Genomic DNA, 105,828 nt, shown 5'->3' on the forward strand with positions numbered 1-105,828 from the left:
AAAAAACTGCCATCCTCCCCTCTAGGCTTAAGTTCCTTCAGTTGCTCTGACCACATGACCGCTAAATTCGTTTCGCTACTCCTGTTCACCTAATCAGTACAACATTTCGTGCCAAGCTATTCTTTTCATCTGTTTATAGAACCTTTTATCTGCCTTGTATCCATTACTGCATGTCCTAACTTTTTTTTATGTAGCTGCACTACGAATACTACATTGTCAACCACTGTTTCTGTTTCCTTCCGCAACCATAAGCCGCGATGAGGACTGCGCTTATAGTAGGACTGCTGACACTGCTGGCTCTGGACGTCTGTCAATCCAAAGTTAGTATGATTTGTGGTCGAGGTGTTCTTGCATATACACACGTCAGCTACAGTGAAACCAGATTGGGGAGATCGTGTTTGCGATGGCTCCAGCGGGCTCTTTCCTCCCCGCCACTCTATAAAACTGTGCCCTGCAGCACCTATATCTTTTTCTCTCCTATATTACCTATAGCTAACATATGAGAGGAAGAGATAGGCGTTGGGACTATGTGGCAGAGCGGCGGGGAGGAAATAAGGACCCGCGGGAGGGAACGCAAAAACGATTTCGCCAATCTAGTTAATTTCACAACAGGTGTGGTATAAGACTATTAATAAAGTCTCAGGTTATGGTCTCTTGCACAACGCCAGTAACAGGTTCGAAAGTTTTGGCTGACAGACTATCTGGTTGATTGCCTCGTCAACGTCCACGCCCCCAGACCAGCTGCTACTCTTCGGCGACAGTTGTAACGCCATATTGTGGGCGAAGCTCAGCTCCGTAGTAAAGATTACGAGTTTTTTCTTTCTTTAACACTCAGGCTGGTGGCGAGAAGCAAGGGGATGGGTCCAGGACCGTTGATGCCGACACGAAAAAACTTTTTGATCAACGAGACCATCCACTGCGGAGCTACAGCGAAGACATGAGGCCGAGACAGGGTAAGTTGCCCCCTTAAGGGAGATTGGCTGTTGTAGCCATATTTTTTCCAATAGAATTTTGAAAAAAAGTTCTGTTGAAATCTTAGGCTAAGGCCTATCTATGGAATATATTATATCCACTCATTATGATTTTGACATTATTATAATGACAATTTAAAAAAAAAATAAAGGGGGCTATTTACCCCACTCTGGTTTATAATAATAAAACTCAGAAACATTAGGAAAATATTTTTTTCACATTTTAAAGATATAAAATGTATTCACTTTTTGAAAACTATACCCTATAAATCTCTCTTGATGTGAAATATAGGAACACAGTCAAATTTGTGTCTCCTAATGAATAGAATGTAAAACTAAACAATTAATTAATTTTCTAAAAGGTATCCCCTTCTTTTAGACTAGTAATATTAAACTAGCTTCCCTTTCTACTGAATTTTTGTAACAAAAGGAACATCTACTTTCATGAAAAATATATGGAACTTTGATTAGATTTTATCAAATATGTCCTTTCTGTTGAATATTGATATCTAAAACAGTTAAAAACACCAACTTCCTTATAGGCTCAAACTCAAAAGTGTTCACTTATGAATGCCTTTCAAAAACTGATTAGGCATTACATTATTGATATTTTTTTATTTATTTATAGCAATACTGTAATGCCTAATCAGACTCGCAGTTTTGACTTACATACAGACCTAGGCCTACTCCAGTTGTGCATTCTGCATATGACCAATTTCTGCAACCCCGACATTGGACCCATTTTTCTGAAGGTCTGCTATTAGCAAATGGTTCCCCACACACCAAACAAGGCCATTCATCCTCATCACACGAAGCTGGAGATGGAGTTTTTTTCTTTGTTGCTGATAATGGGGTAAAAGGCCCACATGTGGGGTAAAAGGCCTCCCTGTGGGCAACTTACCCCAAAGGCACAGGGGGCCTCTTACCCTGGCAACTCATATATACACAAAATGTCACCATCTTTCCTACAAGTAAGTAGGCAGAGTATAATCACATGCAATATGGTCTAGACATCTTAGAGCAAGTATCCATAGCCATCAGGCTAACTCTACAGTTCTTTGTCGTTAATTAGGTATCATTAAAATCACTGAAAACTTACAAGAAATTAGTCAAAAAGAAGAAATGTCCCCTTGTGGCCAGAGCAACTGTCCATTGTTTACTCCAGTAGTTCCTGTGAGCACAGAGAGTTGGCGTTGCCTACTTGATCATGTGACTGCTTGAGAAAAAAAAAAAAAAGACAAAACCAAGGGGGGGCCTTTCACCCCAGAGGGCATCTTACCCCACCTTACCCTAAGTTCTCATCTGATACAAATTGTCATGAAAAAAAAAAAAAAGTGTCATTCACTTAGACAGTGTTTGAGGCACGTCCCAAAAGTATATTTCGAATAAGTGTATTTGGGCCCACCGGGTAACTTGACTGACCACCTAAAGCCGCGTTCAGACCTGTGCGCCTTGCGCCTGGTTGCCGTGCATCTTCCGATGCCTCTACGCATGCAACACGCGCTCTCACGCTTGCCTCTTCCTCGATGGATGCGCATGCCTCTTTCTGTTCACACCTGGAGTGAAGCACACATACTTTTTTCAGTCGTCAAGAAAGTTTCTCTGCCAGGCCTTGTTTCTTCTTCATCTAGAATGAAGAGACGTGACTTGTAGAGGAGCCAGGACGGCTTTGGAACATCATCACCATCGGAACCGCTCTTCGTCTTCGACAAGTGTTCCTTGTGCACTCGTCGGAAGTACGACCGAAGGCTTTTAATTTTGTTCAGGACTGCCTCTGACGTCCCCATTTCATATTTATTTTTGAGGAACTGTAGAGCATCATTCCGTTTCACCCTGTCTTTATAGTCTGCAGAGCAAGCCATCCACAGACAAGTAGATGAACGATAATCCTCAATAAAGTTTATACTTTTGTCATTGGACCAATCCTCCATATACTGACAATACAAAGGATGACCTGAAAATTAGAAAACACGGCATAATAAACCGTACGTGGTTGACGGGCGACTGTTGCAAGAGTCTCCCCGTCTTGGATGGGGAGGAACTTGCGCCTTCATGCCTCTTCGCACGTTGGCCTATGCGCACAGATTTGAAGCATTCCTTACCATGCACCGTTGCATGCCTCTGCTTGCCTCTTCATGCACTAGGCGCATGCCTCCTGTGCGCACGAAAAGTTGCACAGGTCTGAACGCGGCTTAACATCACGTCCACGCACAGGGGCTGCAGTAATGCCGGTGGGTCCTGTCTTAGAAGGAACCCTGAAGGATGCGACGAAATAACAGACACGGAGAACTTATGTAGTGCCGGCTGCCGGTGCTGCACGGACACCGTGGGCGGTAACAGGGCCATGAACGGTAACAGGGACGGTAAGACACACAAATAACCATCAGCGGATCTTCCTCGGCTGGCGGCTAGTTACTGTTCAAACTAATCAATGATGCAGCAGTGCCTACATCACCTCAGCTTGAAATGAAGCATGTTCTTTATTATGGATATTCCCCGATCTCAAATAAGAATAACGTCCTCCTTCACTCGCCTTATTCATCTTCACAGTAAAACACTTCAGTCTTTTCATGATCCCTCTCACAACATCGCTGGAGTAGGCTACACCCCGAACATTTACCGAACCTTCTTCCCAAAACATACCTACGTGTACCCCTCTGCATGCTGCCGCACTTGTTTAATTTACTGTCCCCTTCATTTTTCAGATTGTTCAACAGCCTTGTGTGGTACTTCTGGAGTGGGCACATGCAGGAGTAGCTGCTTTGGCGGGGAATTCACTGCCGAACAATGTCCATCATCTTACTGCGTGTGAGCTTGGGAACTTTCGTTGTTGTCTGTCAGTGTAAACGCTAAGTATATAGCGACATGACTGTGTGTGTGTGTGTGTGTGTGTGTGTGTGTGTCCACGGTTGGCTGCTTTCAGTGTTTTGTTAATGAGGGCGCTTTTATTAATGACGCTGTAGTTTGTATTGCTGCTCGACTCACGGGCAGCCCCCTACCCCTTACCCCAGGCTCCGTTTGACAATCTCAATCAGGCCCGTAATTTTGGCAGACCTTTGGGGGGTGCTATATAGACTCTAGCGGGGTTCATAGGTTCATGAGATGGCGAGCGAAGCGAGCACGGGCAGGTTGGGGATTTTTTTTTTAAAAAATAAGCACTTTTAGGGACATTTTGCCGCTATAACAAACAGTGGCCGTTATAGAAAACACTGAAAAACAGAAAAGCCGCTATAGAAAACAGTGAGGGCTATAGCCCCCCTAGCCCCCCCAGAAATAACGGCCCTGTCAATGAAGGCAGGGTGGACAGTAGAGAGGATGACAAAGATGATCAACGGGTTAAGAAATTTGCCTTCTGAGGACAGACAGACATTTGAATTGCATCCTCTTGAAATTAAGGCGAAGGGTGCAAGGGGACTTGATCGCAGTTCATAAATGGATGACGGGGTTCAATAAGGATGATGTTCATAAGGTTTTGGTGGTAAGGTAGAGCCGGGTAGGACACTTAGCAATGGTTTTAAGTTGGATAAATTCAGATTCGACAAGGACAGGCAAAAGTTGGCTGATCAACAGAGTGGTGGGTGAGTAGAATTAGCTTGGCAGTCATGTTGTGAGTGCCAAAACGATCGATATATGCACCCAAATGAAGATTAGATAAATTCATCTAGATAGTGAGGCTAGGTATGATTAAGTTCACAGGAGCTGCCCTGCATAGGCCTACCGACCTCTTGCTGTCTCCTAATGTTCTCATGTTATTATGTGGGCGATCTTATTCTGCCATTCAGAGTAGGGCGAAAATTGTTAGTCAACGGCGAAGGGACGTGAGCTCAGCATTGCCTCTGACGCTTGCTGACCACATAGCCACCCTGCAGAGCCTCAAATCTCTGCGGCCACCGCCTTCCCCTGATTTACAATGACCTACGTCCCTCTGACAGGTGCTGTGAACCTTGTAGTACAGATGGAAGCTGTTATGGTGGCCGCTGTGCGAATTACCCCACAAGCTGCGATTCAACATCTGAGTACCGTGATGGGTACTGTGGCCTCGGGCGCTGCATCTGCTGTAAGGCCTGCCAAGCAAGCGACGATTGTGCGGCCGCCGGAGGTGAATGTATCAACGTTAATGCTACGTGCGATTCCGGCACGGCGCCAAGCCCTCAACTTGGCTGTAGCGATGACAGCAACTGCAAGTGCTGTGCGCAAGTAAGTCAACGCCAGCACGCAGGCGCCCGTAGGAGTCACCCACTTTAACTTTGCTCATAGGCGGATCTAGGGAGGTTTCCTGGGGGGGGCCAAAGAGGATAGGGGCGCTTTGAATTTTTGGTGAGAGAGATAGGCGAGCGAAGCGAGCCTAATCAGCTGGTTTTTGAGATTTTGAAGTATTTTATGTGCTTTTTAAAGCACCATGAGCAAGGCCTTTCAGAAAAAATCCTGTGTTTTAACAATAAGTGTTTTGCTATTTAGAAAGTTCATTTGATATTTTTTTCACAAGAAGATTGAAATAGGTAAAAAAAAATACTTGCTAATCAAAAATATTTATAGAAGTAAACATCAATAATAGTTAATGAAAATTTAAAACATAAATAATTTTACTTGCAAGTTTTCATACTTTCAATGAGTAATTATTCCATGGATTTTACTAGTACCTGAATCCATTTGAAAATGTTATAGGATGAATGATTATGATAGTTAAACGTACAATCAATCAGTAAAATCAAAATATACTGTAGTAGTAACTAAGAATATAATGCAGGGCACCTGGCACCAAATCCCTACAGTTGGCAGCTTATATACAAATCATTCATGTACAGTTGCCCAAGGAAATTCTTCTAATCAAAGAAATATACCTTTCAATCTGGCTTTAATATACTCTTTCAAATCTGAATAAAATGATCTAATAATGGTCAGAAAAGAGATGACGAAGATTTTAGTGCTTGAAGGGGATAATAGTAGTATTCGTATTTTTTTGTAAAATTTGCATTGAAAAATGGATAGGGTTTTGTTAAATTGTAGACTGACTAGAACTAACTTAAGGTTTTCTTTCTCCTAATCAATACAACCGAACTGAGATTAAATTAAAAGCTATTCTGGACTTTTGAGCAAATGAATGTAATGAATCTCGTAACTCAACTCATGAGCAACCAGTGTTACCATGCAGTCTGCAATGAATTGGGGTCTCATGAAGACTCTACAAGGTAAATGATAATTTCCTTAAAGCAGACATGGAAAACCTATCTATTACAGCTTCTGTAGAAGGAAGACGATTGCGATGTGTTTGGAGCAGAACAAGGGCCTCCAATCTCTCTTCGGACATTGTGCTCCTGATAGCAGAGCACGTACGGTCAACCTTGCTGAACATCCTCTCTGCCTCACAAGTTGACACAGGGAGTGTGGCTAAGAGAGTTAGTAGAGTCAGCATATTGGGAAATACAGCTTCCATACCCTTACACTCGTTGATTGTTGCCACTGCTGTTGTAGGTTTTTTCTCACATGATGACCAATGCCTCTGCCAAATCTTGAACTCGTCTCTTACAGAAGATTCTGTTGGGTTATCTTTCATCAGTGGGCCATATTTGACAAATGCAGGTTGTACATCCTCCCATGACTTGTCACTCACAATACTAGGAATGAGAGAGCTCAGTCCAGCAGACAGTTCAGTGTGCTTACCGAACCTTTCACGAAAATCTCTGAGCACTGCATCAAGTGCTGGAATGTAGACATTAATTCTGTAATATGATTTAGTGTCTACTGTGTCTTCACTGGATGCTCCTGTGCTTCGGTAAATGCATCTAGATGGAAGACGAGGTTTCTTCACTTCAACTCCCAATTTCTCTGCTGTGGCCTCAATATCTTTGAAAATCTCTGCAAACGATGTCTCACTGCTTTCACGCATAGATTGTAGCTCAGATTTTGTGGCATTCAGTAGTTTTAATGCTTGGGTGATATCACCTCCCTTTGCTTGCAGTGCGGCACATAATGGTTTCATAACTGATGATATAGCTTGGAGGCAAGCCAATGAGACTAATGTTTCTGTTCTTTCTAAGGAAGCTAGAAGACTGCTGGCTTTTGAACTGGCTTCTCTGTCTGCCCATGTCATCATCTCATGAAGTGCAGAAACTATAGTAGGTAGGGCCTACCTACTATACGAGATTCTTTAACACTAGAACAATACGATAAGCGTTGCTGCCTTAGAACCCCCCCCTCCCTCCCGGGCCTCCCCCAACCCCCGTCCTCCCACACGGCCACACCCGTCCCTCCCCCCCACACCCCCTAGTGAGCCTTTTTTTTAATGGAACATAATATTTTCCTATCGATCAATGCCAAGGAATATTATGTATTCCAATTTAAATTTTAATTATTTGGTCTCCTAGGGGCGCCACCATAGCTCCTAAGGGCGCCACCATAGCTCCTGGGGGGGGCCATGGCCCCCATGGCCCCCCCCCAAATCCGCCAGTGACTTTGCTTAAATTACATTACTAGGCTTTCTTCAGTTCAGAGTTCAGTTTTGACGGTATCTGAAGCGGGACACTTTCTACATCTACTGTTATCAACCATTACTTTTTCCAAATGCAAGGCGGGATGTCAAGGATACTTTTATACTAAAAGATACACCCAAAGTTGTTTCATGGCATATTTTCCCTGGTGATATACAAGGCAATGTAGTTTTTTCTCTCATCTATATATTCAACACTTGTTAAATATAATTATAAGCCTGGAGCAATCCAACTCGGAAATATTAGATAACTTTTTTGTGCTATTTTGTTGGTTGAGAATGAGATCAGCAAAGACTGGGTCATAAACAAACAGGAGAATGATTTAATAAAGTCTTGGTGGTGTGAATACGACAGAGCTTCTCAGAGCTTAGAGAAACATGTGGATAAAAGACTTACGAGTATGATAACTTGTGGATGGCTTTCAAGAGTTGCTTTGTTTGGACTGACAATTATTGCCCTTGCCTATTCCTAGCTCAGTACCTTCCCTTCCGTTCCCTACTTGCTTAACTCCCCTTCCCCCCACCCTTCTCCCCTCAACAGTGCACTCCCAGCAGCGCCTGTGTTGATGGCCCCAACCCGGGGAGATGCGTGATCAACGAAGATTTTTGCGACGCTGGAGATGAATACCTAACACATGATGGGTGTGGCAACGCTAACTGCAAGTGTTGCAAGACCTGTGGGCCAGACAATTCGTGTGCCCGTAAGAATGGGATATGCGTCAACCCAACTCAGCTACTTGAACCGACACGCAAGCCTCACGGTGAGTTATGTCTGTTGAACTCCCTAGTTCCTATACCTCAGGCTAAGACATAGAATTGTACAGCACTAATCATGCAATTAGCTCTGCAGAATTTCCGAGCGTAGGGAGATGTGGGTTGAGGTATGAGTCGTTCAAGTCCCAGGCAAGATGACTGATGGGATACGACGTGGGTTCCAAGGGCTGCCTTGTGGTTAAGGGACTGGGACTGGCAATTTTTGTTTGCTCTTGGCCTTTCTGTTCAATTTGCTTCTCAAGATAATAACAAAGTAGGAGCGCAGGTCTGAAGGTGTGCCCTCGTCGGTGGCTGATTGCAAAGAGGCGCCCTGGCGAATTCAAACTCTCCAAGCTAAGTTTGCCTTGGTCGTCAACTCATCAGACGATCGAATCCTTCTTCACTGTGCTTTGAATTAACTTTGCTTACCTCATGCTTACCTTACTAAATCCGAATTACCACTACCATTCCCTTGTTCTTAATTGAACATCACCAGATTAATAATGATATACATTATGTATACAAACTGGAATACTTTCCACAGATCAATGTCCAGCGGGATATCATCATTATAAGCCAGGCGCTTGCGGCACTAAAGACTGCATCTGCTGTGTTCCAAGGGTGAGTAATCGTGTGTGTGTGTGTGTGTGTGTGTGTGTGTGTGTGTGTGTGTGTGTGTGTTCATACTAGTTACCTACTTTTGAGTGATTCCCGCCCTCTCTTCTCTTAGTCTCAAGATGAGGGGTGAAACTGTGACCCTGAGCCACCGCCACCGCCTGCACGACCGCCGCACTGACCGAGGACTGACCCTGCCCTGACCTGCCCTTGACCTGACCCGCCTCACCTTCATCCACGGACTTCCTGCACGTGCGCCGTGCACGCTGATCCTCTGAAGAGTATTCAATTCTTCTTCTTCTTGGGCTTGATGCCAGAGCACCCTTCTGCAAAGAAAAACAATTATAAAAAAATATATATGCACAAACGTACAAAAGAGATTACAAAAACTTAACATTTCAGCAGACATGAATTTTGACTTTCGAAATTCTATGTATGTTCACCTCGCAATATGTGTGTACCAGCTGTTCAGAATTATGCTGCAAATAAAATAGAAGCAATCCTTAAAAGTTTTGATGGAGGCAAGTACTAGCGTAGAGTCCTTCAGGAAGGTAGGATATCCTGTCCCCTTTATCATCAGAGCCTTAACTCCTAACGATACTGCTCTAGGATTACTTTCTATGCATCTTTAAGGAGTTGCAAAGGAAGAGAATTCAGTGCCATGTTTCCAAGCTCCTCTGTCACATGGCAAGACCTAAACTATCAGCTCCGGTTGTATCTACAAGCAATACAAGTCAATGCACTAGTCCCCTTTGTCTATCTGATTCTTTAGTTACTTTCTTACACCAGAGGAAGCAGTCAAAGGCACAAACACACGTAAAAATCAGGGGAGGGAAAAAAGACCACAAAACCAAGCCAATGCACTAGTCCCCTTTGTCTATCTGATTCGTTAGTTACTTTCTTACACCAGAGGAAGCAGTCAAAGGCACAAACACACGTAAAAATCATCAGGGGGGAAAAAAAGATCGCAAAAGTAGGCTACTGCTCCTCAAACGGATAACTGACAGATAGCCTACGTCCGAGTCAACGCTTTAGTCCCCTCTGTCTATCCGATTCTTTAGTTCCTTCCTTACATCAGGGGAAGCTGTCAAGGGCAAAAACACAAAAACAAACAGGGGAAAATAAAGACCACAAACTACAGCACCCCGAACGGAGAAGTGTGATAGATTAGTCCAAGTCAACGCGTTAGTACCCATTGCTTGTCTGATTCTTTAGTTATTTCTTACATCAGAGGAAGTTGTCAAGGGTAAAATCACGCACAAAAATAACAACAGGAAACAAAACTCTCTAAACTACAGTACCCCAGACGGAAAAAGTGTGATAGATAAGTCCCATAGATTAAACAGAAACGGGTTTGAGATTGAACTCTCCGCTCGAGGACTTTCATCACCAGCAGAATTTCGCATCACACTGTCACTATATCACCCATAGGAACAAACCCCGGAAAAATACACGAGGGAGTAGACTTAAAATGTCACTCCTATGGCTCCTGAAAGTCTAAAATCGCCACTAGGAACTATTAATAATTTTGAAGATGGACTCAACGGAATTTCCTGACCTATTCTTGCGTGTTAGGCAGAGGAACTAACCCCGGGTAAATACTAGAGGGGGTAGACTGTGTGTGGCGGGGGAGAGGTACTTAAATACTCCCTCCTATGGCTCCTGAGAGGCTAAAATCGCCACTGGGAACTATTAATAATTTTGAAGATAGACTCAGCGGAATTTCCTGACCTATTCTTGTGTGTAAAGCTACGGTTCAGCACTGTCTGGATGTGAATGCAAGGAACTATAGATGGTCTGAGTCCCGCAGCAAAGTGTGCCAGATGTGTTGCATGGGTGTGGACGAGACTGTGCAGCATGTAGTGCTGGAATGTAAGAAGTATGACAGGGAGAGAACGAAGATGATGCATGTGTTTCTGAGTGAGATGGGACGTGGAGTGAATGGGAGGACTGGAAGGGAGTGGATGGTGCTGCTGCTGGGGCTCAGTGGTGAGACGAGTGGACGAGTGATTGAGGCAGTGAAAGAGCTCTTGGAGGGCCATGGCGTGCGAGATGTAGGGAACGACATCCTGCCCCGAGAACAGACTTTCCGCATGTTTTGTTTTCTTTTCACAGGAGCTGCCGATACAAAGGACGCGGCACGCTCACATGAATTTAAATATGGCGCGTACGATATATTTCCAATTGTTTAAATCAAACATATTGAAAAAAAAACATCGCAAGCGGAGAAAAAACGTAAGATTTTCAACTTACGCCGTAAGACTTGAAAATCACCGAAATTACGTAAGACTTACGCAAAAAACGTAAGACTTGACAGTATGTGACAGTGGTATGCGAGTCAGGTGGGTACGTGAGCAGAGAGGATAAGGGAGGCGCTTCTTTGAGTGGAAGGTGACTGACAGGAACAGTGAGGGTCTAGAATGGGGTGTGAGAAAGTGGAAGAGAGGTCTGAGACCGTCTGAGAAGGTGGAAACCAAGGCAAGTATAGAGAAGGTATCGTCATACAGGCGGGAGGAAATCACTCGTTGGCAACTCCTATGGCCTTCACGCTTGGCCCCGCCCCATCCTCGTTGCCTGCCCAAACCGACGACTTCACACACCTCACTCCCACCCTGTTTCCTGACCCCAACATTCATTTTTACGAAAAACTGAGACCACCATCATCTTCCTGAGAAAATTCTGCATCACACTAGCATAAAATTGTAACAATAGTGTAAAATTACACACACGAAAATCAGAGTTAAATGAAGTTTGGAATACATATTTTCTTGCACTTATTTCCCTTCAACTCCTTAGTACTCAGCTGGTTTTCGTCGCACCACATTTTTAAGCACAGATCCTAAATCTGCATGCTTTTCTGCTTCTGATGGTGTAGGGTACGCCCCGAGGTAAAAATATACATAGGGTCAAAATCGCCTCCGAACATAAGCCGGGCCGTGACGGCGTTCATTCGCATCGGCTTTGTTTACTCAAGTCAGACTCGCCGCTCACCTTAGGCCAAAGAGACTATATACGAAGAGATAGAGGTATGTAGTAATTCCTCGGGCGTGCGGAAGTAGCGCCATCTATTGCAGCCCACCAAAAACGTCACTTTTCAGGGGTAGCTTAACTATTTTTGAGGTACCTGCCACCGCACCCTATCCAGCCTTCACTTATTTTTTTTCATTGTAAAATGATTTACTAATGGGGTAAAGAAAAATATATTTGTTCTTATGTTTTATTAGGTATTATCTACACTATATCAATTTGTTTTTTTAGGAAAAGTATGATGTTGAAAGCATTTGCTAATATATATAATATATATATATATATATATATATATATATATATATATATATATATATATATATATATATATATATATATATGTGTGTGTGTGTGTGTGTGTGTGTGTGTGTAGCAAACATATCCAGTGCTTTAAATACAAGCAAAGCATACAACATTCTATGCATGCTAAATTACTATAAGGCCTTTGCAACTGTGGTAACCCGGATGTCACACTGGTCCTGTGTCCCAGGGTAATGGGTTCCCTAACACCACAGGCTCATGGGGTAATGTTACAGAGATGAGCACCGAGGCCACGTGCTGCTACAGCGTATGCCCCCAGCCTTACCTTTACCTTTTGCAAAATGCTCTTAGCTGAGTAAAAATATCATACTAACTGTACAAGTGCCAGATAATGGCAAGCATTGCATACTGTTTGACAAGGCAGAGAACAAAAGCTTCTAAGCATTACAACTGAAATAAACAATGGGAGACACTCAAAGCTTGTTAACTGAACATGACCCAATTTATAACAAGCAAAACCAACAATGGTGCGTTATATACAATGAAAACTGTATAAAAATGTTGCAAGGCACATCAATATAAGAGCAAAGCATCATAAAACATGCTGAAATACATGATGGAGGACATCAAGAAGGTAACACATGAGTTGTCTTAAATGGAATGCAATAACTTGGTGGTCCTGGGAGACAGGCGAGCCTGGAGGTGAAAATGGGATGTAGGACACGGTATGATCTCACAAGCTCTGACCTTGGTGTCAGGGTCATGAAGATATTAAGCTCAGTAGACACAACTATGCAGCGGAGGCACATATGATAAAAGCAAATGAGACAAAATAAGGCAACTCATAGAGTAAGAAAATATCAGGAAAGTTATGCTGCAGTATGTGACACACCAAATTACAGGGCAGAGAGTGATATGTATTTCATAGGCTACATCAGTAAACATGTAGCATTTATTGCAGGAAGCACACATTAAAGTTGGATGTAATAAAATATATGTTTTATGCACACATTAAAGTTGGATGTAATAAAATATGTTTTAGCACACATTAAAGTTGGATGTAATAAAATCATTTGATATGAAACTCCTTGAACTGGCCAACCAAACAAACCACACTCGGCCCCCCCCCCCCCCAAAGCATTATTTTTCACAAGGTTTATGAGGCATTAGTCAAGAATATCAACTGCCATTACATTTTGTAAATCATACCTATGTGATTATGTATATCATATAAAGCAGAAAAAAATTTGCAAGCTGTAATACAAACAAGATTACTCCTGGAAGCCACATTAATGATGCCAGACATGTGATGATAGACACTTAGTGTGATGAAATTACATGCTGTACTTCACATTATGAAACCAAGCCAAGTGTCACTGCAGGACATATTAGGTAAGACAGACACCAAAAGCTTGCTACCTGAACAAGATTAAACATAACAGGCAAAATCCACAATAAAGCATTGCATACTGTTGGGTAGGGAAGAGAACAAATGCTTCCAAGCATTACACCTGAAATAAACAATGGCAGATATTCAAAGCTTGTGAACTGAACAAGATCTGATTTATAATAGGCAAAACCAACAATGGTGCATTACATGCGATATCTGGCAGTGGATTCCTTGCATTACAATTGGAAAGTGGCAGACACCTAAAGCTTGTTAACTGAACAAGATCTGATTTATAACAGGCAAAACCAACAATGGTGCATTACGTGTGATATCTAGCAGGGAAGATAAATGATTCCTTGCATTACAACTGGAAAGTGGCAGACACCCAAAGCTTGTTAATTGAACAAGATATGATTTATAACAAGCAAGCCCAACAATGGTGCATAATTTGCAATATTTGGCAAAGTATATGGAAAAAAATTCTTGGCGTAACAAGAGTAATACTAAATAATGGCAAATCCCACGAAGTTTCTCTTCTTTTGACAAAGCCTGTGCTCTTTGCTGCAGGGCTGTCAGAGTCTGTTTGCTCCAGCCAACATGTACTGAAATACCCCTGAGTCATGAGTGAAGTGTTGAAACTGAAGACAAGTGAAATACTGTGCTTATAAATCTATTAGCATTTGGACTTTGATAGTATAACGCCAGAGCAAACCTCCTCTCTTGTAACCCATATCTCTTGACAGATATAATATCAAGATCTACAAGCACCCATTTTTTTTTTTTTTTCGTCGTTGCCTGTTGCGCCGGTAGGCATCTTCCTGGTGAGGCCTGATGGTCGGCCCAAGGCTTCTCCCAGGTGGGGCCTGATGGTCGGCCCAGCCCGTTCTGGCGCAGGCGAGTGTTTATAGTGGCGCCATCTTGCATTGGCTCATGCTGCCCCCCGGAACTCGTTCTTGATTCGCTTGGACGGGTTCCTCTAGAGTCCGGGTTGATGGGTGGTCTTCAGGACAGCATGTGGGTAGTTTTAAGCCACTCGGCGGTGACTGAAAAATCCGAGTGGTAGCGTGGGGATTCGAACCCGCGTCGTCCATCACGCGGTGAATGTGAGCCCAGTACGCTACCATTTCGGCCACCGCCTACCCCATATATCATTTATACCATATATATCTTTGATGTTCAGTCCATACTAAAACATTTGTCAATGTGTTGCCACACTAAAAATATAAAAATTCCCTGTTTCTGCAATGTTAGTCATACCTAAGCCCTGCTAAACCATCCAAGTGAATCAAGAATGAGTTCTGGGCGGCAGCATGAGCCAATACTAAATGGCACCACTATAAAAAAAAAAGCCTGCATCATGACGGGCCTGGGCCGACCGCCAGGCGCCTGAAGAAAACCTACCGGCGCTATAGGCAGGTGGGAAAAAAAAAAAAAAAAAAAAAAAAGGATCACATCAGAAGAATGGACAAAGGTTTGTTAGTGGCACTTCAAGGTTATGCTACCTCTTCAAAGATTGGCCAGTCATGGTTTAAAATGGAACAGGATAAACAAGAAACAGGTAGATATCTGTGGACACTACTGTTACTATCAAATGCCAGCCTATGGCAAAATTTGAACCTATGCTACCAAAAACATAAGACCCATATGCTGATCACTCGACTAATCATAACGGTACTACACCCATAGAAACATAATAAAGAGTTTAAATATATCATTCAAAATTTCAACCTTTTTACATACTTTTATTTTTGAGATATGAAGCCTACTGGTGTAACAGTTGAATATTGAACTCAATTTGTATGCAGAGATGTGAAGTATGTTATTAAGCTGTAATGTTTCCAACACATTAGTTGTGATTAAAGCAACACGGAATAGTAACTAAAGAGGATAAATTATCACTGAGAACAAGAGGTTCCTTACTATATTGTGGTGAGCTTGATGGCCGAGTCAAGTTTCCTCCAACCCCATCAAATTCACACCTGTTGAGAGGCAATTTTTTAATCAAAGTGAAAAATGGATGCAAATGGTCACTAAAACAAGTTATTATACTTGGTGTCACAAATTTGGGCAAAGAATTTAGGGAAGGACTCCCGGACTTGGCGTCACTGATGAGGTAAATGATCTCGTGCACTCATTGGGCTATAATATATACATTGTTATAATGTGTATTATTGTCTTGTTACTATATATTACCTACTGATAATGGAAATACATGTCAGGATTAATCATCAAATACAAGGAAAAAAGAATCATGTATGGAAATTGTGAACTTTTAAGTTCATGTAACAAACAAAGTTTATTATACACAAAAAGGTTGGATACTTCAGATGTAAAAGATTTTTGGATATAACATCACCCCCTTCCTCCATATTGGTTCTTTAAAGCAAGGGTTGACTACAGCTGATTATTATTTGTGGCAGGTTACATGACACTTTTTTTAGTGCAAACCATCTGGAAATCAATGATCATTATAAGGAATACTTCTCACGAGTAGCTACTAAAACTTGACAACCTAGAAGGATGCACCATCAGACTGTAAAGGATAGATATATTATAAGACATAGCTACATTGGTGGATCCAAAGGGGGGCCCAGGCCCCCCCAATGTTCCTGAGTGATACAGGAAAACTAGCTCAAAAGCACGCTGCGGCTAAAACAATGCTTTGGCACAAAGTCCTGGCTGTTATACCCATTGATTTAGGTCACTTCACCAGTTTTTCAAGACCAGGACTGCCTAGAATGGCTAATCGGTAACGCTAATGCTCCTTCCACCCGCAAAAAGTCTGACGTCCTCCCAAAAACTCATTTCCTGGATCTACACCCAAAGACATACCGTAACATGGTTCAGTGATCATGGACAAAAAAAAAAGTTAAGACAATCAATATCCAATCATTTCAGGATACATAAATCAGCATCCATATGAAGGAATTCTACAACTTAAAAGTGATGTTGAGCAGGGCATGTGTCAAGTGACTTGCACAGTCTATTTTGTGAAGTCATAATTAGATTAATATCACAACAATCAACAAACACCAGATGAAGTATTCATACCAAAATCAGTACATGGAGCTGGTGCACTGCAATGGGAAGCACATTCCTGCAGCTCACCAAGAGGGTTGAATGCTGCCATGTACTTCAGGGGGGGTGGCTAAATGTCTTCACCCTTGGCCTCTTTCTTGGCCTCTCCCCCTTCAGCTGCCACATTCTCTTGGATGATATCGGACGTGTTCGGATCTGTTGGGATGTGGTTGTGTTAGATGTGGAATAACATACGACAGTGGAACATGGAAGGAAAGAGTATGTCTACACGGTAAAATACAGAGATGAGGATTGCACTGCATTAGTTGAGTGATTACAAGATGTAAATTGAAATTCTTTGGATACTGAAAGGATGTATGGGGACAACTGGGTGAGAAGAGAGAGAGATGCAGATTTTTGTTATATAGCTAGATACACCAATGAAGACTTAGGACATACACATTCAGAAAGACCACAATTTTGGCTGCTAGACAGAAAAACACTAGATGTCAAAGTGCCAGGACATTGAAGGAAGTAATAATAAGAAAAGCAATAATAATTAATGAGTATAAATATATTTCTGATATTTTTGTTTATCTTAATGCTAGTATTGAAATTTTCAAACACTAAGAATATAATAAATAAATATTGATAAATTAATTAAAATAAATACATTAATTGTACTAATACTACCACTAACAATATTAACAGCACTGCACCTAATAGACTGAGCAATAAACTGAGTCTGATATGTAACCATAATTAAACTGTCTCTGTCTGAGTGTTATGTGAAGCTTGCTCCATGCACCATGATAGGAATGGCATAGATGCATGCAGGTTGCTGAGATGCTTACAGTCACCAGCCACTTGTAGATATGGCACCAAAATGTGTTGGAAGCATTGGCGGCCAACTTCCATTTATTTAACTACTATTTTCTTTAAACAAAGGAGACAGCTCAAGAGCAACAAAGCGTACTAGAAAAAAAAGCCCCACTACTCACCACTCCCAAACAGACAAAAGTAGAGTCTTGATACACTCTTCTTGAAGGTCAAATTATAGGCAGGAGGAAATGCGGACAATGGAAGGCTGTTCCAGTTTATCAGTGTAAGGGATGAAAGAGCGAAGATGCTGGTCAACTTTTGCATAAGATGTTTGGCAAGATAGAACATGCAGTAATTGACTTAAATTATAAAAGTATAGATTTAGGAGGGAAATGGGCAGGCATTGGTTTAATAATAGGGTGGTGGGGGAATGGAATAGATTCCGCAATCACATAGTGAGTGCAGGGACGACAGCTTGTTTTAAGAGTAGACTGGATAGCTACGTGGACGAGGCTGACAGGTGGTAATGGGGAGGAATCTGGAGCTGCCGTGTGTAGGCCATTCGGCCTCTTGCCGCGGGAGGGGAGGCATGCAGTTAGCACGTTCAGAACAACTGTCAGCGTGAAAATGATTAGAATTTCCACATTATCATTATTTATATATATGTCACTTACCCCGGCTGGCATCCTTCCGTAATAAATGTAGCTTCACACCAGGCTGTGTCCTCTTTATCACCACAAAGGGACATGATTTGAGGCTTCGGCTGGTAAACGTGGCGGCCGCGGCGGTGTTATGATCAGTGTTGCCAGATTTTCCTAATGAAAAGTAACGGAAGCACTCTTAAAAAGTAGCGGATTTGACCACAAGGTAGCCCAATACAAAAAAAAAAAAAAAAAAACTACCACCTATTACACTTTACATACTATATTTTGGTACTTACCATTATCCGTTTACATATCCTTCCATGGGGTTGGGGGGGGAGGGGAATGGAGTACGTCCTCTTTCACGATGCTAAATTTTTTCCTTAAGTTTACTCTAGCTTGGTTTTTATCTATAAATTATTTCCATCCTTATCTAAATTTAACAAAAATATTTTTCTTCTTAACAAAACTTAATTATTCTTTTTGCCTTAAAAAAGGTTTTTCCTTTCACTTCCTCTGCATCACTTTTTAAAGATTTGCATTACCTAGTATGTCATTTTCTTCCTCTGTATTGTCTAATTCTTGTTTATATATTGAAGAGTCATACTTCAGCATGCTCTGTGGTGGCTCAAATGATGAGCAACATATTCCTTTTTGGTTTTTGCTGAAGACTTGTCTTTATTCTTAACAATGATGTTAGTAGTTCCAAGCCCATCTTGTTTCTCAGTTTTGTTTTTACGGACGTAACCTTTGAAAATACTCTCTCAACTAAAGCATTACTGATGGGAAGGCTGTATGCCTTTAATGCAAAGAGTGCTAGGTCTTTTAGTACACTCTCGCCACCTGCATTTTTTACTGTGATTGCTTTGGTCCAAAACAGACATCCAGCTGTTGGTACGTACATCGCCTCCAAATATGCTTCTCCAGTCGAGGGTCAATATCTGACGCCACTGGCTCTCAATTTCACCTAGCTTAGACTCATCAGCTAGACCAAGTGGCAACTCTGAGAATGGGGGTCGTGTGTGACTTAGACAAACAGTCGGTGATAGATTTTTTACTTTTTTCAGTGTGTCAAAATGTTCTGGTATACGAGCAAGAAGCTCCTTACATGCTCTGATTAGAAATTTGTGGCATCTTGACTTTATGTTGAGCAAGACGTCCTCTGAGACTGAGCTGGATGCTTTCTTTTTAGCCAAAAGGACAGAAAATTCATTATTATTGTTAACATTTAGAAAATTACAAAAGTAGCCCAATAATGTCATCATGTAGCCCAAACATATCATGAAGTAGCCCAAAAAGTCGCAAGTAGCGGATTATGAATTTAAGTAGCACATACCCTTCAAAAGTAGCTCAATCCGCTACTTTTCGCCCAATCTGGCAACACTGGTTATGATTTTTGAACGAGGCAGCGTTGCAATCAGAGCAGAGAAAGATATTGCTGCGAATAGCGGTATAATAAACAGTATAAGTTAGACCGAGATAATTATATTCACCCACTCTTTCCCCCTACAAACCAATGACTCAATGTATATATATCATCATTACTGATGGAAGTCAGCGTGCGTGCTAAAACAATGAGTCTGGAAGAAAAAACATGATCACATAGTTTTAAAGAACGGCAGTAGGGCTACAATTCCTTGGTTCATTCCAGTATATATACAGAAAGGTTAAACACATAAAACACATCTAACCACACACACAGAGAAAGTAATATAATTGTGGTATAATAATATAACAATAATAGCATTACTCATGACACGCAGTCAGGCTATATCTACCTAGTAAATATATACAGTATATATAGTTCCTACTGTTCATTTTAATATTTATCTACCTTTATTTTTTTTATTTAAAATGGGAAGGAACCAGACTGAAGAAAAAAAGTAGCAACATTTGCTGCTTGATCCCATGTAGCAACACTGCTGATCGGTTCTAGGGGTTGGGGGTGGGTGTCTGGTTGGGGGGAGGCGCCTGAATGTAAACAAAGCTGCTCCTGCGCCATCTGTTGCAACCGACATACACCAACACCCGCCCACGGTCTCCCATAGAGGCCCCCTCTCCTGTTCTATAGTCTCCTTGCCTTAGGCCGTGGCCTTGGGGCTGTGCGTGAGCGGCGAGTCTGACTTGAGTAAACAAATGCCGATGCGCATGAACGCTATCACGGCGCGGCTTATGTTCAGAGGCGATTTTGACCCTATGCATATTTTTACCTCGGGACGTACCACATATCATCAGAAGCAGAAAAGCATGCAGATTTAGGATCTGTGCTTAAAAAAGTGATGTGACGAAAACCAGCTGAGTACTAAGGAGTTGAAGGGAAATAAGTGCAAGAAAATGTTTACTCTATAGTTTACTTAACTCTGATTTTCGTATGTGTAATTTTACATTATGGTTACAATTTTATTTTAGTGTGATGCAGAATTTTCTCAGGAAGATGATGGTGGTCTCAGTTTTTCGTAAAAATGAATGTTGGGGTCAGGAAACAGGGTGAGAGTGAGGTGTGTGAAGTCGTCGGTTTGGGCAGACAACGAGGATGGGGCGGGGCTTAATTAGGCTCGAGGAAGGGGCGGAGCTTATCGAGACGCCAGCCAATCATCATCCAGGATGAGATGCCGTGAACATTTCTATTTATATTTTTTATTCACCGACAATTGCTTCATAGGGTATATAACAAAAAAGCCAAATCTTATTTTATTTTATTGTAGTAGTTTATAACATCAAAAACATACGAGAGGTCCTAATAAAAAAGCTCATTTCAAAATTTGGTTCTTCACGTTCTATGAGAGTGACGATACCTCTATACTTGCCTTGAGTGGAAACATGCGATGGAGCGATAGATCACTTTGGAGTGGAACAAGGAAAAGGAAGCCCCGCAGTGTGTCAGCTGGTATGATGGAAGCCTGGGTGGTGATCTTCTCTTCCAAGCTCGAGCGCAGTGTATGAATGTGAATGCAAGAAACTACAGGTGGCCTGAGTCCCGCAGCAAAGTGTGTCAGATGTGTGACAGGGGTGTGGATGAAACTGTCGTGCATGTGATACTGGTGTGCGGGAGGTACCGGAGAGAAAGGACGGAGATAATGAGGGTGGCACTGAGTGAGATGGGCTGGGATGTGAATGGGAGGATTGCAAGGACAGAGAGGGAATGGATGCTGCTGCTGCTGGGACTGAGTGATGAAGCAAATGATAGAATTATAGAAGCCATGAAGAGTTTTCTGGAAAAGATGTGGTGTGCAAGAAATAGGGAATTGGAAGATTTGTAATGGATACTGCTTGTGTTGTTTTATTTTTACAGGTTGTGCCGATACGAAGGCCTGACTCTCCAACGATCTTGATGTCACAGGTGGCTCGGGATTTCTCCCCAGCCAGGCCTTTATATCGGCACCTGTACAGCAAGAGCAAGAGCAAGAGGTAAACAAACACACGCCTCGGCGGCTGGTGGTGAGTGCGTGGCTTAACCAGTCCCCAAGCGGCCCAAAACAACAACAACAACAACTAGTCCCCTATAACACTGAACAACAAGAAGAGTGGTGGGCGGCCCGCTGCACGCCAGGCCAGTGACTGAAGGCGTGAACACTAGCGTGGTGAGTAAGCTGGTGGTGAGTGGTGGGCGGGACGCTGCAGCCCAGGCTAGTGTGTGCCGGTGACTCAAGGCGTGAACACTAGCGTGGTGAGTAAGCTGGTGGTGAGTGGTGGGCGGGACGCTGCAGCCTGCACCCCAGGCCAGTGTGTGCCGGTGACTCAAGGCATGAACACTAGCGTGGTGAGTAAGCTGGTGGTGAGTGGTGGGCGGGACGCTGCAGCCCAGGCCAGTGTGTGCCGGTGACTCAAGGCGTGAACACTAGCGTGGTGAGTAAGCTGGTGGTGAGTGGTGGGCGGGACGCTGCAGCCTGCACCCCAGGCCAGTGTGTGCCGGTGACTCAAGGCGTGAACACGGCGGCCACACGGCGCGGTGACTGAGTAAGCTGAGCTCCACCCCGAGTGTGTGGCCTGCCATGCCCCGCCTGCCGCCGCTGCCCTCGGCGGGGGAGCTGCTGCGGCTGTACCGGCTGCGGGCCCTCAAGAGGCTGAGCCAGAACTTCCTGCTGGACCCCAGGCTGTGCAGCAAGCTGGTGCGCGCCGCGGGGCAGCTGCGTGGCACGCATGTGGTGGAGGTGGGCCCTGGCCCTGGCAACCTGACGCGGGCCGTGCTGGAGCAGGGCGCGGCGCGCGTCACGGCGGTGGAGAAGGACGCCAGGTTTCTGCCGGCCCTGCAGGCGCTGCAGGAAGTATCCGGGGGGGCCCTGGAGGTGTGTCTGGGAGACGCCAGGACCTTCAACATGGAGCGCGTCTTCCCGGCCTGTGACGGCCCCTGGGAGGGCCGGCCGCCCAACACACACATCATCGGCAACCTGCCGTTCAGCGTGGCCACGCCCCTCACTGTGCGCTGGCTGGAGGACATTAGCCTGCGCAGGAACGCCTGGGCGGCCGGCCGCACACGCCTCACGCTGACCTATCAGCTAGAGGTGGCCCAGCGCATGGCAGCCCGGCCCGGCCATGCCCAGCGGTGTCGCCTGTCCCTCATGTGCCAGAACTGGTGCCACGTCAAGCACTGCTTCACCATCCCTGGCCGCGCCTTTGTGCCTCCGCCGGACGTCAGTGTAGGGGTGGTGCACCTCACCCCTCGTGCGGCTCCCCCCGTGCCCCTCCCCTTCCCCCTGGTGGAGAAGGTGGCGCGTTGCCTCTTCGCCTTCCGCCAGAAGTACTGCAGCCGGGGTGCTGGCACACTCTTCCCCACCAGGGTGAGGGACAGCCTGGCGGACAAACTCTTCAAGGTGGCTGACGTGGACCCCATGCTGCGGCCGTTCCAGCTCACCATGGCAGAGTTTGGCCGCCTCTGCCACACCTACAATGCCATCCTGGACAGACACCCAACCCTGGCCAAGTACAACCACCGCGACCCGGCCACTGAGGTCGACGAGGACTGGGATGACATCATACCTCCTCCACCTCCTGCTGCTGCTGCTGCGGCCACTGTTTCTTCCTCTCCCTGAGCCATCTTCCTTGTAGCTGTCAGAGGATGTTGGCCTTTGTCTGGTCCCTCATCCTTGGCTCTTCCTCAACACCACATGAAGTGTTATGCAGTTGTGTATAGCTTTAGAATTATATTCTTTGTTATTTATTGAAAGCTATCATTGCCCTCTGAATCATCCATACTATTCTATAGAGTGATACACATTTACAGGAGTATTTTATTCACAATCAATTCTTTGATTTTATACCTAAACACTTATATCAGTTATGCTTACTGAAGTCCGTTCCACCAGACCTGGTGGGCCCAAGCCTTCCAGGGTGGACTCGCAGACTTGGCATCATTGCTTGGGTGATGGTACTGCACGCTCAATGGCCAATTCTTAACTTGTTCCAACGAGCATAAAATTGACTTTGGATTCCTACCAAAACCCTTTTTGAGCAGTCAGGTAACAGATTGCACCAATAAAAACTATTACAATAATATCTTTATTGATAAGTATGTGCCTTTTGAAATAGGTATTATAAATAAATCTGAAATGACATTCATAACAAAACTAAGGCGGAACTGCACGTAGCCTAAATGGACAATATCCAGCGACTGTTAAGGCTAGACTTATTTTTACTACTTTTTACTACTACAAAGTGCTAGGCTACAGTCTACACAATGTCATTCGTTACTTAACTCATTTATTGTAAGATTTCTTGGTATATTTTTAGTCCTGACTTAGTCATAATGTTAGCCATAACGTAAACATTGGCCTAGGGCAAGAACCTTCTTTTTCTTTCATCGTCCGTCCTATCATATATCCTGAAATATGTTTCTACTATTTGTGGGTAACAAACTAATAGATAGCCATAAGGAAGAGTGATTATAAGAATAACTACATTTGTATACCAATAGTGTTGATTTTAACCCTTTCACCCACCAAAAGTTTAATAAGTTACTCTTTCCACTGCGACATCCGTCTGGGGCTCCCTATGGGGCCTCGCAGACTGGCAGCGAAAATTCTTTTCCTGCCATTATTATATATCGTTGGTTTTGGAAGAGATTATTGTGCCTTATGAAAGAAAAAAATGATCAAGAAATGCAAATAAATAGCAAAGTTTACCGACTCTGAAAAAAACAATTTAAAGGGACGACAGTTGCGCTCACAGGCTGCCTGCTGAGAGGCAACTAAACCACGGACAATTATCACTTCAAATCCAATGGCATGAGAGAGTTGACAATTAGTTTATTTTATAGGTGTAGCTTGGATCTATGACACAAAGAAAATTTGACAGGATTCTGAATTATACTTTATTTCTGGCAAATTTTTCAAAGGTTTTGATGCGATTCGAGTCAAAAGCTGATGTAGATGATTCTGTTTTGACTGGAATCGCGTCGCGGTGCGTGGAAGGGTTAAGAGGTGGCAGAGAGCGAGAGAAAGTAGACTATGTCATGGCAAACGAAATTGCTGCAGCTTAAATCTAGTAAACAACAGCCAATGAGCGGCACAGAGACCGTCACTCAAGCACTGATGCCAAGTCCGCGAGTCCACCCCTGGAGGAAAATCTCCACCAGCTCTCGTGAAACCAACTATAGTAGATATTTATGGATGGGTTCCAGTGGAGAATGCCACTCATATATATATATATATATATATATATATATATATATATATATATATATATATATATATATATATATATATATATATATATATATATATATATATATATATATATATATATATATATATATATATATATATATATATATATATATATATATATATATATATATATATATATATATATATATATATATATATATATATATATATATATATATATATATATATATATATATATATATATATATATATATATATGAAGGTTCCTCTCAACTGGACTCTCAACTCTTGTTGTGTTTGTGGTGTCACAGAGGATGATGGCAGTGAAGTCATTGCACAGTGCTTTCTGCCGTCCGTTGATGTATCCAGCCTTTCCTTGAAAGTATTTATGTTCTGGGATCAAAGAAACTCCATAATCTAATTGTTCCATACAGCCACAGATCTCAGTGAAAACTATTCTTCTTGTGTTACTATGCTACTGGGCAGTGGTGGGCACCGTTCTGCTAACCGCTAATTAGTGAAGCTATTTTTTTCGTTAGCTGTTTAGCGTTTTCGATAGCTTTGGAAACAGTTAGTGGGCCAATTAGCTTTCGCTAAATGTAGTTAGTCCTTCTCCATAAACTTTATGTCCACTAAAAAATTCATAGTTTTTTTCTTGTTTTTCTGCACTGCTATTGCAAGTTCATATATAAGGCATAAATAAAGTGTATGTTGAGTTTAACTTGTTTACATATGTACACTTTATCACCATCGGATGTTAGCATGCTATACCTCTATGAAAAGCTCTGTGTCTAAGCTACATTTCAAATTTCAAGTCACTAGGTCTGTTTACAAGGGTTTTAGAGCCAAAATACTAAACCAAAGCTAAATCCATATAAAGAGTTAGTGGTTAGCGTGAGCTTCCACTAATTTCTTTATCGGTTTGGCGGTTTAGCGTAAGTGAAGTGAACTTTTTAGTTAGTGGATTGCCAGTTAGAGAAACTAAGTTTTTGGTTAGCGGTGCCCACCACTGCAACTGGGGATAGAATTTCTGACTCTTTTGATCCAGAGAGTGCTGCAGTGTCCCTCCACAGCTGTAGCCCCTGAGTCACAATGTCCATGTATAGTCAATCTGTTTGAAACTGGCGGACGGGGGGGTGACAGCTGCGGGTCAGCTAAGCCCCGCACCTTGCCACACACTCTCAACACTTCTCCCTTCCTCTCATATGCCAGCTATTTACTACCTTTAAATGAATTTAATTAAATAATTGGATAATCTAGTAAGGTCATATAGTGTTAAGATTGTTTTGTTTTTAAGATAATAACAAAGATTTTGTATAAATACCATGACACTTGACAACGTTGTATTCCAACGTTGTCATTCTACACATCCAGGGCCCAGGTCACTTCTCTCAAGGTCATGGAAGGCTCAGCAGGTGGGCCCATGGGTGGCCTGCTTCCACCTCTGCCTCTCCACTCCCTCCCTCTCCCTGCCTTTCCACGTCGTCGTTGGCTGCACAGCCGCGAGAAAGAACTCATTTATAATGTAAAGAAGCACTTTTTAGATGAAAAAAACAACAGGATTTATCATACCACCCACAAGAGTAACTGCAAGAACAGCGAGAGCCATTAATGTTAGTGAAAGAACTATTGAAAGAGTCTGCGCTAAACTGGATCATGAGTGCATGATGAACAATATATGTTGTCTTATAGGCAGAGAGAGAGAGAGAGAGAGAGAGAGAGATGGAGGAGGAGGAAATGAAGGGAGGCTAATGGTGGTCCACTTCACACCTGATCACTAATTCCACAACTGGAGACAGAGATGTGGCAGCGTGGTACGGAAGGAGAGACCCCCGCGGAATCCTCCCGTCCGCCAATGTCTCCTAGATTGACTATAGCATCATGTTCCCTCTCACTTGCCTGTTGACTCTCCTGGTCCAGTGAGTGCTGCAGCATCCCTCCACATTTGTAGCAGGTGCCAGGCCTCTGAGTCACAGTGTTCATGTAGCATTCTCTACTTGCCTGTATCTGGGTTGGTCCAGTGAGTGCTGCAGGGACCCTCCACAGCTGTAGCAGGTGCCAGGCCTCTGAGTCACAGTGTCCATGTAGCATTCTGTACTTGCCTGTATCTGGGTTGGTCCAGTGAGTGCTGCAGCATCCCTCCACATTTGTAGCAGGTGCCAGGCCTCTGAGTCACAGTGTCCATGTAGCATTCTCTACTTGCCTGTATCTGGGTTGGTCCAGTGAGTGCTGCAGGGACCCTCCATAGCTGTAGCAGGTGCCAGGCCTCTGAGTCACAGTGTCCATGTAGCATTCTCTACTTGCCTGTATCTGGGTTGGTCCAGTGAGTGCTGCAGCTTTTCCGCTCAATTATTGCATTTTCATCCTTATGCATTATTCCTGTTCTATATCGTATTAGTTTTGATATTATTTTAGGCAACTCTAGTACCGTCGAAGAGCGAAGGCTTTATTTATGCCGAGGTGGCTCTGAAAGTTTGGGAGTAACCTGAGAAGGTAGGGCCTGTGCATCAGCTGTTTATTGCTGTTGTAGAACGAACATTATTTAATGTGTCATGAGTAGCAGTCACCTCTCCGCTACGAGTCATTATTTTCGGTAGAATTTTTCTCAGCGATTTCAGGGTTGAGCAATGTAAAGAATAGATCAGTGTCTGTCTCTGGATTTAAAGGGTATGCTCGCCTAATCGTTGGACATTGCTGCACATCAATGCAATCTTCATGAAGAACTTTTACTCTATATGTGGGGACCGTTGAAACCTTACTAGTCCTGAGGTTTATAATTTTTACCATTATATCACTGATCTTCTCTATTACCCTGTAGGGTCCATCAAAAATAGGTTGCAACTTTTTCTTTTCTTTTCTTTTTGGTGTATGTTTGAGGAACACTCTGTCGCCAACGTTGATAGTTTTGATTTTTGTAACTTGGTAATACTTTTCCATTTCTTCTCTACTTTTTTTATTGTAAACCTGGTATCTATCATAAACTTTCTTTGCAATTGCAGCCATTTCCTTTTCATAGGAGTCAATATCATAAACTTTCCTTGCAATTGCAGCCATTTCCTCTTTATAGGAGTCAATATCATAAACTTTCCTCGCAATTGCAACCATTTCCTATTTATAGGAGTCAATATCATAAACTTTCCTTGCAATTACAACCATTTCCTCTTTATAGGAGTAAATATCATAAACTTTCCTTGCAATTACAACCATTTCCTCTTTATAGGAGTAAATATCATAAACTTTCCTTGCAATTACAACCATTTCCTCTTTATAGGAGTATATATCATAAACTTTCCTTGCAATTACAACCATTTCCTCTTTATAGGAGTAAATATCATAAACTTTCCTTGCAATTACAACCATTTCCTCTTTATAGGAGTAAATATCATAAACTTTCCTTGCAATTACAACCATTTCCTCTTTATAGGAGTAAATATCATAAACTTTCCTTGCAATTACAACCATTTCCTCTTTATAGTAGTAAATATCATAAACTTTCCTTGCAATTACAACCATTTCCTCTTTATAGGAGTATATATCATAAACTTTCCTTGCAATTACAACCATTTCCTCTTTATAGGAGTAAATATCATAAACTTTCCTTGCAATTACAACCATTTCCTCTTCATAGGAGTAAATATCATAAACTTTCCTTGCAATTACAACCATTTCCTTTTTATAGGAGTAAATATCATACCAGGGCTGCTGAATTTTTTTCTAACAGTGTAGGGTACAGGAGGATCTCTAAAAATCCTCTCTCTGTCTCTCTCGATAAAATGGGGACTCCTTTATGGTGCGATAATACGCAGGATTATAGGCCAAGACGTCTATAAGTAGCATTTTATCCCAAACGGACACATTTCCTAGAACATTCTCCTCAAAATGTTAACAACAGTATAATTTGCGCGCTTTATTATTCCATTTCCATTTGTATGGTAAGCCGTTATTCGCGTGTCGCACAGGTAGCTTCTAATTTATCTCCTGCATCACGGAATTAACGAACTCTGAACCTTGACCTGTAACAACTGTCTGAGGAACACCGTGTACACAAACAACATCCACGTACAACGCCCTTGCCATTTCGCGGGCTTCCTTACTCCGTAAGGGTACTGTAATCAAATACCTTTTAAAAACATCAACTATGGGCATTACGTATCGAACCCCATTGTCCGATACACCCATGGGACCCACAAGGTCCATGTGTATTCTCTCAAAAGGAGCGGTGACGTCTGGATATTGCCGCCAAGGAGCAGGGTGCAAGTTCCCAACTCACTTTTAAAACGACTACCATGACGCACTTCCTTACATAATTTTCTACATCCTGTTTCATTCCCGGCCAGGACGCGAACTGTCTACACCGACAGCCCGTAACTTTGGTTCCTCCGTGCCCTGCAGTGGCGACGAATGAGCCAGAGTTATCGCCTGGGAAATACTTGGGGGGTAGAATCACCCCCTTAGTGGCTTCTCCGCACGGACTCACTAAAACACATCATTTATTTCCACCTGTAACTCTGACAGGGCGGCATCTCACATTATGCCCATCTTCAACACAATATAACACATTTTCCACCTGTACCTCTAACAGGGCGGCATCTCACATTATGCCCATCTTCAACACAATATAACACATTTTCCACCTGTACCTCTAACAGGGCGGCATCTCACATTATGCCTTTTTTCTCTGAGTCTTTGCTCAATTTTCATTCTTGGGCTTCCTTCTTTTAGCATACTTATATGCTGGCTGCTCATCATGCAGCTCACTAATCTCCTGAATACTCCAGTCAAGTGTGTGGCCAATACACTCACTATTCAGGTCCATACATATCATGTATTTTATTTTCTAATTTTCGGCGCCTTTCTTTTTCTGCACTAGTGCAATACCTTGCCCCTCATTATCCACGTGTTCCACGGTTTTTGTTGTTCCCCATCCACAAACATTATCGCGCGTGTCCTTCTAATTCAATCTCAGTGTCCTGTAAGCCTTCATCCTTGATAAAAAAAATCTGCTACTATATTTTCCTTGCCAGGCAAATGATTGATTGTGAAACCATACTCACTCATGAGAGTCTGCCATCTAGCTATCCTGCCGTTGGGACTAGCTACCTGTAACAACCAGACTAAAGGTCTGTGACCCGTGTGGATCTCAACAGGGTAACCCAGTATTAATGGGCGGTTTACGTGTAACCCATAAATTACAGTTAAAGCCTCTCGTTCAACTATACTGTACCGCTGTTCTGCCGTATTCAATTTCTCACAAAAAAAGATACAGGTCTTAGTTTATCATCATTATCCTGTTATTGCAATACTCCACCAGTATTGTAGTAGGATGCGTTGAGTGACTGTACCAAGCATTCTATCCTTAAGGGTTGAGAACGCAATTTTTGTTTCATCCGTCCATATGAGTGGAGTTTTATTTATTTATTTATTTATTTATTTTATTTTATTTATTTATTTATTTATTTATTTATTTATTTATTTATTATTATTATTATTTTTTTTTTTTTAGTGTACCTTTCTTCCCTTTGTAAATCTTTAGAAAAGGAGCAACAATTTGTGAATAATTTGCAATAAATTTGCGATAATAATTAGTCAATCCAAGAAATGACTGTAAATCATGAACAGTTTGGGGGGCCAGGACGTTTTGTATGGCCTCCAGCTTGCTAGATTGAGGTCTTATTCCCTCTGAGCGGATGGCATGGCCCAGGTAATCTACTTTGTCCTTAAAAAAGTTACACTTTTCCATCTTAAGAGTCAGTTTGGCTTCCTTTAAGCGATCCAGAATTTGTTCTAAGTTATCTGCGTGATTAGAAAATGTATCGCCCAGGATAATTATGTCATCAAGGTACACCTGAACCTTGTTGCTTAATAGTCCTGTAAGGACAGTGTTTATTATTTTCTTGAAGCAGGACGGGGCTGTTTTAAGGCCAAAGGGGAGGGAAGTAAATTCCCAATGTCCTGCTGGAGAAGAAAATGCCGTCTTCTCTCTGCTGATTTCATCTTGGGGGATTTGATGGTAACCCTGTTTCAAGTCTAGGCATGAAAAAAAACTTACTATCTCCCAATTGATTGAGTATGGTAGTTATATTACGGAGTGGGTACCGGTCGTCCCGTAGTGTTTTATTAAGTGCCCGGAAGTCCAGACAAAGTCGTAGTACTCCATGTTTTTTTGCACTGGGATAAGTGGGGCATTATAGGGTGATCGCGAAGGGCGAATCACACCCTGTTGCTGGAGCGATATAAGTTGTTTATTTACTCTGTCATGATAACTGATAGGAATGTTATATGGACGCCTGTACACTACTTCATCAGTGTTTTGCTTGATGGTGCTTAAAAAATAGGGCGTTACTGTTAATGGTTCTTGTTCTGTGGAAAACACTGTTATATATTTATCTATTAAGGACTTTAAAACCTGATTCTCTCTCTTCACTTGGGAATTTAGCGTCAACAATTTGATAGAGGCTTTTCTTCCTTACTTCAAGCTCTGCGGGCTTCAAGTCTGTTTTAGCTGTGTCAGCGATCTGTACACTAGATACTTGTGGCAGATCAGCGTATAGCTCATGAGTGACAGGCTTCACAGATCCTAACGTTGTATTATCATCTATCTTTACACTCACTTTCAATATTCAAATACGGCACAGTGACATAAGATCTTTGATTGTCAGATGAAGGGGTTAACTTAACTATCCCAGAGCACAAGACTCGAGCCTGAGGAGTACTAACACAAGGCTCAAATAAAGCTTCACTTGCCTGTAGTTGCGTCACTAGCGTTATGTAACCTGCAACAGATGCATGCAGTTGCAAAGGTTCCGCTGCTTGGCAACGTACGGCCTTATTTTCAGTGAGACCTTCTTCATTTCCATCTACATTTAGCTAAGATCCTTCACCTCTAGATATAAGACATTTTTTTCCTGGCATAATTGTATGGTTTCCCCTTCTATTATCAGTTTTAAGCTTCGTTCTTTTGTTCCTCATTTAGTTGCAATGTTTTCAAAATAATCTCGTGTTACACGACAAATCAGTACTCAACATAATATGAGTCGGCAAATCTACATCGCGTGTTATCAATAAGTCTTGGAAACTACTTTTTCCTTCCATATTAACTTGTCTTTTACCGTCATTTTCAATATGGTATCTTTGCACAGAGACAATATTCACGGGTTTCGCTTCACAGTTATTTACTGCGAGCCCTAATTTTTTAATAAATTCATCCGTTAAAAACTCACACACGCTCCTGTTTCTAGGAGTGCTGCCACTTTTGCATATGTATTATCATGAGTAGTGCGATCTGCCTAACAAAGTTACTCTTGAGTTATGTTAATTATAGCCTTCTTTTCATTATTTTTAAGGTCACTCCCTTGTTCGTTATAGCCTTCATCTTATTATATTAAAGGTTACTCCCTTGTTCGTTATAGCCTTCATCTTATTATATTAAAGGCTACTCCCTTCTTCGTTATAGCCTTCATCTTATTATATTAAAGGTTACTCCCTTCTTCGTTATAGCCTTCATCTTATTATATTAAAGGTTACTCCCTGTTTTGTTCTTCGCTCATTTTCCGTTTTTTCCACTGCAAGTGTGCATATTTATTTATTTATTTATTATTCATTTATTTATTTAATGTTATTTGTAGTAGTTAACTGAGGGGGGCACTACCCTGGCCTCCTCTTCCTCTGATTCTCTTACTTCACACATTTATCTTAATACTTCACACTATTGTCCATATGCTTCATTTTTTTTTTTTTTTTCATTCATGACTTTTTATCCATACCTCACACTTTTCTTAGTATTTCACATTTTTTCTAAAGATCATACTCTACACTTCCTACCTGGGGGACGCGGGTTAGGCCTTTATAAAGTCACTCTATGGCTGCATGTCCGCCGCGGCACACCACCACCCTGTGAGGCGTAGAGCCCCGTGCTCCCCTCCATCCTGGGGTAACAATCCTAAAACAAACAAACCTGAGAGGCAGGACGCTGCCGCTGCCTGTCACCTGACACCATCTCACTGAGGAGTGGATCACGGCGCCGGTGGAGAGAGACTGCCCATCCCTCTCCACTCCGCCCGGAAGGAACTCATGAATTCTCGGTTGAGTCGCGTGTGCTACCCATTGCACTACAGAACAACAGTGGTTGGCCAGAGTTTCCATTACCATATCGTCAAAGTCCATGTCCTCCGGAAGAACCATTAATTATATAATTAAATCGTCACTATTATTTCCGCCACTTAAAACGAGCAAAGCTTAATGAAAATAAGAGGCGTTTTCTCGTCAGAGTAAATTAAACAAAAGCACTGTAAGCACATGTCCCTATTTATCCCTATACCGCTGCCGCCAGTTTTAGACCCTTCTTTTCTTGTATTAAATCAACTCTTTTATCACTCATTAATTACTCCATAAATGATTTCACCGTCTCGTATCCCTGGTAGCGTGATCCGGCTTAAGTTGTTATTGGAGACTGGTGTTCGGGGATAAACAAGGGAAAAAGTAAATATACATTTATTTAAAATTAAATGAAAGTAATTGCCTTACGCAATATTCTATGCTCAGACGATCATAACACTGGCATATTCAGCAATGGATGCAACATATGACAAACGACATGTCTTAAACATAATACTACAATATGTGCTCAGTTGTTGCCAATAATAATAACACTAGTCGTTCCACAAGCAGTGGTTTGTATCTCTCTGCTTACATCACAATCATTATGTACTCTCTTCACAAAATCCTAATAACACATTCCTATAGTATAATCTACTACAAGTCATGGAAACACATTATTTTACCACACCCAGTGGTTTTACCTTTGCTTTACATCGCAAACAAATAATCACAATCCTGTCCCACTCACAATCCTACTTCACATCTCCTACATTATAATCTCCAGGACAATACAGTCGGTTTCCCTTAGATTCTCGAATTTCTACTCACGATTAAGATCACAACAGCCATCCTCGGCTGAGTGAGTAGCAGGTCTGCTTGAGGCGAGAACCAAGCTCGGTCTACTCATACTACTGATTTCTAGGCCACATTTTTCTTTGCTTTAGGCGGACTTACATCCTTGACACGCCCTTAATTTTCTACATAACCAATGGCCAATACTTCCTGTCACACCCATCTGCTAGCTCATTATGTTGTATTGTTTTACTTCTCCTGCTATTCGTGAGTCAGTCTTAAGACACTCCCTCAGTGATTTTTCTGTTAAATTATTGGCTCATAACATGTCGCCACGACTGACGTCACGGGTCAGAGTCTTTTTCAATGGTTGTTCACACTTTCTTACCACGCCCACTGGGCATCTGTATTCTGTACCTGAGTCTGGGTATCTGTTTTCCTTTACCCTCGTTGTTTCCTCTTGGTACTTGAGATGCTTACACTGTTATATATGTCACTTTTTTTGTTAGTGTTTGTCCTGTCAGATGTCTACACAGTTGTATACCTGCCTTTCCTCTCTGGGTATCTGTTTTCCTTTACCCTCGTTGTTTCCCCTCTTTTGTACTTGAGATGTTTACACTTATATATATGTCACCCTTTTTGTTAGTGTTTGTCCTGTCGGGTGTTTACACAGTTGTATATCTCACTCCTCTGTTTCCTCGTTTTCTGGGTCCTGACACAGCATCCCTCCACATTTGTAGCAGGTGCCAGGCCTCTGAGTCACAGTGTCCATGTAGCATTCTCTACTTGCCTGTATCTGGGTTGGTCCAGTGAGTGCTGCAGGGACCCTCCACAGCTGTAGCAGGTGCCAGGCCTCTGAGTCACAGTGTCCATGTAGCATTCTGTACTTGCCTGTATCTGGGTTGGTCCAGTGAGTGCTGCAGCATCCCTCCACATTTGTAGCAGGTGCCAGGCCTCTGAGTCACAGTGTCCATGTAGCATTCTCTACTTGCCTGTATCTGGGTTGGTCCAGTGAGTGCTGCAGGGACCCTCCATAGCTGTAGCAGGTGCCAGGCCTCTGAGTCACAGTGTCCATGTAGCATTCTGTACTTGCCTGTATCTGGGTTGGTCCAGTGAGTGCTGCAGGGACCCTCCATAGCTGTAGCAGGTGCCAGGCCTCTGAGTCACAGTGTCCATGTAGCATTCTGTACTTGCCTGTATCTGGGTTGGTCCAGTGAGTGCTGCAGCATCCCTCCACATTTGTAGCAGGTGCCAGGCCTCTGAGTCACAGTGTCCATGTAGCATTCTGTACTTGCCTGTATCTGGGTTGGTCCAGTGAGTGCTGCAGGGACCCTCCACAGCTGTAGCAGGTGCCAGGCCTCTGAGTCACAGTGTCCATGTTCCCTCTTATGACATGCCTGTATCTGGGTTCAGTTTTCTGAACATCTGAGGGTCAGGAAAGATTCTCAACCCTGGCAGTTGTTCAGTAGGCCTTCATCAAACTGTTTCTATCTTCTGAACTAAACTCTCGGCCAAATCAGTCACTGCACATAGGCGTGATAGAAGGAATGTCGGTTATGAAGCCAGGCATTACACTTCCCCTCGCTCCCTCCTTTCCTGTTCTTTCTCCTTCACTCATTGCTTTCCTTCTCTCTCTTGGTGATGAAGCCAAGCCTTAACCTCCCCTACTCCCTACAGACCGAGTCCACACCATGAAGGGCTCAGACGAGAGGAACTGGAGGCTGCTGGCCCTGCTCTACCGCCATGGCGGGGACCCCAACGTGCTGAAGAACGTGGTGCCGGAGTGGGGCCCGGAGAGGCTGGAGCACTTCCTGAGGTGCCAGCGACTCACCTCTCAAAGGGTGGGTGAAGCTGCAGCCGTCTGGCTGTTTCCTTCCTTCTTGTTTCCTTCCTCCTTGCTGCTGTGTCTCTCTCTCTCTCTCTCTCTCTCTCTCTCTCTCTCTCTCTCTCTCTCTCTCTCTCTCTCTCTCTCTCTCTCTCTCTCTCTCTCTCTCTCTCTCTCTCTCTCTCTCTCTCTCTCTCTCTCTCTCTCTCTCTCTCTCTCTCTCTCTCTCTCTCTCTCTCTCTCTCTCTCTCTCTCTCTCTCTCTCTCTCTCTCTCTCTCTCTCTCTCTCTCTCTCTCTCTCTCTCTCTCTCTCTCTCTCTCTCTCTCTCTCTCTCTCTCTCTCTCTCTCTCTCTCTCTCTCTCTCTCTCTCTCTCTCTCTCTCTCTCTCTCTCTCTCTCTCTCTCTCTCTCTCTCTCTCTCTCTCTCTCTCTCTCTCTCTCTCTCTCTCTCTCTCTCTCTCTCTCTCTCTCTCTCTCTCTCTCTCTCTCTCTCTCTCTCTCTCTCTCTCTCTCTCTCTCTCTCTCTCTCTCTCTCTCTCTCTCTCTCTCTCTCTCTCTCTCTCTCTCTCTCTCTCTCTCTCTCTCTCTCTCTCTCTCTCTCTCTCTCTCTCTCTCTCTCTCTCTCTCTCTCTCTCTCTCTCTCTCCAGGTAATTACAGGCCCATTAGTCTAACTTCGGTTGTAGGTAAGCTACTTGAGGGCATAATTAGAGACAAAATTGTGAATTACCTTGAAAGCCACTCATTGATTGGGGACTCACAACATGGCTTCAAAACAAAAGATCCTGCCTATCAAATCTATTAACCTTTTATAACGACCTCTTCACTGTTTATGACGTAACCAAATCACTGGACGTAGTCTATCTTGATTTCCAGAAAGCGTTTGATAAAGTCCCGCATCATAAATTACTTTACAAATTAAAGCAAATAGGTATTGACGGTCAAGTAAACCAATGGATCGCGAATTGGTTGAGCAACAGACAACAAAGAGTAGTGATCGACGGATTTAACTCAGAGTGGGCGCCTGTCACTAGTGGCGTCCCTCAGGGCTCGGTCCTGGCCCAGTGCTCTTCATTATTTACATCAACGACGTGGATGTTGGACTCAATAACCGCATTAGTAAATTTGCAGACGACACAAGATTGGCAACTCGGTTCTCACTGATTTAAGACAGGCAAAGCCTCCAAGAGGATTTGCACAAAATTTCAGCTTGGTCGGATAGATGGGAGATGCCCTTAACGTAGACAAGTGCCAGGTCCTTCAAGTTGGAACGAGGAATAAGAAGTTTGAATACGAAATGCGCGGCGTTAAACTCAAAGCGTTCAATGCGTCAAAGACTTGGGGTCAAAATGGCGTCAAACCTCAAATTCACACAGCAAAGCAACGATGCAGCAAAAAAAGCGAACAGAATCTTGGGCTTCATTAAAAGAAACTTTGTATTCAAGAATAAAGATGTAATACTCCGCTCTACAACAGTTTAGTCAGACCCCACTTGAATATGCGGTACAGTTTTGGTCTCCCCACCATGCAAAGGACATTGCTAAATTAGAAGGTGTTCAGCGTCACAACGAAAATGATCCCTTCCTTGCGCAACAAATCCTCTGAAGAAAGGCTTTCTACCCTTAACATGTTCTCTCTGAGAAATGTCGCCCGAGGAAAACTGATCGAATGTTTTAAAATACTTAATGGTTTCACGAATGTAGACAGATCAACATTGTTTATGATCGATGACACTTTGCGACGAGGAACAATGGCGTAAAACTCAGATGTAGACAAGTAAATTCAGACTGCACCAAATTTTCTTCACCAACGTTAGAAAAGCGAGAATGGAATAAGCTTCCACCGTCAGTGGTCCAGTGTAACACGATTGACTCCTTCAAAAATAAGCTCGACCGTCACTTCCTTCAACTTAATATCAACTAGAGTAGAAATGCAACGTTTTGGAGTCTTCTGATTAATGTAAAATCACTGAGGTTTAAGGACAGACCACCAAGTCTGGACCATGGGGTCTGTGTGGTCTGATTTTGTATGTAAATCTATGTAAATCTCTCTCTCTCTCTCTCTCTCTCTCTCTCTCTCTCTCTCTCTCTCTCTCTCTCTCTCTCGCCCATGTGCGTGCTCGCACACACACACACACGCACACACACACACACACTTGGGCAGAATAAAGAAAAGGAGGAGGGGGAAGAAGGCCCACAATTCTAGTCTTCTCCCCTCCTCCTCCTCCTCCTCCTCCACACCTTCAGACATTGAATTATTAGCGAGAGTGCTATGAACAGTATTCCACCATTGAGGGCTCAGCCATACGAGGAGTGAGTCACCCTCTTCATGCTGGAAAAGACGCCCTCAGGGGGATGTGATGCAGGTTTTCAAGTGCCTCAAGTTCAGCAACGTGGACCCTCCAAGTTTTTTGAGCCACAAACTAACCAGACAACTGTAAGCAGCGGCCTACATGTTCAAGCTGGGCGGTGCAGTACAGACGGCAGGAGTTTCCTCTCAGACCGAGTCACCCGCCACTGGAACAACCTTCCCTCAGAAGCAGTAAATGGGAACACCATCAACTCCTTTGAAAATCTAATCGACTGTCATTTTGTAGCGTCAGGAATGAATTGAACGCCTAAGTGCTAAGTGGCTGTCCAGCAGATTAAATCACCAGAGCGGGCAACCTCGTAATGACCAATAGGCTTTCTGCTGCCTGCACTTCCATGTGTCATCCTCCTCACCAACTCTTCCTTGTTTCAGAGAACATGCCGAAGTGTCTACCCCAAAATGACGCCATGGAGGGGCCTGGGCTCAAAAAACAGTGTTGGTATTCTGAGCCAGGTGGAGCAAAACAGGGGCGCCACAGTGAATGAGGTAAGGGCACGGGAGGGAAGGGAAGGGTAGTGAAGGTACAGGAAGGTAAGGACAGGGAAGGTGAGGGCATGGAAGGGAAGGTAAAGGAAGAGAAGGGAAGGGAAGGGATTATATTCTCAGGTTCTTTCACTTCTCATGTCAACTATTTCCAAAGGCCTAAAAGGAGATCAATAGGGTTATCATGAGTGGTTTTTCATGTTTGTGGTACAGAGGAAGGGTCAAACTACCACCAAGGTCATGAAAGTACCCTTGGAAATGCCTACGTCTCTCATGACAGCCCTGTGTGCCTGGGCTCGGAAACACTTAAAAATTTGGAACCTAATCCCTCGACCTCCTCCTCCTTCTCCTCCTCATCTGTCTCACGTCAGGTTTTCCAGTAATCTCCGGTGAGGTCACGCGGCACATGATACGCTTCCAACCCTCTCTGTCCCCTGCCCCAGCCTCCCCAGTGCTGCCAAACCCTCCCCAGCACACTGCCAATGCCCCACCATCCCCCTCCTCTTCACAGCTCTCCACAATGCCCCACCATCCCCCCACTCTTCACAGCTCTCCACAATACCCCACCATCCCCCCCCACTCTCACTCTCTCCACACACCCCACCATCCCCCCACTCTTCACAGCTCTCCACAATACCCCACCATCCCCCCACTCTTCACAGCTCTCCACAATACCCCACCATCCCCCTCCTCTTCACAGCTCTCCACAATGCCCCACCATCCCCCCACTCTTCACAGCTCTCCACAATGCCCCACCATCCCCCCACTTTTCACATGCCCAAACCACCCTCTCTCGCTCCTGTTCCTACCACGACTACTACGATTACTCCTCCTGCTCCTCCTCTTATTCATTCCCTTCTTCCTCCTCCTGGCCATCGCATTTTTCTCCCTTCCAGACCCCGAGGGCCATGCAGTTCCTCTCACAATGGCAGGCACACATCCACAATGTCCAGAGGGTCCAGGGCACCACCATAAAGAAGAAGAAGAAGGGACGCTACTCGAAGGACTTCTGCCCGGCGGATCACGGGCCCCTCCTGAGCAAGGTAGGGAGAGGGGAAGCTGATGGACCTGTCTACGGCTTGGTGGTGTCAGACACTTCCGCCTCACGTCAACCACTTCCAAGGGCCTTAAAGGAGGTCAGGCGGGTTCTGACGAGTGGTGGTTTAGGTTCATGGTACAGAGGAAGGCTCAAGCTGCCACCAGGGCCATAAGACAACCCCTGGAAATGCCCACAACTCCTATGAAAGCCTTGTCAATGTGTGTGTGCTTGGGTGTTGAAATGTTTGAGAATGTGACCCATAGTGCCTTCTCCTTCTTCTTCTTCTTCTTCTTCTTCTTCTTCTTCCTGTTGAGTAAGGTGAGAGAGTAAGGAAGCTGGAGGAACTGTATATATCATCTTTTACTTCTTCTTGTTTTTGTTCTCTGTTCTTGCTCTTGTGTTCCTCCTTTCTGTTTCTGTTTCTGCTTTTTCTTATCATTTTCTTTGTTTAATCTGCCGTGTTCCTGTTCCTGTCCTTGTTTTCCTTCTTGTTTTTTCCTTCTTTCTCGTTTCTGCTTTTTATTATTATTTTCTTCATTCAATCTGCCTTGCTTCTGTTCCTGTCCTTGTTTTCCTTCTTCTTGTTTTGTCCTTCTTTCTGTTTCTGTTTCTGCTTTTTCTTATCATTTTCTTTGTTTAATCTGTCTTGCTTCTGTTCCTGTCCTTGTTTTCCTTCTTCTTCTTGTTTTGTCCTTTTTCATTTCTGCTTTTTATTATTATTTTCTTCATTCAATCTGTCTTGCTTCTGTTCCTGTTCCTGTTTTCTTCTTCTTTAACCTTCCAATTTTCCGGCACTGGGTTGGACGGGACACGAGTCGCTCCCACTCATAACCTAACCTAACCTTTTCATTCTTTCCTCTTCATTTAACGTCCCGAGTCTCTCCCTTTCTTGGCGATCTCTCTCTCCTCCCTGATGCTGTGTAGAGTACGTGCAAAATGTATCCACTCATTCTTTGCTAGTTTGATTTTTGTGAGGGTTAGGTTAGCAAGACACCTGGACACTATGGGTCGTATTCTAAGACATTTCGTGGCCTACTAACACCTATTTGACAAGGCTTTCGCAGGAGTAGTGGGCATTTCCAGGAGTAGTTTTATGACCCTGGTGGTAGTTTGACCCTGCTTCTGTACCATGAACCTGAAGAAACACTCATTAGAACCAGACTGACCTCCTCTTTGACCTTTAGAAATAGCTGATGTGAGAAGCGAAAGTGTCTTATAATACCGACCTATACCTCACTCATTATTTTGTGCGGGTTAGGTTACTGAGAGTCTGAGGTCGGTATTACAAGACATTTTCGCTTTTCATATCAACTATTTCTAAAGGTCAAAGAGAGGGTCAATCAGTTCTAATGAGTGTTTCTTCAGGTTCACGGTACAGAAGAAGGATAAAACTACCACCAGGGCCATACAGTTAATCCTGGAAATGCCCCAAACTCCTACGAAAGCCTTGTCAAATATGTGAACTTGGGCAACGAAATGTTTAGTAATACAGCCCTGAGACACCCGGACACTATACCCCACTCATTATTTTTGTGAGGGATAGGTTACCAACACACCTGGACACTATACCCCACTCATTATTTTTGTGAGGGTTAGGTTACCAACACACCTGGACACTATACCCCACTCATTATTTTTGTGAGGGTTAGGTTACCAACACACCTGGACACTATACCCCACTCATTATTTTTGTGAGGGATAGGTTACTGACACACCTGGACACTATACCCCACTCATTATTTTTGTGAGGGTTAGGTTACTGACACACCTGGACACTATACCCCACTCATTATTTTTGTGAGGGTTAGGTTACCAACACACCTGGACACTATACCCCACTCATTATTTTTGTGAGGGTTAGGTTACCAACACACCTGGACACTATACCCCACTCATTATTTTCATCTTCCTCCTCCTCCTGTTCATTCTTCTCCTCCTCCTGTTATTCCCCTTTTCTCCTCTTCCTATCGCTTGGTCCAGTCATCACCTACAGCCCAAATAAACACTAGACTGGCAGGAAAAGGGGATGAATGTGTTGACCTCTTCTTGTGTGACGGTGGACGTAAAGAAATGCAAATGTTACTTTCTGGTACACTGTTGTCCTCCTCTTCCACAGGCGATGCTCATCATTTCACAAGAGGAGGAACACCCCAAGCCTTCCTCCAGCTCCGAGCCTGACTACAGCGAAATATATAGGTATGTGTGTGTGTGTGTGTGTGTGTGTGTGTGTATTTACTAAGTTGAAGTATACAGGGCCTGAGCTACTTTTGTGTGGTCCATATTTAATTACTTCCTAGTGCCTGTGCTTCTCAGGGGAAAACTTTTGTGTGTGTGTGTGTGTGTGTGTGTGTGTGTAGTGAAGACATTTTTTTTTTTATAGTAAAGGAAGCAGCTCAAGGGCAAAGATAAATAACAACAGTAAAGGCCTATTCTTGGGGTGACCTTGATTTATTTATGGTGTACAGTAGAGGCAGCAGCTGTAGGGCACACACAAAAATAGCCCGCCTAGCACGGCGTCCGCAGAGAGAAAAATACCTTAGTAGTAATGGAACACTGTCAGATTCAGTTTGAGGCGTCTTGATACTTCCCTGTTGAAAGGGTTCAGGTCGTAGGCAGAAGGAAATACAGAGGAATAAAGTCTGTTGCAGAGTTTGCCAGGGAAAGGGATGAAAGAATGAAGATAATGGTTAACTCTTGCATTAGGGACTCGGACAGTAGAGGGATGGGCTAGAGTAGAAAGTCGAGTGCAGCGGGGCCATGGGAGAGGGGTGGGGGTGGGGGGTCATGCTGTTAGCAAGTTCAGAAGAGCAGTCAGCATGAAGACATTGCTAGAAGATAGAAGGAGAAGCAACACTGTGATGGAACTCAAGAGGCAGAAGACTCAGTAAAAGGAGGGGAGTTGATGAGATGAAGAGCCTCCACTCCACTCCACTCTGTCCAGCAGGGCTGTGTGTGTGGAGCCCCACTTGAGATGTGTACTCCATACGAGGGGAGACGAGGCCCCTGTATAGGGACAGCCTTTGAGAGGGGGAAAAAAGTCTGGTGATGATACAGAATGCCCAAGGCTGAGTGCTTGTAACTGTTACATGCTACAACTGCTGCCGTTATTACAGCCACTGCTGGTGTTGTGTACCGGTAATAATGATGATGTTTGCTGCTGTGCCCAGATACCTCTCTCAGCTGTTGGCGGGACAGGAGCCAACCCAGCTGAGCCAGGGCAGCGCTGCAAAGGTTTTGGAGGTGATGGAGAAGGTGCAGCTGCTGGCAAGCCACAGCCTGGACCTGAAAAAACTGTACCACCACTTGAGCCAAAACATGGCCTCGTACCTCCAGCCCTGGAGTAAGAAGGTAAGGAAGGATGGAAGTACTTGGAAGGACAGAAACAGGGCTGGTATGTAGAAAACTTCATAAAAGCTTCTCTTAAAGCCACTCATAAATTCAAAATTTTCCTCATAGTTAGGAGCTAGACTTGTGAGTCATGCAGAGAAACTCACAAGGCAACTCCTAACTGTGAGCTAAGTGATTTATGAGGTACTTATAATAAGGTGCTTTGCGGTGTATCTTCCACTGGTAATAGCGCTAGTGTTTGGTTAAAACACTCATATCACGATAATATGGATATGGTGGTATGTTGTTATCAGTTTAAAGTCAAAAGTAGAAATTTTGCTATTGTATTAATTGCAGGGATGAGAATCTATCAATATATTACACCTTGAAAAGAATATATGTGGATTTACTTTGGGTGGCGGCAGACGCTGCCCACCTCGGCTCTGAAAAACAACAGTCACAAGAAGTCTATAGTCCGTTTCATTCTGTCTGTCCACTCATGAACGTGGATGTGGCACCTGCGCATTGTTAGTTCGTGATTGCGTGAAGATCAACTTTATATTTTCAGCGATATATTTGAATGTTTGTGTATGCATAAAACCCTCAAGCCCTCTTATATGAACTGCAAACATGCTGCTTTGCATCGATAATGTACCATACAAGCACACGAAAGAACAACTTGTATTTCAAACAGTAAAGTCTGATCATACTCCAACGACTCGTAGCCTTTCAGATACCCATATTTCATCTCATTCAGGTACATTAAGTGATACCTGGGTCTGCAAGTGTGTATATATATATATATATATATATATATATATATATATATATATATATATATATATATATATATATATATATATATATATATATATATATATATATTTAGATATGTTGCATGTAAATAACATGGATGATATTCAAAATAGCCTAGCATCACACTCAACATTTATAATTTATTATTTTGTGTTATTTTCAATATTTATTGTTATTTACATGCAGTAAATTATTAAAATACCTTTTATTTGCACTTGCAGAGCCAGATGTCTTTTGATATACCTGAAATGAGATGAATTATATGAATTTGAAAAACCATAGATCGCTGGATCATGATGTGACCATGTTGTTTGCTACAAGTTTGTCTTTTCCTGTGACTGTGTGTTAAATTATTGATGCAAATGACTAACTTGAAAAACCATAGATCGCTGGATCATGATGTGACCATGTTGTTTGCTACAAGTTTGTCTTTTCCTGTGACTGTGTGTTAAATTATTGATGCAAATGACTAACTTGAAAAACCATAGATCGCTGGATCATGATGTGACCATGTTGTTTGCTACAAGTTTGTCTTTTCCTGTGACTGTGTGTTAAATTAGCGATGCAAATGACTAACTTGTTTTTTGTACACATAAACAGTCAAATATATTTTTGAAAAATAAGCTTGAATGTCTAGTAACCCAAAATTAGAATAATATCCACTAAATCTGGGAAAAAAATTGATGAAATGGTTTTTCAACTGATTTCAATAGCCAAGGGGATCAACATTTACCCAAAAAAGATAGGGCATGTAGAGGTTGGGGAATTTTTTTTACAGGGGTCAAAGGTCAATGACCTTTCGTTAAAAGGTCCAAATTTTTATCTCGCAAATGAAACGTCATAAATTGATGATCTTGGTGTCAAAATGAACAGAATGGTATCAGAGAACGGTTTAAAATGTAACCAGTTACCAAAAAAACAATATATGAAGGTCTTTTCAGTTTTGAGTTGACCCTCTCTCCGACATCTGATGAGGAAACCTGAAAAGCACAAATTTGACAGGATGCTCAAAAACACAACAGAGAACCTTTGCTTGGACCTGGAAAACAGGATGCATGTTGTTGATGGGGGATGGTTACTTCACCAAGTGAAATGGAGGAGTGGCTCAAGCATCAAAGCCACAGCTGATGGCTATGTCAGATATGTTCAAGGAAGGCTCAGTGATGCTGCAGTAGTGTTTGATGGCTATGGGAAGGGACCGTCAACCAAAGATCATGAACACATGCGCAGAATGGCAGGCAGAACAATATCTCATACTTTGAGAGTCACACCAGAACTGACTGTATCGTGTGATAGGGAACAATTTTTTGGCAATGAGGAGAACAAAGAAGCATTTATCAAGATTCTGTCTGCACAGCTGACACGCCACAACATCAAGGTACACCATGCACGAGGTGATGGTGACACACTGGTCGTTAAGACAGCTATTGAACTTGTCAAAAGTGTGAGCACTCCTGTAGTTGTCGTTGCCCTAGACACCGACATATTAATACTTCTCGTGTACCACCGACCTGTCTATTGCACAAATCTGTTTCTACTCTCAGAGATGGATTGCCTGTATGATATATCGTCAGTAAGAATTAGTGACCAAAGTGATCTTTTGTTCAAGTTTGCAAGGTCAGGCAATGACACAGTATCATCTATCTATGGACACACAAAGGAGGCAATCTACAAATGCGATTTTCCAAGACATGTCGTCAACATATTCATGAACACTAATTCCTCTCATGATGAGATAAAACATGCAGGTGTCAAAGCAATGCAGGTGACATGTGGATGTGGAGATACTCCTTTAGAGAAAGCTCGTTTCCTCAGATTTCAGAAGCAAGCTGCAATGGGCAAGATTGATCCTGATAGGCTTCCCCCTACAGTGGATGCAGCAACCCAGCACGCCCTTAGAGTCCATCTACAGATTGCTGTGTGGCATAATCTCAACACCTCTTTTTGAAATGCCAGAATTTTTACTCTTTACTACACTCACACACATGGCCTCTGCGTGTAAGGAAACACACGAGAAATTAATCCAGACAAGGAAAGGTTTGCTGGCGCCGGGGATCGAACCCACGACCAGCGTAACGGGAGAGCCACTCCTTTACCAGTCAGCCAAAGAGGTGCCCCGCTGGCTAAGTGGGTTATGGGAGGCTCGCCCATCAGGCAAGTCAGCATTACATATTCTTACGCCTGAGGGAAGAGGATGGGAACAAGGGAAGGACAACAAACTTCGACCTAAGATGTTGACTGGCGACATTAATCCCCAAAGCCTCCTTAAAGGAAGTTGTTGTAACTGCCAGGAAGGGCTAGTCAGTGTAGAACAGTGAGATGCTGCTGCACTACATGCCTTGTGTTCCTGCATGTGGAGTGTGTTGTGCTCTAATGGCACACAGAAGAACAAGAAAGTGAGGAAGAGGAAATAACTAATCATTTGTTTGTCAATACTTGGTGTAAGTTTAACCTGAAGTCTTTCTGAAGTGGCTTCAATTTTGTATTGGCATTTTCAGCATGAATTCTCCTGTGTTTGTAAATTATATGTGTACAGCTTATCTGTTTATGATGGTGGGGACGGGTTTCCTGGAAGGTCAGGTCAGTGATATCTGACCTGACAAAAGACAATTACAAGCCCTTCCCAGCTGGAAGGCTGGTTTGGTATGTTTGTGACAGCCATCAAACCACAAGTTACTAAGATCAATTTACAGCAATTTTCATGCAATCTTTTGTTTACACATTCACGGAGGAATTGGCCATTTATTTTTATTTTTGGAGGTCCAAAGTTAGGCTCTGAAGCCTGTTCATATTCTCGCCCCTCCCCACTATACATTTCGACAACAAGCATTATAATTTTCATTATCAATATTCTTCAGAAACAAAATTGGACAAAATGTACCAAAAGGTCAATGACCTTTAGCCGCCCCGTGAGAGCCCCCACTCCCCGGCTCTCCCTTTTCTTTGCATGGGTGGGTGGGAGGGGGTAGTGACACCCACCCCTCTAGATCCTTTTCTTTGGACGGGAGGGAGGGAGGGGGTAGTGACACCCATCCCTCTAGATCCTGGGAAGGGTGGGAGGGAGGGGGTAGTGACACCCATCCCTCTAGATCCTTGGAAGGGGGGGAGGGAGGGGGTAGTGACACCCATCCCTCTAGATCCTTGGAAGGGGGGGAGGGAGGGGGTAGGGACACCCATCCCTCTAGATCCTTGGAAGGGGGGGAGGGAGGGGGTAGTGACACCCATCCCTCTAGATCAGTTTCAGAACAGTTTTCTCATATATGAATTAAAGCAGACAAGCTTTAATTGTAAAAATCATGCTTTCTATTTGTATTTTAGTGATAAATTTGTGAATTTTGACCTTTGACCCCATTCAAAAGGTCAAGATGTAGTCCCTGGCATCTGCTCCTGGTTTTTATTCATTTCTCAGAAGATTTCAAGCATCAGATGTCCAATGATATGCATGTTCTATATCTTTTTCCATAAAGATAACTTTATTGGTATTTTTAGAATAGGTCATTGAACTTTGACCCCTGTATAAATTTTCCCCCAACCTCTACATGCCCTATCTTTTTTTTGGTAAATGTTGACCCCTTGGCTGTTGAAATCAGTTGAAAAAACTTTCCATCTAATTTTTTCCCAGACTGGAGGTAACCTAGGGATACTAGTCTATCACAATTGATTTTCATGTATTCGCGAAGTAGAAATGCGAAGGTGTCACATCTATCATAATTCCCGCTATGTTGGTGGACACATGGAATGAAACAGACTGTAGTACCGACACCAACAACTGAACAGTACCAGCAAACCTTGCCAGCATGGAGCCACCCCTGCAGGTATACAATTGCTTAATACTATTTACTTAAATATTTTTCTGATAGCAACCCCATATTTTCAGGGTACAAATTTAGATATGCGGTCCCGCCCAATTGCTCGATTTCCTTGGTGTTACCATACTTGTTTTTACCTTAAAAAACAGTAGAGGTGAAAAATAGTTAGATCCAGACCCAGACTCCAAAGAGAGGAAAGATATGATCAAGGGCTCTCCGTCACCTGCCCTGACTGCAAGGGTGAGGCAGCAGGCATGGGATGAGACTCACTCTCATCAATGCATCTCATCCCATGGCAGCCCGCACAAGGGCTGAAGGTGACAAACGGCGGTACAACGTTCAGTCCAGTGCCAAAGAGCGCATTAGCAGCTATAAAAAGGAGTGGTAGGAGCTGGTGAGTGAACTTTTAGCTGAATATGTAGACTGAAATGTCTGAAATCTGGCTGGTTAGGTCATGTTGGACAGGCTTTCGTCACGCTATGACTACTCGCAGCTCATTGTGAACGTTTCTGCATTACTTATATGGCTTATGAGCTCCTCTTACAAGGTTTATGAGCTGCATCCAGCTCATAACAGACTTATGATCTTTTCTGCATACTGGGCCAGGCCTCCTGGAAGTTATGACGTAAGAGGAGGAAGCGCCTGACAGTGCCAACCTTTGACTTACGTTCCTCTCTCTCTCCCTCTCTCATTCACACAGGGAGCAGACTCCTCTCCCAGCACCTTACCACAGGGGGAGAGTTCCAGCACCTTGCCACAGGGGGAGAGTTCCAGCTCCTTACCACAGGGGAAGAGTTCCAGCACATTACCACCAGGGGAGAGTTCCAACACCTCACCACAGGGGGAGAGTTCCAGCACCTTACTACAGGGGGAGAGTTCCAGCACCTTGCCACAGGGGGAAAGTTCCAGCACCTCACCACAGGGGGAAAGTTCCAGTGCCTCATCACAGGGGAGAGTTCCAGCTGAGATGTAAGCATGAGCCCTCTCCAAGGCTCTCGGGGCCGGTGGCACCAAACCACTGTATCACAAATTGCTTCATGGCATGTTGTTTTTCCTGCTTCAGGAATTCTGAGAGTTGGGTTTTTGTGTTGTAGTTTTGTGCCTTGATTATTGAGAGGCTGTTTTATGTGATTTTGTGCCTTGAAGAAAAGAGGAAGAAAGGGAGAGGAAAAGGAGGAATAAATGGAAGGGAGGGAAGACAGGTGTATTGTTATGTAATCTTGTGGCTTGAAGAAAAGAGGAAGGAAGGGAGAGGAAAAGGAGGAATAAATGGAAGGGAGGGAAGACAGGTGTATTGTTATGTAATCTTGTGGCGTGAAGAAAAGAGGAAGGAAGGGAGAGGAAAAGGAGGAATAAATGGAAGGGAAGGAAGACAGGTGTATTGTTATGTAATCTTGTGGCGTGAAGAAAAGAGGAAGGAAGGGAGAGGAAAAGGAGGAGAAGAAGAGAGGAGGAGAGAAAAGAAGGAAGGGAAGGGAGACTGAACTGAAGTGACTGCAGGTAAAGAGAGAGAGGAAGAGGCGAGGGAAAGGAAGGAACAGAAGTGTCAGCAATTTGTGACCTGCCACTGTGCTCCTGCAGGGATGAGTGCCCACTGTTTCTCGAGGTGGAGGACCAGTTGAGGACCAGCTCCAAGGACCTGGCGGGCCACGACCCCCGCTGTGAGAAGGTGAAAGAGAGACTCACAGAGAAGGTCAGTTGTGTGTGTGTGTATGTGTGTGTGTGTGTGTGTGTGTGTGTGTGTGTGTATTTACCTAGTTGTGAAATACAGAAAAAGAGCTGTACTAGGCTCGTGCTGTCCTGTCTCCATAACGCTTATTATCCAGTTTGGCTTTAAATTCATGAGTCGTTTTTGCACACACAATCTCCTTGTCAAGTCCTTGGGGGACTCCACTCGTCACTTCCATCCAGCTTGATTTATTATTCCTGATTACTGTTCTCATTTCCCTCTTCGTCAAAAAGTCCTTAATCCAATCCAATATTGAACCACCCAGACCTCCAACATGATTAAGTTTCCATATTAATTGCTTGTGTGGTACTTTATCAAATGCCTCCTTTAAGTCCAGATACACACAATCTGCCCAACCGTCTCTTTCCTGTATTTCACTTATACTATCAAAAGTTTCACCATTAACTTTAACTTTTTGAATCTTGTCTATTTTTCAACTTTCCATTTATGAACTTATAAAACAGCTTTGGCTGGTCTTTGCACTAATCTGCAATATTTTTCTCAAGATTACTTTTTTCTTCTACATAAGCATTCCTCTTCCTTTTGTACTCACTCCATAGATCCATCCTCCTGTTTTTTCTCCATGTGTTCCATGCCTTCTCCTTTTCCTGCTTGGCGTCTACACACTTTCTACTGTACCACTCTTCTCTTGGTTTCTGGCCTTCTTTCATCCTTGGTACCCACTTTTCCACTCCTTCATTGTAAATCCGTATAAAGATAGCCCATTTTTCCTCCACATTTTCAGCCTCAAAAAAAGTATCCCATTGTGCTTCCTCAAAATGTTTCCCAAGTTGTTCAAAATTTGCCTTATTAAAGTTAAACCATTCTTTCCTGTAGTCCTCATTCCTGATTATTTTACCTCCTTCTCGTAATATGTACTCGATAAGTACGTGATCGCTCTTCCCTATAGGGCTCTTATAGTTCATCTCCTCTGTGGTATCTGGCACCCTGGTGATTATCAAGTCCAATCTAGATGGCTCGTCTTCTCCTCTGAATCGTGTATTTTCCTCCACCCACTGTGTGAGGACATTTTCTATAACCAATTCCAAAACCTTGTTCCCCCATGAAGCTTCACTTCCTTCCGTTGACCAGTTTTCCCATGACACTTCCTTACAATTAAAATCCCCCATTATCAGAATCTTATCCTTCTCCTCCAGCAATCTCCTTAGGCAGTCCAATGTGTCTTCCAGCTTCTTCTTGTACAATTCTTCTGTCCATGAATTGTTTTTTGGAGGGACACACACCACTACGATATTTCTGCATCCTCCCCTTTGCAGTCTTATTCCCACACTCAAGACCTCCGCTTCCCCTTCGCCATAGGTGACACCCTCCACTGTCCATTCTTTTTTCAACAATAGCATCACTCCTCCTCCTTGTTTATTTCCTCTATTTCTCATCCATACATTATATTTACCATCCCCTAAGTTAAATGCATCTATACTACCAGTCAATTTGGTTTCTGTAATCCCCATAACATCTGTTTTTTCCTTACTCAGGTAATCTCCTGTTTCTAACACTGACGATATTAATCCTTTCACATCAGTGTATGCCACCTTCAAGCTGTCACCTCTTCCCTTCTGTACCACTTCCTTAGGTCCATGTCTGTCACTCTCCAGAAAACTTCCTTTTATCCTCTTCTGATCTTCCTTCATTCTTTTCATTGGCTTGATTCTTCAATTCTCTTATTGTGTTCCTTTCCTTCACACTTCTGTCCTTTCTTACCCAGACTTTTTTGTAGGTCTCTGTTTTTGCTAACTTCCATGACTTTCCCACCACTTCTTCTGCAGCAGCTTGAGACCTAAATCTAATTTTTACTGGTCTTTGGGCTCCTTCTTCCTGCTTTCCAAGCCTGAATACTTCTTCGATCTCCCCTACCAGCTCATGACCTTCTTCCTGAATTGCTTCAATTACTTGCTCCACTGCCTTCCTTTCTTTCTTTTCCCTTGTATATCTGACAGGCATGTGCTCTTCTTTAATGCCCACCACTACTACAGACTTCTTTTTTATAGCGGAGTCCCTCACTATTTCTGGTTTTCCTTTTATCACCTTAATCACCTTTTCAGTTATAGCTTCATCCTTAGCCTTGACTTGCTCCTCCACAATTTTCTTAAAGCTAACATTCCCTTTTTCTTGTTCCTCCTTCCAGACTTTATGCGTTTCATTTAATTCCTTGACTTTAACCTCTGTATCCTCTGTCTCCTCATTTAACGTTACCTGCTTGTGCAGGTCATTGTATGCATTTTGCCATACATTTTTCTCCGTCTTTAGGACGTCAACCTCTCTCTCCAACGTCCCCATTCTGTCCTTCATTTCCTTCATCTCCCTTTCCAAGTCAATGAGTCTCCTTCTCAACATAACGTCTCTGTGCCTATCCACGTCTTCGGAGAAAGCTTCAAAATCATTGTCCCTTGGCCTGGCTCCCCTGCTTACCGGTGTAAACAAACCCGCGTGTGTATTTACCTATTTGTAGTCTACAGGGCCCGAGATAAGCTCCAATAGTCTCGTCTCCATATCTACATTCATCCAGCCTTTCCTTCATTTGGTGGACACTGCTCGCCTCCACCACCTCTTCCCGCAAGCTGTTCCATGTGGTAACACTTCTATGTGGAAAACTATACTTTTTCAAGTCACTCAAACAGTTGAGAAGAGATCATCTCTATCCACCTCATCAAACTTATTTACCAACTTATACAGTGTGATCAGATCTCTCTCCCTTCTTTGTTCCAGTGTTGTCAAGTCCATCTCCTTCAATGTGTCTTCATACGTCATATTCGAGAGTTCTGGGACCATTTTTGTTGCAATTCTCTGTATTCTTTCCAACTTTCTGATATCCTTCTTTTTGTGAGGTGACCACACAACTGCAGCATGTTCAAGTTTTGGTCTTATCGGTGCTGTTATTATTTTCTTCATCATTTCCTTGTCTATATAATGGAATGACACCCTTATATTTTGCATCATCCTGTAGGTTTCTCCAAATAACTTGTTTATGTGCTTTTCTGGGGACGGTGTGTCTTGCATCGTTACTCCTAAATCTTTTTCTTCATGTACCACCTTTAAGTTTTCTTCTCCCATCCTGTATGTTTTCCTTGGTCTTTTTTTACTCTTTACCATTTCCATAACATGGCATTTGTTTGCATTAAATTCCATCTCCCATAACTGGCTCCAGCTATACACTCTGTACAGGTCTTTTTGTAGTTCTTCACAGTCTTCCTCCGTCTTCACTTTTCTTATTAACTTTGCATCATCTGCAAAAAGACTCATATAACTTTTTATACCCATCGGCATATCATTTATATATATTATGAACATTATTGGTGCCAGAACTGAGCCCTGAGGAACTCCACTCTCTACTCTCCTCCAATTTGATTTCTCTTCTCTAATCACCGTTCTCATTTCTCTTCCTGTTAAGTAATCCTTCATCCACTCGATGACCTCTCCGCCCATTCCTCCCCATTTCTGTTGTTTCCAGAGTAACCTTCTGTGCGGAACCTTGTCGAAAGCTTTTTTCAGATCTAGATATACACAGTCAGCCCATCCTTCTCTTTCTTGCACCATGTCTATTGCTCTTGAGTAGAAACATGGTAAGTTGGTGACACACGATTTCCCTTTTCTAAATCCAAACTGTCCTTCATTTATCATGTTTCCCTTTTCTAAATGTTCAGCCCATTGTTTTTTATTATACTTTCACAGATCTTGCACATTACACTTGTTAAAGAGACTGGCCTATAATTTCATGGTTCAGTTTTATCTCCACTTTTATAAATTGGTACAATGTTCGCTCTCTTCCACTCTAAGGGTACTTTTCCTGTATTTATAGAGCATGTTGTTATGTCATAAAGTGGTTCCAATATTAATTTCTACGCACTTTTAGCACTTGACCGGAGATTTCATCCGGTCCCATAGCTTTCCTTCCATCTAAAGATTCCATCAGCTGCAACAGTTCCCCTTTCTCAACCTTTACATAATTTAGCTTCCCTTCATTACAGTCTTCGTGCCCCCTGTCAAAGTCGGTCTCTTTCATAAATACTTTATGAAAAATTTTATTTAATATTTCTGCAATTTCTTCGTCCTTTTCGTAGAATACTTTATTTTCTTTTAGCCTTTCCACTCCTTCGTTTCTTTTTAACTTCCCATTTATGAATTTATAAAACATTTTTGGTTCTTCCTTACAACTAAAAACTATTCTTTTTTCAAATTTAGCGAGGCATGCAGTTAGCAAGTTCAGAAGAGCAGTCAGCGTGAAAATATTGATAGAAGATAGAAAGAGAGGCAACATTGCTGTGGAATATAAGAGGTAGAAAACTGCTAGTAAGAGGAGGAGTTGATGAGACGAAGAGCCTTATGCTGGGAACACATCTGCAATTTTGCCTCAGCGACTAACTGTGATACCGAAAATGTTGGAGTCAACTCGGTCGCCACCCGAGAAGCGCAATTTGTTGCAACAAGAAAGATCTCGCGAAACATTACAACATGTGCTCAATCTCTGCTCGCTTAGTTGTAGACCTTTGCAATCATTGCAGGCGAAGCCAGGATAGATCAAGTGCGTATCACAGCTTACCACAATTATCACAGACTCGTGCAGGGATTCATCGTGAGCTCATCGTGAGCACATTGTGAGCACCTGCTATGTACGCACGATTATTGCAATGAATAAAGAATGCTGCTCGACTGGCTCTCGTTTCCAGTTCGACTTCACAACGATGTACTACAAATAATCGTGACCACCTGCTGGGTGTCCCCACAGGGGTATGAATGAGGGGTGGGTCCACCTGCTTGTACATTAACCAATCTACCCGTGCAGTAGCAACACCAACACCATGAGCCTCATTGACTTTATTGACAGTGACATTGTGAAGAATCCTCAGCTAGTGACAGCTATAGTGGCCTTTGAGAGATTGCACGTAATAACCATAGCTGGGCACGATAACAGAAAACCTTATTCCCGATACCTGATAACTGATAATGGAAAACCTTATCAGTGATAACCGATATTCGTTAACTGGAGACACAAATATAGGCGATAACCGATAACCGATACCCGATATAAATCCACAATTCCAATACTAGCTAGCGATAAGTCCGATAGGCGAAAACGATACTATATTGATATTTCAAATATAAAACATAGATGAATTCAAATTTTCATGATCTGTATTTTAGAAAACTTACAAAACCTGAAAACCACACGTTCACGCGTACATATGGACGGTAATACTAGAAACTCCTGAACCGGTGTTGTGTTATTTGGCGTCCCCACCGTCAAAAGCTGGCACTTTTGTTTACTAACACTGGTCTCTCATGAACTGGCCCATCACTACTTATTCAGTTATTCTTACTTATCACCATTAACACTTTAACCCTGTCGCACACCGTAAGTATACAATAAGTTTTGATACTCTACATTCCCGGACGTATTTTACCCTCACAGATATATCGTACCCCAATAAATTTGGTATCATCTGCTTCATAAAGACTTGTACTAGAACATGCACAAATAAAAATAGAGGAAAATATATATATATATATATATATATATATATATATATATATATATATATATATATATATATATATATATATATATATATATATATATATATATATATATATATATATATATATATATATATATATATATATATATATATATATATATATATATATATATATATATATATATATAAGAGCAATACAAACTTCTTTCAAGTCTCCATAATATAGAGCATTGCAGACAATAAATCCTAAGTACCAACTCTTCCCCACTCACTAGCTCAAAATTTTGTGGGCCAACTTTTTTAGCCGAATATATATTTCGAAGTGGAATTTAGTGAGGGTTCTTATGGTATCCTCAAAATCCTCATACGCCTATTAGTTCCCGAGTTACACTGAGAAAACTGTATTTTTTCCTCTCCCGTCAGAGTAGCCTAACAACTAAAAATCACTCCACGGTCCTCATCTACGCTCCTTAGAAAGGTTGACATATGTTACCATTAAGAAACTTATCCCAACAAATGACACTCCCAAATTTGACGCACTTTAACCAAAAATTTAATTTTTAATAATTTTTTTTAACTTTTATGACGTGTTTTGCGTCATCGTGCGCCAGGACCTTTCACCCTTGATGATGCGAAACGTGTCACCGTGCGCGAGAGGGTTAACAGTCACTTCAGTAAAGAAGCACTGAAGCACTGGGAACCGGAACACTGGCACTCACTCCATCACTCGAGATGCAGGTGAGAGGCCACGCGCCACGCCACCACATGATAACACAAGCTGCTGGTCTCTGTTTACGCTCTTTACAACGGGATCACAAATTTCAGGCAGTGAATAATCATTTTTTGGGCAAAGTTAAGTGACTTTTCTCTTTGATATAGTGATTTTTGAGTCTAACATAAAAAATAACCTAGTGTTTTAATGTTGATGATCTAAGTATGAAATCTCTTCACCGAAGATATTTCATACCCCAAAGTTTTTTCATACAACACCGGGCGCCTGGGCCTCGCATGCGCAGTAGGGAGGAGACAACGTTTTTTTCTGAGAGGTTGAAAAAAGTAGCGATTATTGCTAGTTTGATTACAAAAGTAACGAAGATACCAATATACAATAAACCCTCAGTTATCTGGGTACACTGTATCCGACCTCGCCCGTATCTGGGAGTTTTAAAAAATATTTGATTTCTTCCAAAAAATTTTTTTAAATGTGCGCCAAAAGTCATTTAAATTGCCCGCGCAATGCCTCTAAGCTCTGCCCTGACGGTGTACCACACCCGTAAAGTGCTCCCCAGCTTGCACGTAGCAGTGATATAGACGTCCTGGTGCGAACGTTCGCAGGAAAGCTGTGTGCTTCGTAGTACAACTGGCACGTAAACGTTCTTGCCGAGCGCTGCAGACCATATCGAAGTGACGAGAGTCAGGGCAGTGCAGGTTTAAATGGCGGGAGTGTCAAAGGACTGTTTAAATGAAACACACAGTGCAAACCCTAGCTTAAGCCTTGATGACTGCCTAAATCCAGACTGGACTAGGTGAGTAGGGTTCCGTCCCCATGGAGAAGGTGTGCGGGTCCGCTATCACTCCCGCAGGAGTGAGGGTGGAATAAGAAATGCGGATAAGTATCACCCTCAGTCCGACATGTGAAAGAAGGATTTTATCATGCTTATGGCAAGGCGAGTAAAGGGGCCCGCAGGGGTTCGGGAGTCCCATGGGCCAGCCCGATCTGGAGGTGCGGGCTGGCCGTAAATCGTGGTTACTTCTTGTGGCTGGCCTCCCCGTGGTCCCGCTGGATGCACTGTGCAGGGGGTACCCGCCCCCCCTGGCTTGCAAGGGCAACACACTGTAACTAAACAGCCACAGATCACTGCGCAAGCAGATGCGCCAGGTTGTCATCGACTCCTTGGTTATCCTCCCCACTCACACTCAGAGTGGGGCGGCCTGGCGTACTTGCCCGGCGTCTGTGGGCCTTCAGGCTCATTGCCGGGCTTGAAAGGGTAGCGCCCTGGGGTGCCTGCCCGGGCGTCCGTATAGAAGCCTGCGTTGAGCACTTGATGCCCGTTACTGGCCCGGACCGCTTCGGGTATTGCTCTGGTATGCCTTCTGGTTGACCCGGGTGGCAAAGCCCGCAGTGCTCATAGCCACAAGGTTGCTAACTCAGCTACGCAGCGATAAAGCCGCGGGCGCTCACCTAAGAACAACACAGAGCGTCGGCCTTCCAGTTTTGTAAAACTGGACCCGTGAAAAGTTTCTTGTGGCAGTGCTGGGTCTGCTAGAAAGCCTACGTGGTAAACACGATGGTGCAGACTTGGGCGGTTAAGCTGCCACAAATACCTGGCCTCTTCTGGGCTGGGTCCAGGCCCTGCTGCTGTGATTGGCCAGGCAGGGGAGCATTAGCTGCTGCCTATGAACACAGGGCTAGGCACCCCAGCAATGGGTTAGTGGCTGAGGTTGTTGCGCTTAATTGCTGAATCCCAAGTAACAGATCCCCCCAAGGTGCAGCAGGACTGCGATAAGCCAGGGAGAGATTGCCGCGAGTGCTAACCGTGACAACGCTGCTCGAACCTTTTTCTCAGCGCCCGGAGCACATCAGTCGCACGCATTTCACTCCCTGGTGCAGACTGACTGCTACAAAGCCATGGGGCGTACCATATTATGAGTGTGGACAGAAGCACCTGTGCAGTACTGTCAGTGCCTTTATGGCAGGCCATGATCCAAAGTTGGGTTTTCGGGTCCGTACACTTAGCCTACACCATATCCGGGTTTTTCCCATATCCGGGTGCCCCCGTGGCTCTATTAACCCGGATACCAGAGGGTTTACTGTATATATAAATAATTAGCGGATGGCCGATAACCCGATTTTCTTATCAGCGATAAAGTATCGCTATAACTTATCGCGATAACGCCCAGCTATGATAATAACCCTTCAATGTGTTGCACAGCTGATACAGAAAAGAAAGAAAAGGAAACCCCGAAGTACTTGGGTACATGGATGCCTGACACGACGAGCCACCAAAGGCTGCTATCAAAACCTGATGCGTGAGCTGGCTGACGAGGACCCTCTGCTCTACCAGAACTTCATCCGCGTCACTGAGACCATGTTTAACGAGACAGTGGAGCGTGTTTGACCCTACATCAAAAAGAAGACGACGTTCTGGAGGAAGCCCTTGGACCCTGGCTTACGTGTTGCCCTCAGATTCCTCACGACGGGGAATTCCTACAAGAATTCCTACAAGGTTATGCATTCCGTGTGGCACCCAACACCATCTCCCTTGTTGTTCCTGAGATGTGCAGAGCCATAGTTGCTGCGTTTGGAGATGAATTCCTGCAAATGCCAGACTCAGTGGAGGGTTGGAAGGAGATTTCCAATGGGTTCCCAGAAAGCTGGAATTTCCCCCACACCCTGCATGGGTGCAATTGACGGGAAACACGTACGCATCAGGAATCCAGAGTTTAGTGATTAACAGAACCATAATTACAAGAAGTTCTTTTTGGTGGTCCTGCTGGCTGTTGTGGATGAAGGCGATAAATTTGTGTTTGTGGATGTGGGAGCTGATGGCTCGGAGTCTGATGGTCCTTTGGATTCCCGATTACTTCCACAGAATGGTTGGTGGTCAATATATCCAGAGCAGGCGGGTTGTCAGGTGTTGAGGGTGTGTTGGACGATGTTGACGATGATGGTGGTGGTTTGGGGCTTGGTGGATTGGTAGGTGTGGGGGCTGGTGGAGAGACTGGTCTTTTGGGGTTTGCTGTCCTTCCTTTCCTTGGGCATGATGTAGAAGGGGTCCTGAAGGGGACAAGACGTTGTGTGGCACACTGTGGGCGGGAGCGGTGGTTGGCAGAGCGGGAGACAGCCGTCACCAGAGCACGGTAGTGTGGAAACCAAGTGAGGGAGCGTCGCTCGCCCAGCTTATTTATAGGAGACGCCACTGCGATACCTCGTTGCCACATCCCGCGATGAGAAAGTTGCTAGATTCACCAACGATTTGTCGCAGGCCATGCAATCATTGCAACGATATCGTTGTTGAGTCGCAGTGTATTTACCTAGTTGTAATTTTACAGGGCCTTACGCTCGTGTGGTCCCGTCTCTATATCTGCACTTGTCTAGTTTTTCCTTAAAGTTGTGCACACTCTTCACTGTTACTACTTCCTCACTTAGTCTGTTCCAAACCTCTGTGTTTCTTTGCGGGAAGCTATATTTCTTTGTCTCAACTTCTCAAGCATCTTCCTTTTCTCAGTTTATTACTGTGTCCTCGTGTGTTGCTGGTGTTTCTTCCTTCTCTTCGTAGCAACTCCACATTATCTGCTTCTTCCATTTTATTCCACAATTTGTAAATTAGTATTAGGTCTCCCCTTTCTCTTCTTTGTTCCAGTGTTGGCAGGTCCATTTCCCTTAACCTTTCTTCATATGACAATCCCTCCAGTTCTGGAACCATCTTTGTTGCCATCCTTTGTATTCTTTCTAGTTTTTTCTCGTGTTTCTTCTCATGCGGAGACCACACAGTTTCTGCATATTCCAGCTTTGGTCTAATCATAGTGGTAATCATCTTTTTCACCATATCTTTATCCATGTAGTGGAATGCTATTCCTATATTTCTTATCATTCTTTACGTATCTCTGAATATCATATTTACATGACTCTCTGACTGTTGATATTCTTGTATTGTCACTCCCAGATCTCTCTTCTTGAACTTTTAATATTTCTCCATTTCCCATTCTATATGTCGACTTTGGTCTCCCTTCATTCTTTCCCATTTCCATTACATGACATTTCTTAACATTAACTCCATCTCCCATTTCTTACTCCAATATCAAATCTTATTTAGGTCCTCTTGCAGAATTTCAGTCTTTACTATTTCTTATGTGTCTCGGCAATTTCGCATCGTCTGCAAACAAGCTCATGTAACTCTTTACTTTCTTCGGCATGTCATTTATATATACTAGGAAAAGTATTGGTGACAGTACTGATCCTTGGGGCACTTCACTATCTACATTTCTCCATTCCTATTTCATGTCCTTTACCACTGTTCTCATTTCTCTTTGAGTAACTTTCCATCCAGTTTTTCATTTTCCCTTTCAATCCTCCTCTATTTTCCAGCTTCCATAATAGTCTTGCATGTGGAACTTTGTCGAAAGCCTTCTTCAAGTCCAAATACATGCAGTCTACCCGTCCATCCCTCTTCTGTGTCATGTCCGTCACTCGAATAAAGGCTCAATAAGTTTGTTAAACATGAACATCCTTGTCTAAAGCCATACTGTTTTTCTATAATTATATTGTGTTCTTCTAGAAATTTTGTCCATTGTTTCTTTATCACTTTTTCACATATTTTACAAACTATACTGGTCAATGATACTGGTCTGTAGTTCAGAGGTTCTTCCTTTTTCCTGCTTTTATATATAGGGACCACCTCGGCCCTTCGCCATTCCTTTGGTACTTTACCAGCTGATATTAAGCACTTTATGATATCATGTACCGGTCCGACCAGCTGATTTCTGCATTCTTTCAAAATAAAACCTGAAACTCCATCCAGTACTATTGCTTTCCTCTCTTCCAGCTCCTCCATTATTTTATATATCTCTTCTTTAGTTACTTTTACTTCCTCCAGTTGAACATTTATCATCTTGTGGTTCATTAAATTGTGATTCTTTTGTAAAAACTTGTTGAAACTTTTTGTTTAGTAGCTGAGTCATGTCTTTAGTTTCTTCAATTATTTCCATCTTTCAGTCTTTCTGTTTTTTCTTTTGGTTTGATTTTTCCATTTATAAATCTGTAAAACAATTTAGGTTCCTCCTTACACTTTTCAACATTATCCTTTTCGACTTACTCAGTGTGCTGCGCTTTCACTGTGTTCACACTGTGATCACACTGCAATGAGTCGAGCGATATGGGAATCACAGAGGCAGCTTGTGATCTGTTTTAAACATTAAAAAAAAAAATTGCAGCAGTGGGCGCATTGCTCAATCACCCGCGGTACACGGCAACACTGCTGCGCTTTGGAAAGACTCTCTGCGATTCCTGTTATGATTGTTGCAGCGAGAGCGTAGTACATTGCGATTTCACCATTTTTTTCACATTTTCGGTATCGCAGTAAGTCGCAGAGGCAAAATCACAGATGTATGATCCCAGCATTAGACTCCACTCTGTCTAGAAGAGCTGTGTGTGTGGAGCCCCCCCCCCCACACACACACATGAGATGCATACTCCGTATGAGGATGGACAAGGCCCCTGTATATGGACAGCTTCTGTGCAGGGGAGAAGAATTGGGCGGAGACAATACAGAAGTGTATATTTATGTGGGTTGCTTTTGTTTACATGTAGTCTCTCTCTCTCTCTCTCTCTCTCTCTCTCTCTCTCTCTCTCTCTCTCTCTCTCTCTCTCTCTCTGTATTGGCCTATCTTAACTAGCTATCAATCTATCTATCTCAACTACATATACCTTTCTATCTGATAATCTCTCTCCCCCACTAGTGCCAGAAGAAGCAGGAAGCAAGGAGCCTCCGCATCTCAGAGCTGCCCGGCCTCAACCCCTTCATGCTGCCACCTCGCCTGCTGCACAAACCCGTGGGCGATGCCGTGAGTGCCCTGCTGGAGCGTTAGTGTGCTGCCGCTGCCTACGCCCCTTGTCGCCGCACCTGCCGAGGCTGTAGACCATTAATCAGCTCGGTCAGTACGGATCTTGCCTTCCAGAGCGGAAATCCCTTCACTCAGTTTGATTTTGTAATTGTTTAGGTTACGGCAGACTCTTCAGACGTGGTACTGGTGTTCATTAACGGCTGTGTGGCCAGTTTGGCTTTTAATTCCATTTTTTTGGATGAGTTGTTAGCCAGAAGTATTGGATTTCCTCAGAGTTGAGTTGACATGCCACAAACTCAGTTGTAAAAAGTCACATAAAAATGGACAAAACCAACTCTCCGCGCCCTGAGACACGGGTCAGAGGGACAAAGCAGCCACACTGTTGTTGCCAAGACCAATACGACGTTTGAATAACCAGGCGCTGCTCTTCAAGGCGCTTTTCTCACACAGTAAAGGAAGCAAAGGTTTGCCTGATCCCCTTTGGGTTTTCTGTGCATTACATTTTTCAAGACACCCGCCACCAGTGTGTATGTACCGGTACCACACTCCGGGCTGCCCGGACCACTTCACTCACCACTTTGTCCACAATCTGAGCTGTGCTGAAAGAGACTGAATTATAAGCATTATAAAGTTGTGACTCCAACTCCGACTCTGGCCCCCTTGCCCCTCCTCCTCTACTGCAAATCATTTTTTTATTATTATTATTATTTTTTTTTTTTTTTTTTTTTTTAGGTGCTGCCTGTAGTGCCGTTAGACACTCTTGAGGTCCTTTTCTTACATTTATTTACATCCAGATTACATGTACTCTATATAGACAGCGTCCAGTACACAATATAAACTATAAACTTACTTTTGTTAGGCTCGTCGTTATTTTTATACGTATTTTTTAATTTCCGCCTCTACTAACGGACTTTTGGCACCTTGGGAGCAAGGTCCCCCAGTTAGTCTGCAAAACTGAGGGTTTACTAGCAGGTCCTGCCCTAACGTCATTTTGTTTAAAGTAGTTTCGTTACAACGTTTTGATAGAAATGTAAAATAAAAAGAAATGAAAACATGTTGCATAAGATTATCATACTCCAAACTTATGACAGTAACCAATTCTGTAAGAATTTAAACTAAGAAAGTGCTTGCTACTGTCTGTTTATACATGTGTGTGTGTGTGTGTGTGTGTGTGTGTGTGTCACTCAGTTTCATCTGCCAACTGCTATAATCACAGAATATTCAATGATCTTGCCTATGTAAATCAGTAAAATAGTGGCAGTCAGTGATGCGGTCTATCTCAGATAAGCGTTTCTTGTCAACTGCTGAGCAGCCTCAATCTGGCAGAGACTTGAGAGTGGAGACGAGATGAGTACTACAGGAATCAGACTCGTTCGGTAAAGGATGTTTCATGTATTATTGGGTATGTTTTCTCCGACATCGTCTAGTAATTTATCCCTGTGATCAACATAATTATTTAATCAGATGAAATATCATGAAATATAACATTTTTACACACAAAAAACACAATAAATCAATATTCACGCCATAATAACAACCCATAATGCTTGCCTGAAATGTCCGCCCACAGGAGCCCCTACAAAAGCTAATTCCTTCAACAAATTTGTGGGAATACCCCACGAAGGAGCAAAATTGGCCTAGAAGTCATATATCACGGCAGTAACGGGCTGAGATTGCCAAAGAAGCCGTTCAAGAAGGCCTACAGATGCTATCGGCAGCACTTGAAGAAAATCACAATTTCATTCACGATAAGTGATTACGTTAAGGAGTCGGAAGTATTTTTATTGACTCTGACTCCAAGTCCGGCCAAAAGTAGCCGACTCCACTGACTCCGACTCCGACTCCACACCCCTGATTATAAGGTCAGTTTGCAAGCTTTCCCTCTGTAGCCGCCTCTAGATACCCGCCACCAATACCTTCCCTTGACCCCCGCACTCTGAGCTGCCCGGACCACTTCACTCACTACTTTGTCCTCATAATCTGAGCTGTGCTGAAAGAGGCTGAACTATAAGGTCAGTTTGCAAGCTTTCCCTCTCAGAGTCATTCCCTGAGAGTCTGGCAGGCACACGCAGAGAAGCAGCAGCACCCCAGAGCAAGGTTGTCCTACATAGAGAGCCTGATGAAAGGAAGAAGAGGCAAGCTGATTGCAAGTATCCTAGACGGCAGCAGCATCTTAAGAGTGTGCCAAGCAATCCAGGAACACTGCAGGGAGTGGGAACAGAAGCCCTGGGCCCTGATTCACTAAAGAGTTACGACGTTCGTAAGTCACAAAAAATGTCTTAAGGCAACCTTAGGCTGCCTTAGGCTATTCACTAGACCAGGGCTACTCAACCATTATGAGCAAAGGTCCAGTTAGACAAGTACAAATGTATGCAGAGATCCGATTAAATATTGTAGCTGGGCCCCAGCTCCAGGAGTAGCAAAATATAATTTTACATTATGAAAGTCCTAGCGATGGATTCTTGCAAGTGTATTTCCTTGACTGATTGTAGGGCCTACAGTCAGGCAAGGAAATATACTTGCTAGAATCTATCACTACCAGGACCATGTAAATCAGTTATATTTTTCTACTGCTGGAACTTGGGGTCCAGTTACAACACTCATAAGGTCCGGATTCGGACCGCGGGCCGCCAGTTGAGTAGCCCTGCACTAGACACTTACAACCTTCTTACGGCAGCTGGAGACACCGCGTAAGTGATCGTAACCTGTATGTTGGGCAGATTTTCAAGCTCTGCTCCAAATTCACTTTTCAGATGAGTATTGTCAGAACAACTGATGGGCGGATAGCATCAGATACGGATGGGTACCGGGCTTGTTGGGCCGAGTGCTTTGGGCAGTTGTACACGCCAGAGCCCCCAAGCAGACAGCTCCCTCTGGCTGGGTTGCAAATGGCGGCTGCTATCCACCAGTAGGTGAAGCTCCACCCTCTCTTGCAGAAGTGAGAGAGGCTGTGAGGAAGTTGAAGGTTGTAAAGGCAGCTGTGGTCTGTAATATCAATGCAGAAGTGTTGAAAGCTGTGGGAGCCATGGTGCAGCTGAAGGTTGTAAAGGCAGCTGGGGTCTGTAATATCAATGCAGAAGTGTTGAAAGCTGTGGGAGCCATGATGAAGCTGAAGGTTGTAAAGGCAGCTGGGGTCTGTAATATCAATGCAGAAGTGTTGAAAGCTGTGGGAGCCATGATGAAGCTGAAGGTTGTAAAGGCAGCTGGGGTCTGTAATATCAATGCAGAAGTGTTGAAAGCTGTGGGAGCCATGATGAAGCTGAAGGGTGTAAAGGCAGCTGTGGTCTGTAATATCAATGCAGAAGTGTTGAAAGCTGTGGGAGCCATGATGAAGCTGAAGGGTGTAAAGGCAGCTGGGGTCTGTAATATCAATGCAGAAGTGTTGAAAGTCGGGGTGAAGTCATGATCCTTGGGCTGCATGCGGTCCTGTCTGCCGTGTGGCAGTCTGGTGCCGATCCTCTTGACTGGAAAAGGGGGTTGGTTGTCCTTGTCAGAAAAGGGAAAGAGGACCGAGAGGGCTGCAACAGTTACCGTGGTATTACACTGCTCGCAGCCAATGTTGCTCTAAAGAAGAGAAATTAAATAAGAGAAACAAACACACACACTCAAAACCCCTCATCACCCCCACACACACACACACACCCTCCCTCCCTCCCTCCCCTCCTGGCACACACCCCATTAACTTGATTAATTGCAGATGACAATGGTATTAATTTTCTTATGATTATTACTTGATGTAATTAATTATTAGATAATCCCAGACCTCACTAACAGGTCCAGTGGGTCATTAGGTGTCATCAGCTGTCCCATTAGTGCCAGAAGACCCATCAACAACATGATTACTGCTGAATAGGGCGTCAGTCAGTCTACAAACTCTTTAACTAATATTTTCTCTTCTTTCAAGTGATGCAAGACATCCACAGCCCACCACCTCACTTCCTCCCTCACCTCCACATGCGATGCCTGCCACTCCCATGGCTGTCCTCACCTCCAAGGCTAGATTTGGCAGTGCTGCGGCCAGGGGACTGCCCGAGTGGCCCCACCCAAGTGGACTTCATAGGTGAGTCTGACTATAGCTACAAATCTACAGGCCAGTGTTGGAACCCGGCCTGGGCAGTCAGCGTGCATCCCAGCCAGCTGTTGGTCCTCCCTTTGGGGCTGGGGGATAAATGTGTACCTGGGGACACCTGAGAAGGTACACTGTGGTAACCTGGATGTTACACTGGCCCTGTGTCCCGGGGTGCTGGGCTCCCGCCCCCCACAGGCTCTGGGGGCATCAGTAATCAGTCAGTTAGTTTGTCAGTTAGCCAGTCAGTCAGTCAATCAGTCAGTTTGGAAACCAATTAGTTAGCTAGCCAGTCAAGTCACTCAGTTTGTCTGTTAACCCTTTCATGGGTAAACGCTCGCAGCGAGCGTTAGGCGTATTTGCTGGTGGTGCTAAACGCTCGCTGCGAGCTCCAGCCGCACTCAAATTTCCCGCATATGAGAGTGTTCCAACAGTATTTCTCATAACACAGGGTTGCCTATTGAGTGGGTTCTCCACTAAATTTGGTGGAAAATCATGTAAGAACATAAGAACATAAGAACGCAGGAGTCTGCAAGAGGCCGGTAGGCCTGTACGAGGCAGCTCCTTTGACCCTAAGCTCCCGTGTATCTAACCCCACCTAATATCGCTGTCCATGAATTTATCTAGTCTATTTTTGAATGTGACAATTGTATTGGCACTCACCACATGACTGCTAAGCCTATTCCACTCATCCACCACCCTGTTAGTAAACCAATTTTACATCAGGAATCACTTATCTGCCGAAGTGAGCATTCCACATGAGATACACTGCTGCTGCTGCGCCCGCCAGTTGGCTTGTTGCTCTCGCGCTTACCAGACGTCCCCTCTCAAGCCTGGCGGCCTTCATCCCGTCATCCAAATTTGGAGCGGAAAGGCGTGCCACAGTCTGTTATCCGTTTAGGAGCTGACTGCAACACCACCCGTCATCCGTTTAGGAGCGGGTGCATACCCATTAGTGGGGGTTTTGGGGCTTACGGCCCTGTTGATGATATCTTGCCTCCGTACTCTGAGGCGGCCATGATGTCGTCTTCTGAGCACGACTCTCGCTTGTCGGACGTGGAGGACGGCTCAGGACATGCTAGTTCACACTCGAAGACGCACTCCTCCCGCATGCATTCCAGCAAGGGCCCCCGCACCTCGCATCGGGATAGTCCTCGAAGTGTTCGACGGCACGACTATGTTGGCAAGCGCAGTGTTGGTGTGTCGGGGAAGGCGGCCATTGATGCTCACTCTGCTTGCTTCCCATCTACTTCACGGGCTGCCGGCCATCGTGATGCTTCCCCTGTCCCACCCTGGAATATGGTTTTGGACGCTATTGCTGAATTACGGAGTGAAGTTAACGAGTTGAAAGCAGATAAACAGTGTGGTGTTGGTGGTGGCGCTAACGGCGCACATAACAGTGTAAACACCGACGCACCTCCCAGTGTAAACAACAGCCGGGCGGTGCTTACTCCCGCCCCTATCTCGCCCGCCACATTCTCTGGGTTTGCTGCCGATGTACCTTACGTCTCTGGTGATGACGATGACAAGGATTCAGTGCATGATCTACAATCAGTAAGTGTCCTTCAGCGGTGTGCCGAGGTCTATGGTCCCGTGGATGCACTTGGGGCCGACATTGATGGGCGGGTGGCTGGCATGGTGAATCATGTTTTTGACCACGGGCTGAGAGAGGAAGAGTACAAGGAAATTCTAGAGGATGACGCTATCAAGAGACCCAGTAATTGTGTAGCGTTGTCTCCAGTGGAATGTAACGCTCAGATCTTGGATGCACTTAAACCTGACGCCAAGAAAACAGACCACCGTATGAAGGGCGTTGGTAAGGACATTGTCATGGCAGCCACTATCTTGACTAAGTCTCTCACTGTGTTGGACAGGTTTGCTCAGACTGGACATCCACAAGTTGCCCAGGAAGTTGCTCTGCTTAATGGTGCCCTCGGCCTGCTGGGGAATGCTCACCATAAAAATAACCTGACGCGCCGGTTTATCATCAAAGAAATCAATCAGAAATATGCACACCTGTGTTCCGACAAGGTCCCCATGACTCGATTCCTGTTTGGCGATGACGTCTCTCAAGCAGCAAAACACATTGAGGAGGCGGAAAAATTGAAGACAAAGTTCACCAACAAGAAACAGCTGCCCTCTACATCAAGATTTGCTGGATGGAAGTCCAGAGGCTCACAAGGTATCCCTGCTTACAAGGGGTTTGCCTCCAGGTTCCAGCCTTACGGGCAGCATATGTATGGCCACAAGGGTGAACACCGGCAGTCTTCCTTCGCCTGGGCTCGGATCCAAAAACTACCGCGGCCGGGTCGCCCATGCCCCGGCGGTAAATGTGGTAAGTCAGCCCTTTGAAGCTGGCAGGCTTCAATACTTTGTGAAGGAATGGAGAAAATTAACCAATGATTCTCATGTTTTGGACATTGTTCAACATTGCCATCTTAACATTCCTGTTGATGATATTAGCCATTTATTTCATGAAGATATTGAGTATATTTTTAGTGAGGAAGACAAGGGTATTGTTTGCCAGGAAATTTCTCAACTGTTGGAAATGCAGGTCATCAGGGAAACTAGTAGGTTTGAAGGCCAAATTCTTTCTCCTGTTTTCTTGCGTAAGAAAAAAGATGGCGGTGTTAGGATGATTCTCAACCTTGAGAAGCTTAATACCCACATTCCCTATCAGCACTTTAAAATGGAAAATTTTGCACAGGCCATTAGGTTGATTAACAAAGGTGATTACATGGCATCAGTTGATCTACGACATGCTTATTACACTATCAAAATAGCTGAGGAACAACAGCGTTTTTTGTGCTTCAAGTGGCAGGGGAGAATTTATCAATTTACATGTCTTCCTAACGGGATTGCTGAAGGACCACGCTTGTTCACCAAATTAATGAAACCGGTTTATGCAAAGCTGAGAGAGATGGGTCATGTCATCACCAGTTTTATCGATGACACACTTATTGCCCACAGCACCTTAAGTGGATGTTTTGAGAGTGTAAATGCCACAGTACAAATGCTTAAAAATCTTGGTTTCTGTATTAATGAAGATAAATCTCTTTTAATACCCACCACACGTTTGGAATATCTGGGTAATGTCATTGACTCTGTTTCAATGACGGTCACGTTACCTGAGCGTAGGAAATGTAAACTTATTCGCAGCTGTGAGGAACTTTATAGTTGTGATAAGGCTCATATCAGGGATGTGGCCAGAGTAATAGGTTTGCTAGTTGCTGCCCTCCCTGCTGTTGAGATGGGTAAACTACATTATAGAAAATTGGAATCAGCAAAGATCTCTGCGCTGCAGAAGGTGAAAGGTAACTTTAATAAATGGATGGCAGTCACTGATGATATGAGATCAGATCTCTCGTGGTGGTTGAACAACATCACCCTACAAACTAGACACATCTTTCGGAGTGGCACGGAATTAGATCTATATACTGATGCCTCAAACTTAGGTTGGGGAGGCTCTCTGAATGGGAGGCAGACTAATGGAAGATGGTCCTCTTTAGAATCAGATTTACATATTAATGCCAAGGAACTTAGAGCCATACTTTTGACATTACAGTCATTTACGGACCTCCTCAGGGGCAAACACATTCGGGTATTTTGTGATAACATGACTGCTGTTCACTATGTCAATGAAATGGGGGGCACAAGATCTGCTGTGTGTAATGACATTAGTTTAGAAATTTGGGATTGGTGTGAGGAGAATGAGGCTTGGATTACGTGTTCTCATGTACCGGGCGCAGTTAATCTCCTGGCTGACGCTGCGTCCAGGAAGTTCCAGGATAGGCATGATTGGAAATTAAATGAGGACATATTTCAAGAACTATGTACACACTTTGGGGTGCCCAGCATCAACCTTTTTGCCTCTAGGCTCAACAAACAGGTCCCTCGCTTTTGTTCATGGCAGCCTGACCCAGAGGCTGAATTTCTTGATGCATTTTCCATTAATTGGTCACAGTTTGAGTTAATTTATGCTTTTCCCCCGTTTGCCTTAATCGCAAGATGCCTTCAGAAACTTCGGGCAGAGGTGGCGCGGGGATGGTTGATTGTGCCACTGTGGCCATCCCAACCATGGATGAGTGTGCTTCTCAGGCTGCTCATCAGGGAGCCACTTCTGTTACCGCGACGGAGGTACCTGCGTCACCCATCAACACTGGAGGAACACCCAATCATGTCACACACCAGGCTGATGGCCTGCCTCTTGTCCGGGAACAGCTGCGAGAACGCGGTGTATCTTCGGCGGGCACGGACATCATCATGGCTTCGTGGCGGCCCGCAACCGCGAAGCAGTATCGACCACACATTCATAGGTGGCTACAGTTTTGCGGTAGGAAATGCATCAATTCCCTTAATCCCGCTGTAGCGGATATTGTCAATTTTTTGTCTGATACTTACCATAGAGGTGTAGGTTATAATGCTGTTAATACGGCCAGAGGAGCTCTTTCATCTCTGGGAATAGTAGTGGATGGTTGTCGAGCTGGTAACCATCCACTTGTTAACAGATTACTGAAGGGAGTTTTTAACTTACGACCATCTGCACCCAGATTTGCGGAGACCTGGGATATCCAGCCAGTGCTCCAGCACCTGCGGAACATGGATCCACTGCCCACTCTCTCACTTAAAGACTTAACCCTTAAGCTTGTAATGTTAATGGCGCTTACCCAAGCTGCTCGGATGCAGACCTTGCACCTATTGTTGCTGAGCGGCATACTAATTAAGAAGGATTCTATTTCAGTCATGTTAAGAGGACATATCAAACAATGTAGGCCTGATTTCAATGTGAAAACTATTACTTTCCATGCATATTCTAGGGATAGTCGGCTTTGTGTCTGTGATACACTTAAGTTTTATGTCGCGCTGACTGAAAAACTCCGCAGCTTTGAGAATGATGATGAAAGTCTGCTTATCAGTTTTATCAAGCCCCACAAGGGAGTGTCGAAAGACACCTTAGCACGTTGGATCAGGTCTGTGCTTCACTTATCTGGCATAGACACAGTCAAGTACTCAGCTGGTAGTGTTCGGTCTGCTGCGGCATCAAAGCTAAATCCATGAATGTCCCCATTATGCATATATCATGGCAAAGGCTGGCTGGTCACGTGAAGCCACCTTTGCTAAATATTATGACAAAGAAATTGTCTCGAACCCAGACATATTTCAGGATGCTGTTCTCATGTAGGTTAACATGTCTGTACAGACTGTACAATGCTTTTCTATGTTTATTAAAATTGGCACATTTCTCTTTCTAGTCTACTTCGTTTCTCCTCAAGGTTACTCCAATTTCCTGTTAACTAAGTACGAACCCACATAGCTTCAAAATCTCATGTGGAATGCTCACTTCGGCAGATAAGTGATTCCTGATGTAAAATTAATGAAGTACATGAGACTTACCGTAGGTCAGTTGAGATGTGCTTCGAATTTTACGAAGCGAATCACGTCTGCCGAAGGTGAGCTTTCACATGCCCTCCACTCCCTCCCGACACTGCAGTGTCCTCTGAACTCTGAACTCTTCGTGTCTGAGTGGTACCTTCTAGTAGTTACTTATTTGTTACGTGTCTCATGTGGGTGTCGTACTCTTTAAAGTCTGGCGGGCGCAGCAGCAGCAGTGTATCTCATGTGAAAGCTCACCTTCGGCAGACGTGATTCGCTTCGTAAAATTCGAAGCACATCTCAACTGACCTACGGTAAGTCTCATGTACTTCATTAATTTTTGCCTATGTCCCTGTTGAATCTGAATTTATCCAGTTTAAACCCGTTACTTCGTGTCCTACCCGGTTCTCTTACCAACAAAACCTTATGAATGTCTCCCTTATTAAAGCCCTTCATCCATTTATAAACCTCGATCATGTCTCCACGCACCCTTCGCCTTTCTAGAGAATGCAAGTTTAACTGTTTGAGTCTTTCCTCGTATGGCAAGTTTCTCAACCCCTGAATCATCTTAGTCATCCTCCTCTGCACCGATTCTAACATTTTGATATCCGTTCTATAGTAGGGGTGTCAACCCATGCCGGAAAATCTACAGACGAGCAACTGGTGGATGCTGTTGTCCAATAAAGCGACATTTTTGCATAGCTTCACCTATCACATGACTGATATTTTGACCAAATAGTTGTAACTTTTGCAGTTGGCAATACTACCCTGCCAGCACCCCATCATCAAGAGATCTACAGTAGTTGCCTTACGGCTAACCGTCGCGCACGTATAAATGTACATCTTCACAGGCAACACCCCCTGAACGTGCCTGTACTTTCTCAGGAGAGGCTTACATAATGGAATCTTATAGATCTTGGCCTCCTCTTTCCAATGGTGTTTTTGTTTTTTAGCTGTGATGAATAGCTTTTGAGATACAGAGGTTAAAAGAGCGAGCACTAGCGTCACTTGCTGGTGGTGCTAAAAGCTCGCTGCGAGCGCCAGTCGCACTCACAGCAAAAAACACCCCCTGAATGTGCCTGTACGTTCGCATGAGAGGCTTACATAACCGAATCTTATAGATCTTGGCCTTCTCTTTCCAATGGTGTTTTTGTTTTGTAGCTGTGATGAATAGTTTTTTGAGATATAGCGGTTAAAAGAGATCCCCTTCCCCCGCTGGGGTGCCGGAGCGCGCCTGAGGGGATAGTCTCGTTGTGAGCGCTTAGCAATGAAAGGGTTAATTCATCAATTGCCATTATTTAAGAAAAAGCTTGGTGGCAGTCAGTCAGTTGTGTTTATGCCAGGGATGGAGTATTCATATTTGGTATTTGTAGTCGAATATATTCAAATACCGTATTTGGGTGCATTCGTATTTGAATAGTTACTGATAGAAATCAAAGTTTTCTCATTTGTATTCAAATACAATGGAAAAGTATTCGTATTCTGCGAATAATCTGACAAATACTTAAAAAATACGATAAGAAATAACAGCCGTTGTTCCTTACTCCCCCAGCCTCCTGGGCGGACGTGTCATGGTCGTGTATAGTACAAGTTCATGCTCAATTTACTGTTGCAAAACTTTAGAACAGTGCTGTACACAGTTACGTCAAGAAGGTATTTTTCAGTGAAAAGTGTTCAGGAATGTATTCATGAATACTTTCAAGTAGTATTTGTATTTGGATTAAGACCATTTCAGTGTATTCAAATTGGTATTTGTATACATTGGAATTTGAAGTATTATTGTTTGTATTCGAATGCACAACTTTTGTATTCATTCCATCTCTGGTTTATGCTGCTAACTTTACACTCACTTACAGTTAGTAGGTCAGTCAGTTGTTTTTATGCTACTAACTTTAGACACACACACACACACACACACACACACACACACTCACTTTGTCATCTACCGTATTTCCCGCCATATATAGAAAAAAATTAAAAAGTTTATTTTCATTGAACTTAATGTATATGTAGTATTACATTTGGCCATTTTACTTACAATTATGACAGTGATAACGTATGTTGCTCTGTGCCCTTCTCTGTGTTCAAAGTGTTCCTTTGTTGGGTGAAGAATTACAGTGCTCTTACCCCTAAAACCTGTGACTTTGAAAAGGTAAACAAAAGGGTTGGCTGGTAGGTTCACTCACTGTGCAGTGTGCAGGCGGTACCTTTCGCCGAGCTACTGAGGGAACTAATCACACGGGGATGCTACGTCCGATGGTCAATCTTGGTGTTGATTTTGATTTTCAGGGACTGTACCCTATACTTACTTTCAAGTAGAAAGAGATGTTGGTTGATTGATTTCTGTCAATCATATGTTTTAATATAGTTATTTTTACAATGAGAAACAAAAATGTGTTTACATTAAACACTTTAGTCATCCATGGATACCTGTTCTGTCGAACATGTATCACAGAAAACATCGGTTGACCGGGACGCTGCACAGCAGAAATACTAGCTCCAGACTAATTCGCTCAAGTCCGTCCCACGGGCACCAAGCAGAGCCAGCCACGTGAGGCAGCATTCTGCTCCGCCAAAATTGGTCCCATGTACAGTACCCTCTTGAGTTTTGCGCTATCCGAGTTTCGCGATCCACGAGTTTCACGGTTAGTCCTAAATTCTTACCATCCCAACTTTCGCGCAATATCACACTGAATTTCGCACTGCTTTGACACGTACGGGTCACGTCTACTTACCATCGGCGTCACGCACGCTACCTTTAAAGGTAGTACCACACTGGACATTTTCCTCCAAACATTGTGGCTATGGAGAGAGAGAGAGAGAGAGAGAGAGAGAGAGATAATGGGTCGTTTTGAAGCTGCAGTTGAAGGCAGCTGCCTTACAATTGGCTGACAGTTCTGAAAACACGCTTGTGATTCGCTGGGAGTCCGATGACCTCATCGCCGACTCTCACCCTATCAGCGGCTTCACTGCCTTAAGGCAGTGTCACAATTGCCGTTTTCGTCCAAGCGTTGGGTCTACAGGCAACGCCCGTACGCCCAACGGGGAGCGAGTTCACGGTTATCCATAAGCTGGTGTCACACAGGGCTTCATTCTTCCCACCGAGTTGGCGCCAGCTAGGGCATCCGGCAACTCCAACTTTTCCTGGTGTGCGTCACACGCGGCCAATGGCGGTTGCCCGTATCCACATCCATAACGTAAACAAAGCACTTGCCCTGTATCAACATGGTGTCGTCTGCTAAAGTAAGAGCTGTTGCGGCTTGTGCTGCCATTACCCAAGTTATGGACTTGTTGCTGCAGTTAAATGGAAGGAAGAAACAGTTGTGGGTGTGGTATGTCTGTGGTTCCTCCATGCCAGTTCTCATTGTCATCACTGCGCGTGCGCGACCAACCCACCCATCTTGACTCAACCACATAAACACATGGATCAGATAACAACAAACACACACACACACACACACACACACACACACACACACACACACATCAGACTTATTAGGAACCATTGCAAATGTTTCTGACAAACAGAAACGAATTCACCATTTCTTGAGTGTTAGAACGTATTTGGTGAGTGGCTCACATGAACCAAACCTAGCTCTTGGCAAAAAGAGAGCAGTCGTCTTTAACACTGCTCTCTTCTTGCCATTGGGTATGTTTGGTTTGTATGAATCACTCACCAAATAAATTCTAACCCACTCTAGGAAATGGCGAAGCCATTTTTGTTTGTGAAAAACATCTGCCATGGTTCATGATGAGTCTGGTGTCTGCATGCATGCATGTGTGTGTGTGTGTGTGTGTGTGTGTGTCTTTGTTGTTACTCAACCCACGTGTTTATGTGGTCGGAGTCTAGATGGGTGGGTTGGCCGCTCACGCGCAGTGGTGACAATGAGAACTGGCACGGAGGAACCACAGGCATGCCACACCCACAACAGCTTCTTCCTTCCATTTAACTGCAGCAACAAGTCCATAACTTGGGTAATGGCAGCACAAGCTGCGAGAGCCCCTACTTTAACAGATGACACCATGTCGATACAGGGCAAGTGCTTTGTTTACATTGTGGATGCGGATACGGGCAACCGACCTTGGCCGTGTGTGACGCACACCCGGAAAAGTTGGAGTTACCAGTTGCCCAAGCTGCCGCCAACGCGGTGGGAAGAAAAGGGCCCAGTGTGACACCAGGTTACAGACAACCGACAACTCGCTCCTGGACGGGTGCATGGGCGTTGCCAGTACTCACAACGGTTAGAGGAAAACGGCCAGTGTGACACTGCCTTAAGGCAGCGAGGCCGTTGACCGGGTGAGCGTCGGCGATGACGTCATCGGACTCCCAGCGAATCACAACCGTGTTTTCAGAGCTCAGCCAATCGTAAGGCTTCATCTGTGGATTTAAAGCGACCCGTTCTCTCTTCCTGTTTTCTTCCTTTTTCCAAGGTACGTATTTTGAGGTAACAAGGGAGTAAAGGAGGGAAAAAAGTGAGCTCCGGGGGGCAGCATGAGCCATTTATAATGGCGCCACTATAAACAGTTGCTAGTGCCATGACGGGCTGGGGGCCGACCATCAGGCCCAGATGAATAGTCTACCGGCGCCATACCACACATGTTAAAAAATATTTTTAAAAAACGGGTCGGAACAGATAAGCACTTTTTCAGCGTTTTCAATACCTCGAGTTTCGCGATCCTCGAGTTTAGCGCTACACCTTCGGAACGAAGCGAGCGCGAAACTCGAGAGGGTACTGTACAGTGATCCCTCGTTTATCGCAGGGGTTAGCAGAACCCCCCCGCGATAGGTGAAAATCCGCGAAGTAGCGACCTTATATTTATTTTATTATTTATATATTTTAAATATTATATTTTATAATAATTATCTATATAGCATGCATCTCTGTGAATCTCGCCTCAGCCCGTGTGAACAAGGTCACCCAACCACTAGTTTCTTGAGAGAGATTCAATGTCGGCTACATTTCACGGGAAACTCATCGAAATTCTAGTCAGAAACTCAATCACCAACATGCTGGTTAATTTCTCGTGAGGTCGGTAAGTTGTGGTTACAAGAAGAAGAAGAGCGTATCGGCTGTTCGGTTCAGTAGCTATTTATTTCAGTACCACAAAGAGATCCACGAAACTAGATAAGCTTGGAGTAATCATGTTGAGCAAGTTTAGGACTTGAGTCTTGTCCAAGTGTAGCCACTGCCTCATCCTGTCTGGGTCCTCACTGCCTCGTAGCTCGTAGCATTTAACAGTAGCAAGCTGTAACACAATCTCCCTTTGTCTCTGAGCTAATTACTCACGAACCAACAAATGCTACGGTCGCTGAGCCAATCAGCGCCCAGGATACAGAACACAGTGCTCTGGTTGGTCGCCTCCCATCCATCAGCCAGTAGTGTGCCGTGTACAATCAAACGTGGGCAAACTAGCTCAAGCGGAAGCGGCCGTAGCTGCGTTATCCATACGTGCGAGTCTTTGTCTACTCATCTGCTGTACGCTATGTATTTTATTTCAATTTAAAGTTTTTTAATATGTTCTAATTAATATTTTTAATTTTTTTACATTTTCAATTTTTTAGGCTACAAAATGCTTCATTTATTGCAAAATAATTAAAATAGTAAATATATTAAAATACCTCTATACCACAAAATCCCGCAATATAGCAAAAAATCCGCGATACGAAACTAGATATTTACAATTTAATAATCCGCGATACAGTGAGACCACGATATGGCGAGGGATTACTGTAATAGCCGCTTTAACCATTATCGCCATGGTGCCCGGCACACTGGTGACTGGTGCGCCGCGGCGGTGTTGTGTTTTGTGTTAGTGTTCACGCCGCGCCTCGGCTCCCACGTGTGGCGCATCTTCTTCTTGTGACCTGTATGGTTTCATCACTTTGCATGTATTTCTCCTCTCTTCTGCTTATTCACACTTTCCTTTTCTATTGCATCACACTGTTCATTATGTATATCAATCAATACAGTCAAACCTTGGTTTACGAGTACCTTAGTTTATGAGTGTTTTGATTTACAAGCAAAAAAATCCCACAAAAAATGCCTTGGTTTACGAGCGGTGACTTGGTAGTCAACCCTATTTGTTCCCTTTTTTATCACCACTTCCCAGGTAGGGACACAGGCTATATGGAGGCCGTCATTGTCAAGCGCGTACCTTCATTCGAGGAGGGACCAGAAACCCTTGCCAGGTGATGGCTCATGAAGGGGAGGGGAGGATGCCGATAGACCCAAGGATAGACCAACTCTATCGGCTGACGTCAGCCTTGCCAACCAAGTCGGTCTTTCAATGAGGACTGGCGAGTCTCTTTGTACAAGTCGAAGACGTGAGGGTGAGTCCTCTTTGTTCACTGCAAGACAAGAGTGTTCAAAGCAGAAAACAATGGGAATAGTCTCAGTTAGAGCTGCCACCTTGATCTAAAACAAATAAGGAACGCAACATCCCGTTCTGCAATACAGAACTAATCCATTTTCAAAGGAACGTGCGGCAACCCTAAAATTTCTCTGGCCTGCCATGACTGACAGCCGCTGCCCGCTGCTGGTGAAGGTTAGAGGAAGGGGGGAGAGACATTACGACACGTATTTTATACGTATTTCAGGACGACCCTTGACAAACATAATTTTATGGACTGGCTTTGTGGTTCACCGAAAAATGCGCTCTACATTTTTTAAATACTGAATTTTATCTGTTTAACCATTCAGACAGCCAAATACGGAACAAATAGCATTCCATATTTTAAGGAAAGGGTGGCAAGTTTGCAACCCTGAGGCGTCATCTGTCAATTTATGGCCTTCTTGAGCGACCACCCATTCTGGAGACTGTTTTGCACCTCCCTCCTGTGATCCACCAAAGTGCTTTATCTTGTCCACATGACTGGACGAACCAACACCACTTCTCATTCTGTCACTCGTCAAGGACAACACGCGTTAATTTATTCACAGTTTCGGGATTTACAGTTCATTAGGAGTATTTCAGCAGCTGCTTAGAGTCATTGCATGCGACTGAGTTTCTTAAAACGTCCTTTTATCCACAAAATATTGACAAATGGCATCGCTTCACTTTCTTGTTTCTAACGATGACGATGATGTTTTATACTGGTAAGTTCTTTCTTATCCTACAGTGATGCTTTAAAATGGTCTGTGGTGCAGCAATAACACAACAGTAACCTCGTGAACTCTACGAGTATGCCCACTCCCACCTGGCAGGGTTACCCATAGGAAGCTCAGGAAATGGTTATCACTATAGGCCTATGGAGGTGCGGCCAGCAAGACAGTGGCCGTACCCAGCCCGGCCGCGGCTTGCACAGGGCTCCTGATTCTTGTCAAAAATTGGGGGAATTCTTTAAAATCTGACACACCAGTACAAGAAACGCAAGAATTTCACAAGATTTGGGGTTAGTTCTTGCTTGGTCTAGGGTAATTCTTGACCACCAGATGACGGCTCTAGTCTTAGTCCGCGTTGTAAACTCGTAGAAATAGCATCCGTGCACTCGTGTCATGTTTTCAGCACTACAGTGTGAGTTCTTTGTGGTTTAACAATGTCCCCCAGAAAGATGGTTAAAAGGGATGGTGCTGCAAAGAAGAAAACAGGAACGGAGGATACTATGCTCACGACAGGAACAGGGGGAGGGGGGCCTCGGCATCTTGTATGCCTTCCTGGACGTGACTAACTCCCGTTCACCCTCCATCTCGAACGACACGTTGGGTTAGCTTCACGTTGGTGGTCAAATGTAGTTCCAGTGCCTTGAGATTAGGGAAACTGCAGCTGCTAAACCCCGGTGCAAACCCTACCCCTCAAGCATTGCCAGCGGTTACGGGAGTCCCCGTAACACATTGATTTGTGTTTCATATTATTTATCATCGCTATTTGTTAGTAAAATTACTTTAATTCTGTAAAAAAATAACATGTAAAATGATTTTTATAAAAAATATTTTTTAAGATATGGAACACATTAATGGGATTAATTTACATTAATTTCAATGGGGAAATTCGATTTGGTTTATGAGTGTTTTGGTGTGCGAACAATATTCCGGAATGAATTAAACTCGTAAACTGAGGTTTGACTGTATTTGTACATGCGGGGTATACCGTGCATGGGTAACTTTTAGGCATTTTCTGACCGAAAGAAGTGCGTGCAAATGCTGCAAAATGCGGTATATTTCATTCTTGGGACATTTGGGAACTATTGTGTCAAACGGAGGTTGGTTTTGTACCAGTAACAATAACCCCTAGGCCTTCCAAAACCTAACCATCGGGGTATAACACGCAGGGTGAATTTTCAAATCTTCTTCGAAAAAAGTGCGTCATATGGCGGGAAATTTGGTATTTTTTTCTCTTCCTTCTGTTGGCTTTCTCTTTCTCATCCTCCTTTTGTCATCTTTCTGTCCCATCATGTTATTTCTTTATCATCCTGTCATGTTTAACCCGATAGGAGCGACGGGCCAAATTTGTGGGTTTACCGTGTAGCAGCGACGGGCCAAATTTGTGCAATGATTTTAACCCCCCAAAATAGATGATACATAAACTGATCACAAATGCTTTGATATATATTATGAAATGGTTTGTGTGAGGGGTGATTTTTTCTCATTTTTCTTGCTTAGAGGGACCATTAAGAATCATGATCCCCGCTGCTACCGGGTTCTCTCTCCCTTTATTATCTCATTTTTCCCTCTTTTCCTTTTCTTTCCCTCCTTCAGTCATCTCATCTCTATCCCTTTATCTTTTTACCTCTCCTCTACTGTTATCTGTCATCTCATTTATCATCTATCTCTCTCGTTTCTCTCTCCTCACCTCATCTCTCTCTCTCACTCCCTCTCTTTATCTCATCTCTCTGTCTTTCTCTCCTATCCCTTTCATCTCTCCTTTTCAATCTTCTTTTACCTTTTCTAAACTTGTTGAAATAAAACACACTTGTTAGCAGATCTATTTATTGGTAGAACACACACATAAGAACACTGGAGGGGTGTAGATGTCTCTTGTGACTGGGGGGGCATGTGTCTGGGGGGTTTGTAAACATACTGTGGGGAGACATCCTGTGGGGCCTGTGAGCTGAGAGAGAGAGAGAGAGAGAGAGAGAGAGAGAGAGAGAGAGAGAGAGAGAGATTCCCTTTTTTTCTTCATGTTCTCTTTCTCTTTTTTCTTCAACATGTTTTCTTCTCTCATCTTTTTCTCATCTTTTCTTCTCTCTCTCTCTCTCTCTCTCTCTCTCTCTCTCTCTCTCTCTCTCTCTCTCTCTCTCTCTCTCTACATATGAGTGAGCAATGTGCTATGATTGCCTATGTAAGTAATTGTTGTATATATATTATGTTAAAAATTGTGTATAGTATATTTTTTTATAAGTTTCCACAGTGTACTCTGGCCTAGCCTGGTGTGGGGAAAGGGTTTTACATTACATAGATTTACACAGATTTACATGAGGAAAGGGGCTCACAACACATAGATTTAAGGTCCCGACACACTTGTCCCCAAACATTGTCGGAAACCTTGCTCCCAACACGTTGCCAGCATATCAGACACACCTTCCTGAACATGCTGCCAACACTGTCAAAGCAACGGCTGATGACACTGGTCCAGGCAAATACTATGACATGCTCACTGCTGCCTTCTGGTACACAGACACGTGTCTCCAGCGGTGCTCATAACAATATTGGCGGGTGAGGATTTGTGTTGTAGTATTTGTCCCGACCAGTGTCATCAGGCATTGCTTTCAAAGTGTTGGTATTGCCTTCACAAATTTGTTTCTGCTGTGTCCAGAGCAGTGTTCCTGACAGTGCTCGGGGGCAAGTGTGTCTGGGCCTTTACACAGACATTAATTCCAAACTAGGTGGTGGTCTGTCCTTGGGCCTAAGTGAAATTGTATTCTGTCAAATGCCACCAAGACTTTGCATTTCCACTTTAGTGAATATTAACCCTCTCACACACTTTCCTGCCAGTGGCATGTATGTTTGGGGCCCTAGTGCATTTTCATGCCCATGGCCTGAATGGGAACAAAAATGTTATTTTGAAATACTTATATTGTCACTAAATGTTATTAATGTGTTAGTGTACTAATAACAAAGCCACTGATATAATATTTAAAGGGTGAGTGCAGTCTTGGGGGGGAACTGACAGAGAAACAAAATATTTTGGCGCGTAGAAAAAAGCTGCCCAGAGCAGGGAGGCTGCAAAGAGGCACAGGAAAGACAACTTATTCAAACTTATAGTGCATGAGAGGTTAAGTTGATTTTAAGTTATTACAAGCCACTTATTGAAACCTTTACTGCACAAGAGAGTAAGTTAAAACAAGCCACCCCATTCCCTGTACCCCCCCCTCCCCCAGCAGGTTTGGGCAGTAACTATAGTGTAACCTTGCAAGTTGTTGTGAGAATATAGATTAATAAAGAAGAAACTGAAGACAACTTAAGTGTTTCTGTGTGTGTGTGTGTGTGTGTGTGTGTGTGTGTGGCGAACATATGACGTAATGCCAGTATGTAAATGACGCAGCAACGATATATATCACAATGGCATTGGTTTGAACTGAAACATACAAAGATTATGTCTTGTCCTAGACCTCAATGAGCAGGCTCCTGGGTTACCAAGGCTGGCTCCCAGTCCTTTCCAAAGACGCACTAACAGGCACGTATAACCACGGTACAGGCTCACCGTCACGTCCAGGAACGTGGCGGCCAAACGTGCTGACCACAAGCCTCGGGTGACCTCAGTGAACACCGCCATCCCTGCCGCCTACGTCACCACTTCGCTGCCATCACACCACACAAAATACACAAACAAAACCTACCATGGCACAAAACCACAAAAGTAACCCCCATTCAAGCCACCATACACCATCTAAAACTATAAATCTATAAATGTAATAAATGAGTCATGTAAACATTGTAATTGTACATTGTACAGTACACAATGCCTCGTTCAGGCGCCAAATACGAAATGCTCTGACGGCGCTTACACCCTCCCCTTTGAGTCCTCCTGACGATTCAAAACTTGGCAGTCTCCAACTCCACCTCACGTAGCTTCCAGCATATATAAGGTGCATGAGGGACAGATAGGTAGTACAACAACATCTGAGACACAACAACACTTGCTTACATCCCAATAGTATCCATCATCATCATCATTTAATTGAAGCCTGATCCTAGGAGATAACAACAGTGAATGGTCACGGCAGAATAGCTTCCAAATTTCTCTATCCAGACACTCCTCCTTGCCTGCTCCAAGTTTCTCAAAGATCTTTCCCCCCTCTCCCAAACGTACTCTTGCACCCTATCCCTCCATTTCACTGGAGGTCGTCCTCTAGCATTCCCTCCCACTATCTCACTCACATACACCCTTCTGGTTATCTTACTCTCTTCCATTCGCTCCATGTGGCCAAACCACTTTAAAGTCTGTCGCTTCACTTCTTCCACCACTCCACACTTCTTCCCTTCACCCCTGTGACACATTCCAAAGCGCTCGTATACACTTTCATTACTCATTCCATCCATTCTACTCACACCACAAGCACTCATCAAATAACACATTTCCACTGCCTGCACTCTAGACCTCTGACTTTCATTCCAGACCCACATTTCACTTGCATATGTGAAGGTTGGTACTATTATTGTATTTCTCAAATCCCTCTTTACCTCCATGCTCACACTTCTGCCATTCATGATTCATCCCAAAGACCCTACCACCCTTCTTCCTTGCAATGCCCTTTCTCTTATCTCTCCCTCCGTACCACCATACTTACACATAGCTGATCCAAGGTACTTAAACTCATTGACCTCCTCCATTTCTTCACCATTCAAAATTATTTTGCATTCTTTTTCACATTTAATTCCCACTCTATATGGGCATATAAACTCTACACCTCACTTCTACTTCGCTCACAAGCCATCACTTTACTTTTGTTGACATTTACTTTCAGCTTTCTCCTGTTCCAGACACTATCAAAAACACTTACCAAATTCTGTAGGTCACTTTCATTTTCTGCAATGAGCACCGTGTCATCAGCAAACAGTATCGAATTCAGTACCCACTTCCTTCCCTCATCGAACAGTCTTACTCCAACTTCTTCAACTTTGCCCGTAATTTCTCTAATAACACCATCCATATAAATATTGAATAACCATGGTGACATGACGCACCCTTGTCTTAAGCTCACTTTTATCTCAAAATGTTCACTTGTTTCTCCAGTAATTTTGACACATGCAGATGCATCCTCATAGAAAGACTTTATTGCACTAAGCAGTTTTCCTCCCACACCATAAATCTTTAAAACATCTCACAATGCAATCCAATCGACTCTGTCATAAGCTTTTTCCAAATCCATGAAGGCAGCGTATAGTTTCTTCCCTTTTGCTAATATTTTTTCTACTACCATCCTGAAGGCAAATATCTGATCCACACATCCCCTTCCCTTCCTGAACTCCTTCCAAACTCTTCACGCTACAAACTAACCTGAGAACAAGAAACAACAGAAAATCAATTCAAGCAAAGCAATGCAATACCAACATCGGCAGGAGTTATTTCTCGAATAGAGTTGTTCACCACTGGAACAGCCTTCCTGCAGAAGTGGTTAGCGCAGAGACCATCAACTCCTTCAAGAAATGCACTGATCGCCACTTTGCTGCATCGGGAGTGAACTGAACGTTCCCAAGAGTAGGTACACAAGCGCTTTAATCTTTCCCTGCAAGCCACTCCTATGGCAAACGGATTGATTAAATCACTGAACGCAGGCAGCCTAGTAATGAGCCAACAGGCTTTCTGCTGCCTGCTAGTCCATGTTTCCTTGTTCTTCACTGATTTTCTCTTCTGTAAGTCTTTGCACCCTCTCTATTAAGACTTTTCCATATACCTTTCCGGGAATACTCAGCAGACTTATATCTCTATAGCTCCCACATTCCCCTCTCCTGCCTTTCCCCTTGTAAACTGGGACAATGATGGCTTTCGTCCAGTCTGCTGACCCCCCCATGCTACTTCACATATCTTGACCATCCATTTAACAACTACATCTCCTCCACACTTCAACATTTCTGCTGTGATTCCATCAGTTCCTGCTGCCTTTCCATTTTTTTATCTTTTTATTGCCTGATTTACTCCTTCATATGTTATGCTTCTTTCTTTATATACTCCTCCTCTACCTCTACTCAAAACTGCTGCTGTTACAGCTGCTGGACCTCCACCCTCAAAATTCATTAAGTTTTTGAAATATTCTCTCCATCTCTCTTTCACAGCTTCCCCGTCTTTCAACATCTTTCCATTCTCATCCATAACTTCATTTATTTTACCTGAGGAGATATTTTCTGCATTTCTTTCGTTTTTTACTTCTTTCCAATATGATTTCCTGTTCCCTTTATATTTTTCACTTAGTCTTTTTCCAGTCTTCATCAACTCTCTTCTTACTTTCTTTTATTGCTTGTTTTAATTTCATTTTGCATTCTCTATATTTCTTTTTCCTTTCCCTTTTTACTTGTTCAGACACATTTTTTTCTTGAGTTTTCTTAAAAAGTTCCCTTTTCTCCTTTACTATCCTCCTTATCTCTTCTGTCCACCTTGAATTTCCTTTTCTTTTTCCATCTCTCACCACTTTCATCCCTAACACTTTTTTGTTGTAGTTACCATTATTTCTTTAAATGTTCCAAAACTTTTCAATATTTGTATTATCTTTTACACTTTCACATTTTTCACTTAAAGCTTCTGCCATTTCACATTTATACTCATCTTTTATTTCTTTTTCCTGTAACTTTTCTATCTTCAATATTTCCTTTTTTACTTCACCTTTCTTTTCAAACACCCACTTTTCTTTCAGCTTTAACTTTGCCAGCACTGCAAGATGGTCAGATCCATCGAACATTTCTCTTACTACCTTCGCGTCACAAATTTATTTTCTAAGCCTTTCATCTACTGCCACATAATCGATCAATCTTTTTTGCTCATTTTCTTCTCCCCTCCTCCATGTGTACCGGTGGATATACTTGTGCTGAAAGAAGGTGTTCGACTGGAACATTCCCCTCTCACCACAGACATCCACCAGGCACTCTCCATTTTCATTCTTCCCAGGTATCCCCCATTTACCCACCACATCCATCACACATTCATCACCCACTTTAGCATTCATATCTCCCATCATAATAAGTTTCCTTTCTTTCTCAAAACTCTTCAAACATGCATTCACTTCCTCCCAAAAAGCTTCCCTTTCCCTCAGTCCTTTTTACATTTACTGGTGCATAAATACACACCCATGCATACTTTTCTAAACCTACTTTTCCTTTCACCCACACAATTCTTGATCCCTTCCAACCATAATCAGTCACACCATTCCACACTCTTTCAGACATCACAATAGCACATCCTTCCTTACTCCTGCCTCTATACTTCTCATCTATCCCCGTCCATACAACCCCCCCAGGCACACCCTCCCACGTACCCTCTCTACCATCACTCACACCAGTTCCTCGAATATGTGTTTCACTCACTCCCAACACATCCACTCTACCATTTACAAATTTTCCTCACCACCTAAACCATTCACATTTATAGACACCAGTCTCATACATTCCTTTCTCTTCTGCCACCCTCTGTAAGTGTATCCCCACAGCCTAAATATTATCATCCTCACACATGACACAGGTCTGTCCAGAAGAGCTTCCACATTTGAGTTACACTGCGGATCAATCCATCCTGACTTAATCTAACCTTATGGACAGACTTAATGGCCACTGGCACTTTGGACCACTTTCATTTACCAGCAACACAATATTACCTACAGATAGACTCCTACCCTTTGCATGCCATTTTTGTCTTTCCTGCAGTGTAAGCAAATATGCGTGTTTCCTCCTCTTCCAAAATAAATCAGCTAGATACTGAATATGGCGCCACCTTTTCTTACAATACATGTCCTTTGATGTCATTTCACCAACATCATGAGGTCCGTCTCTCAGTGTAAGGAGATGGTTAGGCGTTGAGGGCTTTGGATCATTACAATCACCAGAAATATTGGACAGGGGACGGCTGCTGATAACCGCTTCCTTCACACATTAATGTACTCAGAGCTTCATCAATCAGGGCTTGTTCCTTCATGACTCCATTCAACACCTTCCTCACAGTCCTAATCTGCCTTTCCCACACACCGCCAAAGTGAGATGCATGATGTGGATTAACCTTCCAATCAATGTTCTTTAACAAGAGGGTACCACCATGTATACAGGACTGGTTCCAATCATTCATGGCTTCGCTTGATTCCCTTTGGGCCCCCATAAGGTTAGTGCCTCTGTCACAATGAATGTATCTACCCTGGCCTCTTCCAGCTATAACCCTTCTGAGAGCATTAATGAATGAAGTTGTGGACAAAGATTCAGCTATTTCAGTGTGCACTGCCCTCACTGTAAGGCACGAAAGGATTACACCATACCGTTTAACTTCTGATCTCCCTCTTTTGGTGCAGAATGGACCAAATCAATCTATACCTGTGGTAGTAAATGGTGGCTGACCTGAGCACACTCTGACGTCAGGAAGATCAGACATTTGTTGCTGTATCACAGGTGCCTGGTACCTGCAACACTTATGGCAATTCTCTATACACAAAGAGATACACTGACATGCTGCAGCAACACTTGGTGACAAAGGAGGAACACTGAGGCAGGAAGAGGGACATTTACTTTATTTTTGTACTGAGGAGTTACTGATGCCAAATTCATTACCAGAGTGATGCAGGAGAAATATTGAGCTGGAAACACAGAACTATACTTAATTTTGTACACCCACAATCCTTACTCATGGATGGGTCACATCTGCCAGTTGTACTAGTTGCATTCATTGGCAAACAAGCAGCAGGTCTGTTTGCAGATGATACTGTGAGGCTGGCATCAAACGAGGAGGTGACGGGAATGTGTGGGTGCAGGACTTGTGGAGCGTGCCGAAGAGGGCTGAGGTGGTGTGGGCAAAGGGTGTGCTGATCTCTGTATATATTCACACACACACACACACACACACACACACACACACACACACACACACACACACACAGGAGGAAATATACCTGGTGTAGTGTTGCAGAGGCCTGGGCTGCGCTAATGTTGGTTCGGTGGGTCTCCACTGGTGCAGTTTAGTGCGATGAGTGAGAAGGAGGTAGATCAGGGATGGATCACGCCAAGAAGCAGAAGAGGAAGAGCAGGAGGAGGAGACAACAACAGCGGGGAGGAAAGTGAGTACGAGGCTGGAGGCACTTCAGCTGAGTTCTCTGGTTTTGCGAGAAATGAGACGACATTATACAAGAGAGTGCTGCTGATGGAAAGAAAACTGGATAAATGGATCAGCATGGTAAAGAGAAGGGATGAGGAAGAAGAGCAGAATAGAGTATTCCACAGCGACCTGAGAAATAGGATAAAACGACTAGAGGAAAATGAGAAGAAATTGATTAAGGAAAATGAGGAGCTAAAGGAAAAAGCAGCAAAGTACGAAAGATCAATGAAGGAAGGTTTGGGAGTGGTAAGAAAGGAAAATGAAAACCTGAAGGAACTGGTAAACAAAGAAGAACAAAGAGTTAGAGAAGAGGTGAAGACGTGGAGAGTGGAGAATGAAAAAGCAAATGTAAGCCTAAGAGAAGTAATAGAACAGCAAATGAAAGAGGATAAAGAAGACGTGGAGAAAGAGGTTGTCAAGGCCTTAAAGAAAAATGAAGAATTAGTGAGAGAAGTAGCAGACAAAAAAAGAAGTGTTATTATTTTTGGGATGAAAGAAAAGAATATAACATATAAACCAAAAAGGGATAAAGAGGAACTGAAATCAGTCAAAGACCTGCTCAAGAACCTAAATGATGCAGAAAGGCAGAGTATCGAGGAGGAAGTAGACGAGATTTATAGAATGGGTCCATTTATTGAAGGGAAAACTAGACCAGTTAAGTTAAAACTAAAATCACAAATGGCAGCCGAAGACATACTATCTAGAACAACTAAACTAAAAAAAACGGAAGGATGTAAGGATATATATATAAAGAAAAATAGAAATGAAGAAAGGATGAAATAGAATGAATTACTGGCAGAGACAAAAGTAAAAAATAACGCAAGATCTGAGGAAGAAAAAGAAGCATTTTTTTGGAGAATTTCGGGGGATCAAATCAAGAAATGGTTCATAAGGGAGAAGAGAAAGGGGAGCGAAAACTAGATAAGAAAGATACAGAGAGGGGAATAAGAATAATGTACACAAACGTAGATGGGTTGATCTCTAGTAAAATAGAGCTGCAAGATTATCTAAGAGAGAGGGATCCCATGATAGTTTGCCTAACTGAAACTAAACTAAAAGAAAACATCCAAATTGAGTTAGATGGAAGATACAATGTGTGGAGGAAGGATAGAATGGGCAAAGGCAGAGGAGGAGTGGTGATAATGATAAAGAAAGAGTTATTAGTAAAATCAATAGAATATGGAGAGGGAAAAGCAGAGATAGTGAGTGTAAGCTTGGAAAACAAGAACAGAGAAAGGATGAGGACTGCAGTAACATATGTACCACCAAAAACTACATCATGGAGTAAAGAAGATTATGAAAACATGATTGATGACACCATACAGAGTTTGAGGAGATTACTTAAGGCAAACAAAGGAGTAATACTAGTTGGCGATTTCAATTGCAAAGAGGTTGACTGGGAGAGGTTTGAGAGCAATGGTAGTGATGTGGCATGGGGGAATAGATTCTTGAATTTAATGATGGAAAATTTGATGATACAAAGGAAAGCACTAGATATAGAAGAGATGATGAACCAGCAAGACTGGATTTGGTGTTGACAAGAGAAATTCACGTGAAGGATGAATTGAGGTATGATTGCCCCCTGGGAAAAAGTGATCACGTGCTCATAGAGATGGAAATGGAGGAGGGAGGAAGGGAACAAGACGAGACTTATAGAAGCGATAGATTAAACTATAGGAAAGCAGGGGTGGAAAACCTCAAGAAGTTTTTTGGTGAAATGGATTGGAAAGAGTTAATGAGTACAAGCGAAGTTCAAGGAAAATATGATATTTTCATGAGGGCGTACAACACAGGTGTTATGAAGTTCGTACCAAAATGCAGACCGAGGGAGAGGGCTAAAAAGGACTGGTTTAATGCAAGATGTGCAGAGGCAAAAGAAAAGAGACAAAGTGTGGTCAAGATTAAAAAGAAACAGAAATCAAAGAAACGGAGAAGACTTGAAGGCAACGAGAAATGAGTACGTGAAAGTAAGAAAGGAAGAAGAAACGATACGAAAAGGATATTGTGGAAAAGTGTAAAGAACAACCTAAACTATTTTATAGATTTATAAATGGAAAAATTAAATCAAGAGAAACAATTGAAAGACTGACGGAAGAGAATGTAGAGATCGAGGATCCCAAAGGCATGGCGGAATTATTTAACAAAAAATTCCACCAAGCGTTTACCAAAGAATCATTATTTAATGAACCACAAGAAAACAACTTAGATGTATATATGGAAGAGGTCAAAATAGATAAAGAGGAGATAAAAAAAACTATTGGGGGAATTGGAAGAAGGGAAGGCCGTGGGACCGGATGGAGTTTCAGGTTTTATACTTAAAGAGTGCAGAAATGAGCTAGTTGGCCCGATATATGACATCATTAGGTGCTCAATTAAAACGGGCACAGTGCCTAGGGAGTGGAAGAGGGCAGAAGTGGTACCTATATACAAAAGTGGAAAAAAGGAAGAACCCCTAAATTACAGACCGGTGTCTCTGACCAGTGTAGTATGCAAAATATGTGAGAAAGTAATAAAAGAACAATGGATGAGATTTCAAGAAGAACATAATCTAATCACAAACAATCAATATGGGTTTAGGAAAGGCCGCTCATGTGTGACAAACTTGCTGAGCTTTTACTCAAGAGTGACGGACAAATTACAGGAGAGAGACGGATGGGTGGATTGCACTTACCTAGACTTAATGAAGGCATTTGACAAAGTTCCACATTCAAGACTGCTGTGGAAACTAGAAAATAAAGGAGGATTGAGAGGGAAAATGGAGTGCTGGATGGAAAGCTACTTAAGAGGAAGAGAGATGAGAACCGTGGTTAAGGACACTAGATTGGAATGGAGAACGGTGGAAAGTGGAGTGCCCCAGGGGTCGGTTTTAGCACCAGTACTCTTCCTAGTCTATATTAATGATATGCCAGAGGGAATAAACAGCTACATGAGCCTGTTCGCAGATGATGCTAAACTGCAAAGACATATAAGAAACAGTGAAGACTGCAAGGAGCTGCAAGAAGACCTAAACAAGATTTGGAAATGGAGTCAGAAATGGGAGATGAAATTCAACGTGAAGAAATGTCATGTTATGGAAATGGGAAAAAGTGTAGAAAGACCAAAATGGACATATAAAATGGGAGATCGTGAAATATTAAAGAAAGTAAATGAAGAGAGAGACCTGGGAGTAATAATGCAAGATTATATGCAACCAGGAAGTCATATAAATCAGATCTTTGGTGATACATATAACATGGTGAGAAATATAGGCATAGCATTCCACTACATGGACAAAGAAATGATGGAAAATTAATAACTACTATGATCAGACCTAAACTAGAATACGCAGAAACAGTGTGGTCTCCATATATGAAGAAACACATAATAAAACTAGAAAGAATACAGAGGATGGCAACAAAAATGGTTCCAGAACTGGAGGGACTGACATATGAAGAGAGACTAAAGGAAATGGACTTGCCAACACTAGAACAAAGAAGAGAAAGAGGAGACCTAATACAAATATATAGGCTATTGAGTAACATGGAAGAAGTAGATAACGAGAAATTGCTAAGAGAAGAACCTTCCAGCAGGAATACTAGAGGACATAGTAAAAAGTTGAGGAAGGGAAGATGCTCAAGAGACATAAAGAAATATAGCTTCCCACAATGAAATATGGAGGTTTGGAACAGATTAAGTGAAGAAATAGTATCGGCAAAGAGTGTGCAAAGTTTCAAGGAAAAGTTGGATAATTATAGATACGGAGACGGGACCACACGAGCGTAAGCCCAGGCCCTGGAAAATTACAAGTAGATAAATACAACTAGGTAAATACACTGGTAACATTTCTGTGGCTTATGATTCACACAAAGGAGGGAGTTTCCAGCTTAACAGACACTCACAACAGCTCTGGCCCCAGTCAAAGTGAACGTAATAATGCAAGTTATGCCTCCATGAAACATAGGGAAATGGATAAACATGAGAGCTCACAAAGTCAGAAGTGACATCACCTGTTTTTTGTAATAAAAATATACATATATAATGAGTCTGATACCCGCTAAATGGCCGGGTTGCTGCCAGACCAAGGAGGCTATATTAGAGTCTCCTTGTGCCAGACGCACGAACACACCACGTGACTCAGCGCGGGGACTTGGAATGTGAAATGCTGATGTGAAGAACATGCCGGCACACACGTGCTCCTGCCGACTTTGTCTTATTCATGGAAGAAACTATAGACAGACAGCCATGTATGAACAGGCTGAAGGGCAGGGCAACACTTCCACCCCAGAAGACACAGCCAAGGAGACAACAATCATGGGAAACAAATGTAAAAAGAAGTGTGGGATGGAGAGGAACAAAACCTTCCCGTGTCTGGCCCAAACATTTCAAGTAATGGCCCTTGCCAGGCACACCCAGACCCAGAACACTTTGCCAACAGTGCCTGGGGAGGAGCTCCACACCTAGCATGGTGTCAGGCAAACCAGGCCACCAGCCCCTGGTGTGGGTGCAAGTAACACACACACACACACACACACACACACACACACACACACACACACAAACAAATGTAAAACAATATAATTACAGAAAAAAAAGTATGGCTTTAGACAAGGGCGTTCATGTGTAACTAACTTATTGAGCTTTTACTCGAGAGTGACGGACATAACACAGGAGAGGGACGGGGTGGTAGGTTGCATGTATTTGGACTTGAAGAAGGTTTTCAACAAAATCCACATGCAAGACTATTATGGAAGCTGGAAAATAGAGGAGGACTGAAAGGAAAATGAAAACTGGTTGTAAAGTTACTTAAAGGGAAGAGAAATGAGAACAGTGGTAAAGGACATGAAATCGAACGGAGAAATGTAGATAGTGAAGTGCCCCATGGATCAGTACTGTCACCAATACTTTTCCTAGTATATATAAATGACATGCCGAAGAAAGTAAAGAGTTACATGAGCTTGTTTGCAGACGATGCAAAACTGCTGAGACACATAAGAAATAGTAAAGACTGAAATTCTGCAAGAGGACGTGAATAAGATTTGGGACTGGAGTAAGAAATGGGAGACGAAATTCAATGTGAAGAAATGTCATGTAATGGAAATGGGAAAGAGTGAAGGGAGACCAAAATGGACATGTAGAATGGGAGATGGAGAAATATTAAAAGTTCAAGAAGAGAGATCTGGGAGTGATAATACAAAATAATCAACAGTCAGAGAGTCATGTAAATATGATATTCTGAGATATGTATAGAATGGTGAGATATATAGGAATAGCATTCCACTACATGGATAAAGATATGATGAAAAAGATGATTACCACTATGATTAGACCAAAGTTGGAATATGCAGAAACTGTGTGGTCTCCGCATGAGAAGAAACACGAGAAAAAACTAGAAAGAATACAAAGGATGGCAACAAAGATGGTTCCAGAACTGGAGGGATTGTCATATGAAGAAAGGTTAAAGGAAATGGACCTGCCAACACTGGAACAAAGAAGAGAAAGGGAGACCTAATACTAATTTACAAATTGTGGAATAAAATGGAAGAAGCAGATAATGTGGAGTTGCTACGAAGAGAAGGAAAAAACACCAGCAACACACGAGGACACAGTAATAAATTGAGAAAAGGAAGATACTTGAGACGTAAAAAAATATAGCTTCCTGCAAAGAAACATAGAGGTTTGGAACAGACTAAGTGAGGATGTAGTATCAGCAAAGAGTGTGCACAACTTTAAGGAAAAGCTGGACAAATACAGATATGGAGACGGGACCACACGAGCGTAAGCCCAGGCCTTGTAAAATTACAACTAGGTAAACACACACACACACACACACACACACACACACACTTTCTTCTTAAATTTTCAAAATTGCAGACACTCTGCAACCTGCCTTTGATTCCCTATCTGGGCCATGTGTTCTGTTCTCCATGCAAGACAACGCCCCATCCAGCACCTGCTCTCTCCCACACACAGCAGCACAACACAACACCTCAGAGGTGAATCTTCACGTGTCTCGCAATCTCACCTCTTGTCATAAATCGCTTGCCACAAGCATCACACTGGAACCCTTTGTGGCCACAGTGTCTTATGCCATGTCTCTTCAGCCATGACTTCACAAGGAATCTTTTCCCACAAACTTCACACTCATGGTTTTTTTCACCAGTGTGTGTAAGGGTGTGTGTCTGGAGGCTACCCTTATGAGTGAATCTTTTCCCACAAACTTCACATTTATGGTTCCTTTCACCAGTGTGTGTAAGGGTGTGTGTCTGGAGGTGATCCTTCCGATTAAATCTTTTCCCACAAACTTCACATTTATGGTTCCTTTCACCAGTGTGTGTAAGGGTGTGCGTCTGGAGGTGACCCTTCTGAGTGAAGCTTTTCCCACAAACTTCACACTTATGGTTCCTTTCACCAGCGTGTGTAAGGGTGTGTGTCTGGAGGTGACCCTTCTGAGTGAAGCTTTTCCCACAAACTTCACATTTATGTTTTCTTTCACCAGTGTGTGTAAGGGTGTGTTTCTTGAGGTCACCTTTCAGAGTGAAGCTTTTCCCACAAACTTCACATTTATGGTTCCTTTCACCAGTGTGTGTAAGGGTGTGTTTCTTGAGGTCACCTTTCAGAGTGAAGCTTTTCCCACAAACTTCACAGTTATGGTTTCTTTCACCAGTGTGTGTAAGGGTGTGTGTCTGGAGGCTATCCTTCCGATTAAATCTTTTCCCACAAACTTCACATTTATGGTTCCTTTCACCAGTGTGTGTAAGGATGTGTTTCTTGAGGTCAACCTTCAGAGTGAATCTTTTCCCACAAACTTCACATTTATGGTTCCTTTCACCAGTGTGTGTAAGGGTGTGTGTCTTGAGGTTACCCTTCAGAGTGAATCTTTTCCCACAAACTTCACATTTATGTTTTCTTTCACCAGTGTGTGTAAGAGTGTGTCTCTTGAGGTCACCCTTCAGATGGAAACTTTTCCCACAAACTTCACATCCATGTTTTTTTCCTCCAGTGTGTGTAAGGGTGTGTGTGTTGAGGTGATCCTTCCCACCCAATCTTTTCCTACAACCTTGAGATTCATGATTTCTTTCACCCGAGTGCGTGGGTGCTTTTGTTGAGGTCACCCTTCCCAGGGAGTCTTTCCTCACACTCCTGATACTCATGCTTTCCCTCAGCAGTGTGTGCAAGGCTGTGTCTGATGAACTTGCTCTCAGTCCCAAACTGCCTCACAGTCCTTCCACTCAAACTTTCCCTTTCCTTATGGCTGGAGAAGGCAGCAGCAGCAGGGTGGTGGTGGTGGTTCTTCTGATCGCCCTGATCCTCACACCAGTGGCAGTCTGCTCTGCTGCTCCTGGCCACTCAGGCTGCTGCCCGGCCTTGCAGCCGAGGGGGCAGCAAGTCTTCCTCACCGCTACTCAGGGACCAAGCAAGCAGGTGAAGGGAAGGATGCACCAAGGAGCAAGGACAGTGAGTGCTGAGCACAGCAAGTGTCTCAGACCCTCACTTCAGCACCAGCACCAGCGGTGGACGTCAGGGGACACACACACAGAGTCAGGTGCTGTCTTCTGGCCCTGTGCTGCCCACCTCAGACCCTCACTTCAGCACCAGCGGTGGACGTCAGGACACACACACAGAGAGTCAGGTGATGTCTTCTGGCCCTGTGCTGCCCACCTCAGACCCTCACTTCAGCACCAGCACCAGCGGTGGACGTCAGGACACACACACACACAGAGTCGGGTGCTGTCTTCTGGCCCTGTGCTGCCCACCTCAGACCCTCACTTCAGCACCAGCGGTGGACGTCAGGACACACACACACAGAGTTGGGGGCTGTCTTCTGGCCCTGTGCTGCCCACCTTAGACCCTCACTTCAGCACCAGCGGTGGACGTCAGGACACACACACACAGAGTCGGGGGCTGTCTTCTGGCCCTGTGCTGCCCACCTCAGACCCTCACTTCAGCACCAGCGGTGGACGTCAGGACACACACACACACACAGAGGCGGGTGCCGTCACTTAGCGCTGTCCTCCTCCCAGCATGGTGGACACCACTACCTGGTTTGTAAGAGATGTGTTAATGCAATGACTTGTTCTTTCAAGGTACCGGCACACCCCCTTAACAAACAGTTTATATCACTGAAAAGCTGCTCATCAACCCCTTCGATACGGCCGGGCAGAGAGCGTAGCTCACGGCATATCCGGGCACAGCCGCGGGCAACAATTTTGAAACGCCACCACTGAATACACCCAGATTTAGGCCATAAAACAAACATAGTCATGCATGCACTTGAGCAGCAATAGTAATAATAATATAAAAATAATGGCAATGTCCCCCCCCTTTTTTTCCCAACCTCCCGCGCGCTCCTGGAATGCGTGTATTATAATTTACATGTGAGTGTGTGGGTGTTTAAGCACAGGCTCAGTGCCTTTGCCAGGATGTTATGGAACACGTCAGAGCTGATGGCCGTGGGAACACATGCTGAGTTAACGCAAGAATCACCAAATGATGACTTTCATCAACAGTCATCAACCGGAACCCACACCTTCCGGACGATCTAACAAGCAAATAAAACGAGCAACGGGAAGACGGGGAGAAGCCAAGAGAAGACAGGTGACGGGCAGGCGAGCGGTGCTCCGCCGCCCCGCGCCCTGTGGTGTGGCTGGCTCTCAAATCGTGCGACTCGCTAACGTAAACTGTAAACTTTGTGTACAACTGTTAATATAGTTAAAATTACATTTTGTATTGGCATTGCCCTGTGAGGAGAGAACTAAAGTTAACTAAAGTGAACTTATAACGGCTACCGCCAACTAAAAGGCTATTGTGTTATCTCACCTACTACAATCAACTTGTGAAAGCAGGCAACGGTACACCGGACCTGACGTGAGATAACAGTTCGCGCCTTAAACATTAAAACACAACACTTAACACAAACCACGTTAAAAACAACGCTTAAAAGCCTTAACATAAATAGTGTGCAGCGTGGTTACGAGCTACTCCGAAATGTTATATAGGTGTTATCTTTCTCTAATATAATATAACATAAAATGGTGGCTGGTGGCCGCCTCATCATTAACCACGTTAAAAATAACACTAAAAATCTTAACATAAATGGTGTGCAGCGTGGTTACGAACTACTCCGAATTGTTATATCTCTCTCTCAACCATAACTTCAGTGACAGTGTGTGAGGGCAGAGACAGTGAAGCGTGTACCTAGCGTTCTGCTGAGGCAGCGCGTGATCTTCCTGCTCTGTGAGCTTCAAGTCAGCACCCAGCCACACCCGAGCGCAACGCCCCGCCCCACCCCGCACAACCCGCGCGCCCCGCCTCGCACAACCAAGTTTCCTCGGAGGTGTCTAGGCACTTGTTTCTTCCTACGACACAACTAGTCGTAGGTGCGCACTTTTCTTTGCCAGGCAACTCGGACCTTTGAGGGTGACTGGTGGGCATATATTGTCTGCCCGCCACCCCTCCCACCACAGCTACCAGCCGACAGACGGCAGACCCTGCCACCCCTGCATCCTGCCCCAGCCACCGGCGAGGCGAAGGACGCGAGCGTGCTGAGTAGTGGGGTATGAGTTGCTGTCTTCGAGGTTTTTAACACATTTTAGCTGACACTATACATTGATACAGTTTCCGTAATTAAACCACTAGTAACATGATTTCAGGTGCATTACTATTATTATGTTCACGGGTTTAGGCGTGTGGGGCCGTATCTAATCTATTAGAGTTTTCAGCTGTTGATTTTTCTGGCGTGTGGTTGTTTAATATTTTTCTTGAGTAACATTGTTATGCATTTTATGTATAATCATTCATTTTCTTTTGTGTGTTTTATTGCACAGTGGAGAAGTTTTGTCTTGCTAAGCCTCACTCATTATTCTTTTTTCTCTTTTATAATGCATTTCAAAAGCATCGGGAAGGAGTGAGCACATACTTAGTGGTGAAGGATTATTACTTCACTTACTTCTGCAGCGATATTTTTTTCTTTTACCATTTTACTCCTCATTTTACTAGTAACTCTTTAATGGCAGAGAAACCTGACCCGTTACAAGCTCTCACTGAGGACTATGAGGGGTGGGTAGAGAGAAATGACAAGTACCGTCACGGATAACGGAACTGTTCTCACGTAAGGAGTGGTAGCAGTCTTCAAAGGGTGCTTGCTCCTCCTACGCTGCATGAGCAACCAAGAGGTATTTACTTACCTTACTAATCCCACAATGGCTTCTGCCCCTAATCACCCGCTAACAGCAACAGCAGTTAGGCCTTTCGCAGGCAGCAAAGGAGGCAGATTATTCGGCCAGGGACTTCTCGTTTCAAAGTGAGATTGTCATGGACATTTCATTCGTGTCAAATCCGGGAGATTAAATATCTCTCAGCCGCTCGAAGGTCAATCCCGGGAACGGGAGCACGGCCCTCATAAACAGGAGCGCGTTCACAGGACGGAAGGATTATGATGCGTTTCGGTCACTTTTTCTTGAAACATTTGGGGAAGATGGGCAACACAGCCTCCTAAAAGGGTGTAAATTTTGCTGTGGACACTGTGCAAACGAGTGGCCGTTTTAACGGGCCAGTGGACGCCTATAGGCTATCTACTGATTTGATCTTGTGTTTTAAACAAGGCAACTGGACAGATGGAGAAACCATTTCTGCAGCTAATGCTAGATTATTACTAGAGTTCCTTGTGTACATGATTGTCCTTAAAGTTCCTCTTCGACGGAGTGCAACTTACACGGTTTTATCAGCCAACTTTTATGGCACTTAAAGTAGTTATGGGTCCTTTTTTATGCTTCTTTTGCCGTCGACACGTTCGTCAGGGAGGGAAGCCTTTGCGACCCTCTGACCTAAACCTTTTTGGGTGTCACCAGCGGTAATCAAAATAAATCCTTGGTGTGTTCTTTTACCCGTGGTTTAGGCAGAAATAGTCAGATATATGGGTGGATGGAAATTTGAGCTTTACGATCTATTTTTTTTAATACACAGAATGTGCATAGTGATCGTCTCCAAAGACTAGCACTGGCTTAAGGTTCAGCCTGACGCTGCTTTGTGTATCTTTCCACCACACGACTGTAACCTGCATCCTCGCATTTACTAATTTATATTTGGTTCCTGAGCTTTTGCCTGCATCTTTTTTTCATGCGGGAAGGGGAGTGCTTGAGTAATACTTTTCACTCTAACCCACTATTTTCTGTTATTGCTGAGTTGATGCAAGGCAGTCAGTCTTCTTCATTTAATTGGACCCGTAATAACCGAGGGTGTAGACTAACATAGGGATAGGTATTTTTTAACCTTCAACCTCATGTGCTTCTGCTTAAAACAGACTTAACTAAACTTGAGCAGATGCTGTCCCTAACTTTTATTGTAACCAGCATGTGAATATCTGTAAGCTTTGGAAGTATGCAGACAAGTCTTTTGCTTGACATGCCACTGTTACCCGTTACGGGAATTATTTTTGGCGTCACAGATGTCAGTCATCCACGTTCGTTACGATCGAGGGATAGGTGGAAATTTGTCTTTTTAATATGATGTTTATTAATGCTGGAATTACTTTAATCAATTATGCTGGAGTTATATATTTCAGTGAGATTTGTTACAACAGTGATTTCACAACTTGGTGACAGGATTTTCTTTTATAGTACTGTAGACCTGACAAACTTAGTATTAGGAGTTAGTGGTGCTGACTGCCAATGCTTCTAAGGTCCTCCAGACTTGTCCTTGTTATCACATTGTAACTATTAGGAGACTCTACGGATAACATAACCTCTTTTCACACAACCTTATCTATTGTTGTAAACCCCACCCGTCTCAAAGGCGTGCCGAGGGTAACGACACTGGCAATTAATTGTCATGCAACGGATGAGTGTTTCTCTGCGACAGTTTTGTGTCAAGGTGTGACTCGAAGGTTCAGTGTGTAGCAGATTTTCTTCAAGGCTTGTTCCTTTTTCTTTTTACTATTCCAAATAGCTCCATTACCATGTATCCTAATGACAGTTTAGTCAATTTAATTTTACTAGGATGTATCATGTAAATAATTTTTCGAGCTATTATTTTGTTTTCTCGGAATAGTACTCAACTTCCACGTCCACAACTCTAGCCCTGTTTACCTCAACCCGTATGTACATTACCCATTTCTTGTTACTTCCATGATTATTATCATTGGCAAAGCACAGCAAAGCACAGGAATTAAGAAAGAACAGAGTCAGAAAAATAAAGAGTTTTTGGAGAGTGTAAAACGACAGAGTGATGAAGTGGTGGATCAGGAAGAGGGAGGAGGAGGCCAAGTAAACACCAACACCACCACCAACAACAAGGAAGAGAAGGGAGCGAAAAAGCTTAGGTCAACATTCACTAATGTCCACGGACTTATATAAGAAAAGCTAGAATTAAAAGACTACCTGAACAGAGCTACACCAGATGTAATGTGCACCACTGAAACAAAACTAGCACAAGGCCCAGAAGTGGCAGGAACAGAGGAGTGCAATTACACTATATACAGGAAGGCCACAATAGGGAGGAGTGGGGGAGGGGTGATGCTGCTGCTCAAAACAGACTTAAAAGTGATCAAAGTGAGAACAGGACCAGAAAATACAGGAAATCTGAAGTGTTTTATTACAGCTGAAAAACTGTCAGTAATGGTGACATGTGTGCCCCCACACGGACGAGGGAAATGTATAACAACCTGTCAGAAGCTACAAGTAAAGCATTAGAGGATACTATTAGAAATAGCAAGAATGTACATAATTCTAACAGGGGGCTTCAGCTGTAAAAATGTCAACTGGGAAAAGTTGGAAGTGGAAGGTGAAGAAAATACATGGGGAGCTAAAGTTTTGAAATTGTCCACAGAAAACCTCACGACACAGTGGGTGAAGGAAGAGACGAGATTTAGAGGAAAGGATGAACCAGCAAGACTGGACTTAATGTTCACTAACGGAACAGACCTGTTAAGTGAAGAGCAACACGAGTGCCCGCTGGGAAAAAGTGACCATACAAGACTAGATTGGAGGAACTGGGCCTGCCAACACTGGGAGAAAGAAGAGAAAGAGGAGACCTGATAGCGCTGTACAGGAACACAAGTGGAATGGACGTGTTGGACAGAAATGATTTAATCAGATGGAAGAGAGGAGGCAACTAAGAGGACACAGCATGGAGTTGAGGAAGGGGACTTGTTTGAAAGACTTAAAGAAGTACAGTTTTCCACACAGGAGTGTGGATACATGGAGTGGACTTAGTAAAGACATTGTTGAAGCATGTGGCAGTGTCCATATAATGAAGGAAAAGTTGGAGAAGCATAGAATGGGAAAAAGGATTGTCTCAGCTTGAGGTCAGGCCCTGTATACTACAAATAGGTAAACACATTTTGGTAAATATACACACACACACACACACACACACACATATGCATACCTTCATACAAATACACTCCCTCTCCACAGTTTATAGAAAACAAAACATAATCAGGTTAAGGTTTACTTCATGCACCTTTCCATGTCTTGTCTCCTACTTAACAGCTGCTCTTTGGTTGCCACACGTGTGCTCTGCTAACCTTCCAATAGTAATAGTAATAGTTAAGGTTTACTTCATGCACCTTTCCATGTCTTGTCTCCTACTTAACAGCTGCTCTTTGGTTGCCACACGTGTGCTCTGCTAACCTTCCAATAGTAATAGTAATAGTTAAGGTTTACTTCATGCACCCTGCCATGTCTTGTCTCCTACTTAACAGCTGCTCTTTGGTTGCCACACGTGTGCTCTGCTAACCTTCCAATAGTAATAGTAATAGTTAAGGTTTACTTCATGCACCTTTCTATGTTTCATCTACTTAACAGCTGCTCTTTGGTTGCCACACGTGTGCTCTGCTAACCTTCCAGTCTCCCGGAAGTCTGTCACTGGGGGTCAGCGGCTGAATGGTGAGTTGACGCTGCCAAGTGAAAGGGCCAGTCATTTGGTGATTTCTGGAAGGTAAAGAATCTCATAACAAAAGTGTCATATTTTGCCCAAAAATAAACAGTTTCAAAATTATTGGCTACCCTTTCCACCACAGTCCCCCAAGCCAGCCACCGTCTTGACTCGGGTGTAATTCTAGAGGTTTGATCCCAGGCAAGCTTCTAAGGCCTCGGATCATTCACTGGGTAGGCGGTGGCTGAGTGGTCAGCGTGCGGGCCCTGCGCTCACCGCGTTCTGGACGCCACGGGCTTGAATCCGCCGATACCACCGGGGATTTTTCAGTCACTGCGAGTGGCCTAAGACTACCCACATGGTGCCCTGAAGACCACCTATCTACCCGGACTCTTGAAAAACCGCCCAAGTCATTCAAGAATGAGCTCCGGGGGACAGCATGAGCCAAGAAAAGGTGGTGCCACTATAAACACTTGCCTGCACCAAGACAGGCTCCGGCCGACCACCAGGCCCCTCAAGAAAGCCAACTGGTGCTACAGGCTTTGAAACAAAAACAAAATAAAGAAAAAAATAAATAAAGAAAAAAAGATATATTCTGTTTACAAGTTTACGGAATTTTGCTCACAAACCAAAAAACTCATAAACCAAAATGAATTTCTTCATTTAAGTTAATGCGGATCCCATTAATGAATCACATACGTATCCCATAAAATATTAACATAAAAATCATTTACATATTTTATACAAAATAAGGGTAATTTTACTTACAAACAGCAATAATAAATAATATAAATAGGATGTGAAAAAAATATACACAAATAAAATAGTGCTAAAAACACAAAGACCGCACACTAGAACACAAAGGTAGCGCACACGAGCGGTGCTGCCTCTGCCAGTGTGCAATGTGGACTGAAGGCGCTGGCACACTGGGCGCTTTCTCCAACCGTACGTGGGGCCGCAGTTGCCCGATTTGCCCGTACACCTAAATGGGAGCAAGTTGTTGGTGGGTAAACACTCCTGTCCTCCGTCTTTGAAGCCATGATGCCTTTACAACGGACAAAGCGAACAAAGGAACCCACGCTCACGTCTTGACTTGTACAAACAGGATGCTCAGACACCAAGTCACCACTTGTAAAACAAAGCATTTTAGTGACTTTTTTCCTCATAATCAAAACGCTGTAAACTAAGGCACTTTCGCAAGCCGACGATCACTGTAAAAAACAGGCCAGTTCACCATAAAACACTTAAGAGGCGTTTTCTGTGGTTTGTCATCTTCAGAAAATTGAGAGCAACTAAAGAATAATTAGTTCTTTGTGCTATCATTACTATTATGTTATTTATAAATAATGAACGCACTTCCTCTCCACTGAGCCACAAGGGCATTCAACACACAAGTTATCTTGCAGCTGTGCTGTGTTGTTGATGAAGCCTTGTCCCTACCCCCCTCTCTCTCTCAACAAGCACGCAGCATTGATGAACAAACAGCGAAAGCTCCATGAGTAGAGGTATGATTATAATTCCATAGTCATTTATGCTGCACCTTGATGACACTCATTATTGTCCAGGGCTTGTAGTGTTATTTTGCAGCGGCGGCGGCGGTGACGGGTGCACGACAGGCAGTGAAAAGTCTCGTTTTATTCAATGATCAGCCGAACGGACAGGTGGTGGCGCTCGGCCCTCCATACGTCCCCTTCACCGCCTCCTGCAGGACTCCACCAGGACCTCCTACACTGGTTCCTGAGGACACATAAGGATAGGAATGGAAGCTGAGTAGAGTATTGCATCGCTTTATGAACGTGAAGAAGACAGAGTGGCAACACTGGTGTTTGGAAGCAGAGAATGAGCTCTCCAAGATTCAAGCCTTTTCTGTAATAATTAGGACACCAGCATACAGCAGTCAATCACCAGGTCATCTGTGAATACTGTCAGTAATGAATTTGCACAACAACATCTGCTAGGATCACAGCAGAAGGAAGATATACAGCATTTCCAGGAAGACAGTCCCAGCAGAGCCAAGATGTCTGCCTCTACCCAGAAGGCCCCTATCCAGAATGAAAACAATGAAGATGCCTCAGGTAGGAAAAATATTTTCCCATGTATAATATGTCAGCTCCATTGTGACAGTGGTATAAAGTGTAACACCTGCAACATGTGGAGTCACCATGTATGCTCAGGAGTGCCCACATTTAGGAATCATGCTGGTGAATACTAACAGAAAGTACACATGTCAGCCATGTGCTAGGCAAAGTTTCTCTGACTATGCAACTCAAGCAAATGAAATGGAGGAGTGTAAAGGAAGGATCTGGCTATGATCTCAAGAAACAGGCCTCTGGCTTCAAAGCTTGTGGGTACAAATACTAACCTGAAGATACCCATAACAGCCAAGAGTCACAGGCAGTAATGACACCCAAACTGTAAATGGAGACACTGCAGAGGATGCCACGGGCAATGATCCACTCAGTTCATGGAGCTCCCTGGAGGATATGCCCTGAGCCTGAGCCAAGAGGTCACACCTACCATAGCACCAGACCAGGCAGAGCAGCGGCAGCAGCAGCAGCAACAACAAGAAGACACCAGTACCCCAGCATTAGTGAGTAACAGGCAAAGGAAATGCCGATATGCTGTTTCTACAGAAGGTGTGTGCAAGCATGGAGTGCCTGGTAGGGACTAAATTTAGACACCCAAAACAATGTCCAAAGTTGCTGGCACATGGTGTTAAAGGAGAACACGGTGCAATCAAGGGTGGAAGTGCTCCATGTTCCACCCCATGATGTGCTGGGATCTGAGGAAATATGAGTGCCAAAAGGAGTCCTGCAAATACCAGCACATTAAAGGCACTAGGAAGAGAAGGGAAGTAGCACCACCACCACCACAGCCCACACCATCCAATGCTGCAGTAGCCCAGGCTATGACCCTTACACCTGGAACACCTGCCCCACTACCACCACGGTTGCCACCAAGGCAGAGGTTTTTAGAGCTGGCAACAGGGTTGAGGATGGACATGGCAGCCCTAGTCAAAGCCATGGAGATCAGGAGATGCTACTGAACAACCTCATGAAGGAGAACAGAGCGAGCTGGGTACCACCAGGCCAGCCCACCATCATGCGCCCCATGGATCAGTGCTATAACCTCTCGCTAGAGAACATCATAATGGGCAACATCCAAGGACTGTACCCGAAAACAAATCAGCCAAAGTCCCTTCTGAGGGAGCTGGCAGAAGTGGAACCTTGGTTATAGCCCTAACTGAAACACACTTGAGCAGTAGTGTGAAAGATGAGGATATACAAATCAAAACTACACACCATTTAGAAGAGACAGAGAAATTAGGAGTCACGGAGGATAATATATGTAAGAAATGAATTATCTGTTGACACAAAATCCTTACTCTCTTACTCTAATGGACAAGTGGAACCAATTATCATCCACCTAAGAAAGATGAATCTAATAATAAAAATTGTTACTGCCCACCCCAGTGTACATTGCACAACTTACAGCGGCAATGGAAAGGTCTAAAAATACTGGAAGACCAACCAGCACCTTGCCTGAACTTATCTTGTGTGGGGACTTTAACCTCCCTCCATCCACTGGCCGGAAGGTACTGTTGCAGGCGTACCCTGACGACCAAGCCAAGCTAAACTGCCTGATTTCACTGGACAAAATCTTCCTCACCCAACAAATAACCAAGCCTACCAGAGCACACAACATTTAGACCTTTCACTAATAACCAGGATGCAATAGAAACATACAAAGTGGAGAAACAATATTCTCGGATCACAGCTTAATACAATAAATCTGACGTACAGGAAGACAAGGTTAAAAATTGGGAGTCTAACAAACGGAGTCCTTCCCTTTGCAAAATTTAATTTTTAAAGTGAAACAATAAATTGGGAGCTTTTTGCAGTGTGAGCTTGGTCAAGTCGATTGGGGTAATATCATGGGAGAAATAACCCAAACACTATGCTCCAGGCCTCATTAACACAGTGCTGGAGATATGAGGGCCACATCCCAATAAAGAGGAAGAGTGCCTCTGCTCAGCGCCCACAACATCCCAAGGGACCGATGAATTCTGATGAGGAAGAGACATCCTCCACAAGCAACTGACTGAGTCCCAGCATGAGGAACAGAGGCATCAATAAGCAGGAAAATAATTTATTGAAGAAATAGAACAAAAACTTAAAGAAGCGCACAAAGATCAAAGGACCAAGGAGGAAACTGTGTGCAGTGAATAACGTTCTCAGAAGAACCCAAAATACTTCTATAGTTACTGCAAAAAATTCTAAGAACCAAAACACAGATTGGGCGCTGCAAACAGAAGAGGGAAAACAACACAGAGCCCCAAAACAAGCATGCCAAGTACTGATGCAGCAATACATGTGAAAAATTCTTCAGCACCCCCTCAGACCCAATCAGTAATCCACGCACCCAGTAGGCATTCTTTCACAGAGGACGAAGCCACTCAAGACCACTTAACTGACATGGAGATCACAATAACATCAAGGGAGCCACAGCGAGCCCAGATCAAATTCTGCAGCCGGGCCTGATGGAGTGCGCCGCCATACTGTTCTGGAATGTGGTGAGTCCCACCACCCCATCCAAAAGCAAGAGGTGCCCATACTGGACACGAATATGCCAACTTAATGAAGAGAGCCACCGTGTCCAGCTCACAATGGAGGAAAGAGTCAGGCCAAAACCAGACCAGTTGCCCTAACGGCCACATCATAAAAAATTTTGAGAAATGCATGACAAAATTATAGCCTCCACATGGAAAAGAACAGCCTCCATAGTAACAATCAACATGGCTCAGAAAAGGGCGGTTCTGTCTCCTCCAACTCCTGGAACACTATGGCTGGGACCTGGAGAACCTGTCATGCAAGAACATGATGTCGGTTCCTTGACTTAAAAGCCTTCATCATGCTTGACCAACGGGCATTCTAATTCATAAGCTCAAGACTCTGGGGATTAAAGTGTTAGGGATTGCCCACTACTCTCTTTTACAGAAAGAGTCCGTTGTCACAGTGGATGGCCACACCAGTCCAGTGGGAGGCTAGCATCATCAGTGGTGCAACATACAGGATCAGTGCTACCCACCTCTTCCTTAGCAATATTGCTGGGGAGACATCGATGAGGGGATCAGAGCCTGCTATCCCTTTCATCGATGATACCACTCGTGGAGTCACGCCAACACCACCATGCAGGAGTCACCCACCTGCCAAGAGGATCTCAACAAAGTGCATGCCTGGCTTAACCAACATGGCATTCAACGAGGCCAAGTTTGAATGAGATGTGGTCTGACCACACCATCAAGATGTCTACTTGCTAATGAGAAGGAGGGCAACAAATATCTGGACAACCCTCATGTAGTGCC

At 43.6% G+C, this 105,828-nt stretch overlaps 4 protein-coding genes and 1 long non-coding RNA gene across 5 annotated transcripts; 4 read left to right on the forward strand and 1 right to left on the reverse strand.

The window, feature by feature from the left end:
- Nucleotides 1-839: 839 nt before the first annotated feature.
- LOC126988697 (keratin-associated protein 5-9-like) lies at nucleotides 840-9,265 on the forward strand. The gene is made up of 6 exons (XM_050847054.1): nucleotides 840-953; nucleotides 3,677-3,779; nucleotides 4,904-5,168; nucleotides 8,000-8,219; nucleotides 8,756-8,832; nucleotides 8,942-9,265. Exons 1-6 carry the CDS (start codon nucleotides 938-940, stop codon nucleotides 8,957-8,959), a joined length of 699 nt encoding a protein of 232 aa, XP_050703011.1. The 5' UTR covers nucleotides 840-937; the 3' UTR covers nucleotides 8,960-9,265.
- Nucleotides 9,266-21,370: 12,105 nt separating this feature from the next.
- LOC126988666 (uncharacterized) lies at nucleotides 21,371-64,358 on the forward strand. The gene is made up of 11 exons (XM_050847022.1): nucleotides 21,371-21,566; nucleotides 35,175-35,338; nucleotides 38,063-38,176; nucleotides 39,070-39,216; nucleotides 41,329-41,408; nucleotides 42,380-42,560; nucleotides 47,865-48,133; nucleotides 48,746-48,857; nucleotides 60,848-60,971; nucleotides 62,991-63,212; nucleotides 63,889-64,358. Exons 2-11 carry the CDS (start codon nucleotides 35,189-35,191, stop codon nucleotides 64,356-64,358), a joined length of 1,869 nt encoding a protein of 622 aa, XP_050702979.1. The 5' UTR covers nucleotides 21,371-21,566; nucleotides 35,175-35,188.
- On the forward strand, nucleotides 21,510-23,143 carry LOC126988698 (dimethyladenosine transferase 1, mitochondrial-like). The gene is made up of 2 exons (XM_050847055.1): nucleotides 21,510-21,617; nucleotides 21,791-23,143. The coding sequence occupies exon 2, from the start codon at nucleotides 21,978-21,980 to the stop codon at nucleotides 23,013-23,015; it is 1,038 nt and encodes a 345-aa protein (XP_050703012.1). The 5' UTR covers nucleotides 21,510-21,617; nucleotides 21,791-21,977; the 3' UTR covers nucleotides 23,016-23,143.
- On the forward strand, nucleotides 48,556-81,192 carry LOC126988667 (uncharacterized). Its single transcript, XM_050847023.1, has 5 exons — nucleotides 48,556-48,857; nucleotides 60,848-61,042; nucleotides 64,857-67,269; nucleotides 76,503-76,581; nucleotides 81,027-81,192. The coding sequence occupies exons 3-5, from the start codon at nucleotides 66,036-66,038 to the stop codon at nucleotides 81,190-81,192; spliced, it is 1,479 nt and encodes a 492-aa protein (XP_050702980.1). The 5' UTR covers nucleotides 48,556-48,857; nucleotides 60,848-61,042; nucleotides 64,857-66,035.
- Nucleotides 81,193-93,098: 11,906 nt separating this feature from the next.
- On the reverse strand, nucleotides 93,099-101,005 carry LOC126988650 (uncharacterized). The gene is made up of 3 exons (XR_007742410.1): nucleotides 100,429-101,005; nucleotides 94,251-94,630; nucleotides 93,099-94,070 (listed from the first exon to the last, which is right to left on the reverse strand). It is a non-coding gene; the product is annotated as an uncharacterized LOC126988650 (long non-coding RNA).
- Between the last annotated feature and the right edge of the window lie 4,823 nt (nucleotides 101,006-105,828).

This window comes from Eriocheir sinensis, chromosome 70, assembly GCF_024679095.1.
Source record: "Eriocheir sinensis breed Jianghai 21 chromosome 70, ASM2467909v1, whole genome shotgun sequence".
NCBI classification, from domain to species: Eukaryota; Metazoa; Arthropoda; class Malacostraca; order Decapoda; family Varunidae; genus Eriocheir; species Eriocheir sinensis.

Coding starts and splice junctions, on each gene's coding strand:
- LOC126988697 (XM_050847054.1), top strand. Junction 3,780..4,903: donor TGTCCATCATCTTACTGCGT/GTGAGCTTGGGA, acceptor TCCCTCTGACAG/GTGCTGTGAACCTTGTAGTA. Junction 5,169..7,999: donor ACTGCAAGTGCTGTGCGCAA/GTAAGTCAACGC, acceptor TCCCCTCAACAG/TGCACTCCCAGCAGCGCCTG.
- LOC126988698 (XM_050847055.1), top strand. CDS start 21,978: ATGCCCCGCCTGCCGCCGCTGCCCTCGGCGGGGGAGCTGCTGCGGCTG.
- LOC126988666 (XM_050847022.1), top strand. CDS start 35,189: ATGAAGGGCTCAGACGAGAGGAACTGGAGGCTGCTGGCCCTGCTCTAC. Junction 48,858..60,847: donor AAGAGAGACTCACAGAGAAG/GTCAGTTGTGTG, acceptor CTCCCCCACTAG/TGCCAGAAGAAGCAGGAAGC. Junction 63,213..63,888: donor ACTAAAGAGTTACGACGTTC/GTAAGTCACAAA, acceptor CCTCTCTTGCAG/AAGTGAGAGAGGCTGTGAGG.
- LOC126988667 (XM_050847023.1), top strand. CDS start 66,036: ATGATGTCGTCTTCTGAGCACGACTCTCGCTTGTCGGACGTGGAGGAC. Junction 67,270..76,502: donor GCATATGTATGGCCACAAGG/GTGAACACCGGC, acceptor ACCACTTCCCAG/GTAGGGACACAGGCTATATG. Junction 76,582..81,026: donor GGACCAGAAACCCTTGCCAG/GTGATGGCTCAT, acceptor ACCACGGTACAG/GCTCACCGTCACGTCCAGGA.